Consider the following 144,179-nt stretch of genomic DNA (forward strand, 5'->3'; position numbering starts at 1 on the left):
AGGGGGGGTGGCGGATGGCTGGGGAATTGAATATTGCAGCCTTTGCCAACAACCCCACAGCTGGCAGCTACATCGAAAGAGGTGATTGGCTGTTTAGGGAGCTCGGAAAAAAAGCTGCATCTATCTCTCAGCACTCAGCGAGGAGTGTGGAAGGAAACCCACCAGCTTTTATATGGGAGGATTGTTTATTTTATAGGTTCAATAAATTAAGGTTAATGGTCACATTTCTGTGTTTAATAAATGTGGGAAAGGTTCCCGTCAAGCAGAGAGGGATTAGGAGGAAGTCAAGAATGTTTTTCAGCCATGGCACCTAGCAGCTTGGCGCTGGTCTCCGTTATGGACTGGTGTCTGCTTCAACCTGCTGAGTGGAGCAACGTCCTAAAAGAATTGCGTGTCTCTCTTGCCTTTTTACGCTAGAGGGAGCTCTTCCCTACTAAGCCACAGTGTACTGTCAGGAATTTGAAATACATTCTCATGCTTGCTTTTTTTTATTAGCCAGAAAACCAGTACAGATAATGGTTGTTGTGTATGTTCTGTAAATCCTTTAAAAATCTTCTTAAATTAGAACCTACTTTTTCTTTTAGTCTCTAAATTCTAGATTGCCTAAGTTTACAAGTGTCTAAGATCACAAAACTTGAATTGAAAGTATACTTTCACTTTCTAAATATTCTCTCTCCATAGTAACACATTCGAATGCTATGTCAGATCCTCTTTCTATAATTGTTTAGAGCTTTGTAGGGTTTCCACTGATTCTTTCTGAATGTCATGGCGTTAATGTTTTGGAATATGGAAGTAGTACTTTAAGCTGTGGTTTCCACGGGTGGCAATATGGAAATGAAACATACCGCACAGCTATGGGGCTTGATGTTGTTTCTCAGCTGGTCCCTCAAACATGCACACCTGAACTCGATTTGTCTATGGTAATGATGAGTCATTTCATTTCCAAAAACCTCACTGCTGAGTTACGGCATCATGCAGAGTTTGGTCTGGATTTGCCGGGCTATGACCCAGTCCAGGCTTTCCATTAGTCATCAAAGGGGATCTGCACTGATGGGCCTGCTTTTACACCCTCGCACTCCGAGAGACCCCCAGCAAACGCGCAGCTGTGGACCTCTGGGTGTGATGTCAGAGCCTCATACCATTGGGCAGCGTCAGAGAAAGCTGGCTGTGGTGGTTTTTGGTTTTTCATTTTTCATTTGAGTGTTTGTCTGCAATGGGGCTTTTATTAGGCAGGAATGTGCAGGGAAGTAGCCCTAGTATATTGGCAGACATTTACTGGCTTGCACCCTAAACTGAGTGCACAACAAATTCTGATTTACTAACCTCGTTTGGCTCCTGAAATGCATACATGCCTCCATAACTTAAAAAGGTTAAAATCGGCAGAAAACTGGATTTGGTGTTTTTGAATGCTGAAGAATACAACCATTCCCAACGTTTTAGCTTTGTTTCCCACAGAATAGTTAAGTGCAGTGTCTTCAATAGCTTTGACACTGGACAGATTACTTGGAAGCTTCATAATGCATTGCATTGACTATAATACGTTCAGCATGTCTATTGCCTGTTATAAGTTGAGTTTCTGTTTCATGAAAAATATTGAACGTCCTGCCAAAGCATTCTTCTCTTAATTTCTGTCTCTCGCCGCACATAATTAGTGTGTTCTGTGTTTCCTGAGTTCCAGCTCATGATGGACATTTGAAATTAGTATGTAGGCTTCTCTCTTAAAACAATGGTTCAGCTTCTTGGTAGAGTAGGAGTTTGTGTCTCAGGACAGTTTCTTTGATGGAGATGGAGCATAGAGAAATACAGCAAGGCAGGCCTATTGGTGGGATACCATCTGCAATGCTTTTAAATACGCAGTTAAAAAGCATTTAAACTCTGAATTGCTTAAACCAGCTAGGGTTGCAGGTTTGGCTGAAAAGCAAACAAATGTCTGAAAAATCACCCTCAGCTCTCTTTACTTTTTTTTTATCACCCAAGTACAGGAGGCACACTTTGTGTTCAAGTGAACTAGCAGGTCTGTTTTCTGAGTACGCCAGAGTACGCCACATATCAGGGGCTTTGAAGTCTAAGCCTGTCATCCATCTCTTGCTAACTGGCTTTCATGCTATGCCAGCTACTGGAACGCTGGTGCTATTAAAGGGAAATTGTCTGATTATATATAATATTTTTAGAGTATTACACCCCCCCCATAGGTGATTTTCTAATGATCATCCATTCATGTCAAATATAAATTATGATTTTAGCATCAGACAAAACTTGCTGACTCTTACTGCTGATAATTCAAATACTTGAATGTTGTATGGGATCAAAGTTATATTTTAAAGTTGTTATCATTAATTAAACTGAAAGATATGATGAAAATGAATGCATCCAGACATCACAGCTCTCATTCTTAAATTTGCAGACTGTTTATACTGCCACCTGGTGGTTGACTGGTTATCTCTCTTTAATGTTTAAAACTCATTTTGCATCCATTATTACCTGTCATTCGGGACAATTAGAAACTGTTCTAGTTTTCCAGGTCATTCCATCCCTTTACTGAAGTGTCCAAACTTGTCCCTCTGATGTTGGTTTCACATTGACGATGAACATGTTGCAGAGAAATCGATCCAGCTCGCTTGGCCTAAGAAAGTGCACCAGTCATCAATAGCTTCGGTGGTCTTTACTCCTAATAGCTTCCATAATAAGAAGGTTCCCATCAGCATTTATCTTTTAAGTAAGTAGTAACAGGCTCTTTAAATTATTTTAACCATTAATTGCTTATTAACTGTTACCATTTGTCAGGGCCGTCCGATGGCCTTGCAGTGTTACACGAGTATAAACTCCTATAGGAGCAAGGAATGAATACCAAGATACATTTTCTGACATACAACTAATGCAGGAACAACAATGTGGAGAAGCAGTTTTCTACATTGAGTAAAATAAAAGGAATGTGATTATTATATTTTTGGGGATATGGGATATTGAATCTGTGACAGTGTTGTGAGATTGCACTTCCCCAGGCCTACATTCAGGAGGCTATAAGAGAGGGTCTTATAGTAGCGCATCAAGAACAGCATTCTGGGAATTCGCCTACAGCGCTGAAGGCATCACTATGTTCACTATGGGTCTAAGGGATGCTACTCAGCTGCATTTTTCCATAGGTGCATACATTGTTTTGAAACTACTTTCAACTTGGTAAATCCAGTCCACATTTCTATCCTTGCCAGTGAGATTGGATCCTCTATATTTTTAAATCTCATTTTGCATAGCGTAGAATGGAAAATTGTGAAATGTGCCGTACACTATAATTAGCTAAACCCTCCATCGAGTTCTGTACAGAGTATTCTAAAAAAAGACTCCGAGTTCTATATGACCTGATTTCTGCAATTCCATTATGGCAGAATGACTGTCTTTCCCATTCCAGATTAAATCCTTTGAACATCAGCCACTCATCTCTTCCTTTAATTGCCCCCTGTCTCTAATAATGTCTGATCTGGTGACTGTTGTTTTTCCAATTGAGTTTAACATTTGTGGGGCTGGCTGAAAGCGGGACTGGGAAACCCTTTGAGACTCAATCATGACGGTTAAATGCATTCCCTCGTAACCTTTTCACTAGTATTTTGTCGTATATCTCAAAGTGCCCTGCAATAAGAAATACCACTTTTTTGGCCTTGTGCTTTCTTTAATCTTGGGCCATTCCAGTAGATGTTTATATGAGAACCAACTGTGTGGGAGCAGCACACTGTAAAAGCTCTATCTGTAATTGAGATAAAGCTGGATTATTTTTTAGTCCCGCAGCCGAGAGTTTAAATACGTACAATTTCAGTTTTTAATTTGATTTTGAGAAACCCAGCCTTTTGCTTTTACGCTCCTTCATCAACAGTTTTCCTGTGTTTGGATTGAAAGAGTGTTTATACAGGTTTGAAGGGAAAACAAACCTTCCTACACTTACCTGAAATGCAGCCTCCTTAAATACTGTTTACCTGGGCATGGGCTCTGTAGGCTGCACAATTTCTTGAGGTGGATTGACAAGTTGGATAATTTTAGGCAGGGTGAATCAGAAGAAAAATACATTCGAAAGATGTTTATTATTTTTATTATTATTATTATGATTTGGTTGAAAACCATGTAGAAAAAGGACTCCGTACGACATTGGCTTTAGATGCACATGGTTCCAACACATGGGGACTTTGATTGACAATTCACATTGGCGGTGCCCTGACCACTTATCTTTTGTTATTATTATTGTGAGGGAACAATATATTGTAACAGACATTTCGTGATCTCTCAGTCATACCAGCCTGGCATTAAATACAGGTCAGCTTTACTGAAAATCAGTTGCGTGGTCCAGGTGTTTGTGCACTCCTCACTGAGAACCTGTTACTGTTACTCACAAAACATTGTTGTTTTTCCTCTCCTTGCTCACACCCACCTCACTGCAAAGTCTGTCTCCCATACATCGCCTGTAAAAGAAAAATACAAACTCTTTGTGTGCAACTGTTTCCCATTTGCGACTGCTGGAACGATCCATAACAATGTTGCAAGTAAAGGCGCGACTGTGTATCCATGACTCCACTTCAGCAAATTTTGCTAGACATCATAAAAATCACGGTGTAAGCCTGCAGGAATATTAAATTGGAATAAAAGCCGGGACACTCAATCTGTAATCATTTTTCCAACGAATGACTTCCAGGAGACTGGAATAAATGTGTTTTAGAACCAACAGATGTGAACGCTAGAATGCCTTGCTTGAATTTTGTAATGCACCATGTTTTTGTGAGGGTGGCTCTGCTCAGTTAACTCTGAACCTGATGGCGACAAGCAAGAAGTAAAGCTAATGTAATCTGATTGTTAAATGGAAGTTAGGTTGGAAAAATAATACTGCATGTATGATGAGTATGATGGCAGGAGGTGTGCCATCATTTCAGTTTGAGTGATGTGCAACATATTATTTGTTGCAAGTTTTAGTTGTCCGTCATCTCCGTAAACAAGGTTGGTATATAATGAGGCATTTCTGTGGACAGAGGTCCCATCAGATATAATTTGCAGCCTTTCTGGATTAACTGTCACACATATAAACATCTGTAGTTCATCTGTAGACTGTATGTATGTATTATTATTATACTTTAACTGTAGCATAAAGGGCTTTACATATTAATGGCATGCTAAAAGCAGAATGTCAAAATGTATATAATACATTGTAAAAGTTTTGTAAATAAACAATTGTGAGATAATAACATAATATTATTGTGAGTGGTACCTTAATTGCCCAAACCTCCCTGTAATCTGTAGTAATTGACTCTTGCTTGTGTATTACTGCTTTATTACCCAGTTTCCCCTCAGGTTAGCTTCTTCAAAATTGCCTTTTTGGGGAAAATCCCCTCATCATATGAAGAGAACTTTAAATGATATACAGTATATATATTTTTTCTCTCCAAACTCCCTTTGTTTGTCCCCCCCTGTTTTTTTGTATGTACTTGAAAGCCATTAAAAAAAAGTCCAAGCTTTTAAAGAGACTAATCTATTGCATTTTTTTTTTTTTTTTTGCCTCATGGGCAAACATGAAAAAGGAAAAATAAACTCAAGGTGATGTCTGGATTTTTTGCCTCCCAACTTTATGTAATATGATATTACATTAAGCTGGCAAACAAGACAATAAAGAGACTGGAAATTGCCTTTGGGTTATGTGAACCTCAGAGGAACCATGGGAACTGGTTACACAGCCTTGAAATCAGACAGTCAGTATGTAAATCGGCTATAGCTGTCTAGATCGGAGGCAGATAAGACAACCTCAGACACGGCTCTAATGCTGTATGACTGCAGCTCTCTGTCTAAATGGGGATAATAGGTTGACTTAAGAGAGGCGCAGACTATTTGCAAACAGTGTCTTATTCACACCTAGCTGCGCCCTGAACGTTTCCTTGTCAAACCGATCCTCCCTGCCGTTTCCTCCTCTACACACACAACAATGCTCCTCTAGACTCAAAGCAATGCTGGCAAAAGGGTAGAAAATATATATATACACTGTTCATGATCTCCATATGCAATCAACATGTGACCTACTACTTAGCAAACTTGTACTTTTGGTTGCTTGAGGGAGGTTTGTATATTGTATATTGCACAGCTATACTTATCAGCCTGGATTTCTTGATATCCACAACCAAGCAAAGATTTTGAGTTTTTCAGTAAACGCCAATGACAACAACCGTGAAAGGCACAAATCGGCTGTGTTCTCGTGACGTTTCCATTAGTTCTCAGAGATGAGGCCCAAAATATAGTCCATGCAGTGCTTAAGTGATCTTTCATGAGTGTATGTTGTCATGCAGATTAATGAGGAATCAATGCTGTTCATGCCATAGAAGACTATAGGTCCTATTGATCACAGATGGCCTGCAGCAGAAATAAATCAAACTCTTCTACACCTTAAGCAACTGCTCAGAAGTATGGCCGCTATTAAACACCAGAACCTCTGTCTCTTTCGATATTGTCATCCCTCCCTTCCTTTCAGTGCTTGGTAGTGACATGTCCCCAGGCTGCTGTGTGGTGCGTTGTAGTGTCTGCTGCCCTGCTCGGTTGGACAGCAGAGTAGCAACAACCGTGAGCGCTGATGACTCTGCCGTGGCCGCCCACACTAGTCGTAGTAGATTCTGATTCGCTCCCTTCTCCCTTGTCTACAGAGACAAAGCCTGGAGCAGGGCTGTGCAATGGAGTTGTTTTGTTAGGCCCTGCCAGTTGATTCATGTCGTCAAGGGATACTCTAGTTACTACCTGGCATGCTCAAAGGCTGTTGATAAGGGGAAATAAATGTTAAAACATGATCCCTGCTTTTCAGTGATCAAAGATCGACTACTGCAGTTAAGCACTTGTTGTTTTTTCGCCTGCAGCCGGCGAAGGAACGCTCCAGCTCGTCCGACACTCAGCTGTTTGTCTGCTGATCCCCTTTCTCTCCTGGAATTCATCAGAGAGAAACAAACCGGTTCTGTCATCCCGATTTTAAGCCTCTACGTCTTGCTTTCACCGTGTTTCAATTCTTGTCCTTTAAGTCTAAAAGAGTGGGTCAGTGCTCTCGAGGGCCAGAGGTAGTATCTAGTGTTCAATTTAATGTAACGTATGTAAATCTTAAATTCAAAGGGAGGAAAAAACGATAAACAAATCTCCACCCACACAGGCAATATTTCACCATTACAAAAGCAAGTCGGTAAAACACATGCTTTAATGTGTTTTTTCGTTTATACTCTCAAAAGGCTTCGGGATCTACAATGGATAATTGCTTTGTTTTCTTCCTGTATTTAGAATTATCCCCCCCTCACCCCACCATCCCTTTTGGATTCTTGGATTGTTAGTCAGCGCGGCTTTGCTGTGAATGCACAAGGCCGCCTGCACAGGAAGCGTCCCCTGCGACAGCGTGCCGTCCTTGTGCTCCTGTCCTCCTCCTTGCGATTCCTCAATGCAAACACTGGAGCTCTTCTGCCAATTGAAGAACAAGCCCGTGCGCCATGCGGTGATGTCATATCCCACATGCACCACAAGCTGTAGCGCAGAGCAGCTAGCAAACACTTCCATAGTGACTGCTTACTGGCTGGAAACCCATGGCACGGGGTACTTTCAATGCCCAGGACACACCCTGCTCTCTGAGTGAAGGCTGCTGGACACAGATCTATTTAAAATACCCTGAATAGTATTTCCTGCATTTTATGGTGGTTTGACTTTTGACTTATTGTTTGAGATTTGATTCGGGTGTTGGTCTTTTAACTAGATTTCTTAAATGTATACATATTTCAGTGTTTTTTCCATGAACTGATTATCTTGCATTTCCGTCAATAAGTTTTGTTTGCGATTTCCATACGTGTGCTCAAACAAATGGTTAATGATTCAGTATGATTGACAGCTTGTAGCACACAATCCTTACTTCCCAAAAACGTACACCGTGGTTCTAAAGTTATGTAATCTACAGTTTCTATTTGACTGCATATCATGAAAATGCAATCAAAAACAACACAAAAAAACAATAAAAAAGTATTGTCTTACTTCCCCCTTCAGCTGTGTGAACCAGTTTTTACAAGAAAGTGTTTATCTTCCTAATTTAAGATTCACATTGTGGCAGAATTTGTTGCAATTGTCTGGTATTGTGCACATGGAACATCTTCACAATGTGAAATGATCTATAAGAAAAGTATGGGAGTCATTCATTATGCTTAAAGTCACTCTGTTTTTTGTGGCATGGATAGAACTAACTAGATTGCTAGTGAGACATAATGGCTGTGGTTGAGGCCAGCAAAGAAAGGTGAGCTAGGCAGAAGCAGAAAGCAGTAAACGAATCGTGCGAGTGTGAAAGAGAGGTGTCAGCTTCTGGGTTTCAGTTCTCTCTTCTGGGCGACTTTCACAACGTTCAGAAGGTGTTTGGCTTTTGAAAACCCCTCAAAGCTCTCGGTGTCGCAACAAAAGTACAGTTTGATGTTTTACACAACAGCTGCCTTCTTTCTGTCAACCTTGCCGAGGTAATGGACGGGGACAGGCTGTGGTTAGCTGTCAATTTGAACCAGCGCTTTGCTTTTGAAGTCAGTGCGAGAGTTCTGGAAGGCTGTTGAGAAAATCCGTTTTTGTTTTCTTTTCTTGTTTCTTCTTTTATGCTGGAGAAATTCAGCTTTTTGCCTTTTACCGTGCTTCCCTCCTCGGCTTGTAGGCTGGCAATGAAAGGTTGTGGCAGCGGGAAGTGTAGCCGAGAAGTCCCTGATGATAAATGGTGCTGAAAGTGATATTCATCATAGTCTTCACTCACATTAATCAATGCCACCAGTGGTCTTCTAATAGGAAACAGGCTCGTCCTCAGGTTTTTTTTGTTTTTTTTCTCCCCCAAGATATCTGTACATGCTGTTTATGAAAAGAGAAAGACATGTGAACCAGTGGAATTGAGCTTTCACTTCTGACACAGGAAAAAGGGCTAACGGAGGGACTGTCTATAGGGAGCAAACATCCACTCCATTCCCATCCTCTGTGCTCGGCAGCATGTGGGTGTAAATACTGGGAGCTCCCTCCTTGACTGGCTCACTTGTTTTGATGATAACTATTGTCAAGAGTAAAAGGCTGGCATGTGATTTCACACGGTTCCCTCGGAGCTCTCTTCACGCTCCACATGAGTGTTGAGGGGCTTGGGGAAGGGGCTCTGTGATCCTGTGCTGTATGACAAAGTATGTCAGGCAAATAAAGCTCTCTATATCATCACAAACCAAGATATTTATATATTGGGTACTTTAAACTCAAGTAAGAGCGCAGTTCAGTTCTTCAGTGTGTTTTCCACTCACATTTTGTATTTTGTGTTGTGAATTTATCATCTGACAGGTCTGTAAAGATAAGGTGTAGAAGTGAGTTACACTTCTGTTCACACTTGCATGCTGCCATTTCTTTATCGAGCTACATTTACGTTCAGAATCCTCTTCTTTATGAATGGTATATTTTCAGAGTTTGCCGGGCGCTGGTTCAGCCTGCAGAAAATGATCGATGAAACTTTGTTAAGATGGCATGTGTAAGATTTGTGCTCTGCAGGGATCAGTGAAGTGGCAGCCGTCATTACATGTCGTAACTTATGCTTTTCATCGCTTTTTGCCCGTTGTCCAATATTACTTGTGAGATGGTGATTTTAATAGTCGAGTACAACTTAATGCTAGGAGTTATACAGTGAGACAAAATTCCAGGATCAGCAAATGCAGTATATAGTTTCATACTCCAAGGTCCATATCTGGGCATTGCATAATCCCAAGTAATATTTTACTATTCAGAAGAGTGAAAGATGAGTTTCCTTTAGACTGTAGTCCAAATGTAAAATTTTGTCCTAAAAAATGTACCTTTGCTATATGGATTGATTGAAATAACCAAGTGTGCACACACACACACACACACACACACACACACATACACACACACACACACACACACACACTCCAACCCCCAGTTTTACAGCGGTGCCATACATTTCTCCACACAATGACTGGCTGCACGCAGAAAACCAAAACCAGGGCAATATCTCTTTAAATAAAATCTCCAGTTGGCATGAAGAAAAAAGGGATAATCTTCCGTTCCTTTATAAGTGTAGACAGATGTCAAAGACCTCCGCCAGCAACGCAAAGAAAGTGGGAATCGCAGGCATTTCCATGAAAATATAGGGTTTTACATTTCCACTGAGAGCCCAGCCAAACATGCCCGGCTGAAAATGGGTTGCCATTGTAAGGGTGGGGTGGGGGGACTACTTTCTGTCTACCACAATCAAAGGAGGAACAGAAACATTCTAGCAATTTGGATAATTAAAATACATAAATAAATATTTTTTAAACTAAAACCTTCTGCAGATGAACACAGTACTTGGGGAAAGCATGTGTACAGTATTTCATCTATACGAGAAAAATATGATTAAAAAGAATTACGGTCAACTTGTTTCAGACAAACACTGTAGATTAATTAATAGCCGTTACATGTAAGTAAGTATTGGCTTTCCATGAGCAATTTAAATGATGTCCATACATTGTATTGACAAAAGCCCATACGTCTTCCTAAATGTTTTCCACTTTTGGTTGTTGGTTCTAAATCACTGCTGATTATATACTTTGTATTATAAATATATGCATAATTGGTTTTCTGGTCGATACAATACTGGTCGGTTATTTGTTTCCAACTTAGATGTATTATAAACTTTTAACAATTTTAACAGACAGACCTGCAACTTTATAAGATGTTACAATAAACACCATAACATACAAGTGTCCAGTGTCCCGGAGGGTAGAGCTGACGTGTTTCTGGTAATATGTGCCGCCTTGAGAATGAGGAAAGAAGATAGGAATCTTTCTCTTACCGTTTCTATTTCATAATACAAACCTCCTTCCAGTCTCGGGCCTTACGGTGCCTTTTGAGGGACACGTTTTCTTTTAGTGGCAAGTTTTTCTGCATTCTAGTGTGTCTCTTTGCAGGAATTTCCAAAATAACCTTTTTTTCTGAAATTGAGAAGTATTGGGACAGTAACACTATAACCACAAGGCAGCACTTGCTGGTAGTAAGCACTCTCACTTTGAGAGTGTATCCACTGAAAGGGAATACTCTGTTTCAACTGAAATGTCACAATTTATATATTGTTGTCTTCACCCCCCTCTCTTTCCCCCCCGTGTGGCAGCTTTCACTGTGCAGTTAACCCAGTGAGCGAGCATCTGTTCCTAATCACATACCTGTGGTCAGTGCAGCACAATGGCCCACCTGTCTCTCCCTCCTCTTCCCTCAACTACTACATCAGTTATTAAAATAAACTGTCCTGGTGTTCGTTAATGGAACTGAGTAAGTGCTCACTGGCTCATATTCAAATTCACGTTGTGTATTAAAATAAAAAAGAGATTGTTCTGTTGAAAGAAGCACACAAACCCAGATAACACTTTAATAATAATCGCAGCGCAGGGATTAAGGGTGCAAACACTTACTTAGTATAAACTAGCACGGGGACAGAAAGGAGGCACAAATGTGTCGTTCTTGTCCCCCCTTGGAGAGAGACTGGTGCAGATTACAGGTTACTGAACGGTCCTTTGATAGACTGGTCTCAGTTTTCTTCCCAGATGAAAAGAGCGCACTGCTAACAAATTAAATGGAAGTACTTCGGAGATTTAAAGTTTTTCAAGTAGTGTTGGTAGATGTTTGCACTGTTGCAGCTGTTTAATGATATCATCCCATTACACCCTGCTTATCTGGAAAAAGTCACATACCTTCCTCCTCCCCCCTGTGCAATACACACATGCACTCCCTCCTTCTCTCCCCCCAGCACTCTCCTCAAATCATCAGTCAGGATGTTGCCAAAGGATTCATGGAGCAGCATGCGTGCTGTCACTAGTTATCTGCGTGAGGATCCCTCGTGCCAGTTGTGTGCATGGCATCAGTTGACAGCAGCTGAGCTTGGAGGCTTTTGGTGGGGTGGGGTGTGGTAGGGTGGTGGCTACAGTTATCATTTGATCCATCTTAAATTAAAAAAATGTTTTGGCCCCAATAGAGAAGAGGTGGGGTGGACCTGAACAGCTAGACATCCATATCTTGGAAACACGTTGCACTCGTTTTTCATCCTGAGTTTCAATGTCCTTAACGTGAGCCTATTTACTGTGGCACTGGAGGCCCTGCTGTCAAAAGCAAGTCATTTAGATAATTTGTATTATTTTACAAGTTTGGCAGAGAGCAAAACTATGGGCTTCGGCAGAACATTTCAGTACAGAGTGTATCTCCGTGTTCTGGGAATTGGCGCGAGAGGCCGAATCAAGGCAAGTCTCCATAGACTTGTACTGTATGAGAAATCACCTTGGTTCACTCTTCTGTGGCACTCTCTCAGACGGACACAGTTATAGTTAGCCAGCCTTGCAGTTATAGTGTGAGAAATATTGCATCACAGCGACTCACGGATCAAGCCCCCTATTTTTCCACGCTGTGGGAACCTTGTCTTTGTACAACAGATTTTTTCCCACCACGTATTTAGTTAAAAAATAGAAATTGTAGGCACTGAAATCAAACTAGTTTTGTCTAGTTCTTCTCTTCTCAGGATTTTAAAAGGAAAGGGCAAAGAGATCAAATATGAATTCTAAAATTATTGTAATGGGTATTGGATGCAGGTAAAAGCTGGAGGAGAACTCTCTATTTGTGAGAAAAATCTTGGCATTTTAAGCATATCATGCTTTTCCAAGAAACGTTTTTTTTTTTTCCACTTGCCTTCCCTTTGGTATTTATCTACACATAATGCATTTTCAAAGCCAGAGTTTCATGGTCCTTATGCACTGTTCATATTTAATTTCAGCATGACATTATGAGAGGGCTAATACTGTGAAACATACAATTATTCTTCAAAACATTTACAGTAGAATTGGAACTGTCTGAAAACACTACTTAAAAAAATTATAAAAAGGAAAGAAACGGGGGATGACGGTTTCAAAGTTAATTGAGGGAGGAATAATATCTTGGCATTCGTTGAGCTTTCTCAGATTTCCTTTGACTTTTGGCACTTTGAAAGTATAAAATGTAATAGCTGTTCTGTTTTAAGAGTATTTCTGATAGCTTGGTAACTTCAGTTTGATAACTACATTGTTAAAGCTTATTATAAGATTGTGTTACTCCAAGAAATGTAATTAAGTGATGGCGATACAGCATCAGGAAAGCGTGAGATTTGGGCAATGGTGCGCAGTAAAGAAAAACAACAATAACTGAAAAAAGATGAGAAAGTCTCAGATATCCAAAGAAGAACAAATGCCAGATGGGAAAGCCCACTCTTCCCCATTGCTCCAGATGTGGGTAATTGACCATAGTTAAAGATGTGCAGATCAGGCATTTCAAGGAAAAAAAAACAATAACAAGCAAACAATATGGATATACGTAGTGAACATATAATTTTGGATTTCCCACCCTTCTCACATTATTTGTTACGTGTATGAAGAGGAAAACAGGAAATAAACCAAAGAGTTTGTGTTTTTGTGGACCGATTTGTATTGAATCTGGATTTCTTCGAACAGCGCAGATGCATCTTAGTTTTCTCAAAACACTTTTGCACCATACATAGTATTGTCATTTTACATATAATATAGAAGTATTGTAATTTGTCATTCCCAGAGGAGTACAATGTCATTACACAGTTTTGTTGGCTAAGATTTAAGTGTGGAGTTCACACCAAAGTACTGGAAACACTATGCTGCCGTTGATTACACAGAAAACCTTGTGTTTTTATCACCAAAAGCTGGGTATCAGGATCATGCATGAGACATCTCGATGAAACTCGAGGACTAGTATCTGATATCACCCTAGGGGATGTCTTTTTTTCTACCCCTATAGAAAATGGCATACTTTATGTTGAAAATAATTAGCAACTGTAACTACTCCTTTGTTCGAGGAACTTGTCCCAGCAAAGCATCGGCTCCATGTCCTGGTGTATACTGCCTAATGTGTCCCTTGGTAAAAGCAGCCACTCACAGGTCGTCCACATACAGCAGGCCGCTGTACGCTGGACTAATCCAGTCCCTGTGATGTGTGTTTCTTGTGTGCTGCATGTTTGGATTTTGCAAGTTAATGGAAAGCAATGTGTTCAGTCCTTTATGTGCTGTGATGCTTTGTTGTTCAGCCAAGACTGCCCCTAGTAAACGCAACGCAGGCTTTGACGGCAACATCAGAGAACACAAGAGTCCAAGGGCTCCTCTGCTATAGTCTCTGTGCAAACAAATGGAGGTCAAGTTACAACTCTTTTAACTACCTGGGTGGGAGGAGTATCGTTGTCGGTTGGCTCCAGGCATCACAATGGAGAGTGTTAAACCTGGCCTTCAGGATTACCTCATAACAGAGGCTGATGCAGCCAACATCACTTTGTTTGCTTCACTCTTTTATTTGACTGCGTACCAGTTTTGAGGTGCTGCTGGAACTAAATTCTTTGTTTGGAATGTTGTTGTTTTTTCTCCTGTTGTCTGCTCCACTGTTCAGCTTGCTAATATAATGGATTTGCACTGGTTAACAGAGTTACAGACCAGTTTCTCTGCAATAATGCTGTTCTCTGGCCAGCTTCCACCTTACAGGGGTGTTCACAAATAGAGGGGAATTGAAGGGTGATTGTAATATGCTGGAGTATTAAGTTGATTGTAGCTGTCCACACCTTTTACATTTTGGAGTAGCCTGGCATGTGAGCCTCAACAGAACTTCATATTTGTCATTGAAGTGCATGTGAAGTCTGGTGGGAAGCTGGCGTTATTGGATGGTTTATTGGCAAATACAAATAACAGCCTAAGCAGAGACAATAACAAGCAAGCAGTGATGATGAATAAATAGTAGACTGAAGAACATAATAGTGGTGAGCAGGAGGTTTTTGGGGATAATCCTTGTGGACTAATAGCAATGACAGTGTCTGTTGAGTTAGCATGTGCAATGCCTTCATTTTTCTGGCAATGCACTTGAAGGGTTAATCCTGTGGGTTATCCTCATATGGGATAAATTGTCTATATCAGCGCCACATAAATATTGCAGTGGGAGGAAGTTGGTGTGCTAAAGTGATGACTTGCCACCACTCACAACATTCATATTGGCACCATGGTGTTGAGTTTATGAGGTTCGTATTTTCAGCTTGAGTTTTGCAGTGTCGACATCTCCATCCTTCATATTGGAATTTAGTCTGTTTACTAGTATTTAGGGGATATGGCAATTTGTGGTCAATTATGAATGGAATAAGTCATGATTAATTAATAAGTTCTGATGGACACTAATGATATCTGTTCTGCCCAAGCATTGGTTTTGGGAAGTTTTATTCAGTTTTTAAAATACTTTTGATGAAATGGAGTTGCAGGCACAATTGGTTCCTGAAATTTTGTAAAACTTTATAAATATACAGACAGCAAGCTCTCAATGTATGGTGGTTTGGTTCCCATCTTTATATACTGCACTGTACACCAACAACAAAACAATGGCAGTAATTGAAACTAAATTTTCAGCTGACCCTACAGGTGGAAGACGTTATGGGATACCTCACGTTTCTAGTAAACACTGCTTAGGACCCAATCAAGTAAGACACAAAAACAAAACTATCTTCTGGAGATCGAGAAATGTGACATATATGATGTGTTTTGTAGCTTCCATAAATAAATAAAATGGGACAGCAGCTCCATGTAGGAAGCAAATCCACGCTTCAGCGCTCAAGGACTGTGGATTGTGCTGCACATCTTTGAAGGTGACATGAAATTTGGTGATGAAACACAGCCCTTCTCCAATTGCACAAGCTCTTCCTGAAATGCACCCATTTGAAACTAATGCGCAGACTTGCCTTCCCTCAGCATGTGACTTCAGAGCACAGTCTGTCACAAAGTAACGGCTGTTTTCACTAGCTTTTATTTGCATGCAATACCCAGAACCTAAGACTGGAACCATGCCATGTCTACTGAATAAAACGCCCACCATTTTTTTTTTTTTATTCTTTACAACTACCCCCCCCTCCCAGTCACCCATGTGAAGATTTGCCATCCCTAAAGAATGTACCTTATACATCCAGACTGCGCCAGCCTGTCGTGCCATTAAAATATATATAAAGAACAAGAGAGAGCGAGAGAGAGGGGTTCTTATCCCAACAATAAACTGTTTATCTTCTGTTGCTAAATTAAACAATCCTCAAGGGTTTCTTTTTATTGGAAAATCCACAGGAAGCTGTTTTATGTGCTTACAAAACCAATTTTATTCATCTTTTTTTCCTACTCTTTTTCGCTGTAATAAACAAACACAACAACAACAAAAACTGAACCAGGGATGGGAAGATCCAAATGATTTGTTTTTCTCATTTTCTTTTGGTCCTTATGTATTTCTGTATATTTTTTATGACAAAAATGACACACGATGGGGGTTTATTATCTTTCTGCATTCATTGACAGAGCTAGGATAAACAGGAAATAGTCTCTGTGCTCTGTGACTGTCATCATTCAATGTCCCAATGTATAGTACAGATTCTACATGAGTTAATGAGACTGAAAAAGAACAGAATTGGTCTAAATAACTAGAATTACATATTCATGTGTTATTTTTAACTGATATAATAAAGATTCATTATATGTTCTTAAGAGACCTAACACATAGATCAAACCATTGTTTCACAACAACCTGTTGGGTTGCCGATCAGTGATAAGTTCCTTTATTCTTCTACCTTGGCCTTATTCCAAGCACGGGGAAATATGTCTTTGTGTTTGCTTGTGTACAGTGTATATATATATATATATATATATATATTTTTTTTTTTTTTCTTACTGGGGGCCCAGTTTAAGGAGAGTCTTCTCACAACAATACTCACAGGTACGTGAACAATTGGCTGAATGCAGTCTCTAAATCAGTATTAAATGTGAAATGTTCTGTCAACACTTTCAGCAGCTGTGACAAGCTTAGACAGCTATGAGCAGGGTTTTTTTCCGTACCAGGCTTAACAAGAATGGAATTATTTATTTAATTATACTTCAGGAAATCTTAAATGTGCAAAAAAACTAAAATAACTCCTGTCAGAAATCTTGATCTGGAATCTTTTAGATATTCGGCATAGCTCCTGTGGGCTCCCACTGCTAGGCCTGGCTGCAGTACTAAAGTTAAAAGTTACTCCCCCACCAAAAAAGAAAAAAAAAACAATGAAAAAGGATTACTGAAGATTTCCAAGCAGCGAATCTGTCTGCATCATTATTTCATCAAGCTCTGCTTCTTTTGGAATGAAGAGAGAAACTCATTTTAAGTTTTCTGACAGGCCGTGATTATTCTAAGAGTCTGGAGATTTCGAGGCCGACTCAATAGTGATAATTGGAGCAGTCTTTGCACCAAGGACTACTGCTTTGCCTGGATTTTACAGTGTATGCTTATTGGGTGTTGCATTTTTTTCAATGTTCCTCTTGAACCTTAAAATTCTTTGTCTACTGTAATATATGTTCACTTTATGACATACGTTCTGATTTTGATAATACAATCCAGGTTTTCATTCTATTCCAAAACTTTGTCCCTGAGATTCTTTTCCTCTAGATGACAGTATTGATTTATTTATTTTTTAATTCTCATACAATATTTTGGTTTCCAACATCTGTGAGTTTGAGGATTATTTAATCCCAATGGAGTAAATAAACTCTATCAGGTGTAGTGTTGCATCCAACCACTTACCCTCCAGCTCCTATTGCCCCTCATCATTTGTAACTGAGTAAGCATTCTTTTTTTTCCCCTTCTGTTTATGAAAGATGTGTGAAAAATGTTTTAAAAAGAGCTTGGACATTTTTTTAACTACGTGACTTGGCAGACGTGCCTTTCCAAATGGTGAAACTATCTTTTTAGAAGAAAGGAAACTTAAATAGAGAAGTAGAGCAACAGAGACAATCAAGAAAACAAGCTTAGATGGTTTCATTCACAATGTTTATTCTTCAGGGACATCTGACATTTTAAAGCCCGATATTTATAATTTTATGATCAAAAGAACAAAAACAAGCAGTCTTACAGCATGAGTTTTTTTTAATCTTTTTTTTTTATTAATTAAGATGCTTTTAAAACTACATAATTCACACAAGACTGTTTCACAAGCACTTAATATCAAGGTATTATACCAATGGAACAGCAATATACATAGAACCAATTTAAATTAACTTACATGATTTTGATGCTTTTAGCATAAGGCGACAGAAAATAAAACTAGTCAAAAAAATGAAAATAGACATTTTTCAAGTATCCATTGTGCTTTTAACCATTTCCAACTGCAAAGGCAGTTATATAATATTAAAATTGTGCATCATTATTATACTAATTAAGTTACCTGCTGCCTATACAGTGGAGATCAGGAAAAGGATACTTTTAATATTTCTGCCCACTTTTTGGTGTAAATAATTTCAACTAACTGATAACAAATGCAACATTGACAGTATTATTCCTGCAGTAAAACAAAAAAAAAACAAGATTAAAAACTGAACAACAAATGTAAAATAATGCAAGATTACAGGCAGCAAAATAATTCCTTGCTTTGGGACTTTTCATTAAGGTTTTAGCGGTGAAAAATGTTGTTGTTCCATGGCTACTTGACCATTGTCCAATAGCTATAAAATCATCCAGGTCTGCATGTCCTTAGAGAAAAGAATGTGTACAGTACCGATGCATAGTTCTGGTTTCTGAAACTCGCCGATTGTCCAGACAGGTGACAGATTGCAAAGCGGAGGAAGGGGTACAGTGACCGTCACAATCTTTAAAAAAAAAAAAAAAATGTGTGTTCTTTTCCTGAGCAAAAGAGAAGAGAAATGCTGCCCACCCCCCACCCCCCAAACAAAACCTACTGTTTTTGACTGGACTATGACTTTGGTTCGAGTTCTCGCCAAGGTAGAGGTTTACTGGATTTCTGCCAGCATCTAGCCAGTCATAACAGTCACACCTATCCCCCTCAGCCAATCCCACTCTTCCCAGCAACCCCCCACCCCCACCCCCACCCCCCTCCATCTACCTGCATACAACAAATGTGAGTACAATAAAGTCCATAAACCAAACAGCCAATTTAATGGCTTTTATTTGTGCTACAACTGCCCAGTTTATCAGATGTCTACTATCAAAGGCAATAATAAAAAAAGTACAATGGAAAAAAGGTAAACGTGTAACCCGACACCCTTATTTAAGTGCTACTGCATCATCCACATATAATCTGTACAGATATATTAATGTTGGTGGACAGCCTCCAGCTCCCACCCCTAATAAATAAATTACAAAAAAAAAAAAGAAGACAGAAAAAAAAATAAGGCATCAAGGCTAAGTTTAAGGCTCAAACTAGACAAAGGCCTTGTCTGACAGGGATGGGATATTGTGAAGACTTCTCGATTCGTGTAACACGATACCCCAGAATGACAGTTTTCTCTAGCCTCAACTTCACTTCATTTATTTGTCACTGCCAACCACGCTGAACACTGAAAGGTTCTGCTTGACGGCAAGGGAATCCTGCACGATTCAAAATAGGAAGCCGGCTATGTGTCGAGTATTATGAATGTACAGTGTGACCCCTACAGTATAGAGGTGAAATCCTGCAGCCTGACAGGGAATACATGAAGAGACATGCATCGAAGCAGGCAGCTCTTGGTGATGGCGCACTTCGCTGCAGTGCCGAAGTATAGAACTTAACGAAACATAACTTGTAAAAACAGCTTACCGCAAACTCCCAGCACGTACACGCCGAAATGTTACAGCTGAAAGTAAAGATGACTCTACTATTTATGTATCGAGGCCTTTTTTTTTTATCTTCCTCTTCTTTGTACCTTCAGTCTGAGGTCTCATTTGATTAAAGTACAAATATTTATTTATTCACAAAAGGGGGTATAATTGCATAGTTCTCTACAGTAAATCAGAGCCTGTTTAAAAAACACCCTTGTCAGACATTGCCTTTTTTTGAACATGTGCTTAGAAGATATCATAAGCAAATTATAGTGCAAAGCAAGAGATCATTTGGTATATCTTTGGGGATCAGTCTGTTAAAAAAAAAAAAAGTGTGATAAATGAAACGTGGGACCACTATATAATCATCCGATATTACACACAATCTACTGAAACGTAGCAAATAAGGTTTATACAAGCAGTCTTAATTTTTTGGGTCTATGCTGACTGAACCGTGGAAGAACATTTTATTAAATTGTTTTTCATCTTGTAATTGCTAGATTTTATCAGTGATTTTATTATTATTTTTATTTTTTATTGAATACGTAAACTGAAATGCAAAACAAGCAAATCGGCCAATTAATTCAGCTGAAATATATTACAGTAGCCCAAATGATAATTCATCTCTTAATGAAAAAACCTAGACAGTGACACTTTCTCTGTGTCTTAGACCCAGCAACACAATTTTAAGTGCGCGTTTTCTCATTTAATGGCTCAAAACAATAATTTACAAAAAAACAAATATCCAGTTTAAACATAAGCTGGCAATAAGCAAAATGCCCCAAATAATATCAACAATAATAAAAAATAAAATACAAACTTGGAAAACATGTATAGTAGATGCATATCTTCTATGAAAATGCAAGGCATTTTTTTTTATTTAATTAACACTATGATCCTAAAACGGCCTGAATTCATCAGTAGATTATGTGAGTTTGACTTTTATTTCCAAATGCTTTTACCTCACTGAATTAAAGATGTGTGTCAATGAATTATACAATTTTCTAAACTCTTTCTGTCTAGTCCAGTCGAAAGCACACACACTGGTTTCCTGTTTGGTTTCTTTCTTGGCAGTTCCTCCTGTAACACTGCTTGTAACCTGTTTCTCCTTTTGTGTATTGTACCGATATTACATTTTTGTTTTAGCACTTCTGCAAAGACAGTTTGCTTTACTAAGAGGAATGTTATTAGTTTGTGCCGACCCACCTATTCTCCTGTCTTTGATCTGAAGGTGAAAGTAATTTTGATTTGAGTTTTTGCTACGCCATAGATGTTTTGAGGTGGATTAAATTATGAAGATTTTATTCTATAGATTAAGGTGGCTTCATGAGGGCCAAGGGAGCTTTGAAAATGTAAGATCTCACGATACATCTGAGTTCTTTGGATGTGTGTGTTTTCTTCCCCCTCCTAACAGAATTTTGTTCTAAGGGCACAAATAGGGCAACATTTGTTTTCCATAAAAGAAATAGACCAACTGAAAAAACAACAAGATTTTCTGACTTAAAGTGATCCCTCAACAGTGTCTTGGGATATATGTAAAATACATTATGAGCTCTTTTGTTTGTTCAGTTTTATATACCAAATTTTGGCTTAAATATGAGGTTTCCTGCTGTAGCTCCTGTGTATCATTTGCTTGGAAAAATAACAACCAATCTATGTAGAAAACTGAAAGATTGGCAGGACTTATTTTGGAGTCTCCAGTGGTGAATCTCAGGTGGAGGGAAGACACAAAATGTTTGGTTTTGAAGCTGGAAGACCGTCCTCTGAAGGCGAGCAGTGACACGTGAGGGTGATTAGTCCGGACTGAAATGTTCTTCGAAGGTTGCAGTGTTCAAGGGTGAGACGTTTCTCTTCCTGTTTTTATTTTTTCTTCAATCCAGTTTTAATTGGTAAAAAAAAAAAAAAAAAAAAAAGTCGCCTTCGGTTATATAATTACACTTCAGTTTATCGTACATGTTTACTAACAATTAGGCACACTCGTCTTTGTATGGCTTTGTTCTCTTTGGAAGTCCCGAAGGAAGGGAATTGTCACAGAGAGAGTTTGCGAAGGCCAGTTTCTGGTGGTTAGCTGTGATTGTCTTTTCGCTTTAAGAAGCCACGAAAGTCATAGATGCCTCTGTGCATCACCACAAACCAGCTTCTCTCAGATTGCACATGGATGTCTTTGGTCACTTTTCAATGGATATAGCTAAGAAAGAGAGAAAATAAAAAACAATAAAAAGTCCCACATGCAGTACGTTTTCTTTATTTGATGACGATTCTTTTAGTAAGGCCTCCACACTGACTCATCCATCCTTCCTGGGGTGGTCATTGCCGTCGGCGAGTTACTGTGGCTACCGTCAGCCTCCACCCCATCGCCCTGGCTCGTCAGATTGGGGTTCATTAGATTGTTGCCTGTCGTGGCGCTGGTGCAGGACGGGAGCATTCTGGTGGGTGAGCGCTCCCCTCCGGCGGTCACCATGGAAAACTGGTACGATCCTGAACCAGTGCCGTAGTACAGGTGGTAGGGGGAGGTGTTGGTCTGGAAAGGCCCATTCTGGTTCTGGGGGGAGCCGGGGTAGGGGGGCGGCAGGTAAGTGTGGTAGCGGGAGGATGCTGACATGCTGGACATGCTGATGCCCCCGATCCCTGCGCTGGAGGGGCTGGGGGAGTAGGTGAAGGCCCCGGGGTAGTGCATGCGTGGGTCCGAGAAGCGGGGATCTGTGAGGGTGGACAGTGAGGGGAACTGCCGGTCATATTGCCGGGTGTTGCTGAAGAGGTCAGAGGTTCCTGTTCAGGGAGAAGCATACAAAAAAAAAAAAAAAAAACATGAGCTACTGAGGAAAAAACGTCACTGTATTAATTCAGCAACTAAACAATGGAATGTGAATAGCTTTAACAATGTACACATTTGGCACTGTAATACCCTGAATGTTTGTTCAGGCTAGAATATATGATTTTATGTTTTGTTTTTTCTTTCAGAAACGCAATAGCTTAAATTAATTCTGAAGCTCAGATCAAAATAAATACATTTTGTATCGGTACAAAATCCCTGACAGAGTCTTTATTGTTTTTTAAAGTAGGTGGATTGTGTCTAAGAACAAACTGCTTTGATTAACAGTGTTACTGGCTAGGGAAGGTTAGTGATCTTGGCAGAAACAAAACAAACAATGGATGAGAACGTTACTGATAAATGGATACAAAATGGACACGTAATTAACTACAGCAGGCGTTTAGACCAAACAAAGTCGTGTATAATCGCACGAGACACTGCCGTAACTGAGTGCATATTCTGGCTGCAGAACAGTCAAATGCATTTTGTTATTGTTGAAACAGCTTTGTGATTATTAATTCTGAATCTAAGCTAAAGTGACAATAAAGAGCATTTTGCTGGAAATCAAGACAAGTGTTCAAAATAGGTTTGCTCCAGTTTGCTGCTTTTTTGCAACTCTGTTCTTGCTCTTGAAAGGAAATGGGAACTCCTACTACTAGCATATCGCCTACTGGCTCTCAGTGGAAGCTGTTTCTCAGGGATGTCGCAGACGAAGCCCGGCATAATGGAACCCAGCTGCGCATTTCTGTTTAGTCATCAGAGGCAGCCGCATTGTGGGGAGGGCAAACTTAAATGAAAAACCCTCGAGTGGAAATAAAAACAAGGTGTGAAATATTCTATTTTTTCCCCTGGATTATAAATAATGAGCATGCTTTTACAGGTTGCAACACAACCAAACTAGAGTAGAAGAAGTCTCAAATTAAATCAAGCAATTATAGTCCTAAAACGGGGAGAAATACTTGTTTTTTTTGGTTTCGTTTTTTCCTTTTTTTTTCAAGGCTGCATCAATGGAAGCTTTGTCAGTCCAACACAGCTCGCTGTATAAACAGTGACAACTTGTTTGGCTGTTGTGTAACGTTTGCAATAAATATAAAGGAAGAACTCAAACAGGAAACTACACAGCCAACACGCTCACTCACACAAGCACGCAAAGCAACTTCACAGAAAAGAGGGAGGGAGAGGAGAGCGTGTGAGAGAGAGGGGGGGGGTAGATGTTGTGTGTGTGGGTGGGTGTGGAACAGCTCAAGGTATAGATGAAGTGTTAATAAACAAACAGCCAGCACTCTTTAAAGGTCACTGCAACTTATTTTTGATCAACTGCAAGGTAATTTACACTTATGAGCATTTCATGTGAAGTTCCTGCAACGACTAGGCTTATAGTGTGCGGTTTTAACAATATGGTTTTAAATGACTGGCCACTATGGGTAATTTGAATTGAGCACCATTCTCTTCTCATGGTCAATTCAGGTGTGCCATTTTATGTTTTCTTTTTTTTCTTTTAGTCAACTGTCACACCTCAAATGTTCAGAACTAAGGATAGAATGATAACACATGAAATCTCAAAGTATTCTTTCTGAAACATTTTTAACTACGGCTAACAAACTTCAAATCTAGATCATGCACCGGGCTTTGGACATGAATCTGTGGAGACCCCCAAGACACAATTATTACTCCGTGGTGCCACCTAGTATACTGGAGAGGGAACAGGAGGGAGAGGGGGGCTCTCTGTATGAAGTTCAAGCAGCTGTCATATGTGATGAATTGGCCACCTGGAGCATGACACCCCACGATCAACACCATTTGAAAACTCCTTAAACACTCCCTAACATGCAGCTCACATGAGTTACTGTTTATCTTCCTCTGTCTTACTTCATTACAAAAAATTGTTTCTTACCCCACCCCTCCACCTCCCACTCATCGCTACCACCACCGCCACCTCCCTGGTTTGGACCAGGTCTAGCTGTCGAACAGGTCTCTATGATCTTGTCATTCCACTGCATCCTGACTGATGGGGTTATAGTGCACTTACAGAAAGAAAACACGCCATGTTTGCCCCGGATTGTTTTTTCTGACATGAGCTGTATTAAACAGATTCTATACAAAATTAACTGGTGGATAAAATGGTGGCAGTTCATTCTGCTAACTTTTGGCTGCATATTGGGAGTGCTAGATTATTTAGCTTGTTCATTATGTCAAGTTTTCAAGACTGTCAAATATCTTTAAATCTTAAATGTCAAGACCATTGGTGTATATGGCAGTTAAACAGTAGAGTTACACTGCTGTGGAGAAATGTGTCCTTTTAGCTCTAATGACGAACGTATTCCCACATTTCCTGACTGATATTCACACATAAATACTATGTAAAACCATTTTGTTTGGAATAAAGCTTGTAAAGATAAGTGCACGCAAAGCCCCAGGAAGCACAAAGGGCTTGCATGCCAGCATCTTTTCAGATTGTCTAGTCTCAAGAATTTGGTTTGCTTTACAAATAGCTCATTGCAATTTCCACAGCTTTTTTTTTTTTGCAGTCAAACTTTACTGCTTCAGATTTTTTTTTCCCTTCCAGAGGCCGTGGTATGGAGTAAGTATCTGATTTCACGCAAGGAAAACCCAAGGCTACTCTACTGTTGATCTGGGAGTAACCAGTCAACCCACTAATTCCTTGAGGGCACCCAAAAGCTCGCACGGGTTTGCTTTTCACTACACGTCGGCTTAACATGATGCTTTGCAATACAGAAACGACTACTGTTATCTTGGCGCAATCTGAAGGGCCCAGCTTCTGAAATATTCTTCCAACAATGAACCACTTTTAATCCATATGATTTAGAGCTGAAACATGTTGTGTCAATGACAGGGACACTCAACATCAAACTCAGAATGCTGGCTTGTAAAACATCTGTAAGATTTTGTTCACTAAAAGGAATTGGTGTTTTATTTTGAACATTGTGTGCCTTTTAAGCAGGCGACAGGGGAGTCTGCCAACACTGTTCCACTCTGAAGTGTGTTGTCTTGAAATGTAGTTGGTTTAGACTATTTACTTATGAGAGCAACTGATTTGTTAGTTAACATAAGATGCAATATAGGCTTTAACAGCATTCAAATCTCTGCCATTCACCTGCGAAGTGTTTTTCTAAGCTTAATGCAAAATGCCATGGGTAGTACACATGGAAATTTCTCTGATGCAAATGAACAGAAACAAAAATCCTAACCTCAGACTGTTGGCTTTCAGGGAGATTTTCTTATTCTTTTTCATTCCCAACCACACATTTTTGAAAGGGATAACTGCACCCGATCCTGTTTGTGTTCTGCAGATGACACATAGTGTTTGACTACACCCAAGGCTACTTGTGGATTTATTTTTGTTGCACTTTAAGAGCCCTTGTGTATTTTAAAACACTTGAAATAATGTCACTTTAGGGGAAGGGAAAAGGCTCACTTCAGAGAGTGGAGTCTTGTCTCCACACTCAGCACCCCACAGGAAAAATATGAAGAAGTATGAATAAAAATCCATTGTGCTTCTAAGCTCTCTGGCTCTGCGGTCTCTGTTTCGAGCTGCATTCAAATCCTGTCATCTTTACCATTGACAGCCTTACAGTGAAAAGAAAACATTAGCTTGCTATGGCTAATATGTAATGGCTGTTAGGTGTTAGCTTCAAGTAATGTATAAGCTCTGCCACATGTGATCTAAGCAAAGCAAAGCCTTACTTAATGGGTAAACAAACAAATCAACATAAATAAATACATCTAAGAAGAATGAATGATTGGCAAGAGTTTGTCTGTCTGTAATCAGGTGAAACACAAATAGATTTAAGATGTATACATATATCTTTTCATGACAAGTGCACCTTTGTTTCCTTTAACTACATGCAATGTATCCTGATCTTCCCCCACTTGATTTCCACACAACGAAGACTGGCTTACACCGAACACCGCATGTCCAGGGAACAGAGACAAGACAAATCAACAGCTAGAAAACAAACCAAGAAACAAAACCAAAACAAGGACTGATACTTTTGCCTTCCATCTCATGTAGGGTTTTTAACAATTAGAATAAGGCAGACAAACCCAGGAATTCGTGGTAACACCCCTTCAGACCAAAACAAAACAAACCAAAAAAAAGCAGCATCTTTCTCCCCTTCATTATCAGATTACACAACAGTAATTGTTCAGATTGTCTCACACCCACACTTCTGCCTTCGAGCCCAGACGGTGCATCATCACGTTAGCTTTGCCAAGCAAATTCCACATAAATTGAATTAATAAATAACAATCTCTCTCTACCGCTACGGCTGCCTCATGTTTACTCAGAATACAAGATAATAAGGTGTGACTTATGAGACGGAGAGATAGGACTCCTGGCCGAGGGAAGTGATTCAGTGCTAAGGCACTTCCAGCTTATCGGAACAAGACTAGCAACTTCACCGAAAGATGTGGAAGCATGTCAGCATGGAAGATTATTTGAAGAATGTCCTGAAAACAATACCTGAAGGCAATCTAAACATTTGTAAAGGCTGCCTGTGCTATGAAGAACACCATTGTGAACACAAAATCAGGAGACAATCCACCGACCTCTGCCAATCGGCATCACCACAAAATATCATCATCAACTAAGCCATGCCACGGGCTTTGAAACATCATCACTATGCTATGCTGAACTGTGTAGATTTGGCATCTCTATCAGCTGGTTCCACAAATCTCTATTAACACTAATAGTGTTGGACTACTCGTGTATAATATTGGGCAGTCCAAAACTAGTGCTAATGTGGGTCTGTGAAACCAGCCCTTCGAGCCCTTCAACTGTACCCTGCTTGGAAAGTTGTGCTCTTATTTAATTTGCTGTGTAAAAATATCCCCCGTGGCAATGAACTCCTTACTGCAGCCAGAATCATCTGTCCTTTACAAAACTGTTCAGACAAAACCGTAATTTGCAGTAGCTCACCACACCTCTAGTGTAAAGATCTGGGTGCTTCCAGACTGCGCATGTTACAAGTGGTCCTAAATGTTGACACATCCTTAATGTGGCTTCAGCTGAGAAAAGCAAAAACCTTAGTAACCAGCCATGGTTTGTTTACATTGTAATGTTGTGGCCTGCTTTCCTGAAGTCTACTGAGGAAGAGTGCAGTCTGATGTTTTGAAGTCAGTCCTGTGTAAAAACGTGAGAAGCATTGCTTAAATGGCAAAGGGGCCTCATATTGCGGCATTGCTTACCTGACCATCTTAGATCATCTTCCACCTTGCATGTTTTTAAAGGTAAACTGGGAGTGTCAATTTGTTCAGTCCACAGAGCTGTAAATATTAAAATAGTGGGTTGAGCATTGAGTAGAATACGTATTTCTATTTTTTTTTGCAATGCTTTTTATGCTGTGCAAAGTTTAATTTTGTTGCATTTCGAAGGGCCATCATAGTTGCAGTACCTGCAAGAGTCTTGTTATATTGTAGCCTAATGTTACACTACCAAATATAGCACAGGCATGGATAAGCAAAGCTTCAATCAAGTCCCAAAAGCAAAGAATAAAACATGGTGAATATATTTTCTAGCAAACTGAACAAAAATAAAATCTGGTGATAATCAAAATGACTATCCATATTTACTATGGTTAAATCAAATACGAAAGGTTCAGCACATTGAAAGGTATCTTAAATGATAATTTGGTGCTTAATTTCACGTTTCTGGAGATATTAAAAATAACTAATGTAGTAAATCTCATTATGCAGGCAGACACAGTACAACTCATGCACTATTAACAAATTACTTGCTCACGGAAAATCAAATACATTTGCACCATGTACAGATGTCTCCCAGACATGAGATAAGGAAAGTGTTTCATACATGACTTAATTAAGAAATAACAAAAACAAAAAAAGTCTTATTACAGTGGCATTGTAAGGGAAAAGGACAATTGGAATGATATTTACATTTTCAGTACCTGAGTAAGAAATGAGTGACATTATACTTCTGGATTAGCAGACTTTATGATGCATACATTTTTATGCCCAATACACAGGCTCATTTTACAGCATTCACTTTCATTCCTCTAATAAATCTGATAACTCTGCCATATTTGACTTGCAAATAGGTTGTTTGTTTGTCTTGGTGGTGGTTGTTTTAGTTGTTACAGGTGATTCTTCATTTTCTGTGCTAAGGGAAGACCTTTATTTATCTACAAAGGGCACAGGCACAGAGAAACTACACAATATGGAGAGGGCAGTCTGTGATACTGTCCCCAAAAGAATAAAAGGCAGTCCCCCCTAGATGGGAACAATAGTAGAACTATACTTGAGCTGAAGGAGGATTAAGATTGCAAAACACAACCTTAAACGGCAAATAACTGAAAGTCCTCAATATATACCACAGATATATGTGTTTTACTGTAAGCAGTCAAGGCCGAGGTCACCCAAAAGCTGCTTTGGCCGTGACCTTAAATCGGTCACAGACTTTCATCTTTGCCTCATTCAACAGGCTTTTAAATCTCTTTCCTAAAAGCGGCACCATTTCCTCTGAAATCTGGGGTCAGCATTCAGGTACTTGGAAACCTGGTCCCTTGCCTCACAATGGCAAATTCTTACATATAAATGGAGTTATTCAGTAGGTGCAGCAGCTGGTGTGATTCTGAGAAGAAAATAAACATTTCCTTCAAATATTTTGATTGGCAAATGGACAACTTCAATACCGAACACAGATTACCAGTTAATAGAACAGCTCGAGGTGGACCTTAGCATTGCAACTACTGTATATTCAACGTGAACATGTGTACTGTGCACAGCCATCCAATACCGAGATCCTTGGGGGAAAAAAACTGCCCTGCCTGCTATTAACAAGAAACGGAGGCTTTTACCAACCCGTGATGAAAGAATCGGGGTCCTTGGGAATTTATTTCAGAAATGTGACATTCTGGTGTGCGTAATTTACCGTATCACTGACATCACATGAATGCTGGCCTTTGTGAGGGCATCCTGTTGAAGAAAGCCTTGGGCTCTCAAAAAGACAGGGGCCAACAAGACAGCAGTTGTACTTTTTGGGGTCTTTGGGGATTACTGTAAACAGTAGAATTTATAATCTGGTTTGCAAGAACCGAATAATTCTACAGTCCTTATGTGCTCCCCCCCCAAAAAAAACACTACTATGAAAAATAATTTACACTTTTCATGGAATATACATTGCAGGGAAACTGTAAATGTCTAAGAGGGAATTCTTTATATGCAAAAGATTTTCCCCACATATTATTACATTATTTATTGTAAGTGACTCTTAAAATTTCCCATCCGGAATGAAAGACTGCATTTTCAATTTGGCTATTTAATGCATAATATAATTTAGCTATTTTTAAAATGGAAAAACAAGCATACACACACACACACACAAGTACAAGAATAAATACCAGTAACCTCCCAAATTTATACCATTGTAACTCTCCAAATAATACTTCTTTGCTGGAATTTACAAGCTGTTGAAAATCGGAATTCATAAAACCCGGTTGGTTGCACCTCTTTTTGGCCTGTTTTTAGCCTCAAAACCACTTTGCGGGTTTGACTGTGAATAGCGGGCATTGCTATTCAAATGAATCAGAACGCCTACTACCGCTGTGCACTGCTTCCTGCGATGGAGAGAGAAATAAGGTCAGGGCCTGTGAGAACGGCTCCAGAGATTAATTGACAAACATCCAATTGTGAAGCCAGCAGACTCTTACAGCGCGCTGCACATTAAAACCAGCAGCTCCACCACAGTGATAACACATCTGTGACAGGGCACCATGCACAAAATCGAGCACATACACAACACTGTCTGGTTGCTTGGCTTTGGGCATTATGCAGGAGCTGCTTGGAGATGCTTTTGTATATAATGTTTTACAGTGGGTTTGGAAGGATTGTTGACAATGATGGACAATTTTACTATTTTTGTGGCTGTACTACATAGTGCGACTTTGCTCTGTTAAAGAACAGCTATGCAACCAACGTGGGGCTGGCTAAAAATGATATATTTCTGCTAATGTGATGATGTCAGAAAAACAGACGATCAGAAATTAAGTAACTCACTTAAGTGAGAGTCATCTAATATTAAAATGCACAATCTGTAGTTTTATTTTAAAATCAAATTATACATTTCCCTTTCACAGAAGTTAGTGTGTGTGTTTTTTTTTTAATGTCCTAATGAGAATCGGATACTGATTTATGCAAAATAGCATGACATTCACTCAGATGGTCTGTTTACCTCAAATAACCAATCTTAATTGAGATTTATAAATTGTGACACAGGCATAACCTTGTTTGTTTGCTTATGTGGAGGAAACTGTCACCAATGAGAATGGCTTAATTATCTGTTTTGGGTGCATTTTCAAAAGAACGATGTGACTTTCTTTTCATGCGTAACCATCTTCTTGAAAGGAAATTATTTGCATGGATGTGAATTAAAGCTCCATGCTCAAATGAAGATTATTTTTTGTGTACATGATTTAGTGTGGCCAGGTGTCTGAATGATAAAATAGGATTTTCTGGGCATTTCTTTCAAGTTGGATAAAATATTCTGAAGCTCAACTTGTTTTCTAAGATGAATGAAAAATAATTATCTCACCAGAGTAACAGTAATGGCACAATACCTATATCAACATCTATAACTTGTAACTGCACAGCCCACATTTTTTTACTACTACAGCTTTTGAAGATGTTTTCAAAAGAAAATGAAAAGTCTCTGAGAGTGCATTACTTGCCTGTTCCCTTGAGAAAACAACAAACGCACAAAGACACTTTTCTAAATTTAGCAAGTAAAACATAAACATGAGAGCAGATTATATATGATAAAATCTTAAAAGGAGAATAATTTTCTGATTATTAAATGCCTCTTGATACTTATTTAGATGGAAACCCCCAAACCTCTAAGGCTTTTCAACCTTTGCCAAATTATTTTGTTTGGTTTGGTTTTGTGAATGACACTAAAGTACACCAAACTCAATCTGTACTGAATTTATATTTCAACATTGTTGTTGTTGTTGTTATTATTATTATTATTATTATATTGTTTATAACAGATTTTTTTTATTTTTAAGACATGTATCTGTTCCAAGTACCTGATGCATTTATTCCACATCAGTTCCCGAACTTTAAAACAAACCTCCCTGGTGTCTAAAAGAGAAACAAACGGTTGTGCTGAAATCTGTCTCCTCTCTTCCATTGGATTGCCCTGTCTTTAACACACACACAACATACACACACTCTCTCTCTCCTTCTCACACACACACACACACACACACACACACACACACACACACACACACACACACACACACAGGGTTTAACACTCCCCCGTGCTGTCAGTCAGTAGTCTGTCAACATACCTGTAGCCAGGACTGAACAAAAATAACAAGAAACCATGCAGTCAGACAGCAATAATTGATCTTGTTGGCACATGCATCGTAATGAAACTTAATTTGAGTGCTGTCTGTGCTGTGTGTGCTGCCATAGAGCTTGAGACATCAGCACATAATTGGCGTCTCTGTGAAATAATGCCGTGTGGATGTTGGTAACATATCAAGCAGTTTGTTGGTTTGAGATTTCAGAATGAAACACTCAGACAGGTTTTTGCTTGGCCTAAGATTGTAATACAGGACTCTAAACACTGGCCTGTGTGGCTCTGCTCATTTATTGTATTAAACAAAGTTTCCAATATATCATCATATCAATCTCTTATATTTTATCCACTGAAGGTGGAACACTGTATCATGTGTTCATCAAGCAATTAGCCGGGGTATACTATGTGACTTGATGATGTTTTATGGAATGAGTTTCAAGTCTTACTTTTGTCCACCAGATTATGTTTACAGCTACTGGGAGGAGGACAATTTGTCCTGCATTAAAGATTGTATTCCTGAAGCACTATTTAGCTTGTTCCGATGATACTGCAGTGGTTTGCTCACAGTTAATTTAGATGCTCTGTTTGAATGTGGGCTGATAATGAAGAAACACATTTGAGCCCATTCACCAAGTCAAGGTATTGACATACAGACATGACACTATAAGATAGTGTTACATACATGTATACTTACAATCGTCAACTATATGCCACTTATTTATTAATTATTTGAACTCTGTTATTATGTTTTTGGTTAGAGCACACTTGGGATCCTCCCCCTGAAATATAGGCCAGTCACCCTACAAACCACAGAGCTCTCGAATGCACCAATAAATAAACAGAGGAGGTGCTGGAAAATACCTGCTAAGGAGGCTCACATTTTAATTATTATTTTATAATTGCCCATAAGGACACAGACATGCAGGTATTATGAGAGATTAAGGTGTGTGGTTTTGGGTTCATTCCCCCCCTCCAACAGACCTTAAGTCCTAGCCAAACATTATTGCATACTGTAGAATCCACACTAACCACAAACCCTCTCATTCCCAATTGCTTCAGGGGCGCATTATGGTCTAACCAACTTTTAATGTGTTTTGTCTGCTTAATAAGTATTTGTCATAATATAGGTGATTTTACTAATGCCTCTGCAACCTAATAAAACACAACTTCAAAATAATAATTTCCCTCAGGGCTTTAGGTACCTAGAAAAGGAGTGTATCATTTAATGTATAGCCTGACAGAAATGACTTTAAAAGTAAACAAAAATAGATATTTTGTGTGTGTGTGAATCTCTGCCAGGTTTGGTTTGCCATATCTGAGGGGTGACACAGCAGACTTTCCAGTCAATGCTATGGCCAGTATTAGTTACTGAAGGTTTACAGTATTTGAAGAAATGCATGAAATTTAAAAATAACTATGGTTTAATGTATTAATAATGGTTGTCTAGTGCTGATCACACAAACGCCTGGGCAAATAAACAAATAACGTTCTTGTGACCTTTAATCACAAGATCCGTTCACTTACATACAAAAGAAAATAAAATATTTGTATTTTAATTGGTTTGAGGGATTTCACTGTGTAGGTTCCACATCACACATACACACATGCATACACACACACACACACACACACAAACATACAAAACATACAATAGTAAATCATACCCTAATGACGTTTTGTGCCATAATTTAGTAACAAATTGAATAACTGTGTGCACCAATAGCTTTCGAACATTTCTTAAAAGCTAAGTGCAATGGTGGGGCAGTAAATGAACTGTCCCCAGTAGTCTGAAACCTATTAGTATAGCCTTGAGGCCTGTGGAAAAACTGGCATACCTTCTCTAACAACCATACATTCATTCTGATAGAGTTTTTCTCTTAAGCGATACGCTTCTGTAATGGGATAGAATACAAATTCTGAATCAGAGCGTTAACAACAGAGAAGCGCCGAGAACCAATTAAACGTATTATTCAGTAAGACAATTGTGAAATAACGGGGGCTGGCTGACTAACGGTGACGCTGGCTGGGCATGTTCAGAAATGCAACTTCATGAATGCAGACAATCTCGAAGGAGCAATAAGCAAGGCCGTGTGTTGGTGTGTTTTCTTAAGGCAACTTACACGCAGCACACTTGGAAGAAAACATTGCAATGTCCTCGGCATTTCCAACCGTGCTGATAAATGGGTTCATTAGATGGGTGTGTTGGTAATTAACCCCCCATGAGAACTTGTGTGTGGGAGCGTATCATTGTCAGAGGGGCGTGGATGGCGAGTGTAGACAGTGAGACATGCCATCATAGTAAATGTTTCTGAGAGCGTCTGAGAATGAACACTGATCCCCACCCACTGACTTGCTGCCTGTTGTCTTTTTCTTTTTTCAGATATCTTCTCTTAGTCTAAACACACTGGGCTTCTCTGCAGAAAGCTATCGGATGCTGACATAATAAAACTCGCCCCCGGAAACATCTCAAATAGTTGTTAGATTCTTATATGAAGTAAAAGTCTTTTTCCAGCGCTATTATAAGGCTACGCAGATCTTGCTGCCAATGTGCAGTTCTATATAAATGCAATCCGAATGCAGTATTAAAAATATATATCAATGAAATAGTAACTTTCAGCTTATGAAAGCGTTCAGAAGAACATCATAAATAAATAAATAAATCAGAAGCATCACATTCCAGCTCTGTAATTTCTGTCTCTAATTCAGTGTTTTGCGATCATGTTTGATCCACTTGACTAAAGCCAATCCTCAAAATACCCACTGTGCACCGGTCAATGCAAGTGTTATTTATTTGTTTGTTTTCCACAGGCGATCTGACTTGAGTGTGTGGAGTAATGCATGCGATGTGGAGGCGAATGTCTCTTTTGTGCTTATCACTATTTATGAAATAAATAAAGGATCTTCCATTTTAAAGAATACCTGTAAAAGTTACAGACACATAAAGCATGAGTTTATATTCTCAGATGGAAGTTGGCAGAGTAATGTTAGGCCAGCAAGCATTTTACTTGGAAGCCAGAGCAGGGACTATCCAGAAACTGTTTATTATTGTTTTTTATGCTTTCCTGTAAGTGCACTGGAAACTGATAAAAACCAGTTAATTAAAATGCAACAAAAAAGCAAGGATCTTATTTAGATCAGAATGATTTATTTGGCATAGACTTTAAGATATTAATTGCAGTCAGACCTTGCAAACTACCTATTCAGTTAAGTAATCGATTGTCAATAGTTTCAATACAATGACAAAGGAGCTGCTAGCATTGTCCTAAAAATCTAAAGGAATGAGGGCTGACGTCTTGACCCAGACAGGGTATCAGCACCTATTAAATCACAGTAGAACCAGGCCTAAATCAGCCATGGAAGCTTTTTCTTTGCTCCAGGACTATCCAAATACCATATGACTTTCCAGAGACTTGTGTAACCTGCAGAATAGCAATCCTGGGTCACCAGATTGTTACCCCATTGTGTTACTTGGTCGCAGCTGACCGCTGATGGGCAGTGTCGGTGTGCGAGGCCTGAGTGACGCACCTTGTATCTGAGTCTGTGTGGGGGGGCTGAAGTGTCCCTGATGGGCTTGCCTCTGGTTGGGGTTGGTGGTACCGACCCTCATGCTAGCTCGCTGGAATCTCTCCAACTCGCTCAACCGATCAGAAAAGAGCGTTGGCTTCTGTTGGTCTTCCATCTTCTGTCTGTGCCCTGGAAAAGACAGAGGCATCTTGGTTACAGAGAGAGACGGAGACAGACCAGTTACAGCATTTTGCTGGCAAATTAAACTAAAACTAAAACAACAAACAAACCAAGAAACAAAAAAGTCTGCTCAGAAGAAAGATACCCAGTTGTAATTTGAGGTGATAGGTGTAAGGATGAGCTTTCTTTAGCTCTACTCTAATTCAAATTGTATTAATTTCATAAGACAAATCTGATATAGTCTTAATATTACTATTTTAAAGGTGCAGGTTTTCAGGTTCTCTCAGAATAAGTTAATGATGTACTTTTTGAGTGTTTTGCATAACAAGAAGAATGTGTTTCAAGTTACAACATCTACACAATTGTTGTATATTGCCTGGTCTGTCATTACAGAGAGAATTGCCTGTTCAGTGATTAAAGTTCCACTTTCAAAACTGAGAGAGGAGTCAGATGGGATTGCCAGGGATTTCCCAGTTTTTAGCTGAGTAGTTCTAGGGAAATGAGGTCTATGATGTCCAATGCCTGAGCTCTTGGACTAGCAAGCTTCTCCATTTCTTACGTAATATAGTCATTTTGTTACCATGAAAAAGTGCTGTCCTTCCTCTGCTCCAGCAAAAATATATGAAATACTCCTGTTCAAAGCTGTGAAATTACCTTAATTATACAATCATTCAACCACATTTTGACAAACAATCAAACACCATTGATTTTGTGGACCTATTCAAACTGAGTTTCCCAGGGTCTGTGCTCTTGACAGATCTCATTCAGGGAAAGAAAGTGCTTTATTTACTGTCACTATGCATGAAGTCCAGCCTGTTCCAATGACATTGGAAATCATAAACATGTGTTTGGTCCTATTCATGAAAAAAATAAAATAATGCTTTCTGTCTTAAACTGGGTTGTTGCAGGTTTTAATGAGAGCTCCTATTGTATCTAGCATTTGTCTTGAAATAGAGGAAATCCCCTAAAACAGCACAGTCTAATTTAGCAGAGTGATTTCAGTTATTTCAGTCCTTTTGCATTTGAATCGCACAGCTATTCAGCTGTGAAGAGCTGGACAAGGTCGTGTTCAGCTTTTATTGACTCATTCTTTGTCAGGTGGCAACTAAAAACCATAAACAAAATAAACTGGCTCAAGCCATATACAAAAAGGGCAACATCTGGAAAATCAAAAGAACGGAGGACACCCAAGGAATGAATTCCATGTAAGAAAATACATAAGCAAGCATGTCAATGTCAATGGTTAAGTAAAAATAATAAGAACAAGTGTCATCTACACATGGCGGGAAAATAGTTGATTTAATGGCTTTAATATCCATGTTTGTTTTTAGTACATCACTGGGGAATTAAAAGCATTCTTCTTAATTAAACGAATAAAACGCATGCTATTAGTTCTAGCGTAACTGAAGGCTATTTCTTCACTGCTGCTCTGAGGAAAAAGTGAAGCTGAGACAGACAAGATCGCTCTCTTTCTGGCCTTCATAATGGAAGCACTGGGGAGGGATTTAATGTAACTACCAGAACCGTGTAAATGTCTTTCAAGAAACACACAGACTGCAGCTCGCTTCCTCTCAGTCTGGCAGCGCCTCTTGTCTAATCATCTCAGCAGAGGCCTAATGCAAAATATTGGCTGGGATTTAATATTTTATCAAGATATAAAGGGTGTGCACAGGCACCAAAATTAATGCGACTCCTGTTGCCAAATGTCCGAATGCTAAACCCTGGGCCATATATCTTTTATTTTAGTGTTATATACATTTGCTACTATCATTATGGAAAGGCTTGAATTTGTGGGGGGGGGGTCAGGAATGCTCTTTGGTGAATACCTTTGTTGTTCTGCTTTCATTTCTAAAGTGAACCATACTCTGAGCTACTCTCAAGGTTTCTGTCATTGTGTGGTTGAATTATTTTTTTCTTTAATTCTTTAGGAGTTAATTCATTTATTGAGATTTCATTTGCTGAAGGACAGAAATGAAAGACTTATCAGCACACTCGAAGTCCTATCAGCAACACTTAGAGTGGCATGCAATTATCATTATTATTATTATTATTATAATTATTATCCAGTCATAGAAGCAATACATCTGCAATCATTTCAGCACCCGGCATTCATTGTCACTAAAATAATTTAATGAATGTGATTCTGGGAGGATTAATTTGATTTAATCCCTTTATTATGTTTTATTATTATTGTGTTGTCTCAGAGCAAAATGCAAAGCCACAGGATCTAGTAAAAATAGCCAAGACATTTTTTTTTTTTTCCTTGAGAAGGGAACAGTTTCTTCTAGCACCTAACAAAGTCAACCACAGATAGCTCATTATTCAAATGTTAGAAGTTGGCTGGCTTACGCCATTTGGAAAGGGGGCCAGGCACGCCACGTCTAAACTGCATCTCCTTCCAGAGCTCTTTGAGACACTGCCGCTACTGTCTTACTGTACAAACTCGGGTAGAGGAGGAAACTGCCGAGAAGCCCCTAAGCTGGTGCGTACTGTCAAAAGATTTATACTACTTCGAACAACCGAGGGGAAATAATATTCTGAAAAAGGAAAAAAAAAAAAAAAAGTTGATAATTTATATACTTTTCTAGCCCGTGGTGGTCTGTGATGAATTGGCTGACTCTTAAGGGATGAAAGTAAATATCCCTTTAGTAGGAAATAGACTGGCCAGGGTCCAGTTGGCAGGAGGGAGGAAACACGCTGCAGTTACAGTAGATCTGGAAGGCCTTAAGAGGGAACAGTGGGAGAAATGTTCATTATGCAAGCCTGGTGTTCATTATCTAGACTTGAATTTACTATTAGACCAGTAATCAGAAAACCTATCCGATTTTTTTTCTTTCTTCATAAAACTTGGTAACTATTTCCCATCTGTTTCTTTTTTTTTTCTCCCCATACAATTTTTGTAGGCGCCTCACTCCGCAATACGCTCAAAGGTATATTAACAGCTCCCTTCATCTGTTCCACCCCCTGTGCGTATTTGGGACTATTCAAAAGCTACAGCTTAAATCAAATATTTTTGGGCAGGATACAAACGTATTTAAATGAATGCACTTGGTGCTTCTCATTTTGTTCCACTATTTACCAATGCAGCTTATCATCCTGTTTATCTTGTGGTCTTAAAAACATTCTGGTGGTCTTCTCCATGTACAATAACGTACTTCAAGAGTTTTGCCACTTTTACCACTCTACCTTATACTCCCCTTGCACACTAGAAACCCACATTAAAGGTCTTGTGGTGTGATGAAGCTTGTGTGCACCCAAATGCCTTCAAGAAAACGGTGGAAAAAAAAAACCTCATTCCTAATTGAGCCTTTTCTGATAAGCTGGTTAGGGGACATAGTTTTGTTTTCCGCTTTCTCAATTTGTTATTTCAGACGTGCTGATTTTTTCAGAGAAAAAGACAGCTTGTTTGTTCCACAGAACACTGTGTGCATAGTGTGAACATGACTCTCTCACAGAGACCCGCACATGTTAATTGTGCATTGATGATCTGCTTGACATTTCTCATCTGCTGAAAACACGTCCCAGGTTTGTCACATGAGCACTCTGCTAAACGGCCGGTTGTTTTCAAGATAAGCGAGGGCCTGTTCAGGATGCATGAGTTTACTATTTATACGTTGCACAGCAGGAAGTGGCTTTATGGCAGAACACAAACCGACCAGGGATTTCTAAATTGCTTGAGATGGAAAGACGTTTGTACCGAAAATACCTCCTGAGCCGGCAGAGTGTGAGAAACACACCTCTCGAACTCCAGCAGTTCATCTGTACTAAGGCAGATAACTTGCGGTTAAAAGTGTTAAGTAGTATTGAGAAGACCTGCTGTTGACAGAAAAGTCTGATATTTAAGAAATGTTTATAATGTCAATATCTGTCTGAGTTTTTGTTACAGTCTATTAAGCAACAAGCGAGGACTGGCATGGCCAAGGCCTGCGGCTCCACAATGCCTGGTTCTTTCTCTCACTGATCAGAATGCAACCCATACACTACCTTTCTTTCAGCGCTGTTTATATATGCACTTGTCAAGAGTCACACACAGGAAGTGAGACGAATACCACACACACACAAATCTCAAGGCCTTCTTATGGCCCTTCATCTGCTGTTTAATGTTAGAACAATATCTCTGTATGGGGTCCCCTCAGATCAAAACCTGCCAAACACTTCAGTGATATTCAAAATATTCAAGACTTTGGACGAGCTTGCTTAGCTGTGAAGGCCATAATACCCAAGATGATGAATGTCAGCAGTAACAAATGATGTACAGTATACGGGCAGGCCTTTCTGGGGCTCTCAGGTGGGGCCTAGAAAACATGGAGGCAGGGTATGGTGCAAAAGACATGCTTCCTTATTTACAATGTGCAGTGTTCAAAACCAAAAGACATACAAAAACCCAAAACAAAACCCTATCTCCTCAAAAGCCTGACTAAACACATAAACAGGTCCCTCTCTATACATAGAATATGAAGAAACAACACGAGACAAACACGCTGGCAAACAATCCAAATAAGTAATTAAAATCTGTAGTAAAATCCAAATCCAAAAGTCCATCACTGTGATCCCAATCCTCTCGTCTGCCTCCCTCCCTCTCTCTCTCGCCCTTGATAAAGCCCCCCTCCTTCCCCCATGGGCAGTTAATGTTCTAACGGTGGACCTTATGAATGACAATCCTATACATTTGGACAGTGAAGAAAGAAAAGCTAGTCAAACAGTATTTGACTTGGTTAATTACATAAAGGAATGGTTGTGCGCACCACCTAATAAACTGCACCTGTGCAGCCAAAACCCTTTTTTTTCACCTCCTTTTTGCAGATGAAGGCTAACCTAGCCATATTTATTCAGTAGGTGGCATTAACAGCTTCTCACTAGAGTAAGACACTCCTGATTGATGACTTGTTATGCTAGACTTCCTCTCTTTACATTTTTTCCCCTCTTCTTTTTTCATTTTTTATAATTTAAGAAAAGCACATGTTCCCCCCTCAAAAGAGACAGGAGACATTCGTTATTTGATTGAATTTTAGTATCAACTTTTCAGGAGCCAGGAAATCGTAATCTACGCAATGAAGAAAGTGTGCTTGCCCTATGGCTATAGTTAAAATGTGTATGGAGAAGGAGAGAGAGTAGACTTCTTAATTGTAATGCTTCCAATATTTAATGTATGATATACACACATTAAACTGATTTGAGATCGCTGTATTGAACAGTATATTCCCCTCCTTTTAGTATAAAGAGAATGGGAGATATTTACACACATAGATTACCTATTTTTATCTGAACCTTCTACATTGAAGAGGTAATTGAAATATCTGGACTGTAATGAAGTGATTAAATAACCATGTTAAAGGAGATTAGGCTGTCTGCATTTTCATGTTACTTCACTGACTTGTGGAGTAGACTGGAACATGTGCTTATGGGTGATTCTCTGTCTGCCTTTTTTTTTTTTGTCAGAACTTCTGTTTGCCCACACTGGCTAGCAATTGTGGCCAGAAGAGCTTTTGAAAAGACATCTTGCATCCATTTGGCAGGAAGTGTACAGGGGAAGCCAGCTGATATACCCACCCCTGTCTGAAAAGTCCAGTGAGACCACATTCTGTGTAAGACTGAAACATGGCTGTTTTATTACGTCTCTTCCTGACAACAATGAGTATTGACAAAAACAGACAATATTTGTCTTTCTCAATACTCTTCCCTACGGTCACAAGTCAATCACCACACCTGCCTCTTTTAGCATCAAAGAGCATGTGAACTGTAATGAGTAAAGCTAAAGTATCGCTGGGCAAGAAAGTCTAACCCTCAAGCTTCAGCTGGCTGGGTCCCATAATCGGTAGAAAACCAATCACATGCCTTTCATTTATGATCAGGTGTTAGAGTCGTATAAATAACTAACTAACTGGAAGGATGTGGGTTTTATTCTTGAGCAGCACTGAATCGGTCTGTCTTCTCAATGTCTTATTTTAGACCGGAGTCTAGACTATCTGGCTAAAAGATGCATGTTTATCTCTCTGGTTTGTCTTTAACCACAGTGTAAAACTCTTAATTTCATCGGTATGAACCATGGAACAGAAGACTGAAGTTCCTTATTCCTACTTAGAATATCTATCTAAACAATCGGCTTAAACAAGTGACTTAGGTGATTGGGCCGAATCCAAACTTTCCTACAAGAGAAACAGTCGTACACACCAAAGTATTAATGATACAACTTGTCCAATAAGCAGGGTTCAGGGGACCACTGTAGGGATCAAAATGAGTCGTGTAATATTGAGTAGCTCAAAACCAACATGCACTCTGTATGACATGCAGAAAGCTACTGGCTTCCAGCTGTTGCATTTCAAGTGACCTGCATGACCTGTAAAGATAACACTGAATAAAATCTGTGGGGTGTTGACAGGATGAAGAACGTAGTAATTATAATCTGTTGTGTTCTGCCATTTTGTGCTGTCAATTGAGGGTGGTTAAAAATAAATAAATACAGAAAGCTTCATTAGAAAGGTCAACTACTACCTGATTTTTTCCAAACCAAACAAGAAAACAATTGATAGGCTAAATGCAAAACCTGCCTAGTTTCAGCATTGATCTGCTTTACAAAACACAGGTTTGCTTTAACCAAGTTAAGAGAGAGGGATAAAAAAACAGGGCTGTTGCAAACATGCCTGAACAGGTCTTTAGCTAGTACTGACCTCTGAATTAAATTTAGTAGTGAGCTCTGAAGAGCGTTCCAGCATCAGCATCCACAAAACAGGTACAGTGTAAGCTCCAACAACAAATTCAGATCTTTTTTTTTTTCTTGGCTTTGTCGTCTCTTAGCACATAAGAGCAAACAAGTTCCTCCAGAGGATGGCAGAGGGGGTGGGTGGGGGGCGGGGGGAGAAAGGGGGTGGGCGAACAAGGTTGTTTTTCAACACCTCTTGGCCACACGCCAGAACACATACTACTGCAAACTCTTCCAGACAGCTGACTTGGCTGCCAAAACAGAGACACCCTTCTTCACTCAAGTGACAGATTATATTAAAGAAATAACCTGCACTCCAAATGTTATTCTAATATAGGGGGATATCACCAGAAAAGGTGCTCGAGTTTGTGTTGCCAGGATTAGGGCTGGGCTGTTTTGTGGCACCCACAGGAAGGTTGAGTGGGAGGAGGAGGGGGAGAGCAGAGGTTACACCTTCCGAAGCATGAAACTGAAACTCCTTCATACATCTGCATTTCACTGCACATGTTGCACTAACTGTTTTCCTTTCCCACACGGTTGAAAGACTACATTATGAGACTTGTGCTGGTCTGCAGCGCTACCCTTAAAGAGCAGCAGCCTTTGCATCGACAATGACACTGCTGTGTGTGTTTCCTGTTGTCCATCTATTGCAGCAGTTTCTTTTTACTTCATCACTTCTTCTTTTGTCCATCTGTATCGATGCCATAACTTCAATTTCTCATCGTTGTGTGTGTGTGTGTGTGTGTTGAGGGGGGTGGTGGGAAGCATTGCAGAGAAAAGCACTGTAGTAGTCATAGTATTATACACACAATTTTCAAAAAGGCATTGGGACAACAGAAAATACAAAAGACAGCTAGCTGTTCACCATGTATTTAATAAGGTGTAGGCTTCTCCCTTGGCCTGCCATTCCTTCTGCAGCCCTGTGTTTGGCTTCTGCAGTCTGCCAAGAGGTGTTCTAAAGACGTGAGGGTGAGGACTGTGAGCAGGCTTTCAAACGTGTTCTGTTCTTTTCTCCTTCAAACATATAATGTCAGTAGATGTATAAGCCCTCCCTACAACACTGCATGGGCGCTGGTATTCGATTGTGGTACTGTACATCACAGTATGTTCTGGAAGCCTGGATGCTCTTGACCAAAAACCAATCACCAAAGACCTCTGGCAGAACTGGTTATCAGAGGAGAAAAACTCGTCCCATTACTTTTGGTTCAATAACATAGGTCTGCAACATGTCAAATCTGCTTCCATTCCAACTCTTCATAATGGAATTGAATTCTTCAAACTGGAAGGCACATTTTCCTGACAAGACCATGACATTATTTCCGGAGAGATGCATTAAATACGTCATCGCAACTTCAATATTTTTTTAATTGCCCTGGTATGTTATTTTATAAATCTGGAATACTGCTTCTCGCCATTCCACGTCTAGATTTAACCAGTACATCAAGGTAAATCTATTTTTGCAAAATGTTCTCAGCCACAAAACCTCAGACATATAAATATTGACTAACAAGTGCCCCAAAAGTAGCAAGTATACTCTATTTCTTAATATATCCCTTTCCATGTCAAGAAAAATACAGCTCTCCATCACTTGTACTTTTTCCCCCCAATAAAAAAACCTGTTTATTATCAGTGCGCAGTTGAGGAGAAAATATCCTGACTCACGGACCATTTATTTTTCTAAAACGAGATCTCCAAGTTTATTAAATTACTTTAAAATAGCGCAATTTTCTCAGAAACCATGTAAATATGGAAGTACAAAAGTATACAAAGTGTGCATTTATTGCCATCAATTGTTGAGTAAACAGGAAAAAAATAAAAAAGTTTAGCCACAGAGGACTGAAATTCACCATGCTTTTGTATTTAAGAAAACATTCTGATGCGTTTTATATGCATTTCATGTAATAACTTGTCACAGTGGCTCTACTGTGTATAGATGCACTTCATTGTGTGAAATTTTAATGATCTCAATCTCTCTTAATACACCCGTTGCACATCAAAACTTTGGATCTGGTTTCCAACAGTGTCAGGATGACAGTAAATTAACTCATTATTGTTTGGAATACTGTATTTTCAAGGTCCATTCTAATCTAGAGTGAAGCAATGAAACGACTCGGTTATAGGGAAATATTCCCAAGCAAAAGCGGGGCTTATTTTTCCATCTTTATCCTGAGGTTTTGTTTCATTCGTCCTTTACACTATTGGAGCTTATTAAAAACTATCAGGTCGGAGTGAATTAAACAGTTCACAGGCAAGAATGGGATCTGAATATTTTCTGCCATGGTACTTTTCTACAGTTTGTGTTCTGTTGTGGTATTTTAAATGAAGTAAAATTAAAAAACAGTATTTGTTTAGTATCTGCTGTGACATACACAGGAGGGGGGGGAAGAGAGAAAGTCAGACTTCGAAACCTTTTCTGCTGACATATTTAGTCGTCTAATGTGCTGTGTTTTTACAGGGACTTAGTTCGAGATTGTAAGTCAAATACCTGGTCTGGCACAAAAAGGCTCAGCCTGTATTCTGGCTGAGTCAAACTGAGCTGGGCTACATGAGGCGCAGACTCTCCCAGGTAGAATATCTGATGTGAAGCAGCCAATTGAGTAAAAAAAACACAATAGTTGTCTACACTGTCAACACAAAGGATGAAGCAGAGATACAGCTATGTATTTTTGTATAAAGCGATCTGAAAGAGCCCACAGAGCTTCCACGGAGCTTATTTTTCTCGGCAAAGTCCTCCAATGTTTATAGTTTCATGACATTTATTAAGTTTCACATCACTGAATGACCTGTGTCCTTTGCAAACCAGGAAGGCAAACCCAAAATAGAAGCATTGCAAAACTGAAACTGTGTGTAATGAACAAGAAAGAACAGGAACTCTCCCCTAATTATGACTGGTATTAAAATATGTCTCACAAATGTAGCTAATAATATTCAGAATGCATAAAGTATAAAGTATAAAGTTAGCTTTACACTGGCTAACATTTATTTAGGCAGCACATCTTGGAATTAAGTCTCAGATGGGCCTTTACTTTACTTTTTACTTAAGATCTCCAGTGTGTTTATCATCTGTCAATATTTGCTCAATTTCAAATTGAAGAAACAAAGCATGACTGAGAAGCTGACCATGAAGAGAAAACTTGAATAGTGCCTCTGGTCATTTCGACAAGAAGAAAGTGTCCTTTTTATGTTATGGATACAGGGAATGACATTTAGAACCATTCTTCGGCCACAGTGTAACACTGTTAGCTTTTTTTTTTCTTTCCATCTGTGATTCAACCCTTTCTTTAACAATCAGGCTCCTTATGTTCAAAATCAAGGAGGAGGAAAAAAAAATCTGAGGGTAAGTCGGCTTCTCTCATTTGATCCTAGGTGTGGTCAAAATACATTTCAAACCAGTCAATGAAAGCAAAACTACCCTGCTACACTTGGGTGGTATTCTACTATGTGGCTTCTTGTGTTCTTGTTTTCAACGTATGCTCACCTTTTGTTTACTCTGCTAAGAAAAGCAACGTCAGCAGAAAAATAACAAAAATGTCTTTGTTTGTCAATTTGCATAACATGTACAGTCCCTGTCCTAAATGCAAATTACATCTTAAGCACCCCCCCCGCCCTTCCACCACCATGCACACAATTTTCCCTGTATAAATATGCAGCTGCAAAAAAGAGACCGATTTTAAGATAAAAGAGAATTCCATTATCGCAGAAAAAAAAAAAACGGATGATCTGTACAGCCCATATAAACTCACAGCCCTCCAGCAAAAGGAGACCTAAGAAGCAATAAACACAACATGTTCCCCAAGTTCCTGTTTGGGATGTCTAAACTATAATAATCTAATGTTGGTCAACTTTCAAGCCCAACCAACGATTAAGAAGAATGATGTCTTTAGAAAACTATAGTCCTTGAATACTTCCCCTCTCTTGCATGCCTGAGATCAGTGCAACATTTATTTGATCGCCTGTTTATCGTTAAAGAGCAAGAAGAATAATTACAGCAGACAAATTTAGGGGGGGGTGGGTATATATGGATGTTGGAAAAACATAAACAGACTGTTGAATATGATAGTACCACTCATATTTCATGCCAAAGCTTTGACTGTTATATGCACCATATTTAATAAAAACTATAATGTGGATTCCTTGCTTTCCGTTGCCTGAGAAAGAAGACCTGACATGATTAATTAAATCCATAAAGGCTAAAATGAGCCACACCAGCTCATTGAATGACTCAAACTATGTCTGTGACATGGCTCAGTCAAGAACCAAACGGTGTTTCCTTGTTGGGTTATTTCGTTTGTGGTTGGAAGTGGCTGGCATTAAATTATTTGTTTCAGTGCTTCGCTATGAAAATGTGTACAGCACATTATTCATCCTTCACTTCAATCCTCCAAACTGGTCTGTGTATCCTATAGCTGTGTTTACACTGCGGTTACTAAGACCTGCCAATCACATGACTCGCTTACACATCACCAGTTCCAGCTGGAGGTGAGATGCATTTGAGCACTTAAGTTACACCTAAGCAAACAGCGCATACAGTATATTTTTTAAAGGGTATTAAAAAAAAGTGTTTGGAGAGAAAACATTTTTCCACTTCATGCAAGAGCAATTCCTGATAAAGAAGACGTTCTCAATTCTAGAACAATTCAAATGTACACCATCTTCATTTCACGGCTTGAAAGAAGATTCACCACATGATGTCATTAAGAGAGATGACATGTTATATATAAAGGAATTCCTTCTAAAGAGTTAACTGAAACATGTTTGAGCATGCTGTTGTCAGACACTGGTTTCACAGTGCACCGTAGTTGATGAGCATTAGTCGTTAACCACACTGAGAGTGGGCACTTGCGTCAGTATTGGGAGCAATAAATGTAATAATAGCACCCATTGCTGTGATCTGTATTGATGTTACAAAGACGCCCAAAGTGCATAAACCGTAGTATTGTATTTTTGTTTCTAGTTTTATCACACTTCTTTCACAAGGTTTCCTGGTGTGGTTTGATGCAATTCTTCACAAAAAAAACTAACAGGGAGTAAGAAACAAGCAACTAGGCCTTATTTTCGGTTTTGTGCTTTGTGCTAAATCTTACACAGGATACAAGTGTACCGAGTTTGGGAGCCTCAGCTCAGCCAGCTCTGCATACTTATATATTCTGCTTTAGGAGTGAATAACATTTGCTCTTATACAGTTAATTTATTTTAAATGCATGTTAAGATTTTAAGATCAGATCAAGCCTTGTGTTTTCTCAGTTTTTAGCTGCAGGGAATCTCTTCTAGTTTGTCAGGTTTTCCAACTGAATCTGTAAACATTAACAATAAACCTTTCTTTGTCAGAATATACTTCGCAATAAATGCAAATTACTGCATGCAAAAAAACAAAAAGGTTAGAATCAGAAATGCAAGTAAATGGACTGATACCTAAAGGCAATACAAAAGTATCTACTCAGGTTAACACAAGGAGGGAACCTTAAACAAATTAAAACCTAATGCACCTTTCCTTACCCAGTATCTACATTTCAGTTTAAGACAATCTATATGCAATTTTTGCCTTTTTCTATTTTCATAAATGTAATCTGTAGTAGAATTATGATGAGTTATATTTGTAACTGGCTCCTACAGTAGTAATACAGTAGTAATCGTCAAACGTTTACAACAACTACACATGGACCCCTTTTGAAACAAAGGAAAACCACTGGAGTTAATTATCTGTGAGATGTACTATGGTACAGGTCATCCTGCTCTTATCATCCTTAAGCACACAAAGAATAAAATAAAATGTTCTGTCTATGTCCTTGAAAAAAATAGTGATTTATTCATTGTCCTTATTATTATTATTTTTTTGACTGAATCGTTTAAATCTTCCAATAAATATTACCTACTGATAATAATCGTCTTAACATCATAGCCCCCTTGGGATGCCACAAGTGTTGTATAATCGGTGCTTTGTGACCTCATCTTGTGAAAGTCATGTGATAAATGCAGGCCAGTGTGACGCTTCAGGAGGACAAGATATTTGATAAGGGCAAACGCCTGTATGCTGTTGTAATGGCAAGAGGACTAAAGGACTAATGTGTGTAGAGTTATTGTAAAGGAAGCTATCGCATTCTTTGTGGAAACAAGTTATTGCAGCTCTTACAATTGGCTGCGGGATTGAATAACATTCGGCACCCTCTAGCAATCACTTTAAAAAAATGAATTTGTTGCATTTTCTATTGCTTTCAAAATCCACACCTGTTCCCCAATGTTTTGATTGTTATCTCATTGGACAATATGTTACACCCAGGGGAGGCCAACCCAGTTCCTGGATGTCCATAATCCTGCAGGTTTTACAGATCTCTCTAAATCACCAATCACTGGATATCATTAGTGCATACAGATAAGGACTAATTGAGCAATTCATGGTCTGGATAAAACAGGACCAGGATTGGCCACCCCAACCCTTTGCAGTCGTTTCAATCATTGGCAAAAACTGGTGAAAAAACCCTCACATGAAGCACTGACTTCAAGTGAACTGGCACTTAATTGAATCCCTTGGAAACCTTGTATCTTCAGCACACATCTTACTTTACTATTTTACCCAACTACAAATAAAATGACAGCTAAAATTCCTAAACAATGGAAAGAAATCTCTTTTCTCTCCGCACGTTTCCCCTCATTGGATTTGCAACTTGTACTTTTACACTGCTTTCCTAGAAAACTGGAGAGCACATGTTGCTGTAGATTATAAATTAGGGGAAAATCCACTTTTTTTTATTTGATGTATTTATTTTTTACAATAGCTTTCCTAAGCATGTCATCCCTTTAAAAACAAACAACCTGGAGTGTGGGAGTGGGATGAATACTACAGCATTTAACTTGTGGAGGAAACAAATCTAGGCTGTGTCATCCACTGTCTGTGGCTTCTGGTTTAAGTGTAGCAGAGACGCATTGCTGACAGGACACATTCAGGGATGCGCAGCCTCAGAGAAGCCAGTCTCTGTTCTATGACTAGACTCTGACCTTTCAGCATCCAAATCAGTCTTTGAAAAGAGACAGTCAGACTGACAGCACATCACAGAGGGCACGTTTGTGTGAGGACGTGTTCCCCAGGGGAGGTGTAGATACCTCTGAGCTGTCTTTGAAACAGACTGAGGCCTATTTGTCATCCCGGTTACACATCTAAGGAGAGCAATTAAACTGATTTATGAGCTAATGTGAAATTTGGTTGAACAGCATGAGGCACTCGAAAGATCATTTTGGTGAAATTTACAGCGGATACGTCTCTATTTGTGTCAGTGCTGCTTGTTTATGGGAGTTAACAAGGTGCATTTTCTAAATAAAAGGACCAAAATGACTAAATCCTATCATAATAAACTAATTAAGTTTGAGGGATACTCACTGTCTTCTAGGAACATGCACACTCACTCAAACATGCAAACTTCAGTTCAAAAGAGAAAATAAATGTAGTACACCTATATAGAGTATGAGTTAACAATTTTTTACTAAGCTTTCAATTGAAAATAAATCATAAAAAAGACAATTGCATATATTTCAGTCTAAGGGTTTTGCTGGAACACTATGAATTTATGGATCTGATCCTTGGAACTGCAATACTAAGCTTTAGAAAGATCCTTTTTTTTAACCTTATTAGATAATTATACAAAATATATTGTATAATTGTAATTAGCAGTTAATAATTTAGTGCAAGGTAAGTAAACCATTAAGTTTCAAGATATAGGGCCGGATTAAATCAAAACTTTGACCCACCCGCTAATAGACAACTACAACTAACTGAAATCATTTGCAGCTTCATGTTTAGTAAGACGACACTTTCTTCTAATCAGAAATGTAACTGCTATGATGTACAGGTTTGTAGTTTGCTATTTGGGTCAAAGTCAAAGTTTTGATTTAGTCCGGGCCTTAGTCTCCCAAAAAACAAACATCTGTGCACCTGGTTTCTGCAATAGTATAGTTGCTATTTAAATGTCTCTGGATTAAACGTTGTTGAATTTCCCTGTCTGTTCTATTAATGTTATTTAATTTTATATATTACTTTTTAAGAATACTTTTTGGTTGTAATCACTGATATATTTTAACAGGGACTTTTGAAATCCATTAATTAAAACCTGACATTTTGTTAAAAAATAAAATAAAGAAAATAATAAATAAATAAATATTACAATAATCACTTCAAACAGATCTGAGTTTCCTCTCATTTCTAAAGACTTTTCTGAACCCGTTTATAGATGTTTGACTGGAATTAAGTATTGACCATGTCAGCAAGTCCATGCATTCATTTTCCTTCTGGAAGGCACTGTACACGGACAGGGGCTATATTTGTACTTACTTCTCGGTTCTCTTGGTCCATCAACCGTCACTTTAATCGCTCTGTGATATGTTGCTACTTGAGGGGGACTGGTGAAGACTGTGATTGTCAGGGTAAAGCTTTTTCCTAAGGAAGAAAAAAGTAAAATATGATTTAATACACATAATACGTCCCAAAGGGGACTATTAATGCAAGTTGACATGCAATCAAAAGCACCTGTTTTAAGACAAGCTCACCGAATTGTCAGTTGCACTGTTCATGTACATATACACGTGTGTACACAAGCTAAAAATAATCCATTATTTTATTATTTTTTTATAATATCCAGTTATAACTGAAGTGTACAGTGAAGTACAGTGAGTTAAATGTGTCACTGGATCTGGATGAAGCTAAGCATTCTAGCTCCTATATGACCAAATGGCAGTCAATTGTTTAATGTAACCTTAAATTGCAGGATCTATTTATAATGTAACATATACACATTATGTTTCAGTGGGAAACTTGATTAAATCAGTTTCAATCAGAAGCGCTTTGTGGTATGAAATGGGGGTTAATATAAGGTAATGGTCTTATTTAATTCCCATCTCAAAAGTTGCATTTTTATAAAAGGAAACTCTTGTTAAGAACCCTAACAGGATAATTAAGTCCAGAAATGAAAGGTACTCTTTATTTGTAGACTAAAGCATTTTCCATTTATCAACCTGCAACTATTTAAGTGTAACATTTAAAAGAACGCTTGAACATGGGATTTAGGCCAAGAGGAAAAAGGAAAAGAAAGAAAAGTTGAAAAGAATGTAAACTATTCAAACTTGCACGGAGAAGTAGTAAGTAAACAGACAAGCCCCTTGGAGACATGAAGCTGAAAGGTTAATCTGAAAATAATAAAATACAAATCAACACTTGCAACAGAAATGTTAGTAACTTATTTAAACAGAACTTAAAAAGTCTTTGTTCTGCAAGACCTAATACTGTCAACAGCACTGACCTAGATGTATCACTGTAACATGTTTAACGATAAATATGTGATGTACACGAATTGTAAATGATAATCAGTTAAATATCTAATGGAGGCCTTGGGCTAAACCGGTGTTTATTTCCCAGTAAGCCATGACAGTGATCAAACAGGCTATTCTATCATGGAAGAACGTCTTGTCAATGTTCTTGTTTCACTTAATCATCTGGCAAGAGAGGGGGCGGCGCACCAGTGTGTTTCTGTACAACGTTGTTGTCTACCAATATATTTGGTTTAAAATCACTGAAGCATGTCTTATGCAAAAGTAAAAAGCCAGACACATATTCCATCACTTATTCGTACAGTTTTAACGGCGTTTAGTCGTTTGACTTTAAATGATGCTACTAATAAGCTTAGTGTGGGAACTTAAGCAACTGAACCATGCAAATGATCAATTGCATCTTCCCAAACTGCGACCTTTCACACAACTGTGCCTAAGAACATGCTTTGATCTTATTCACGTTTTAAAACATTCTACTTTATTAAGTCAACATGTATTATGACTTAGATATAAGTCATAATACTTGAAATAGATCAGAACGCTAGTGTACTTAATTGATAACGTTTTGCGCATAGTTGTAAAGATTGCGAAGGGTCATTACAAAGCTGTCGTTTTATTCTTTATTTGTTTCAATACAGTAAACGTGTGTAGGTTTGATTATATATATATATATATATATATATATATATATAGATATCTGTCTGTCTGTAGGCCTATCTATGTGTGAACACCATACAAGAGGCTCCAAGGCAACTGTAGAAGTTCATGGAAATAATGAAAGACAAGTCTCAGGTGGTCGTCTCTCTGTTTCTCGTTTTTAGTTTTCTTTACACCAATTAAAGAAGAAAAGGAAACTATAACCAGCGTGGCTGTGTTTGTTTGCGCACCTCGTCCACTCCTTCCCACGAACCGTAGGTCGTTGAATCTGGCCACCTGGTTCTTCATGACGGCCGACGCGTTGCGCAGCTCCGCAGAGTAGTTCTCGTCGTTGCCAGCCATCACTGTCACCAGCGTCCCGTCAGGAACATCACCCAGCGCCACCACCTACAACGGCACGGCCACATCAACCACCGAGGCCAGGCTGGGGGGTTTGAACTTACCACTTTCCTGCCAGTCACCTTTATTATCATACTCAAGCATCAATGAATTCAGTTGCACAGTCCGGTTCTGATAGAGAGAGCATGTATGCCTGCAACATGCGTGTGCAGATGCAGAACATCATGGTTACAATCGAATGAGGTTGCAAATAGTTATGCAACCACTTTATTTATGCATGTATTTATTTATTTATTTATTTATAACATGTTGAAAATATTATTTATGCAACAGCAATGTTTATGGCGATGGTTGTGCACAGTAATAGAAACATCCCTATTCAAATAATATTTCGCAGTTGTAGGATAAATTATGTATATATAATCTGTGAATACTATAGTGTACCCATCCACACAAAATTTCAATGAATGTCTATAATTAAAAATTGTGAAACCATGTCGGAATATTAGACTGTGTATTTATAACGCATCTGTGACGTAAATTAAATACCTTGAAAAATATGGGAATTATGAGAAACCGCTACTTGCGTAACACATGTGTGCCACTGTGTTCCAGCAAAAAATACTAGAGAAAAGGTTTTAAAAGGAACACGTATATGTAAATGACATAACAGTCTGAGGACCTGTTTCTGTCTGTGATATAAATACAGCCCAGGAGCCGCCACCAACAATTTAATGTCTATCGAAAAGACCGCAGTGGGATTCAAAAATGTCTTGACCCCCACACCAAAAAATCCACAGCGACCGACACCGCTGGCCACAAAATAGATACCCATTTGTTAGTAAACACTCCCCTTAAGGTAAATATATATATTTTTCGGAATATTAAACAAACTAAATCGCAAATAAAATTTAAAATATATGCAACTGGAGTGATAGCCTATACTAACAAGGGTATTGCAGGAATAGTTTAATAATATTTTCTACATAGTCTCCAAAAAATTACAGATTTTACATTGAGTTAAATATAAGTTAAATATAAAATATTTATGATTGGATAAAATCGAATATAAATTATTATTATTATTATTATTATTATTATTATTATTATTATTATTATTGTGCAAGGTATATTTGTATTCATAGATGTTTGAATTTAAGCCTATACTTCCTATTTGTACCAGTCTGAGCAGTATAACGGATTTCCCCCCATAAGAATATGACAATTAACATTTTTCAAATTATAAAAAAAAATTATACTATTTAATAAACACATTAAATCATACATATCAAGTAAAAAATATCTATTTATATTATATATAATGTGTGTGAGAGAGAAATAGAAATGGAGAGAATATATGCGTTATATTATACTTTTGTTCATTTACATTATTCAGTGCCGATTATTATTATTAGTATTATTATTTTCATAGGCATTTATAAAATCAAACACCCTGTGCATTATGCAATATATATATATATATTTGGGGGTGCAAAAAATAAGACCATCTTAATTCAAACTAATTCTACTTTGTCCAGCGGATCACTTATAACAGCAGCACATCAGTTAATAACTTGTACATTTTAAATACGAGTTATGTCGTATGTGGATATTAATCAAACCAACCGTGAATATAACACTAATGCACAAAAAGTGCGTCAAATGTATCGTTGTGTTTGATCTACATGCTCATTTCTTATATAAAGTAGTTCATTTATATATATATATTTACCACCCACAGCCAACAGTGGAAAAACATTTTAAATCCTTACCTTAAAAGCCACGGGCAGAGTTTTGTTGCATCTCCAGTGAGAAGGTAACACCGAGCAGAGAAAGTTGGGGCTGTCGGTTCGCACCAGCTCGCCGGCGTGGTCCGCCAAAACCTCCACCACAGACCGGGTCTCCGGACGCGTCCGCACCGGGCCGGGAGTGCCCATCGGCCCGGTGCTGTCTCCGATCTTGTTGCAAGAGAAGGACGTCGAAGGTGGGGTGAACCTTCTGGTGGTGGTCGGGTCTACGGGAATATGCATCACAACAACCGGGTCAGAGTTGCACACAGCACGGTTTGGAAGAGGTCTTGCTCTTTCTCTCTCTGTGTGAGCCGGTCCGGTCCGTCCCGCGGCTGCAGATGTGTCGGGCTGAGCGCTGCGTGCGGACGCGTCGTGTCTGTGCGTTTTGTTTTCCTGTAAGAAACGTCTCTGCTGCTGCCGAGCTGCTCTCACAGCTCCAGGATGTCAACGCATGCAAAGTGTCGCTTGCTTGCTTACTTTCTCATTGACTTCAACCAAACTGAAATGAAAAAAACCAAACCGCAGCCTCAGACCCCTTTTATTTCTGCACAGAAAACACTCGCTGTATGCAAATCAGGTGTGCTTTCGATTCTGCACCTGATCTTGTTACTTTTTTTTTGTACACTAAAATGACATCTTCTGGCTTATTCGGACAGGCACCGTTTAAATGGATCTCAGATGGATTATGTATTTAAGAAGAGGACGAGTCGGTGAACCCCTGCCTATATTGTAATAAAACGTCATTAGTCTAAACAATGCTTGTTATTAATAATGAGCCGTCAACACAATAAAGCAGCAGCCTATTGAAGAGTAAGCACTATATACTATATTCCCTTTGGCCTGCGACTAGGAAGATCACAATTTGATGTCTAGTTTAATTGTTCTTATAATAATAATAATAATAATAATAATAATAATAATAATAATAATAAGGCGTCTGGGAACTAATCACTCTGTACATCCAGGCACGACCGGGACACAAAGTATCGGCTCCTTGGCAGTCCGGAGAAGCGCGAAACAAAGTCCATCCAAGTTTCTTTTAAAGTGGTTTAAGGTTAGTCGTCCAGAGCAGCTTTTTGGGACGACGTGCAACACTCCCTCATTTTGCAAACTAGTTTCTTTTTCTTTTTTTGTTGTTGTCGTTCTTGTGAAAAAAACGAATAAAAATATCTCGGCAGTCACTGAGGAGCCTCTTATCAGATTGTGAACGAGACGATAAGCGTAAAAATAACTCGTTTTTTCCCCTCTTCTGCTTATTCCTCTCCCTTTCAAAGACACACTTCCCTTTGTTGGTGGACTAGATCAGAGTGTAATTCCCTTATAGTTTTGGGAAAGGAGGCACCCAGGATCGCTCTCTTTTATTGCCGCTCTGCACTGCAGGAGGAAAAGTGCACTAATATTATTTACTCAAGTCAGTTTAGTGCTGAATGGTGTGAGACTGACAGAGACGTCCGCCAATCAGGGCAGAGGGCGGGGCTGCTAGTCAGCCAATCAAATCCCGAGTAGCATCCTGCGAAGCTGGAGTAACCACGTTATCATCACTGGACACAATATTTCAGTTTAGTTTTTCATGCCGACTTAGTATTATCATACTGACTATTTTATGTAACTCCAATTACATTATACATTCATGTTTAAACTTTAGAATTTGCACGTCTTGGATTTAAAAAAAAGTTATTTGCAGAGAAGGGAATTAAGTCTGCTTTCAGTGTAAATGCAGAAGTACACAATTGAAATATCCACTATTATTTTAGTTCTCGTTCTTCTATACTTTCAAGTGTTTTTTTTTTTAACATGGCATGTTTTTAGCGTCTCCACGTGATGTTGCACATATGGGGCATTTATTTTAGGGTGATGGTTAGTCTCCTCTCCCGCAGGATGCAGTTTCAGTGAGGGTGCGCGGTGCGCTCTTTGCTGTGCTTAGAACAATAATGCAGGTGTTTGTCACTCAATATGCAACCTGTCTTGCGGCAAATGCATTGTGTGATGCAAGTTGTAACACGGCGATTTTATCAATAATGATCACGTCTTTTTCTTAATTATTTTAAGCAAATTGAATTGATTTGTTATCTGGAAACTATACGTCCAATTGCTTTTGTGCGGCCGAGGTGGGGAATGGATTTCGAAGACCACAAATCCGTCATTTATTAATGGAAAATGAAAGGTAGTTTTTTTTTTTAAGCCAGTACATTTCTATAAGTGATACTTAGTGGTGGCACCGTGCGATAAAAAGTCGGCCGAGTTTTAGACGCTGTAAAACTAATGGTTCTGTATCAGTTTTAGACACTGGACGGCATCTGCATTTTCGGGAGCTGAAGAAGTGTTAATGGATGTCGGGCTTCAGCTTTTTTAAATGCTTGGGGGGTATTTTCACTCCTCCGAAGAAACCTGCAGGTGCCTGAAGAAGTTAGTGTTTAATCTCATGATCAAATACAGCAACACATATTGCTAACCTCAATGAAATATCAAGAATACAGGTGACCCACTTTCAAACGTGTTGATTAATGTATAGCCTAATATAACTATATTATTTATAAGTGAAGGTCCGTGTATATATTATAGCTGTATGTAGCACCATAATTTAACATTTTATGCGATTGCTTTGTAGTTATTTTGATAGATTTTACTTTTTAAATTTGAACAAATGAAACCTATACTGTGTGTATATCCCTATATGTAACCGCCTGATGAGGATGCAGTGTTGTTAATCGCCAGAGCGATGTATTGTTTGTGAGGTCTGTGGCTATTTGGGGGCCAAAAACCCACATTATGTTCTATTGTTTTGCCGTATAAACAAGCGAAGGGCGGGATTCAAGATTATATTAATTAAGGCTACTTTGATATGTCACTTATTTCGCATTTTTGTCATCTTGCCTTTAGTAACGTTTGCAAATGCAGGTTAGAAGTTATCGAGAAGGTTAATTTATTTACATACTCATTTTACCCACATCATGGCATTTAAGAAAACTACTGAGCTTGGGTCGCAAAGCGACTTTTTAAAACATATTTCTCTTTGTTTTGTTTGGTATCTGGTAGTTTATGGTATAAAACTGTCGACACCCATAACCAGAAATCCATCACACACCGCCTTTGGTTTGTTTTAATGCCAATGTGTGAAAAATAAAACGTCACATGTTAGAAATTATATGATGCAAGACTTCATTACAAATTGTACTCAAGTGCAGTTCGTACCTTTTTATTTTTAAGAAGGACGAGCAACTAAAATTGGTGTAGTTTACAGCTACCGAGTCCTTTTAATATTATGGGATTTAAATGTCATTACATTGATTTTTTCCTCCCCATTTATCGGAGCGCGACAATGTTCTACTGGGTGTTATAATAATGATGATGATAATAACAATCATTATTATTATATATGTACACCATAATTAATTTAAAAATGTAGATAACTTAAAATGTATTCTTATGTTACGAACTTTCAAACAATGGTCTCCCCTTTTATAAATAACTAATGTGATTTCAGTAAATAGCAATCAGGTGTGGAGTATATATGTATATTCTGCACAATCAACGAATCTGGTGCATTGATTAACGTTGTTTTTGTTTTTAATGGGCCATTCTTGACATTCAGTGTTCAGCCTTTTTAAATTTAATGAACGTGGAAGTATTTTTCCGCATCATTTGTTAGAGTATTTTGCTTTACTTATATTTGGACTGTTGAAAATACCATGTCTATTAATGTTTAATTCAAATTCAAATATTAGTAATACGTTATTATTGAATTATTATTATTACTACTACTACTACTAATAATAATTGTTATATAGTGGAGTACCTACGCACGACTAGGAGTGTCACAAAGCCAGGGCCACACCCCGTGGTGATGCGGGCTCTCCGGCACTAGTTGGCGCATGTGTCGTGTCAAAGAGCTCGGCGGCGCAGCGTCGACTGGCGCTGGGTATTAAGGTTGCGTGCTTTGAATGTTTATGGTTTTCTGCCGGTCCTTTGTTTGAAATATTTGCAAAACACAGATGCGAAAACACTAAAATCGTCTCCTACAAATCCTCCAAATATAGAACAGAAAATACGACAGGAGCGGCAACAGTACCAGTGTTTTTCTGGTTTACATTTATTAAAAATGCTTTTAAGCTTAAAAACCAGATAAGCTTTAGCACAAGTAGAAATACATTTCACATCATCCTGTTATGTCTAGCCTAAATGAACAACATACACGTTATTGACAGTTGTTGTTTTTTTTCCCCCAGACATTATTATTATTATTATTAGTATTATTATTATTAATAATAATAATAATAATAATAATAATATCAAATACCGATATTTTCGCGTGGTTTTCGTATACAAATGCGTTTTACCGTCGTGGTGTCACGTGTTGCAAACTTAACTAAAGTCGCTCCAAATGTGCGCTTGTAATCTTAATGTTGAATTACTTTCACCTTTCAGCTTTTCTCATTTGTATCATTAATACATTGATTAATTTAAAAAAGCACACTACCGCGTAAAATACCTGTTATTGTATCGCTAAGGGTTTTTCCACAATCATTTGATTTTGTATAGGCCTAGTCTAATGTATATCCTGGTTTATGCATGCATATATATATATATATATATAATTTACGTACAAAAAATACATTAGAAACATGCCTTAAGACACATACTTGTTAAACTTTTAAAAGGAAGGAGAAAGCAAAACGTTAGTGAAATCGACGCTGGAACAGAATAATCGAATACATCAATAATATATCTACTACATTTACACTATATATATATATATATATATATATATATATATATATATATCTTGTTAGTAAGTGTTTGTTCTTGAACAATTTCAGATAAAGACAGATAAACAAAGTGAATATAGTCTTGAGTGGAACAAAGTAAATCTAGTTTATAGAATAGCAGGGACCAATTATAATTGTAGTATATACGAAGAGTAAATATAAAGCCAAAGGAAGATTAAATAGAAATGCAAGTAGCAGAACAGGAAAAAATGAAGAGAGAAACATTATTTGCGGTAAAGACTATCCTTATTTGGGTTTCTTTTTAAAGTGTAAATTAAAGAGTCATGTTCTTCAATTCTCCATAATGGTCTGATGTGAAAATAGAGCCGATGTAAACAAAAGGTTTACTGGAATACAACGAGGTTTCATGGTACAAAAAAGAGTAAACAATAGATGTCTGCAAAAAAAAAAAAAAGATCAAATGATCACAAGAAAGTAAACCATAGAGACACATGCTGTATGATTGTCATCTGTACTGGCTGGGCTATGGCAACACACAGACACTATGATCTCTGACTCACAGAAACATACTTTTTTTCTTTCTTTCCCCCTTGTTTGTTTTTGCTTTTATTCCCCAATGGCATCTTGATTTAAAATCAGGGAACATAGAGACCATTGCAGATTCCGTTACATGCCACGGTTCAATTTGCATTTATTTTAACAAGTTAATTTTGTATGTTTGTCATTTCAATTTAAAATAAATGCACAATAATAGGACAATTCAATGATGGGGCACAACCCTCTTGCATTGTAATACACAATACATGGATTCTGGAGAATTAAAAGGTTTTCTGTATAGAGTGGACAAGTTTTCTCATACCTTGGTAAATCTCTTGCTTAATTTTATTTTTAACTTTACCCAAAGTGATCAATGTTAAACTCTATTACACTACATTATCGTAAAACATTTGTTTCAGGCTTTCTCGAATTTCTTTAGACTTTTCTTTCAGACAGTGACTAGTCCTGGATGGACAGAAAGCATGTGTTCAGCTAAATATTGAGAAAACGTTTTACTGTTATATATAGACAGACAGATATATAGATATAAATAGATAGATTATAGCCCCCTGTCTTATATCAGTTCCATGGAGTAGACGTTTTACAGTTTTCTTTAGGCTAAATTAGTCTTCAGCAAAGCCTGAAAAAATATTATTGATATAGAATGGTTAACTATGGTTTAAGTATATGTATTAAACTAAAAATTGTGAAATCTCCTCTTCTTTCCTGATGTTAAGAGGTTAAAAGTCTCCAAAATTATAAATGCTCTGGCAGAGTGAACAGTAAACATATTTTCCATATGAAGAGCCACTCGATTGTATAAATAAAAAGTGTTTTCCATTTCAACACATGCACAGACTGGAAACTGAATCCAGGCTGCCCCGACTGGCACATCCATTTGCATAAACAAACAGTTGTTGTTAGGTTAATTACGCCTATCATGTCAAAATCAGCGTCAGAATAATTACCCTCCCAGTGTGGGATTAGAGTTGTCTGGACTATCTGTGTTGCAATAGGTGCAGATCCCACAGATATTTTATAATGATGCAGCCGGGTTTTTTTCTCCCTCTTTTCTTTTTTGAACGTGCTATAGATAGGCCTTGTGGGATGGGTGGGCAGAGTTTTCGGTTAGGTTTGCTTTATTACTCTCATGTAGAGCAGACCCAGGGCCAAAGTCTTGTGGAATCAGTGGTGAGATGAATGGAATGAAAAGATTATCCTTTTGCGGATGCCAAGGACCAGATAGTTATAGTACTTCATCATTTGAACTTGCGTTAAAGAAGAGGGAAAACATTACTGGTTAATTTCCCTACCTACTGTACATACCAATCTTGCAATAGCAAATCAAACGGTATCAAACTTGTTCTGTTCTAGGATTGAAATGAAAAAAGTGTCGGGTTTTGTGTATTATGAACTTGTTGCCAGTGCTTTTACACACCTCTGTATCTGTTACAGAAGACTGCAATTTCTTAATGAACCCTTCAGCTGCCACACACTGACGCGGACTGGGCATACATTAATGTGATTACACGTCAGAGAGTAAAAGGTATCAGCATTTTATTTTTTTTCATGACGACCGCAATTTGCAACAGAGTTGGCTCATAGTTGAGAAGGAAGACAAAAGCTGTAACAGAAGCGTATCTAAGGGTTATTTCTCATAAGGACCTACTGTTTAGAATAAATAGTTGTAAGAACTTAGATCTCCAAATTTTGAATCTGATTTAATGAGTGAAAATTTTAATTAACTGCAATCTTTTTTTCCTTTTGCGCTCTCATCTATATTAAGTGTTTTAAACAGATATTTGTTGATCAGGGGTCAGACAAATCTCCCTTTGACAGTGTGTGGTCTGCCGCAATATCAGAAGTTAAGACAGTGCAAGATTACAGCAGACAAGACCTTAATCCATAAGAATAATGAATGATTCATCGGAGAGAGGGATTAAGTCTTCAGCTGACTTGTCATTTTGCTGTAGGATAGCTTCTTCTTTGACAGAAGCTAAGTATTGCTGTTTAGACTGCATGTGTGAGCGAGGCTAAGTGCTCTTAGGAAAATTGTGTTACTCGCCAATGGATTTTACTGCATTCATGTATTATTATTATTATTATTATTATTATTATTATTATTATTATTATTATTATATAACTTTATCTGTTTACCTGCCAGAAAATGTACATAGTTTCAACTGTGACCATTTGTGTGCAGTTTGCAGAAAGTCTCTAACCATGATATTGTGAACTTACAGCCCATATTCCATACCCTGTGTTAATATTGAAACACACGCAAGGTCAAACTACTCTTCAGCCATCACACGGACTTCATTACCGGGTTCTATTGCTTCAGCAGACTCTCTGAATGGGTCTTTATGAGCTAATGATGGGGAAGTGATGAATGGATGTTTTACAAGATGTGTTTTTTAATTTGTCCTTTTAACTTAGTGTCCCATTTTTTTGAATAATGCATTGCAACAGATAAGATTATATATAATGGATACCCAGCTATTGAATGGATGCCAAGAGATGAAAAAGACCTAGAAGAAAACTGCATATAAGATGGGAAGATTAAGTCAGAAATATTACAGGCATGAGATTGAAATGAGAAGCTGTAGATTGAAGCAAGTGATATGGTTATCTATAGTGCACAAAAAAACACATTGATAAATACAAGCACAGTCTATACTTCTTGTCATACCTTTGTATTTTATTTCTTGAAAGAAATACTAGGATTCGCATAAAAGTCCACCAGCCTGCTTTAAAGGTGTGGCAACTTTCCCTGTCTTTAGATCATGTATGTATTGAGAAATGGATACATACCGCCAGGCTTTCATCTGACTTACTCTTAGGCATCAAAACCATGGAAATGAGGGATCTAAGTGCTCTGTTCTTTCAGAGCATCATTAATACATTTTACTGCATTACATCTATTAATGGAACAACAACAACAAGAAAATATTAAAGTTATGTTGTGGATTCTGTATTTCAGTACTGTCCAGAAGCTGCGAACCCCTTAATGAGGTGTTAGTTCTGGGCTACTGAGTAACCCTGGCTCATATGAACCTCCACCCCCAGAGACTAATAAACACTTTCCAGAAGAACTTCAACTCGAGGAGGAAAAGGAAAGAGAGAGAGAGAAAAAGGGAGGATAGAAAAAAGGTAGGATGTGTTTTTTCTTTTCCTCCATCCCCTCATTATTCAGTTTGCTTATGCTTGACTGATTGATAGGATGCCTACACCCTAAACCTTAAATCATGCAGGCTAAAAGGGAACCCCAGTGCAACCGTGGAACAATGCGTTATTACCTTCTCCTCAGAAGTGTAATCTTAGCCCTCTGTGCCTGCGCTACCTTGCAGCTATAGATTACAGTGTGGTGTGGTAAACCTGAACTCTGATGTCACGTCTTACATTTGTTTTCCCAATATTTGATGGTTGACTATGATGGTTTGAACCCTACATTGAACCCAGCTTTTCTTATGCTAATTGTTGATGCATGCCTTTTATTCATTTAATAATAATTACAACAATTTTATTGCAGAAAAAACAATTATCTGGGAGATTATTAGGACCTAACAGTAGACAACCAAACACAGATCTGCTTGCCTAGGAATTGTGCAGCAATTGTGAAAAGGTAAATGCATTTGAATGTAAACCAGTAGATTGAAATGGCTTTATTCCTTAGTTGTACAACAGCACAATTGTCTAGGTGGCCCCTTTGACCGTCGGTTGTATAATGTTTTTTATGCTTTGCTACTGTAAAGAGAGAGGATGATGGGAGCTAAGACTGTAGCAAAAAAAAGGCCGAGCAGTTTTCCACTGCTGCCCAGAGGCAGATTGCTGTCTGTGAGTGGGCTGCATGTTAATCTGGGTCGAAATATGAGCCTCATTACTTTGTCATCCATTGAACTATTTTGGTTAGTACGCAGATGCTATTGGAAGTCAGCTATTAATTTAACCAAATACGAGGGCAATTAGAAATAGTTTGAAGTTAACTTATGACATAAGACAAAGATTTCTATCTTTAGCAGCCGTCGTGGTAACGTATTTCTTTACATCTACAAATTACAGGGCAGTCCTGGTCTTAACCAGCGGAATGCATTCTTTCCGAAAAGTCTCTCTTTATATCCATTGGTAAAAAAAAAAAAATCCCCCCCGAAATGATATAAAAGTGTTTTCTGAAAGGCTAACCTCCATTATTTAAGGCTTTTGCTGTCTAATTGCACAGACACACTTTCTGTGTTTTGAATAGGTTCCCTCTTAGTGAAGTAAAATTAGACACAAGCAATGTGGAGTGCGACTCTCTGCCTCACTTGTTGTATTTTTACTGGAAGTAAGGGGGGGTTTCAGGTGTGTAGGTGTTTAACTTGGATTACATGATCAATGCTCAAACTTGATGAGTCAAAATAACCTTTATTTATAAATATGATACATTTTCCAACTTTCCATTTGACCTTTCACATATCAAGACAAATTGTTTACATCGGCACACCCATTTGTATACAGCCATAAAAGTTATGATAACCCTTTTATTGAATGGTAATACTTTACTTTGTATGTTTAGGAAGGACAAATGCTATTATCAAGAGAAAATTAAAAATGTTAATTGCTTACATTTATCTTTATAAGATTTAAGAAAATATCAGTTCAACATAAGTATTAAATGCCGGGACTGGAAATGCATTCCGTTTTAAAAATATATTAAAAGATTCTTTTAAACTACACTGTCACTCAGTTGCTCTTGATATGATTATGTGAATAAATAGTTAAGCTTGCTAACTGGGTTGAGATGTATATGTTTTTATACCTTTAAGGCAGTGAATTATTCTTGTAGGGTATGCATTAATGTTTGTTTTATTACATACATTTGTATGTAAAAAGGATTTTCTTCTTGTTTTTACGCTTTTCTTTGTTTTTCAGTGCTGCGTCCCATTGCATTACTAAAAGTATAAATCTCAATGTTACATATCAAAAAGGATGCTGTAAACCAAAGAAGCCAAGAGCAAATTACTTAGAAATGAATGAATAGCTGAATGAGTTAGAAACTAAATGTTCAGACCAAATGGAGCCACAAAATTGTTCACAGAACTGACTCTTTTTTAATTTAAGGGTGCCTGGTCTTTTATACTAGAATCTGATTTGATAATGTAAAAAATATGAACTACTTAGTGTAAAGTAAGATTACCTTTGCCATTTGATGTTTTTTTGTGATTACCTCTGTGTGCTACATTGCACTGTCCTAATTAAGGAAATTGTCTGCTTGTTAGACTGCTTCTATGCCTATTGTGTAGTCCTCCTCGTGATTCCAACAAAATCATAATATCTCAAAGTGATTCCTGGGGAAGGTAAAGAGAAAACTAGTGCCTGACAAAGGTGAAAATTCAAATATAATTTGTATGTGGTTTGAAAGCAATGCCTCTCCCCTACTTGTATTTCAGACGCAAGACTTATTTTAATGCTGTTGTCTTTGAGCTGTGTATAATGCAAATGTGTTTCCCCTGTTTTGAAAAGAAATACACGACCAGCACCAATGAGGTATCAATAGGATTTTGTATGTGCATCTTTTTAAAAAACAAAACAAAACAAACAAAAAACGACACAAAAGAAAACAAAAAACAAGCATATAATTTTTGTATTTTGGAAAAAAATGCCAAAAAAACCAGCAGAGGGGTAAACTGTGCACGCACAACAGACTCTTTGTTGTCTTTAGGAGGACGGGAACAAAAATAATTATACTATAGTATATATTATACTTAGAGCAGCTCCAATGCAACGAGAACCCTCCATTAAATGATGAATGCTTCATAAAAACATCCTTCCTTACATTTAGGCTGAAAATATTTAGGTTTGTTTATTTATTTATTTATTTGTTTGTTTGTTTGTTGGTTGGTTGGTTTGTCTGGTTTAGTTCTGCTTATAGCTAAATATAAGTTTGCTATTTTAGTCTCAAGAAAACGGTGGAAAAGAGGATAAAACCTTTTTGGGATGTGCCCAAACATTTTCTGGAACAAAACTGTCTTGCTCATTTTACTCACAAACTTCCCCCCCGCCCCCCAACACACTTTTCTTTTACTAGCATGCCATCTCACTCTTTGCCAGGATTCTTTTATTGTCCCTCCTCCATAAAACAAAGAAAGGGGGACGGAGAAAAACCCACAGGCATTGTCTGTTACAGTGGTGCAATGTGAAATAAATAAAGAGATTACTGTAACTAGACATAGTAACCCATAAAGACCTGCACTGAGAGGCTTGATTCCTTTCTGTCTGCAACTTCAGCTCTTCCCAGCAGTTACCTCTGGGAGACAGTGGTTCTGGTACAGACAGTGACAAAAGGCCTTAGTTGTCCGACCCCAGGGCCTGGGAGGGGTCATGTTTAAATCCCTAACCCGGGTCTACAAGCTTAGCATGCAGTGTTACTTCCCATGCAAAAGCCACTGATTCACACTTATTGACTTCTGGTTGCTAAATGTATCCTTAAGCCCTTAAGGATAAAGCTAATTTCCCTTGGACCCCTGTAAAACACTGCCCTCTCCCTGAGGTTAATAGTGCATGCCTGAGAGCTGACTTAGCCAGAAGTGTGAGCATCTGTTTCCAAATATTTTGAAAACAAACCAGGAGGAGCGTGGTTCATAACTTAAGGGTCGTATCCATAATAAGTGAGAATTTTGGTAAATTCACTCATTTGTAAAGTTTGAAAAACAAATATCTGATTTCCAAGACCTCACAACGACGTTCTGGATCTGTTTTGAACTTTGCAAACATTTGCCCTGGTTGTTATGCTGTATATCACAAGATTTTAACATATTTAACATATTTTAAATATAATTAGAATTAGAATTCTGGATAATTTATGTATGTTCCCTTGTGCATCTACGTACAACTGTGGGCACCTCCCTTTCCTGTCTGTTGTACAAGCTTTATCTGTTGTCTTGTTGCTAGTGGGGGCTGGCAGTATACACACAATCATTAAAAGATTATGTTGTTTCCAAAATATATATATTTTGAGCAGAGTTTAGTTTTTAATGCATAATTTACAGATCCACTTGACCTCAACAACAACAACAAAAAAAGGTTCTAAAAGAATCGACAACAGAATATGAATCAGCTTGGCTTCCAGTTGGTATAGACCAGAATAGTACCTAATATGAAAAATAAATTATGATAGCAGAATAACATACTGTATTTTCTGCAGACTTAATTAGCCATTTTGTTTTAGGTGCTTATATAGTCATAGTCATGAAATGTATTAATGAATATGGAAATAATACAATAAATAACAATATCTGAGTCACAACATCAATGTGAACAGTGCCTGTAGTATTATTGATTTTACGGAGTTCTTGTCTTATAAAGTTACTGTGTGTTTGAATGTTGTAGCTGGCCTAAATGTACATATCATGTTGTGTCAATATAATTCTGTGTCTTCATAAGTTTCAGAATGAGGGTGGCGTGTCATCTTGGCAGTGAATTCTTAAAAGTAAACCGACAATCTTGATAACTTCTGATGAGTGCATGGAATTTATGTCGATTAACTTCCTGATTTTAATCATGATCTTTACTCTGAAAATTACTTTCAGAGAGTTCTCACCAAGAAAAGGCATTACATCAAATATTTCTTAAACAAAATATATATATTGATTTGATTTACATCCTTTAGTGGACATATCAAAAACTGAAGCCCAGATTTTCTAAAAAGCTTTTTTCCTTTTAATGGTGAAGTGATATGTATACACAATACAGAAAACAATTGATGTGTTGGTTTTCTAGATTTTGTTTTGTTTGTTTGTTGAAAATAAAACTTTTGCTCCTATAATTGAGACAAACCTCATTTCTACACATTACACTATGTAACACAATTTTTGTTCCTGGTAGTAAAACAGTATAATTGTAAATCTCAAAAAACTACTCACTTCTAAATCTTTTGTAGTCATTTTTGTATTACTTTAGTATAAATACATGTTAATTTAGATTCATATGTTTTTTTTTCTGACTTTATGTGAACGAAAATACACAAATTTGCCTGTTTTCTCATTGGTAATAGGTACATTTCACAATATCACTGTCCTGGTAACAAAAGCAGCCATTTTCTATACTTTTGAGGCATAAGCAATTAGGAAATAACACTTACTACCCAGGAACAAAAAAAGAAAAAAAAGGTTACACGGTGTTATTATTCTATGATTCATCTTAGATCAGCTGATCAGCCATCATGATAGGTACAGTCTCAACAAACATTGCAATGTCCAGAATTGAATTCTCTGCCATAATTCTCTGTTCCTTAATTTCTGACCCAACTTTCAAGAGGAAATCGGAACAGTGCCTTCTAAAATGTCCATTTCACCTTCAAATATGTTTCTGCATCTTTCCACAAAACAAAATGTAAAATCTTTGTCACTTTTTCCTGACAGAGGAATAATGGTTATCACTTGGGTTTCTGGCACCGGCTTCTGATGTGATGTATGCAATCTGTAATCTATAGTAATTGCATGTTACAGAAAGACATTTTTCCGCTAGAATAATCAGTGCAATATGTTCCCTATAGTGACAGTCCTTTCTAACTCACTGAGTGAGGGTTATTATTGAGACTCAGCTCAGACTGCTAGCTGCTGAGTTGTCAATAAACAGTATGGTATCGCACTTGATTATGGTATAATTTATTTATGCAAAGCTTCACTTGAAATACTTTGACTTCATCTTTGGGTGTCAGTGTGGAGTAGCGGTTAGAGCTCTGGACTCCTGCGTGGTCGTGGGTTCAGTCCCAGGTGGGGGACACTGCTGTTGTACCCTTGAGCAAAGTACTTTACCTAGACTTCTCTGGTAAAAATACACAGCTGTATAAATGGGTAATTGATATTTTGTCTGCTAAGAAATATAATAATAATCTTTATTCTTAATTTCACTTACATTTCATTCATTACGATTCATATGTTTACTATTTAAATATATATTCTTTCTCCGAGTTGTATTACTTGATGTACTTTTGTTACTCTGAGAGCTTTGCTTTTTAATCATTTATTTATAAAAGCTATCTGATTGAGCTGCAGCTTGTTGCAGAAACCTTAAAATGTTTGCTCTTGAAACTGTTTAGCAAAGCTAGGGAAAACTTCAGAGAACTCTTACATTAATATGAAGTATGTCAGTGTGCATTTTTCAGACGTTTGTTTAAAACGCTGTCCAAACATAAAATCTAAGAATAAATATAATATATTAAGAAATATAGGCCTGTGTATAGTATAGTATAGTATAACTGCTTTAGCCTCTAATCACCAGCACTGTGCTACTTTACATTATCCCTGCACAGGATAAGGTGACAACTACAATTTCTTTAATGATCGGGTTGTCTACATATTCGCAGATAACAACTAAAATGTAACTAAGTAAATAAATAAAATTTGGGAACATTTAAAAATAGACTGGATAGTATCCTTGGATCACTTATTAATGATAATAATAATAATAATAATAATAATAACACCAAACGCACGATGGGTCAAATGGCCTCCTCTCGTTTGCACACTTTCTTATGTTTCTTATTATATTAAGGGAAGTTATCAATAAAAAACTAAAACAAAGCAAAACCAATAAGATGTGTAAGTTGTTAAGCTGTAAACAGCGTATGACAGAATATGTGATTCACCATATGTCCCAGTCTGGTCCAAACCTCAAGTGCTCTTCTATCTCATGAGCTGGGGGACAGGTAGTGGTAACGATATTGCTTCAAAAGTCACAAAGTAGAACATCAGGCGGGACAGGCTTATAGACATAGGCCACCTGACTGTCAGTCAGCCGCCACAGGCCCGGGACTATGCTCTGTGCTGTGGTCGGGCCTCAGTAAAGTCATCCTATTCCCACAGTCTCGTTTGGGCTCTCTCAACGATGCTAGCAGTTCATTAGCATTAACTGACACGATTATTCTTTTTGTGATCAATTGTTATTTAGGTATAGGATTCAGAGAAGGCTTGACAAAAAATATTAGTCATAACAAGTATATTTAAAGTGGTGAACTAAATGTGTCTCAGAGCTTGCAAATATAATTACATAGACACACACACACACATATATATAAATAGGTACATACATTATTGAATAATTAAAATATTAGCTATAGCTCTTTTTTTTCATCACTCTACAAGTACTGCAGTGTGTTTTGAAATGCATCTTAATTTTGGTTTTAGAGGAAAGAAAATGGTTGTTATATATATTTGGTCCTAGCCACTACTCACCGAGCAGTTGACCTGAAACAACACTGCTGGAAGCCACACCTCACCGCCATGTTTGTTTTCAATTGTCTGTATGTGAATGTGTCACATGTTAGACTTATGCCATTCTCCTTAAACCATAAACCTTAGTCGCAACACCTATATCACAAAGCCACAGAGACGGCCTGTAGTTTCAGCAACTGTGATTTTAAAATGAGAACATTGTATTGACTGTAAGTTTCAGCAGAATGTACAGCAGTGCTCAATAACATGTAACTACCAACAGTTTTGTTATTTTCAGAACAAAAGGGGGAGGGATTTTTTTTTTGCCAGACCCAGTTCTTTATGAGAAATGTTATTTTAATTAGCATTGCAAAATAAGGTGGCAGTCCCCTTTTGCCCGTCATAGTCTAATGTCTGGACTTGAAATTAGTTGTTGTTGATGATGTTTTTTAATCATCAGCCTGACAATAACTTTTATGTTGCCTCTTTGAATTTGTGCATATAATGTGTAGAAAAATCATCATTGCAAGCGCTAAAAATATCCTCAAAAGAAGATTGGTTTGTGAATGAAATCCATAGTATTTGCCTCCTACTAAAATTAAATTGCATGTGAACCGAGTATTAGGAAGTCATTTCTTACTGTTGCCAACAACCGCCAACCCATTAAATACTGTCTGTAAACCACATTTTACTAGAAGACAATGCCCCATTGTGTTCATGTGGCTGTCCCTCAGATTTAAAATAAGCTTTATACAATTAGATATTAAAAAAGAAATAGAACAAAAAAAAACTGTCAGTTGTGTTCCAGATTTAATTATTTGCAGTCCTATCAAAAAGTAGGAAACAAGGGAGCCTGTCCTTTCTCAGCTGAATGGCTTTTTGACTTTATTGTGGTTGCATGTGGAATACTGTTCATTCTTGCCTGCAATAAAGCCACATGTTTTTGAAAACATTGCACTGTGAAGACAAATATGTAGAAACAATGAAACGTGCCATCTATGGGTGCAATTAATGCTTAAAGAATCTGCCATTACTAACAAAGGAATTTATAGCATCCCCCCTTTTTTTGTTACTTTTTATTAATTTATGTATGACTGCCATATGTTAACATATTTATATATTTGCATCATCTCCATCGCTTCTGTTCCTTCACTAAGTGTTGGTCTTTTGAGACATGTTCAGCAATCCAAACAAAAACAACAGAATGCACATTTAGTGGATATAAAAACAATGAAAGTGATTCAGAGTGATCCAGCTTGCCACACATCAAATATTGACTTGACAATTTCCTTACACATACACAGAGCAATGCTGGAAAAACTGGGTTGGGAATTTTATTTAATTTTCTTTTTAGTTACAGTACGGACTATTTTGTGTTTTATTCCTGGAATTACAGCAAGTTACCATGAAGGGTAACTTGTTCTGTAAAACAAGGACAGCCTACACACTCCAATGTTTGAATAATATACTAATATCCATACATTTATTGGGTTAAATCAACCAGATGTACAGGGGATGATTAGTAAATGTTCGAATAACCTGTTTGGCATTCTTGGTTATTTGTAGAAACTATTTGTAGAAGCTCTCTAATGTCTACAATACAACTTCACATCTTCAGAGTATCATCTCTTTCGTTTATTTTAGATTTCCAGAGAAGGCATTATTTTCCTTCTGGGATGTTAGTGTGTAATGAGTTAATAGTAGACTTTATGCACGGAAAACAATGACAAAAAACACACACACAAACCCAGCTAGAATGGAAGTAACTGTGTCATTCAGTCGTCACTGCCTTTCCATATTATTATTTAATAGTTTTAGTCTGAATCATTTTGAAAGCTTGTAAAGATCTTGTGATTTGTGTCTGCATTTGAAAAACCAACTGCTTCCCATTGATAGTGGGGAAGTGCTAACCAAAACAGGTGAGAAGGAGCCACGTGACCTTTTAAAGTGTTTTCACAACGTCTTCTCAGAACAGAGTAGGTTTCCATGGAGTGGGACTGCAAACACTGAACCACTCTTTGGCAACCAAAATTAGCTCTATTCAGAGTCTTTGAACAGCATGTTTAATATACACCTTTAGAGGCTTTCTAAATATATAACGGTCAATACTGCACAGGTTTATTCAAGTGTGGATTTGTGTGTTTACATGAATGCAGTCATCTTAAAATCAAATGCATACATTTCAAATGAATAATGCAAAAAAGCACAGTGCTAACAGTCAAGTGGATGTCAAACAATGAATTGTATTTTTTATATCATTCTCATGGTATGGTATTTTATTTATGTTTATGTTCACTGTAGTGGAACCTTCAAAGCTTTCTATTATGCAGAGTTTTGTGTTCACTGCTATTATGCAAAAAAAAGCCACACAATACATCATTTTAAACAATAACATCTAAAAATCTAAAAATAGAGTAAAAGTCAGATAGTGGTAGAAGGTAAAACAATGTAGTAAAATAAAATAAGCATTTTTTGTATGCAACTACATTTCAAAGAAAATATTTCCAGGAAGAAAAACTAATCTAACACTATATGAAACATTACAGTATGACACTCAGTGAAGATTACATTAGCACATTCAGGGTACCATTTCCACAACTTGGTGTGGTGAGGGTAATACGTTTCTGCAGCATTTTTCTAAAGTTGTATACAACCAGACTGCATCCTCACGTTACATTGCCAGAGCTGAATGTGTCGGGTGGATAGGTGATCGCAGTTCCATTTAACTCTGCCCTGTCTTGTGCGATGCCTTTTTCAGTGTGAGCTTTGTATATTCCTAAGAAAATGATACCTATGAAGCATCAGTCACGTTTCAAGACTAACATGCCGAGATTATTGAAATTGAAGAGTGATTCAGAACAGGACACAGAGATGAGTAGTGTCACTTTGATCTGCATTTTCTCAGCGCTGCGTTGTCATTGAATTGTTAGATGTAGACAAGCCTTTTGTTGCTAGTTTCAGTTTTAACAAACAAAACACACAAGCCACTACCTCTCAAATAGTATTGCACGTACTTATTTTTGAGGTTCATTAAAAAAATAAAAAGCACTAAAAAGCTAAAAAAACAGCCAACAACAAACGCTTAAAATAAATATCAAATACTTCACTCTACTTCTGTTTTCTCTCAGGTACTGAGATAGCGGGAAAGTAACTTATTTTTTATCTGGAGGACTGGTCTGGTTCAGAAGATGTCAGGGTGTTATCTTCAATATAATAAATGAACTTGAGAATGGAGAGAAGAAAGAGAGCCTAATTAAGGCCTGTGACTCAAACCCATCTCCTAATTTGTTCCAGCCTTTGATTATAGTGTTTGGCTTCACAGGTCCCCTCAGCTTGAGGCACGGTAAACGATAGAAGCATTATAAATGATTCAGGGCCAACGCACTGTTTGGATTAAGCTAATCAAACCTTCAAATGACTCCATCGTATCATTACGCTGATTAAAGGGACACTGCTGCTGTTGTTCACTATTGTACATGGACCACTGCACACTGAGGCAGCATGCCCTGACTGCAGACATGATCGTGCAGATATTACACTTTCAATTGTGGCATATAAAAAGTGACTTAAACCTCGTCTATTTATTTATATATATATATAAAGAAAAGATGCTGTGGTTTTTGCCTAGCAATCACTTTTGGTTCACTTATTAAAAAAACAAAAAACAAAAGCTGCAACGAGAAAAAAAAAAAAAAAACAGCCCTTAAAGGCAAAAAGGAAGAGTGGTGGTGAGAGTGAAAGGGTACAGTGATTTTCTTTGTTGCATTTCATCGTATCATTGTATGTGTATTTGTAACTTGCACTTCAGCCTGGTGGTACCTGTCTCTCCTCAACTGTACACTGCAATTATTTTCCATGTGCAAACAGTATCAATAGTAAAAGAAACGCCCATGACTGTGTGTTTTTCCTGTTAGTTAAAATAATGTTTACGAATGTCTTATACATAGCAAGCACAGTTTTTTTTTCCTCTTTTTAATAACTGTTCTAGAAGTAGCACACAAAGTATTACCTTTTTTTTTTACCCAAATGTATTTTATTGAAACTAAAGCAATCGGACGTAAATTACTTGGCAATCACCTGACTGAATCTTAAATGTAGCTGGCAGATCGTCTTCCTGCTCTGTTTTGTCTGTAAGTGGGTAAGGGGGAGGGTTTGCTGGTAACAGGATGGTTAGATTTAGATTTTGCTAAACACAAAAGTTTTGCCTTACTGTGGGTATACAATTACTATGGTAATCTTGAATTAATGCTTTCAGAGCAGGGGAAGGGCTATATTAGAAAACATCACAAAACTGAGTAATTTTAACCACGCTTGCCCTCATTTGACAATAATATTTAAGTCACTTTTTGACTCTGGGTCTTAAATGTGTGTCTTTGTTTCCTAATTATTGGCAAGGTAAGCAGATATATAAATTGAGCAACTCAGGTAGACAGATGTATTTGTATTTTCTCTAACAGAATACAGGGTTCGTGTCGACGTGAGTGAGTATTATGGCAGCAGTTCCTTGAAAGGCTGCATGTGGCTGTATAGAGGATGTCTGTCTGGCAGACTCAGCTGTTTGTCTGCAAAGAGGCCTCAAAGCCAGACTGAAGACCTCAGACCAGACAGTTATAAAAAAAAAAAAAAAGCTTCTCGTTCAGCCTGGGAAACGGCAGCTCTTTTGTCTTCCGAGAAATTAGAGAACTGGGAGAAGTGGTCACACTGCTGTCCAGTCACAGGGATGCAGCACAGTGCACTCCAGGTCAGAAACTGACTGCGAGTCCCTCCTCAAAAAGAGAAACTCTGAGATGACAGCTGGGGCCTGGACCGTGTTTTTACAGTAACCCTTATCTGCAAAGAGTTGATTTCATTTTGCACAGCTTGACATTTGCATATTTGTATATTGCGTTTTGCCTGACTGCGTCCGAGGCGATAGGTCAGTGATGAGTCACTTTGTTTCCTGTCTGTTGTGCTTTCTTGATGCTGAAATCCAGAAGTGGTTGTGGTAGTGGTCTCACTAGAAATGAGCTGTTTGCTTGGACAGGTTGCATTTGATTATATTGTGGAATCATACCTATATTATTTTATTATTATTATTATTATTATTATTATTATTATTATTGCATTATCACCTACAATGAGCCCCGTTTAATAATGCAATAGGTGGCCCAGTGTGCACATTATTAGTTTCTTTCTGTAGTCTGATTAATACTGATACAATCAGAGAGACTCAAGGTCTGGGGTAAATGAGCTTAGCCCAAGAGGTGCACCACAGCACGCTGACGCTACTAAATATAGACATGTAGCTTAATGAACAATTGCAATACCAATCTATGCATTTTTTCCATTTTCCTTTACTCGCAGTCATAACTCATGAATTCTCACTGCAGGGGAAATGCAGTGCATATTTATATATTTATTCTAGTTTGAGACTCTTATATATTTAAATGTTGTTCATTGCCAAGGGAAAAAATGCATAGTAAAGTTGTGTGCGTAAATCGTAACAAAACAACAACAGCTAATTGCCAGAGAATTAGATTAAATAACAAAATAAGTTCTCAGAGAATATATATTGTACATCTCATAAACCTTTCTTTGCCTTCGGTTAACTGCTACACTATTATTGTCTCAATTTTTGCTGTGCTGTGATTAAGTTTGGTAGTCATGTATAAGTAGTGCTCAAAATGACGAATAATTACTAAAAGCACTGATGTTAGTGAAGTAGTCACAGCGTTTTTTTGTTGCCACTGTTTTCTTTAATTTGATAGCCCCTTTTTTGGGTTGAGAACCATCTCAAGGCATTTTATGTGAGTCACAGTACAGTAGAAAAGATGCCAGTCATATGAAAAGTTACATGAAGTTTTGGGCAATTTTCAAAAACAGGTTACACGAAACCGATAAACCATAGATAAGTATTGATGCAAAGCACATTAAAGTTCAAGCATTTACAGGAAGCTTACAGATTTCAAAGAAGCTACACAATGTTCTAATCAGTGAAATTAGACTGTCAGATGTTTAAATCTGTATTGGTAAAATGGATAGACCTGTTTTCTAGAGTATGTCTACGATACTGCTCCAAAACTTAATTTCTTACCATTTGATTTCCGATTGTTGAAATATCTAAATAAAACTGTGACTTAAGAGTCCATTTTTAAAGAGGGAAAAATGGAAATGTAACTTTTGAGAATTTTTTCCTTTTCCCTGGCCATCTCCCTTTCATGGGTGATTTTGTTTAACTGGAAAGAAGAGAAACCTGCACGGAAAGAAAGACCTTCTTTAAGTCCAGAACACAGACATCATTATTTTCACTGAGTGCGGCGGAGAGCAACGCCTCAAAGCCATTAGAGGTCTCATCTGTTCTCTGCTGTGAGTCATGGTGAGCACCCTGTGAAAGCCATTTTTTTCTTCTCTTTTTTTCAGTCTTACTCTAATCCTTCCCTAAATAGGTGTAGCACCATGTTTTATGTTTTAAATACTTTACTGGCAGGATCATACAGTAGCTGCATTGAAACAAATCACTTGTAGGCACTACCCTTCACTCACTTTACATATCTTTCCAGAAGCCTTCAGGATTTGCAGACATGCCTCTACCACTCTGCCTTTCTTGAGCAGGACAACCTGAAAAGAACACCATTCAAATTGAACCTGGTGTCTAACTCTATACCATGTTGATTATCTGTTTATTTTTATGCTTTATAACAGTTATAATACCTAAAATTATTTGAGGACAGAGGGCAAATTTTAAATTAATCTGATCCTTTAAACAGTTACTCCCCTGGTAATCTGGGTGGGTCACCAAACGGCTGTTATGATGTTTTTTAATCCTCTTGACAGTTTAGTGTAACTTATTATGGGAGGTGGTCGGGTGGGGTGGTTGTTTTTTTTTGTTACATATAGAAATAGATCTATTTATATATATATATATATATATATATATATATATATATATATATATATATATATATATATATATATATATATGTAATATGTATAGATAATTTGTGTGTGTGTATGTATGTGTTAGTCCTAAAAAATAAACAGACTCCAACTCAGTTCGCCCAAAACAAAATGTATTGGGTTGACAGACTTGCATTCTGTGATTACCTTTCATTTTCCAATGTGGAGAAGAATAACTAATGCAGGATATTAATACACATACAAGATCAAACATCCTTGTTATTCTTCTGTTGACCACCGACTGAAAGCCTCAGGGTGATGTGTACAACAGGGCTGCCAGCCCCAGGCCACAGGGTCTTCTGGTTCCCACTCCAACTGAGTGCATAACTACCTAATTTAGTTAATTAGTTGCTTAACTGAAGCAATTTAACATTTCCCAGGTGTTAACTGGCTAATGATCTAAAGACACCTATAAAAACTCCTGGGTTTCAGGGTGTTTGCAGTTACACGGCTCCATTGAATTTTAATTATGGCCACAGTGTTCCTATGTACGTGATAGCTTAAGGGTATTCATTATCCAGGGATATAGTGAGTGATACAACAGTATAATAAGAACAAACTTGTCTTAATTCTTTAAATTCAAATATTATTATAATGAATGATCATCATCTTTAATAGCCCAGTATACTCTAGGCCAGTGGTTTTCAAACCAGCCCTGGAGTACCCCCTGGCCTGCTGGTTATTGTTCCAACTGAGGTCTTAATTGCTTAATTGAATCCTTAATTGCCCTAACAAAGCAATATACCATTCAATTAAGTAATTAAGATCTAGGTTGGAACAAAAACCAGCAGGGCAGGGGGTACTCCAGTTTGAAAACCCCTGCTCTAGGCCTACCTTTCAAAGGGTTAAAAGACCAATAGTGTTTAAACATATCCAGAAGCATTAAAAAAAACACTTCTACAAGTCCTGCCAAAATGAAACTTTACACATTAAACAAAATATGTATCGTATGACTCCTGGTTCATGAATGGCAATGAAGAAAAAGAAGAAGGCTTTAATGATTTAAATATGAGCTGCCTGGTGTCTATGACAGATTTGCATTTTGCGGTGGCTGACTTCTAACTGGTAAACCTTGCCAATTCTTCCTGGTATATAGGTTTTGGAGTCTGTGATTACAAGTCATTATATGTGGAGATCATCTCTGATGCATATACAGAATCTTAAAACATATTTTCAGCAATGCTACAAAAGAAAATGAATCTTGGTATTGTTTTTTGGCTTTTGTTTTGTTTTCCTTCCCACAAGAAAACCACCCTTTCAAGAAAGCAACAACAGCAACAACACAAACACAGAGATGCAGGCAGGAGACGTTTGAAGCAGTTCAGTTAAAAATAAAGCCCACCTGTCATTAATTCTCCGAAACTCTCCACCCTAACCACATTGTTGCTGTTAACAAATTGCTTGGAAGTTATTGTTATAAAATCTGCGCCCTTCTAAGGGATTCGTTCTCCTTTCGGTTACTTGGATTTGTATGCAGTAACCTGTCATCTTCAGTTCAGTTCAGTTGCCCATTGAATTCCTCCGTAGCAAGAACTCATGTATCTATTTATTATATTTCCAGGGGATATTATATATAAACGTTTGCAGATGATGCAGTTTCCTACATTTCTGATAAGACTGAGATGCAGAGTTAGCACTGTGCATGCAGAACCTAGAACATGGCTGTTAAACCTGGTTTCCTATTTAATATAGTATAATACTTCTGAAATCTTTGCATTAGAGGAAATGTTTCTTGTTATTTTCACTCACATGCTGAGTGTGTGTCTGGGTGGATAAATCATCCCGTTTCCCATTTGAGTGCTTGTTCATCTGCATCTGTACTGGTGAAATTATATATTTTTTTCATATTTTTGACTTGCACAATTCAATGTTGTGTAATAGATGTTTGCAGAGTGTGTGGTTTTAAAGTTGTTTCATCTAACAGCTCTGCAGCACATGATTGCTTTGCTTACCTTTAAAAAACCAAATCAACAAGATTTGGTCATGGACAGACCCTATAGGACCTGTTCATAAAACTCTTTTCCAGTTTTTTTTTTGCAAATTAGAGGGGGGGACGATGACAAAGAAATGTCATATAAAACTTCCAGAGAGCTAAAAATAAGTTACCAAAAATATTATATATATATATATATATATATATATATATATATATTTTTTTTTTTTTTTTTTTAAATTAGTGTCACTGGCTGGTTGTTTTTCTCCTTTAGAGAATATTCATAAAATGGTTAAAATATAGTATATAGAGTTAAAGGCCTGATTAGAAGAGTCCAACAGGCTGTGGCTTCTCCTTCCAACCTAATTGGTCTTTTAATTGAAATAAGAACTTTCTTATTTAGGCTTTCTTTATGGTTTTGAACTGATTTCAAAAATGTGAGGTCATTTGGACTGTATAACTGCTGATTACCATAAAACAACAATTCCTGTTATGGAGTTTATAAGTTTGATCAAAGGTTCAATGAAGTAATGGACGGTTCCGATGGACTAAAACCGAGAAGACACCAAGGTCCAGGACTAGAAATTGTTAGTCAGATGTTAAAGATTCCCCTGCCTCTTTCACCACACGCACTCCCCCTGTCCCCCACAATAGGCTGGTAATCAAAGAGTCAAAGGAAAAACATAGATAGCAATGACGCTTTGATAACCGCTCTCTCAGTCCTTCAAAGACTTAATAGAAATGTATCTAAAGGATCTGTTTCAGCAATTAATCTGCATTAACCCCTAATTTACTATCCTCATGATAGCAAACTAATCCATCATGAATACCTTCTTCAGGAATGCTGTAACATAATTTAAAGACACGTTTTGCCCTGAAGATAAAACTATTTTAGTTGCCAAAGTTTTACTGTTTTACCACTGTATACCTACATAATACACTGCTTATGAATGCATCTTTGTAAATTGTAATCTACGTATTAAACTATCAACTATCAAGCAGATCTTAACTGTTGTTTTGTATTGTAAACTATAGGCCAAAACACACCATTAGTAAGTTATTATATATTATATATACTACTGCATTTTTGTAATGCTTTAAAATGTTTCTTGTGTAAACAGTCGCCCTGGATAAGGGCATCTGCTAATAAGTACATCAATAAATAATAATAGTAATGCAAAATACAATGATCTTAAAAATATATTGTTATCTAATAAGTAAATGTCATCATATTAAAAAAAAACAAGTTTACTGATTTCTTCATTGTAATACTTACATCATATAAATTCCAGATTTTTTATTGACAGAAAATCATACTGAGTAAGCATTTCCATTATCCAATTAGTGAAATTTACTTAATGTCTGTGTCATTTTTTCCATAAATGTTACCAGTCCAATTTATTTTCTGTATAGAATACTCATAGCTGAACAATCTTGTGTGCTGGACTATACATTTTGTTGACATTTCTGTTCATCAATTTTCTTTTCATCACAAACTAAATCTTATCCACACATTTATTTGATGCCAATTCTGCAGTTACATTTTATGAATCTGAATCTCATATGGTTTTCATTTTTTTTTTTTTTTTTTGCTTTAAGCAATGTTTATTTAGCATAAAGCAGTTTTTATAAGAGTAAATTTATAGCCTATACGTTTCAAACCATTTTTAATGTGCTGGTATTGACAAACTGTTGGCTGTCAATCCTTAGATATCATTCTTACTGAAAAGAGATGCATCTTCAGCAGAAACATGAACATGCTCAAATACTTGACTGATCTTTATCAGTGTCTGTGTACACCTAAAGATAGGTCTGTTTGATAAAATGTTTAAAAACCACAGTTACATAAGGTGTTTTAACACCTCAAGGGATAGTCATGCAGAGACTACTGTAGTCTGATTTATAAGATGGACGTATTTTATTTAGCAAGTTGGATGTTTGGGTTTTGTCTGCTTAATGCAGCACAGTAAAATGTGACATATCTTCCATATGGCCCCTATCTTTCCATTAAAGGTTTTAAAATGAGAGTTTCCTTTCAGCACACCAAATGGCCAGGCAGGTTCCCTTGATTAAATATACAGACATGCTCAAATTTTTTGGTACCCTTACGGCTCATTGAAATAATGCTTCATTCTTCCTGAATAGTGATGAAATTAAAAGCTATTGCATCATGTATACTTGCATGTCTTTGGTATGTCATAGAATAAAGCAAAGAAGCTGTGAGAGATGAATTATTGCTCATTCTACAAAGATATTCTAAAATGGTCTGGACACATTTGTTGGTACCCCTTAGAAAAGATAATAAATAATAGGATTATAGTGATATTCCAAACTAATTCGTTTATTTAATTAGTATCACACATGCCTCCAATCTTGTAATCAGTCATTCAGCCTATTTAAATGGAGGAAAGTAGTTTGTGCCGTTTGGTATCATTGTGTGCACCACACTGAACATGGACCAGAGAAAGCAAAGGAGAGAGTTGTCTGAGGAGATGAGAGAAAATAATAGACAAGCAAGGTAAAGGTAAAGGCTTTAAGACCATCTCCAAGCAGCTCGATGTTCCTGTGACAACAGTTATAAATATTATTAAGAAGTTCAAGGTCCATGGAACTGTACCCAACCTCCCTGGCGGCTGCAAGAGGAAAATCAACCCCAGATTGAACAGAAGGATAGTGCGAATGGCAGAAAAAGAACCAAGGATAACTGCCAAAGAGATACAAGCTGAACTCCAAGGTGAAGGTACGTCAGTTTCTGATCGCACTATCTGTCGCTTTTTGAGCGAAAGTGGCCTCCATGGAAGAAGACCCAGGAGGACTCCACTTTTGAAAGAAAACATAAAGCCAGACTGGAATTTGCTAAAATGCATATTGACAAGCCCCAATCCTTCTGGGAGAATGTCCTTTGGACAGATGAGTCAAAACTGGAGCTTTTTGGCAAGTCACATCAGCTCTATTTTTGCAGATGAACAAACGAAGCTTTCAAAGAAAAGAACACCATACCTACAGTGAAACGTGGAGGAGGCTCGGTTATGTTTTGGGGCTGCTTTACTGTGACTGGCACAGGGTGCCTTGAATCTGTGCAGGGCACAAAGCACCCAAGAATGGATAAGAACAAAACATTGGACTGTTCTGAAGTGTCCTTCTATGAGTCCTGATCTGAATCCTATCGAACGTCTATGGAAAGAACTGAAACTTGCAGTCTGGAGAAGGCACCCATCACACCCGAGACAGCTGGAGCAGTCTGCGCAGGAAGAGTGGGCCAAACTACACAAACACCCTCAGACGAGTGTCTGATAGTTTAGCCCATGTCATACAAGAGAGGACATAGTACAGCTTTGTTATATTACTGCCCAGCACACCTCACCTCCATAAAAGGCTTTGCATAGCTACCTTTATTATTTTGAACGAACCACAAAACAATATTGACTTGAATCAGTTAAGTTTATTTTCTCAATTAAACAATTACAGCAACAAAAGCGAAAGCCTACAGGTCTTTCAATTCAATTTCACGTCAACGTTTTTCATACTGCATACACTGACGAGGCACTTAAGTTTCTTATTACGATATTTCCTCCGCAGAATAGCGAAACTCTAATCTACGGTTACAGATTTTAGCCCACTCAGCCTTAATGCTTGGAATCACGCTACAATATTAACCATAAATGGTTCTGAATTATTTCCAATTTTTTCAAATATTAGTTTAGAAATAAAACCACATGCATTGGTGCTCAAAGTCAAATTTTAGTTTTGTAGTGAGTTCCTTATTTTGCCTGGTGACACCAGAGCATGAATGCTTTGCTAAATGGGCCAGTTCAGAGTCTAATTACACATTTGGGATGCTGATCTTTTGATCGTATTATTTGCTTTGTTTTTTAATCAAATATAAAATTTTTCAGACTTTTATTCAGATTCTAATGAATTTAATTTAATTTAACTAGTTGGGTGTGGTTGGAGGTAAATGTTTTCCCCTAGTTATTTATTTATTATTTCATAGCAGACACCCTTATCCAGGGCGGGAAAGATATTAACCAAAATGTCCCTAAAAAAGGGGTTTACTTTTTTCTGGTCTGTTCGACCACTAAGGCACTGACCACTTTCTCATTTTTGCATCCAGCAACATTATTTCTTTGAAGTTGTTTGGAAAAGGTGACAGAGATGCAGGTTGTTGGACGTTGACAACTGTTACGGTGCTTGAGAACCCTAGTGTTTCCATTGATCAGTCATAGCACACACACTATAAAGGTGAATCACATTTTCTTAATTCACAAACACATTACACATACTTTTGCTTCTTTCTAATATTTTAATTTCCGCTATGACTACAACAATGCAGTGTGCAGTTGCAATCTATATAGACTAATATATTAATTTAAGTTATGCATAGCTACAGTGCTAGATTTAGTTATTTGTTAATGCAACAATTTCAGGCAACTTTTAGAAGTTTCATGCAAAAATGTAAATTTCACCTTTATTTTTTTAATAGGGAACTTAACTGTGCTTACATTGCAATACCATGTCTATATAACTCATTTTTGTACCTTCTCAGTAATATTTTACACTGAGTTGTTTGTCTCCAGTTTGCAAACAAATAGCCCCTTTTTAAAACTCCTTAAGCATAAAAATGCAGAATAAACTTGTATATGTAGACATGTTCTCTCTTTTTTTGTATGCTTTCTATGATGCAAATTTTGCAATGGGTGTTATTCTAGTCCATCACTATAACTGACTGAAGACTTGACATATCAAATTGTTCTTTACTACTAAATCACAACAAAGAGATTTGGTACAAAAAGTGTTCCTCAGATAATTACTTTTTCAATGAAAGAGTAGATCTGGTCTTTTTATCTGTGCCAGAAAAAGTATACCATAGCTTTTTTTGTTAGATTTTTTTCTTCTTTTATTTCTTTGTGATGGGCTTCTCGGATGTTTTCAGTAATAGCTATCAGTATATACTAAAGACATTTGAAATCCATTTCATTTGAAATGTGAAATGTTTTGTCAGATTGTAGGTGTCTTTATATGAGGTTGTACTGTTAAAGCAAACCTCTTGAATATATTAAAAAAAAATTCAGAATTTGGCTTTTAAACATTTTCTGCTTTTTGCATACTTTTTTATTTTGGATTTATATTTTTTAATTGTCTAAAGCTAGTGCTATTTCACTCTGCTTTACACGGTTATTCCAGGTCTGAATGAACAGTTTTTTCAGGTTTTGCAGGTATCTATGACATCTAGTCAAACATGTGTTATCTTTATCATCTGTTTGATTGCGTAGGCACAGAAAGACAGATCAAACTATTCAATTTGAAAACAAAAGCTTGTTAAGAAGACATGAGATGTGTTTGAAAGCTACACATAAATGCCATCAACGTTTACTGGACTTAAAATTAAAATTAAATCTTAACTTCTTGTTCCTGGGAATCCCCTAATAAGTTATCATGTGGATGACAGAAAGAACTGAAAAGCAATTGAAAAATATTCTGCAAACAATTTGGCTGTAATGCTGTCTCTGAAAAACTGCCTATAATTAACGTAATGCAAAGACCACATTTAGAAGAAGCCTGTTTTGAAGTTGCAAAGAGTTTTGGAGACCCCAGAATGGTAGCGATTTCATTTCTAAATCATACACAGCGTTTTCCACAATTCACATCCATTACCCTGTTACCGCTTGTGTAAAAAAAATAAACCTGCAGAAACACACACACACACACGCACACACACACACACGCACACATACATACCTTTCAAAATGCACCATAACACCTTGTTAAACTTGTAAAACAGTTTCCTTTCCTTGTTTTGATGTATGTTGTTGTATACTTTTATGCAGTAGGTCTATATGTAGTATGTGCAATAAGTGCTGTAGAATATCTACTGTGATCCACTAACAAGTTATTTGAAAACATGTTCTTAGTTTTTGTAAAGCTGTAAACCATGCTGTGTGTTTGTTTAAAATGGAATATATCATTGCAAGTGCAGATAAAGCTATAGCTATAAAAAGCACTAAAACCTCAAACACTGAAATAAAAAAAATAAAAAGTGCAATAATTCAATGATATGCTTTAATTTACCTACATATGCATATATCTGTCTCTCCATCTCTCTATCTCTCTCTCTTTATATATATATACCAAAAAGATAGAATACATGATGTTGCTATGGAAACAAACCTATGATGCCATTAAAATGGCTCCGAGACTGTACGGATTCTGAATATATACTGGAAATACGCCTAATCTTATTTTCTTGTTTCCGTAACAGGCTAAATAACAAGTTAAATATTTAATCCCATCGGTGTCTTCTTTATTATGTTTAAATGAGGATGTTGAAAAGTGGATCACTGCCATTTTAGAGTTGTGAAGTAGAAATAGAAACTATGGTGTGATTAATGCTTGTGGTGTGTACGACTCTGTTACGAGTGCTACAACAAGACTGCACAGTAAGAAGGATCTGCAGGTTTAAGGTAGAGGTCAAAATGAAGGCTGCAGTTAAGACTGACCATTCTGTCATTAGCCACTCTAGTAGAGCCGACAAGATGTCTAGCTTGTGGTAGTATTTGCATCAGTCAAAGTTTTGAATATGTCACTTACATAGCCTGCAAACAGTTGTGTGTAGAGCTTTTCACACTTTGCTAGCACTTCACAAACAAGCTAAACTGACAAAGTGTGAACAGGATCATTGGAGGTGTTAGCTGTGTGCATTTTGAGTTCTTTAGATTAGGCTGTCCTTAACTCTGAGTCCTCCTGCCTTAAAAATACACCGGCATAGAAAAATTGGGGATATGTGAACTTACCACGCAAGAAGCCCGATGAATAGTTTGAGAAGGAGTCGAATATGCTATTGGACGCCATGGCTTTGTTGAGCACGACGATGCTTGAGCCTTTTGTGGTTTGCGCCACTGTTAAAGAATGTTGTGCTGCAACAGAAAAGAGAAAAGAAGAAAAATCCCAGAGGAAAATAAGAGTCTGTTTGTAACCAAGAATTTGGGTTTGCACTGCCGCAGGAATCCTGTAGCCACAAGCAGCATATGTTAGCAGCATCAGAAGCAAAAAAGAAAAAGGATGCAGAAGAGAGAGTAGCCACAGTGGAAGCCTATGAGAGACACCAAAAAAGCAACTGAGGCTGGACTTACCAGACTTGGCTGAGGAGTTGTCTGGTGGCAACTTGTTAAAAAAATTGTCCGTTGAGGTTCAGGTGCTCGTCTAAAATGTAGGTTGCACAAGGCTTGTGGTTCTGTGGTTGTGTGTGAGGCCTGTCAAGAGTGTTAAGTCAAAACCCTGCAAAAAACGACTCAAAAGTCTCCTGCTAGTCCCTCTCTGATTGGAAGAGCCTGGGTCACATGGCATGTGAGGTCACAAGGCCTCCTCTTGAAAGTCTTTTTTCTTATTCCTTTTTTCTTTTTTCTTTTTTTGTTGCTTCTTTCTTTTCGTGGTTCTCTCCCCTGGATTGGTTCACCTGGTTTTTGGGGTGCAAGCGGCCTAACTGAGTCACAGGATCTTTCAAGTGGCAAAAAAGATACAACACCAAAAAAAAAAAAAAAAAAGCAACAACGAAGAACTAGAAATACATTTCGCATTAAATCGTATGCAGGAGCTCAGTTCGGGGTTGCAGCCAGAGCAGAAATCCTCCTGTGTGTTTGGTTGCCTCCTTGTTGAAGGGGTGTGACTCAAAGCGCATCTGTATTTGTAAGCACTAGTGGTTTGGTCCTGCAAACCAACTCTCCACCCTCAGTTACCACTTGATAGTATCATAATCTTAGACTCATTAGACTTAGTAGTGCCAGCGCTTAAATTCAGCAGTTTTTCTCTCTCTCTCTCTCTCTCTCTCTCTCTTTCTCTCTCTCTCTCTCACGGTCTCTCTGACTCTTTCGCTCTCTCTTTTTATTTTATTTTTCAAGCTGTTCCCATATGTGTATGTAGGCGGGACTTGACATCCCCTCACTGCAAAAATGGCTTCCATTCCATACAACAGTGGAGGCCGGGTAAGACTTTGTTTTCAGAGAGTCGGGCTAATGAGTGTTCGCTCACAGCCACGTTAAGCATCCTTCCACGCAGTCCCCTTCAGAACCCTGTTAAAGAGGATTACGAGGCTTACACCAGTTTATTGTTGAAATATATCGAAAGAACAACAAATGCCGAGGGTGTGACCATTGAGGTAAAGGCCAGCAGTGATCAGACGCACATTTCTCCAGTTTAAACAGTAAACAGTAAAAGGCAGTAAAACAGTAAAAGGCAGTTTCCCGGTTCCTGTAGAAGGCTCACTGGTACAGAGATTTGGGTCTGGGTTCTGGGTCAGCCTTGTACATAATGTAGTGCATTTGACTGCAATAAGGCCCCACATTTCAGAGATGCCAGAAATTGTATTTCATTATTTCATTTATTATTATTATTATTATTATTATTATTATTATTATTATTATTATTATTATTAAGAGAACATCAGGTTTTTTGTTCTAAGGAAAGTATAATTTTAATTTTTGATATTCTGAGACTGACCTAATCTATATCCTGTGGGTTTGCACTGCTCTCAGTGACTAGAGGCCTAGAGGCCAAAACACCAAATTAGCTTTTTGTTTTTCTCATGAATTTTCTACTGACTTTGACCTGATTGTGGTCATCAACGTTTTTCAATTTAACAAATTCCAGTGAGTGTTTACTGTGCTTGTTTTTAACCTTTAAAACTTTGTGTGTGTGTGTGTGTGTGTGTGTGATCACTGTGACACAGGGAAGCACTTGCTGCCCCCCCCTCCCCCAGCAGAGCCACTCTGTGTGTCCCTGACCAAGACTGGAAACTCCAGGCTCAAAACCACTGTCTGCCCTGGTTGGTCACGTGGCTTCCCATGCAGCGTGCTGTTTAATTGACATGAGCCACTGGGACCTTCTGCTGGGGACGTGATGTGGAACTGCTAGGAGCTTAAAGCCACTAAGTTGCATTTCTTGCTGGTTTTGTTTTGCTTGTTTGCTTGTTTGTATGTTTGCTTGGGTGAGCGCACGCAATCATTAACATTCAAATTCCAGTGCCACCTTCCCACTAATGCCAGTGCACTGGGCAGTGTGAAAACCCCATCCTGATATAGCCGCAGTGCAGATCTTACACTGACGTTCTCTGTGATTATAATTTAATGAAACGGGCCAAAACATGAATGTGTATAAAATTGTTATAAGGTAAAGAAGGGAAGCAATTCTTCTATTCAATCTATGAGTTCTGTTGTAGGATTGCGGTGGGATTTTGCAGCTATATTCCTTTGTAGGCTTGCTGTTACTGGGACTGGAGAAGAGGCTTGTTCAGAACGGGATTAATACCTCACAGCTGCTTTAGCAGTAACTCTGCATGTTATTATAGAAAGGGTTTTATGGTCTGGAAGCCCACTGTGTTTCTGTGATTGCTGGGATTGAAACGTATTTAACTCTTTTCACATCCCAAGTGAGATGAAAGTGATCCAAAGCTCACTTATCTGGCGTTTTTGAGTCCGGACAGCAAATAAGATGGACGTATCAAACAAAGAATTGACTCTGTGTTTCAGGGAGAACTTGGAATGACTCTGGGGCAGGCGGGAACTACAACAATTAGTGGAATTTACAATATTTGTAAATGATCCTTCATAAATAAGTATGATGGGCTTTTTAACATGCTGTAAAATAATAATATTAATACATTTTTGTTTTGCTATTATTATTAAGAAGAAGTAATTTAATTCACTGAGGACTGAAAATAATGTTACACTCACAGTGTAGCAGATGTTTTTTGTTAAAATTGTATCTTCTTTTTGAGCATTTAAGTAGATATACAAGTAGATTGTCAAAGGATCATTGTGGTACTTTTTTTTTCCCTTTTTCCTTTTTAGAATTTCTTGTTTATCAAGCCCCTGTATTTAAGTTTAATATAACTTATATTTTACTGAGAAACCATTGGACTTAATCACCGACAATAGTACTCCTCCTTGGGTGTGTCTTTAAAGGCTAAATACACTTAGTGTGGTTGTGCATGTAACTGCAAGGGTCTTATTTTGTGGTTTAAAAATTGATGGGTTCTCCATATGTTACCCATATACAAGGAATGCACTGTGTGATTGCAGAAGATTTCATAATGAAGTAGTCATTGCATCAAAAGTATGCAAATAGGCTTCTGCTTACACTGTTGGACAGTAGTGGTCTGAAGAACGCAGTAAGAACATAAGAAAGTTTACAAATGAGAGGAGAACATTCGACCCATCGTGCTTGTTTGGTGTCCATTAATAAATAAGTGATCCAAGGATCCTATCCAGTCTATTTTTAAATGTTCCCAAATTTTCAGTTTCAACCACATCGCTGGGGAGTTTGTTCCAGATTGTGATGCCTCTCTGTGTAAAGAAGTGTCTCCTGTTTTCCATAATTAAAGATATTGTCAGTTCAAGTCCGCATAAACCTTACTGTATAATCTAAAAGCTCTTTTCACAGCAGATTGTTCTAGCCTTGCAATGCATGCGAAGATAACATTAACAGATTGGGGAAACGTTTGGCACTGTACTTTTGCACAATCCATTAATGAGATCACACTGTAATCATTTTTGTTCTCAAATTGAATGGCTATAAAAGAAGAGAAGACATAAAGCTTAACAGGTTTGTGTTGTTCTACAGAATCCTCTTAAACAGGACATGAAACTTAAAATGCCGTTACAGCTTTATTTTTTCAGCAGTTGCACTTCAGGGCCACCGTACAAAAGAACTTAGTTGTTGCATTAACCATGAATTACTGGCTAATTGACATACCAATTTGAAAATCATCAGTTTCCAAACCACTTCCCTGATCTTTACTAACTCATTAGAGACAAAACTCCAAGTTATACAGCATTTTTATTTAATAGGATTTGTTGTGCTGATGTATGTATGTACATATGTATGTATGTATTTAATGCAAACAAGATCGGTTACTTAACATATAAGGAGGAATGTATAGACAATTGTACATATTTATTCACTTTAGGAAAACCTCCCATATGTATGTGTTTTTGTGTTTTTAACAGCCAAAATGTAAAAAAGATAAATGTGTTTTTGGCTGTAGGGCTGACTTTCTATAACTTACTTACAGTCTCCTCTATACTAAGGCCAAAGAAACAAATGTATGTTTAACCCTATTTTTGACAGAAATGTGGAAGCCATTTTGATATTTAATGCTTGAATACCATATCTTTCATCCTGCACTATAAAAACCATTCCAAACAAAGTTCCATACAGAGCCGGAGGTACAATTTCAGAGTGGGCAACACCACAGCAAGAAACGATATTAAGGCGTAAAATAGTCAATGTTAATTGTATAAACAGTTTGTAGGGTACAAAGCGTGGGAGGTGTAAAATTGGTTTTGACAGTTGATCGCTTTGAACAAAAGGAGTCTCTTACGCTTTAAAACAAGGTTACTAATTCAGATGTACCTTAAACACAACACAATACGACTGTGTGAGTAATAAAATAATAAATCCACTGTGCATGCACTGGGCGAACCAAATGGTATTGATAAAATATTTGAGCTTTCAATTGCGAAAGTCTATGAAGCTGAGTTTTCTGCAGTTATCTGAAATTAAATCTGTCACTTAGTTCCCACACACAGTGGTCTGCTTTAACACTCTGCATTCATGCACATATATTACAAGTACTGTTATTATGTGTTGAGATTGACATTGACATTGTAGAGAACATGGTCAGGTGAACAAGGCTTGTGTTTTGGGATTTACCTTCACGTTCACGTTCATGAGTCTGACAACACCAGCTTTGCCTAGTTGAGTGTCATTGGGGTATTCTTATAGCTAATCGTTTAATACAGTCCTTCAGTAAGTGACAGTAGTAACAGATCTCTTTGTCTATTTAACGTGAATATGGGAAGATGGCTGCAATTTACCAGAAACGTGACAAAGTAATATTTTACACAGAAAGCTTCACACTCAAGCCTAATCCTATTATTAGGAAGTTTTTGGTCAAGTTGGGATTCCAGTTTAAGTACTAAGGTAACCCTAACAACCCTGTGCCCACTTGTGGTAGAGATGTGTTGGTTTCTAACCTGACTTGACCTGGAAAGCTGTGCACAGAACTATAGCTAAAACACTTATTTGTAGACAAATAGTGCCCATGTGCCTGACTCCAATACTTCCTTCATAAACAGGAATACTCCTGATGGAAGATCTTGTTTCTCTTTACTGCTGTTTTCCTCATATTTTTAAAGATATGAAATATATCAGATTATAAATAAATAGCAATATACCTGTAACACATTTAATTATTGTGTGTGGATAGAAAACATTCAAACCCCATAAATATATTTTACAAATGGGAACAATACAACTGATATTGCATGCAAAGTCTCTTACTGTAGACTTGCGAAGGTATGTTGTGACTTAGTCGCAGTGCTATGACAAACGCCATGAATATATATATTTTTTGTCTGGTCTGTGGCTTTGATGTACCATGCAATTAAGGAAAGTATTTTTCCTCGTGCCCCAAAACAGCCTATTTATAGATTGTAATCATTACTTGACTGTTGCATTACTAAGGTGATTTAGAGGCAGTATGGAATGCTGAAATGATAATATAGAGGTATATCTCCAAGATCTTATACAGTACAGCTTATTATTCCAACACATGGTTTAAACACATTTTCATCTTCTGTTCATCGTGGGGAAATAAAAATGAAAACAAACATGAATCTTGATTTTCACACCAGTTGCAATGAATCCAGTAAAATAAAATATAAGATCAAATTTGATCAGTACTGGACTTGATTCATACAAAGTAGCACAGAGAGAAATACAGACAACTTCTATGATACCTGATCACTATATGTAGGGTATTTATGAGTATGTGTGTATGTATGTATGCAATCTCTATAGAAAGTCTACACCCCCTTGAACTTTTTTCACATTTTGTTGTCAGTGCCTCAGATTTTCATGCATTTAAATTAGGGTTTTTTCCCAACATACTGCACACTGTTAAGGGGAAAAAGATTTTATTGTGTGTATGTGTGTGTGTATATATATATATATATATATATATATATATATATATATATATATACACACACCAATCAGCCATAACATTATGACACTGCCAGGTGAAGTGAATAACACTGATAATCTCATTATCATGGCACCTGTCAGTGGGTGGGATATATTAGGCAGCAAGTGAACATTTTGTCCTCAAAGTTGATGTGTTAGAAGCAGGAGAAATGGGCAAGCGTAAGGATCTGAGAGACTTTGACAAGGGCCAAATTGTGATGGCTAGAAGACTGGGTCAGAGCATCTCCAAAACTGCAGCTCTTGTGGGGTGTTCCCGGTCTGCAGTGGTCAGTACCTATCAAAAGTGCTCCAAGGAAGGAAAAGCGGTGAACCGGCGACAGGGTCATGGGCGGCCAAGGCTCATTGATGCACATGGGGAGCGAAGGCTGGCCTGTGTGGTCCGATCCAACAGACGAGCTACTGTAGCTCAAATTGCTGAAAAAGTGAATGCTGGTTCTGATAGAAAGGAGTCAGAACACACAGTGCATCGCAGTTTGTTGCGTATGGGGCTGCGTAGCCCATGCTGACCCCTGTCCACTGCCGAAAGCACCTACAATGGGCACGTGAGCATCAGAACTGGACCACGAACCAGTGGAAGAAGGTGGCCTGGTCTGATGAATCACGAGTTCAAGGTGTTGACTTGACCTCCAAATTCCCCAGATCTCAATCCAATCGAGCATTTGTGGGATGTGCTGGACAAACAAGTCCCCACCTCGCACCTTACAGGACTTAAAGGATCTGCTGCTAACGTCTTGGTGCCAGATACCACAGCACACCTTCAGAGGTCTAGTGGAGTCCATGCCTCGACGGGTCAGGGCTGTTTTGGCAGCAAAAGGGGGACCTACACAATATTAGGCAGGTGGTCATAATGTTATGGCTGATCGGTGTGTATGTATATATATTATATTATATAGAGGGCAGCAGATTTTCCTCAAGGACATTACTGTACTTTCTCAATTCATTTTCCTTTCTATCCTGACAAGTGCCCCAGTCCAAGTCAACTGCTCTTGATCAAAACTTTAGTCTATAGATTCACATAATGAATGTGGAGCTAGGGCATTAGACAAGCTATTTTTTTGTAATCACAATCTGACAACATTATTTCATTTTTTTTGTTTGCTGGAAAAACTGTATACATGACAGATAATCAATTTGGTTACTGATGGGGTTGGGTGAAATTATAAGACTGTAGTGAGCTTTTTTTATTTTTTGAAAGTTTTTCATGTACCGCATGATCAATGCAATTGATTGATTTGGGTTTCAGAAAATCAGAATTCCAGGGAATTTTGAAATGAGGCATTGAGCGCCAGTGACTGGTTTCAATAAACTTCAGACAGATTGCTTTCGGTTTTCTTGTAGATTACAATTTATAACTCAGATTGCACAACAGGGATGTGAAATCCAGGCCTCAGGTTTTGTGTCGGAGACACTGTTGTGTAGTGAGGTAAACATTCTTGACTTGACATGCAACAAAAACTCTCAAATACTGCAGCTCTCCATCAGAATCTGCAACCAGAAGCAGCTGGGTGCAAATTTTACCTCTTTAGCTTCGATCCTGCGACTCAGTCCACCTGCATATGGATGCCCACAAATACAGTAATATAAAAAGAAAGAAAGAAACAAATGATAAATTAAAAACAGTCCCAGTTTCCTTTTTTCCTTGAAGTTAAATTTGGAATAAACTAAACTCTCACACACAACTGCTATGAAAAACTAGTGTCTTCCTGTCAGTCCTACTTTTGTATTACCGTAATTTCTTAATTTTTTAAAATAACGTTTACCTTTAATTTTCACCTGGTATTCCCTGGTATTTCTCTTCAGATCTAACAAATGGGTGAATTTAATTTGTGCTAGCATTTGATCCAGAAATGGCAGTGTAAACGGTTGACCGGCTCAAGTTCCGGCATGCACTGTGGTGGCGTGTGTTTTAGAGACAGGGGGGCAGACAGCCTTCACATCAGTGGAGCAGATAGGAGAACACTACCCTACTTGCCGTACTGTAAATAAAATATTGTTAAAATTAACACAAAATGGATTTTTATTTAAAATGCTTCGGTTGCGGAAAGAAATGCAGCTGCATTGGTTTTACATGTTAGAATAATTCGTAATGAGATAAAACTAGTTTTTAATGTAGCTCCGGGTTCTGAAGGACCCAGATATATATGCATATAATTAAGCTTGCACTTACGTGCTAGTGCACATGCAAAGACCCCCTGTGGCGTCTGAAAGTTGATCCTGATCAAATGGCAGTGTAGATGCGACACCACTGATCCTGATCAAATGTACCGATGCATTTGATCCGGATCAGAAATGGCAGTGTAAATGCACCTAATAAGGGATGTACTAACTCCTTTTTTTCAGCCAGTGGCTGGCCAGTAGCATTTAGCACATTCTTGAAGTAAACCTGCAGAAAACCACAGGGGGTATGCAAACAACACACAGAAAACAATCAGATCTGGTGCATGACCTACTTCCCACCACTAATGTTACCATTTTCTCATCACCATTGAGTCAAACATTTTTAAAAACCTTGATTTATAAAGTTTTAATTTTTTGTATGTAATTGTGCATTGTGACCTGGTTTAAGATTTTAGCATAAGTCATGAATGTTGTCCTTAATTTAGCTATACTAATTTCAATTATTTTAACATGAAAAGATCTATAGAAAATTAAAGTTCTGTGCTTCGTTTTTAAGTGCATTTGAATTGATCTAGAACATGAATCTATGAATATGATTCCATCCTGCAGCGCAGTGTAGAATATTCTCCTATCAGCACAGTGTTTGATGGGTATCGGTGGGTGTTCTTTGTGGGAGCAGGCTGAGTCTATGGTTTCCAGCCCCAGAGACTATCAGCACTTGTGCCCAAGCCACTTAAAACCAAAGACCTCAAATACACCAACACAGGCTCCAAAACCAAGCCCAGACTACGGTCTACCATCAAGACTGCTGCTTGCAGAAACCTCAGAGTCTGCACAACTCTTCTGTAGAAATGTTGCATGCAGCTCACTTGCAAATTCGTCTTTTTCACTCAAACTCACAAGCTTTTTCTTTGCATTGTTTTCTTTTCAGCACAACTATCTGCAACATATATATTTTCAGCCCACAATGAAGCTTATTTGGTGAAACTAAATGTATTCTTGCATATTTATATTAATTAAACAATTTATACAGATTTCAACCTGAAGTGTAATGTCTGCCTTTTAATTTTTTTGGTTGTTGTTATCGTCGGCAATGTTGATATCCTGTGGTTCAGACATGGTTTTGTATGTGACAGACACGTTTATATGCTAAAACTGTTCACTCAATATAATTACATTACTTGCAGTGTGCTTCATTGCATGCTATCAGATCAATTTTCCCTTTGTAACTTAAAAAAGTCTCCTTATCTCAGAATTAATAACAATTCATTAGATATTAAAGTTAAGCTGTGGTCATGGTGAAATAATACTTTTAGGTGCTAGTTACTGAATAGTTACTTTGCTTTGTGTAAGACCACACAGTAAATTCAGTACTTTGTAGCTTCTAATTAATGAACATGTAGGATTTGTATTGAATTTATCAATAATCTTCCATGTGTCTCCATGTAGTCCTATCAGAGGAGATCATTATTTGCAATTGACATATATTGGTAATATTTTTTTTAATCAGAACACAGTTCAGGTGTTTATATTCAAGCCTGGCTGTTGCTCGCTCTCTCTCTCTGTCTCTCTCTTTCTCTCTCTCTCTCTCTCGCTCGCTCTCTCGCTCACTCTCATTTTTTTTAAATACTTATATATATACACACGTGCATGCTTTTGTGGGTCTTTGAGAATCATTTGTTTAAATATGTAAAACTCTTGTAAATTTAAGTAAAAGAGTTTAATGCAGAAAGAAGTTCAAACACTGTATAATAAGTTATAATGTAATGCATATAACATTCATTCAAGTGCAACAGGGTTGTAGTGTATAAAAACCTGTTATAAAGGTCATTGAGGTCATCTCATGGAGCCGATTGTGCTTCACTGCCAGTCTGATGCCGTGGTTTTATAGTGTTGGTTGACTAATATATCACACTAAAGTAAAACTTAGCAATACCCTAAATTATAATAATAATTAAAGACTTGAGGCTTTTCCCGTTTCTTTTGATACTATCGCATGTGTGTTGCAGTAAGTAATAAATACATACATATCTCAGATTCTATAACCGTCAGTCAAACAGACAAAAGTCAACTTTTTCAAGCTGCAAACGAAGATCTGATATCGAGAGAGGCTAAAATAACAGAAGATAAGGAAACTCATGATGCTCATTGTGAGATCTAATCTGCTGCAACGCATGGCTGGGTTCATAGGAAATCAGACGGCTAATTACACTCCAGTGGCTGTGAGATCGTGGAGATAAGTGCCGAAAACTGGTATGGACTACTATCACTTGCTGTCTGTGTGTGTGGAAGAATCATTTTAATTTTTTTTTTTCTCATTTCCTTTTTTTTTTCCCTCCTTTCTTTTTTTTGTGGTTTCCTGAGAACCCCCCCCCCTCTATTGGTGGAACAGTTAACTGATTGAAAATGCGCCAGTTGCTGATTCTTATTGAAAGTAGTTTATTTTTTGTGTCCTCCTCTGTAAAATAAATTAAACAAAGGCCTGTATTGAAATGGAATTAGTACAGGTTCAATAGAAAACAAACCTAGTCTCACAATGTGGCTAATTAGTGTGTCCCCACAATATATCAGTTTTTGTTTTATCTTTGTGTAAAATATTCCATCACTTTTGAAGAAGATTTGAAAAAATTGGACCATCAGCACCTTTGGTTTTCTTTGGAATACCCCTTTTTGTGTATCACAATAAAAGCCTGAAGAAAACAGACACATGATACATGTGTCTAGTGGTCAGTAAGTCTACTTCTGCAACTTGTAATATAGTACAGACAATAGTTACGTGTATTTATTTTTCCACTGCCCATGCCACTGCATTAGTTCAGTCTCACTGCACTGTGCAAAAGAGGACATTTAAAATCCACAGAGACTGTAATGTGGCATTTACTCAGAGAAAGATGGAAATGCTGTTGCAACATTTGAAAAACATGCACATTTATGCTGTAAGCTAAGAAAGAAGGTGGCAGGGCAGTGTTTTTATTTATCCTGTAGGTATCGTCTTGTGGTATAGAGACACATACCTACCGAACCACAGATTAGTCAAGAAGGGGTTTAATGTCCCAAGTAAGCATGAATCTAGACACCCGATTTAGGCCTGCATGAAAGCAATTGTTTCTACTATGAAAAAGTGATTACCCATATCAAAGTCTGCAATGGTAAATAAACCTTACTATCGTGATGATAACATGTAATCATAGATTTCCCTTTGACATGGAAACTGTTATTTCCACACCTGTAAGCCTTAGATGAAGGTATCAGCCAAATTGCTAAATACAGGTTTTGAAACTGACCGTAGCCACTAACCTCAGAACTAAGGGCCTCTGCTGCCCACTGTGACATTTTGAAATGGTTCCATGTTCTCAGGGTTGCTTAAAGGCCTATCCTGCTGTTCTCAGCACTTGCCCCTCAGGCTTCCCTCTGGAGAAAAAGACAGAAATGTTTGGGGTTTTATCTCTGTTCATCCCAGTACGTCATGGCTCATGACAGCAGTGTGAGTCATGGAGCATCACCCACCTAACACAATGCAAACCAGCATGCACTTATTCATCAGGGCCTTCACGCAACTGAAAATGTGTGAAGGTAGGTAGCAATCCAGATTTTACTCATACTGCTTCTGTGCTGAGGAGCTGAAAACAACCTGAGGTGGGAGAGAGGTCCAAATATAATGGCCACATTTAAGGATGATCTCATAAATGTGACAGAAACACACATCATAACTTTTGATTTCCTATCATGCGATCAAACTATTTCCGACTCCAAAATACAACCCTCTCTCTCTCTCTCTCTCTCTCTCTCTCTCTCTCTCTCTCTCTCTCTCTCTCTTTCTCTCTCCCATAAATCAGAGCAACTACCATTATGATGTTTTATGAGGTGGCAGTGACATGAGCCTCTTTAGGCCTTTGACAGGGGTTGAACCATTTTTCAACTCTTCTGCACACTCTTTGAGCAGGCGGCACCAAAAAAAAAAAAACGTTCTCCTCCATCGGAACACAATCTAGTTTCATGCGGCCTCCTGTTTTTTAATATCGAAGCCCATCACTCTTTGTCAGCTTCCTTTAAAACGCTGCGACTGGAGTGTGTTCCCCCTTTTTAAGTGCCGGAGACAGACGCAGGTTTGTTGAATTCCCACCAGAGCCTCGCTGTGTTAGCAGAGCCGAAACTCACGTGGCCCGGGCCTGGGAGTGTAGTTGATATATTGCTTGTGCCTGGGTTTTATTTAAAGAGACAGTGCTCCCTTTGTCAAGGTGCGGAGCCTGCACTTAATAAAGGCCACCCGAGGCAGATTTTCACATCATCTGTAATACGTTGCAGATTCGGCGTAGGCAGTTCAAGGTGTATGTGTTGGCACTGTGTAAAAAACCTTTTTCGCTTAAAGATGTATACACAGAGGTAGTGTCAAAGACTGCCTTGAGACTCCCTTAATGGGTTTACTTTAAATATAAGTTACAAGGAAAAAAGAAGAGGGGAAAAAAATTGGGGGTGGGGGGGTTCGTAAGAGCCAACTAAGCGTGTGTTTTTTCCGAAACTAAAGCAGACCTGCGTTGGGATTAAGTTGCCAGATCAAGACGCACAGACCCCTGCGAAAGTGCCCTCGGAAAAGGCTTAGTTCCATACCTACAGAAAGCATGCAGGCTCCTAACAGCAATTTAAAGTGAACTGCGTCTGGGTCACGTAACCGACTGTGACTGCTGACATGTGATCATGGTCACATTTTAAAAAGAATTCTGTACCTTCTTCATATGATTCTCAGCACGTAAATGACATTCAGCCGAGAATAACTCAGATTTTTGTTTTCAGTTTGTGATATTGTACCTCTGAAGTGGTTATTTTTTTATTTTTAAAGGTGATTTTGCACGTAAGGGAGGCACGTATGAAATGACCAAAATGGCTGCTTTTGGTTTCAGCCAGTGACAGTTGTGGCCAAGTTTAAGATCGGCCAAGTTGAGAAGGAGAAGGTTCCAAAAAGTCAGTGACAAAGCCACAAAAATAGATATAGTCATGTATATATAATAGTATATATATATATAATAGTGTGCAAAATCTCATAAAATTGACACTGTGAAGAACTTCCTGTAGAGCAGATGACACGAAGCTTTCAAGATTAAATTGTACTGTGCGTTGAATTAGACAGAACTATTGCTACCACAACACTTTTTTATCGCATATGAAAAAGCATATGTGTCTATTGTACTAGACTTGTTATCTTTCAGCCTTTGTCTTTCTTTACAGGTGTGTGCTAAGGGGTATACATGAAATGAATTAGTAAAAACAATCGTTTGGGGGGAGGGGGGTTGCAAACGGCTATAAAAGTGTAGAATTAAAGACAGTGTATGTATATTTTTTATATTTATTCTTTCATATTAAAGATATCGGTATATTTTATTCAGTAGGCTGTAGCAGTTGATGACACAAAACAGCATCACTACATCCCTCTCAGTATTGCTAACCACACTTTTGAGGTAGTTTCCCACGGTCTGTACTTTAAATAGACCTTGAAAGTAGTGGCGAATCTCTTGTAGCAGAAAGAACTGGTCGCATACTGCTCGCTTTTGCAGCTCACAACAGCAAAGTCCACATAAAAATAAGCTTGCAAGCAATGAGCATAAAATCCAGTGCATATGTGTTTTGAACGAAAACAAAAAAACCTCTTCATACATTTTTAGGATGTGCAAAAAAAATATATAAAAAAAGCAAGAACGAACACTTTTTTTGTCTGTGTGTGTGTGTATATCAAGACATCCAGGTGCATGCAGACTGTGAGGCTTTGCGGTTGTGGTTGATGTGGCTTGCAATGCAGTGTCGCTCTTTTGCAGACAAGAGGGGAACTGTGTCTTCTTTTTTTTCTCTCTCTCTTTTTTTTTGTCAGAACTAGATGTTTGCAGAGTTACACCGAGCTGAAATTCCACATCACCTGACTGTAGCTGTGCAGTTTTCGTGACAAAGCTCTGAGGTTTTGTTTCCGGTGCTAGTATATATGTGTGCGTGTCTGCGTCTGTGTGTGTTTAAGACAGAAACGGAGAGAGAGAGAGAGAGAGAGAGAGAGAGAGAGAGATGCACAATGACGCTGTCTGAGTCGCAGTGTGCAGATGCAGGAGCTGTGAGAAAGGAAAGCACGTCTTGCATGTTTCTGCTTTCTTTCCAGTAAACGGGGCCCAGCTGCTCGCACACTGATAACACATCAACTGATGCAGCTGAAGAGAGCAGCAAGAAAAAATGAAAAAAAGACTTCTCTGAAGCTATAGTTGTTGTTTTCTTGTGACCATTCTCATACCTCATATTTACAACTTGTATTTATGTATTGGTTTAAAGATGTGAATGTGCTGCTTCCTTGGAACTCAAAGAACATACTTTGACAATCAGGCTTACAGGCCGATACAAACTGAGAGCCCATTGACAGTTAGGTGAAAGTCAGTTAGCTGTCAGTTAAATAACTGTGTTAAAACGGGGGGTGTAATCAATGCAGAGCCAGTTCAGGTGATGTTCAAATCTGCTTTATATTTTAATGAAAAACATTAATTAAACTTAACAAATTACCAAATAACTTTTATTTGTTTGACTAAAGACTGTATAATTACATGTATGTAATTATGTTATATCATGTAGTTCAGGTCTTTCTACAGGGAGAAATGTATGTGTGTGTATATATTTAAATATATACACATACACTGTTGCATTCAAGTAGATAAGTATGCAGTGCAATAAAGGTCATCAAAAGTTACTTTGGCTTGCCTTTGTAACCCACATTTTAACCACCTGTGGGGCCTAACTGTATGGTTAGTCACAGCCCTATGATAGTAATTAAAAGACTGTGCAATTTACACATGATCACAGCTGCCACCCCCGCCCCCCACCAAAGTAAGTTAGCCACATCATGAAGGATTAGTCATTTCTATTGTACCCCTCTTGTATCTTTTAGCCTCCTGCCAAGTTTTCAGATTTTATATCAATCCCCTACCCAATTTCCAAAATCCAAACTGATACATGCACATATATATCAGCCATAACATGACCACCTGCCTAATATTGTGTAGGTCCCCCTTTTGCTGCCAAAACAGCCCTGACCCGTCGAGGCATGGACTCCACTAGACCTCTGAAGGTGTGCTGTGGTATCTGGCACCAAGACGTCAGCAGCAGATCCTTTAAGTGCTGTAAGTTGCGAGGTGGGGCCTCCATGGATCGGACTTGTTTGTCCAGCACATCCCACAGATGCTCGATTGGATTGAGATCTGGGGAATTTGGAGGCCAAGTTAACACCTTGAACTCGTGATTCATCAGACCAGGCCACCTTCCTCCATTGCTCCGTGGTCCAGTTCTGATGCTCACGTGCCCATTGTAGGCGCTTTCGGCAGTGGACAGGGGTCAGCATGGGCACCCAGACTGGTCTGCGGCTACGCAGCCCCATACGCAACAAACTGCGATTAACAGAACCAGCATTAACTTTTTCAGCAATTTGAGCTACAGTAGCTCGTCTGTTGGATCGGACCACACGGGCCAGCCTTCGCTCCCCACGTGCATCAATGAGCCTTGGCCGCCCATGACCCTGTCGCCGGTTCACCACTTTTCCTTCCGTGAACCACTTTTGATAGGTACTGACCACTGCAGACTGGGAACACCCCACAAGAGCTGCAGTTTTGGAGATGCTCTGACCCAGTAGTCTAGCCATCACAATTTGGCCCTTGTCAAAGTCGCTCAGATCCTTGCGCTTGCCCATTTTTCCTGCTTCTAACACATCAACTTTGAGGACAAAATGTTCACTTCACCTGTCAGTGGTCATAATATTGTGGCTGATCGGTTTATATTTTACTTACATTTTAGAAGCGTTTGTTCCAGAAGGTATATTTATCGTGATTTTCTTAATTTAAATAAAATCTAATGTTGTTCCTTGTCAAAGTCGCTCAGATCAACATTGCCTATGGTTGTTTTAGTTTTAGGGGAGTGTTGTTTTTAAGATAAACTCGGGCCCTTGGATGACTGTTGAAAATCGTGCGTTTGTCTTCCAGTTAAAGGGAGGGCCAGTTCTGCTTCCAGATCTTGGACTGCTTACCTTCCACCCCCGATCATCGACCACAGACATCGCTTACGAGGCGGAGACGTAGGGGAGTCGGGTTTGAGACTGCAGGACCTTGTGACTTTTGTGTCAGTATTTCATTCTGCTTTCTGGTATGACACACAAAGTGAAAACCTAAAATATTATACTGTGTGCATTAATTAATTCATTATTATAATGTAAATATGTATTTATTTATTTGTATTATCTTTTTTTACTTTTCAAAGGCTGTGAAAGTGGAACATTTCTTGATAGCAAAGGTTTTGTCTCTCCACACATATATATATATATATAATTTGAGAGAGCATAGAACATCATGGGCTATATTTCCCACACATTAAGAGTGGTGACATTTTAATGAGCTTATAGACTGATGTACTGAAACATAGATTTTGATTTTTGGGGGCTGTTATCCTTTTTTTCTAGGACATCATGTGCCGTCAAGTTCAGTTTCATCAGTAGGCAGACTTCACACCCAAAGTTGAAGTTGTTTATTGTCTTTATTGTTTTTTATTAAGCTCTTTATCTATGTCTCTTTGTCTTGTCAGCTCTGCATAATTTCTCTGCTTTTCTGCTTCAGCATTTACTTATTAGCTTTGCTGAAGCTATATGATAGAAACAAGTATTTTCACATTTTAGTTTTTTTATGCATTAAATATAGCACTGTGTGGATTAAGGCCTCAAAAGATTCTTCCACAAACTTCAGCTATCCTTGGCCAAGTTGTTCCTGCAAATATCTAAATTCAGTCTTGGCATCTTCTTGAGAGTTTTGTTGTCTCCTATGAGGTCCATTAGGTCATATATATGATTTACTCTGTGATGGAGAAAGACTGAAGGGAGAGATGTCTCAACTGCCAGAATAGTTTCGCCCCGAGTTGATATAAGTTAAACAAAATAAATACAACAACTTTAACAGCTCTGGCCTAATTGCAGACTCCAGCCCCTGACCACATGGTTTAAATTCGGAAAGAAGATTAACACTGTGCTGAATAGTAGCTAATGTCCACTCCTAAAATACCTTCTGGTTTTCACATGTGTGGTCTCTCTGCCCTTCGTTCTCAATTTCTCAGGGCAGACACTCTTTATGTTTAAGGTGTAGCAGACCTGGCAGTACACATGTAGGACTTGTTTGCTAGAAAAATTGATTTGTCTAAAATAATAAGGTTTATTTTGTGAGGGTGCCTTATGCTAATTGTACTGCAAAACGTTTGAAGTTATAAGTGATATATTGCCAGCCGACTCTCCTGCGTTTGTGTTCACATGGCTCATGAGTTTTCTCTACTGACGATTGCGCTTAAATATAGCTATGAATGAGAAGACTTGTGACATCTGTAACAGCAGCAACTGTGGCCTTAACGGTGGCACAGCCTTTACTCCTTAACTAAAACACCATTTTATTTATTTTCAAATAGTAGAAGTAGAAAATCCCTGTTATGTTTTTCAATAAAGATGCATACCTCTCCTGCATTTTTCAGCTAACCTTGGAAAAGGGACAAGAGGTGGCACAGTGTGTCCTGTTAAACACACACGCTCATTCATTTTCACTCCTACCAAAATCAACGTCCCTCTTGGGGTTAGTAAGCAAACAATGCTGCTGTATTGCTTATGGCTCGTACATACCACCTTTGAAGAGACGGTTATCAAAGGCTAAATATGTCTCTGTGGTCAGAGCCTACTTAATTTTAGGGATGAGCAGGTGAAGTCCAGTCTTTAAGGAAGCGGCTAGAAGAGAAGTACTTTTGTGTGTTTTGTTGTTGTTTTTTCTTTAGTTGTTTGATTAAATACACTCAGGACTGCCATATTGCTCTCAAAGCAAAACACTTTCTTATACACCGCAATATCATACCTCATTTGTCAGGTCTCCTTTAAACTATTACCAAAGAGTAGTGGATAGTGGTTGTGAAATGAAAGAGTTACTGGCCCCTCTCTACCAGTTCTTTAATGTCTTTAAAAAAAAAAAAATCTTGGAATTTCTGTGCGTTCTTTTTTGCCTCATGTGTTATATTGTAAACAGTGTAAAACCAGGAGATAATAACAAACAAATACCTGAATTCACTTGTGCCTTGACTCCCCGAGAAAGAAACAAACTTATTGGGTCCCACATTCATGCATTGTGAACTTTCAGACTGATAGAGTAGTCATTTATCATTTGCATTTCTTAGAAGATTATTTTCCTTCTTTGTATCATAACCTACAGTACATTGTGTATTATAATGTTTTTTGCTTCTATAAATGAAATATACCATAGTAAGGCAATTGGCTGAAAAGAGGTCTAGCCAAAAGATATGTTTTTGAATGAACTAGAACCTTTTTTCAACTATGAGTTGACTTCCCTCTTTATGCTGTTCCCCAATAAGCTCCGTGAAGTCAAATACCAGCTGCGTTTTTCTGGTAGTGTTAGCTGCTGTGGCAACAAACATCCTAAGACAAAAACAAGAACAGACTGTCCAACTGAATCACAGAATAATGAAGCATTAAAATAATCGAACAGTTATATCACACATTTGTGCTTGATGCATTAAGAATTCTGATGCTAAGCCTATATGAATCACATTTCGTCTCTTTATTTATGTGTCTGATATGTTTTTTTTTATGTACTAAATAATCACTTTCTTTAACTTAAAAATGCCCAAAGAATAACAGCACACGGAATTCATCAATTGAATTTTCAGAGTTGTGGTTATGGTATTTGGGGGCGAGGTAATGATATGGCCCATTGGATATTGATTAGACCACATGTGCCTCATTTCATAGGAGACTGTTGCTGCTAACCTCTGAAAGAGGAACTAGTAACCTCAGGGAATGCTGGTATGAATGAGAATAATATCTGTAGGTGCTGTAGCAGCTTATGCATAGGTTCAGAATACATGCAGCTCTTGGTTAACAACAGCAACACAAAACAAAGTGTAATTTTGATACAGATACAGATCTAAGCTCTTTGTTGTTCATTTTAATTACATTCTTCATGGTTTGACCGAGGGCCTGTTTAACAACACAAAAACAGCTACAGAAAAAATAAACATGGACTACAAGGTGATTGCATTTTATTTCTAGATGCCAGCTCTGCAGATTTAATATAATTGAAAGCAGCTAATTTTCAATTGGTTTGTGACTAAATGCAGGATATATGATCCTTTTTTAAGTATATAAATAGTTTTTAATACATTTACTATTGATCTTAATACACACACACACACACACACAGCTATATAAATATTAATATTCAAATGTTGTTTGAAAAAATACTCAAACATGTGCAGGTCAAGAAAAGGTCATCTTTATCAAATGTGATTAATTATCACTCTGTTATTAAAACCACAAATCTAAAGCTAGAGCATGGCCTTCTCCATAAACTGCACTTCAAAAAGCTGCGGCCAAATCGATGTAGGTTTATTGTCATTATACCCAAGATGCATTTCCGAGGAGTATGCTGCCCCCCTACTCACACACACGCACCCTTTGACTCTCCGAGAGTCACTCTGTGTCATTCAGAAACCCTCTTACTGAGAAACACTGCTCAGATTCTTGTAACTGTCCTTCAGATGAATCATTTGCATAGCAGTTGATATTCTATGATTCACCTATCATCAACCACTGCTCATGGTTTTAGTCACAATGCTTTCTTGCATAAGTCGAGATTTTTCGCATCAAAATTGGGGTTGGGATTGGATTTTTGAAACTGATTTAAAAACTTAAAGGAAGGAACAATGCTTAACTGTGCGAGCCCAAGCTGGTCATGTGTTTTTATTTTTTTAGTAAACATTCCTTTAAACGGATACCAGCGAGGTGCTGGTCCTCAGGAGCAAACTACCCTTTTCATTCCTCGTGTGAAATGAGCACTGAGAGGGACATAATAATAATGTGCTCCTTTTGCACTTGTCCTAGAGAAAAAGCTCAAGTGAGTCAGTAACAATAAAGTATGGGACAGAGATTGTTAATAATATACTTTTCTTATTATTATTCTCATTATATTGAGGGCCTATAAGTTATAGAACACATTTTGAGAATGATCGTTACTGATAATTATACATTCAAACAGAGAGACCACTGAAAAGCAGGGGCTGGAGTTATCTGGAAACAGACGCCCCCCCACACACACACTCCTGCCCACCCCCACACTGCACATCTGTGTGGTTTGAGAAACTGTGACTATTGCTGCTGTTTACATTTTATACATACGTCACAACTGGGTATACTGTGAAAGTTGATTTAATTCCCTGTTATATAGAAATGAGAATGTGTGTGACTCATTCATCATGCCCCTATAAAATGGTAAATGGGAAACACACTATATTGAGATGAGAAGATGAAACCTTAGAATTCATAGAATTCAGAATTGTACCAATACAAAAGAAATGCTTTTTCATCATGCCAATTTCCATGAAGGAAAGCCTAGTTTATAAAACTTTTTTGAAATCTTGAATTCATTGTTTAATAATAATAATAAGTATTATATATATATACACTCACCTAAAGGATTATTAGGAACACCATACTAATACTGTGTTTGACCCCCTTTCGCCTTCAGAACTGCCTTAATTCTACGTGGCATTGATTCAACAAGGTGCTGAAAGCATTCTTTAGAAATGTTGGCCCATATTGATAGGATAGCATCTTGCAGTTGATGGAGATTTGTGGGATGCACATCCAGGGCACGAAGCTCCCGTTCCACCACATCCCAAAGATGCTCTATTGGGTTGAGATCTGGTGACTGTGGGGGCCAGTTTAGTACAGTGAACTCATTGTCATGTTCAAGAAACCAATTTGAAATGATTCGACCTTTGTGACATGGTGCATTATCCTGCTGGAAGTAGCCATCAGAGGATGGGTACATGGTGGTCATAAAGGGATGGACATGGTCAGAAACAATGCTCAGGTAGGCCGTGGCATTTAAACGATGCCCAGTTGGCACTAAGGGGCCTAAAGTGTGCCAAGAAAACATCCCCCACACCATTACACCACCACCACCAGCCTGCACAGTGGTAACAAGGCATGATGGATCCATGTTCTCAATCTGTTTACGCCAAATTCTGACTCTACCATCTGAATGTCTCAACAGAAATCCAGACTCATCAGACCAGGCAACATTTTTCCAGTCTTCAACTGTCCAATTTTGGTGAGCTTGTGCAAATTGTAGCCTCTTTTTCCTATTTGTAGTGGAGATGAGTGGTACCCGGTGGGGTCTTCTGCTGTTGTAGCCCATCCGCCTCAAGGTTGTACGTGTTGTGGCTTCACAAATGCTTTGCTGCATACCTCGGTTGTAACGAGTGGTTATTTCAGTCAAAGTTGCTCTTCTATCAGCTTGAATCAGTCAGCCCATTCTCCTCTGACCTCTAGCATCAACAAGGCATTTTCGCCCACAGGACTGCCGCATACTGGATGTTTTTCCCTTTTCACACCATTCTTTGTAAACCCTAGAAATGGTTGTGCGTGAAAATCCCAGGAACTGAGCAGATTGTGAAATACTCAGACCGGCCCGTCTGGCACCAACAACCATGCCACGCTCAGAATTGCTTAAATCACCTTTCTTTCCCATTCAGACATTCAGTTTGGAGTTCAGGAGATTGTCTTGACCAGGACCACACCCCTAAATGCATTGAAGCAACTGCCATGTGATTGGTTGGTTAGATAATTGCATTAATGAGAAATTGAACAGGTGTTCCTAATAATCCTTTGGGTGAGTGTATATATATGTGTGTGTGTGTATGTATATATATATATATATATATATATATATATAACTATATCGTATAAATTGTATGAATGGCTCATGGAATAATTATTTTTTGTGTATGTTTTTTTTAGCTAATAATATTTTACCTGAATAAAGCAAATATTCTAATTAAAAGCATTGGAATAAGCAAGGATTTGTTTATTTTTTGACAAATAACAGTGAGATTTAATTGAGGGGGGATAAGCAGCTGAATTTCTAACAAAAGGGAAACAGTGAAAGTTTCAGTTCAGAGTTGTCCTTGCACAGTGCATCTTACAAAAGATTGCTCAGTGCTCAGTGAGCTCAGCAATCATGTTATTTTTCATATATACAACTTAAATCACTCTTATCATGGATAAAGCAATCATGAGAAACTCCATCAACTCTTCTATCTGAAAAGTAGAAGAAACTAGTCCAAATGTTTATTCAGAGCTATGATTCTTTTCACCAATATCCAGCTGTGAAACGTGCAGAGCTGGCTTCCTCCTGATGAATGTGTAAAGAAAACAGAAAAAAAGTGCATATTTACAACATTTGCAATTTGCAACCCAGAAATGTACCTTCAGTGTCAAATAAAAATGAATCTAGTTGTGCATGTATTTGTACTAACACACAGCACTTTGACTGTATTTGGGATCTGCAGGAAACCGTCTGTGTGGGGTCTGCACAGAGCGTCTCAGTCTCTTCAGAGCAATATCATTGAGAAGTATGATTCATACCGTCCTGTTCTGGTGAGCTGCTAATTTGGTTATTGTCAATCCACAGCTTCTTGGATCTGACATATAGAAGCTGACAGTAAGTGAGCTCCTCTGTACTTTGTGCATTTTTTATTTTATTTTTTGGCTTTCAGCAATATACTGCTGTTTAGATCTAAATGGCTTTCAGATGTCCCACACTGAGTCCATGCCAACTGTTATGCTTTTATTCTTTATGATTTTTAAAGACATTCAAAAAAACTGTATGTATATATATATATATATATATATATATATATATATATATATATATTTGGTAAAAATATTGCTTATATAAGGCCCAGTCTTTGTTTGCTTGATTTTGTACACAATACCATTTACCAGCAAAGATACAATTTGTGTTTGATGTGTATGTAAACAGCCTCTTTTTGTGCAGCCCCTTAATTCTTAGTAAGTTACAGAGTACTGTACCCCTGAAAATGTTTCCAAAGTCAATAACCCATAATACCTGGCACTAATCCCAGAACTAACCATAAGCATATTCAGCATATACACTAATGCCCCCTACTGGACACCTAGTTAATGACAGTTTGAGCGAAGTATAGCAGGTATAGCGAATAAGGGTTGTATATTTATACATATTATGTCATTAATCAAGTTCTATACTCTAGGTTGTGGGCTAGAGCCACATCATACAGAGCATTACAAACATACGTAATACTATCTATTTTGGACTGCAGTTGAGGAATTGGGTAATTCCTTGAGAACAACTGGGTTGCATTATCCATCGAATTTCGGAGCGTATTCAGATTAAAGTACTTTATCTGAACGATGTTTGAGCGAAATTAGGAAGCACGTTCTGGAGCAATCAAAAACCATTCAAGAAAGCAGCACAAGAGACTTGAATATTGAGTAATGATATCCAAAGGGCTGTCATCAGATTTACCGTATCGCCATGATTTCGATGAGTGAGTTCTGACCTCAAATTAGGGATCGGAATGTAAGATTAGGTATGTGACATGACATGCTTTGTCTTTAGATGACCATGCACTTATTTTTGTTTTTCAAAATGCAAATGAAGGCGTGTGATATTAAATGTGCTTTGTGGTCACTGGCAGCTTCCCCAGGAACTCCACCCCGCTCTGTTCCTTGTATGCAACCCTGTGGACCCCCCACCCCCACCAAGTGTAACTCAAGATGAAATGTATTTAGAAAGATGAGGAGTCTGGATTAAAATTAAATATGGCTCTCTTCTGCACAGTCACCCTCACCATCTTGGTTTTTAACTCCTCAAACAATTCAAATTACTTTCTTTGTAATGTTGTCATTCATTTCCTTTTTGTTTTGTTTTTATGCAGCTATAATTTTGGCATCTTTTTCACATAATCAAGTTCTAACCTCCTGTGAACAAGCCAACTCCTACTCCACCCTTAACTCCTTGTCTATAAGACCTAACCACCATTTTATCAAATCTATCCCCTCTTGTTTATTTTTAAAAACACATTCTCAAAATACCCATTGCTGTTGCCTTGAATGAGCTCAAAGTAAAAAATCATCTTGATATCAGCTCACAAGAAATAGGCCATTAAAAAACAAAATGTTTACATTTCTTTCTATTTCATGGTAGTTAAGAGATGGACAGAAAGCACATACATAAAAAAATAAATAATAAACAATTAAAGACTTGGGGGGGAATACCAATTCTCCAGAAGTTAAACTTTTTTTTTTTGCCAGACCTTCCCCATTCGATTAAAGGCAGAAGTGAGAAACGGTTTTAAGCACAGCTAATGTCTTCCGGTACGCAAAACTCAGACAGAATCAGAACAACTCTCACGCACATCAGCTCCTTGTAAGCCACGGTGTCTACAATTTGCAGCAGAAAGCGGAAGCGTGCAGACGACTAAGGAAGTCATTGGTTTTTGATGGCCATCAGAGTGGTTTCTTGACTTCTGTCATTTTCCTTCACCACCAAGCTGAACGAGACGGTCAATGTGCGTGGGAAAGGATGTATAAAAAACTTGTCGTGAAAAAACATGACAAATACCACTGCAAAAAGGTGCTCATGTATGTCTCTAGATGACTGTAATTTCAGAAAATAACATTCAGTTAAGTGCTGCTGCCGTGAAGAGTTTCGGCCTGTAAATATTTCTATTTGATGTTAATCTCATCACAAGTAAATAGAAACCGAACATCAAACATCAATCATTTTTATCTTCAGATTCCAAAAAACACTTACTTCATTATATGAGGTGATAACCAAACCAATAACAAGGAAATGTATTCAGATTGTATGTGTAGATTTAGAGCAGGTTTATATTTGAAAAAACATTTCCACACCTTTGCATGGACTACATTTTCTGCAGGTTTATGAGCAGATCATATTATACAGAAAATGTATTTAAATGGAGGCCAGTAGTTTTGGAGAGCAAGTTGCAGAAAGAAATGGCTTTAAAATGTACAACATAGACATATCTATAGAACAGACTGCAATGACTTTGTCTGCCGAGTCTTAAAAACAAGTAAACCACTTGGACAATCACATTCAGCCATTTGTGTGCACCTGATATCACAGACTCACACCTGGTTATGGGCTGCCACATTCAAAAATTTCATCTGACTTTCTCTCTTTTCACTGTCTGTGATGGTGCAGTTTCAGTGGTAATAATGATAAGTGGCATGCTCTATACAGTTTTTAAATGTATAATTTTGGTCTGGGGTTGTTGGTGGGTGTTTGTTCTGCAGATGCACATTTACGGCAATAGAATGAAAACAATACAAAATACCACGCAAACCGACCACAGCCACCCTGTGTGGCATCACCTCTAATATTTGTGGCTTCCCTGCGATGAAAAACGCAAAAGCAAATTCCAAAGTACAGAAAGAAGTCAAACCTGTGATTTTAATAAGTCAAAGTGACAGGGTGCATTAGATGAAACCACACACTTTTCTGCTTTCACACTCCACTCTGCTCTGTTAGAGGTAGATGCAGACAAGAAAAGTGACGTGTTGTCTTCTCAAAGTCTCAGCACTAATCAATTGTCAGGCCTGTTTGCACTGAAGTTTTTTTTCCCTCCTAAACCAGTCTTACTTACTGTATAAAGATTTTCTGAATGTACCGTCTTTCTCCTAGCCACACCTGCCACAGAATGAAAAAAACAAAAAAATGCATTCAACAAAGAAGCAAAGGTTAGCACCCTTGGAGGTTTCCAACAATAAACACCAAAACCCGAAAAGATATAATTTGAGGCCTAAAATGTCAGTTATGTAACCAAACTGTGCCTCCTAAGGCCTGTGGTGTTCCAGTAGCATGTAAACAAGGTTGCTGGTAAAGTGCCAACACTTTCAGTGAAAGCAGTGCACTGCAGAAACAAACAATTTCTACATATATATATATATATATATATATATAAAAAAAAAAGGTTTCAGAAAGTCGGGTTTCTGGGTTTGAGTTCTAAGCAACCAAAACCCAAGACAGACCACAGGTGTAGGTTTCTCTGATGACCTAAATACTGTTGAGAAAAGAAAACCATAAGTATTAGGCTTTCTTTCAAATCTCTCTGGTTGCTGTGATAACCAAGATGATGGTAGCCAGATTTCATTCACTTTTGCATTCGTCCACAGAGGAGTGGTGGTTTGTGCAATAAGATTACTGCTAATGCTGTGGCTTGCATCCTCGATTTCTGGCTCTGCGGGTTCTGAAATGAAAGGAATGAATGACTGCTTTTAAACCTTTTTCTGGTTTTTGCCCACAACATTTCTGGAATGGCCTGCTTTTCAATTTGTATTTTCGTATTCATTTATTCCTTCCTTTCTTTCAGAATTTCGAAAACATTTTTTTTTAACGATCTCTTTTTTAAGGAGCTGTAAAGTTCATGTTTTCTTACAACAACATTCAACTCACAAACAAAAAGTTTCTTTTAATCAGACACAAAGTTGATATTTTCCTTTTCATTTTCAGAGTAGCACAAAATCGTGTTTGTACTTCCAATAAATTTCAAAAATCCAATAAATCAATCGGACTTGGACAGTGAAGACCTTATGTAGTTGATCGTAAACTTTTCACCTATTTAATTTCAATCAGGCACAATTTTATGAACCTATTTTAGTGTTATTAAAGACAAAAAGATACAGAATGTGGTTCAGAAAATATATCTTTGGGATTAAGTGGGGAAAACCCCACGATCGCTGGTAAATTCTGCAGTGAGTTTGATTGACTTGTTGCATACCCGCTGGTGTAGGTCTCCTAAGCACACAGCATTAGCTATGTGTTTGACTCATACCATTTAAAAACAGTTATTTCTGACCTACATTTGTATACTGTAACATTTCAAGTTTTTCCAGAGAACAGTGTAAAGGGTGAGTGTGGGGTGAGGTGTAGGGGGGATGGTGTAACAGGAGCATTAATTCATTAAATAAATAACCTTCTCTATATTTAATTCCTCTGTCAGGATCTATCAGTGATCTATGGCTAATTGCTCTCCCACGCTCATGTTAGCAGCACTTCCAGACAGAAACACATATGCAGGATTGTGGCTTGTTGCTTGTCATTTTAAACCCTCTCTGTTTAATGGGGGTCTGTGTGCTGAGAGTGACTGATTGATTGGTTGGTTGTTGGGCCTGAGGACATGGGGAAACATGGTTCCTGATTGTTTGTCTGATCTGTATACTGGCCACCTTAGACAGATAGGCAGATATGTAAATACAGGAGATTCATGTCTTTCTCTTATTTTTGATGATGATGGTTATTTCCCAGCCTGCTAATATCACCCCCTGCCTGCCCCAGCACTCCACAGCAGTATCAGTACTTTCTTTGGTTAAACTGCTTGTTTGTGTGTATTTTCAATATGTGTTTGATTGAATAAGGAAGCATTTATATTGGTGGCTATTTGGGTGACAGAAAAGTTCAAGGTTGTGGTGGGTAACTCACCTGTCCTGGAAAACCCATAGTGGGAGATGTGTTAAAAAGAGGGCATATACATATTTACAACAAGATATCTGGCGCAGTTACAATTAGTCTTCTATTCCAAAGGGCAGTGCTATACACCGTGTCTGGACACCCATCACCCACATGACAGTGCAGCACAGAAGTCCTGCATTGAGACTGCTTTCAAAGCGTGGACTAGGCCAGCATGCTTAAGGGTTGAATTTTTTTATCTCTGGTATTGCAGACTTGTGAATATATTTTTTTAGACATTTTATTGAGACACAGGAGGGAGGCAGCTGTCTAATGTGAAACCTGCTCAGGTAGTGAACCTGCCTGTCTTTTTGTTTGCTTGTATGTGTATATGTGTCTGTGTAAATATTACATGGCGATGTAAAAGGTTATACCACTGTAGACTGTTTTTAGGGCCTAGTTAAAGAAACATTCTGGGCTTTTAGGGGTTCTAATGATGGAAACCACAACTCTTCGACAATAAATATTTCACCCACCTTTAACATTACTGTGTTGTGTAAGTGACCACAGTGGCAGTTAAGTGGTCCTAGCCAAAGACTAGGGCACTTAACAAATGATAAGGTCAACCATCTATCATAACATCGAGCTGTAAGCTTAGGCTAACTTCCACCAGTGATAAAGTTTGGACGGTGCAAAATTTCTTCTCTTCTGTTGCAACCCACAAAACAGCAAAGATTTTGGTTCTGAAACCTCCAACATCCCACCTGGCTCCTTTTCAATCAGATGATTTTAATAACACTTTTGCAAGTAGTTCCAATGGGATAATTTTACAGGGAAGCAAATAAGACTCCCTATGCCTTGCAGTTTGACCCATTTAAGGTTTTACAAGCTACACGCTCTTGTATAAACAAACACCAGGTGTCGAATCCCTGGCTTGTTCCCATGTTTCAAGTACATTTGCCTTAACAGACATGAAGTAAAAACAATATTAAATATTTGGCTTTCCTGTTTCGGCTGTACAGTATGCCCAAGGGCCTTGCAGTTCCTCAAGACCCGAACTGGATCAATCGTCTGTGTGATCAGATTTGGATTCTCCATGTATCATCTGCCATTGGCCATTTTTGCAGTTTTAAACTGTGAAGTGCAGTAGGCAAACCTGAGGCATCTTTAGATCAAATGTCACAGATAATTGTTCTCTCTTACTTTACTTTGCTTCACTCTGTCACATAAATTATAGATTGCAGTTGAGCTTACACAGAGGTGTTTAATGATAATACTACTACTAATAATAATATTTTTAGTATCATTCTTTTTAATACAACATTTAGTAAGATGCAATATTATACATTTGCTCTGCACTGCTGCAAAGCTTTTGTTTTCTGAAAAGCAAATTAACTTGACTCTTATGAGAGATATCCTTCCTGAGAATACTAAATACATATTGCAATCTGGTGCAATCTTTCTGTGCCTGGTGTCTAATCAGAAAGTCTCCAGAGCAGTGTTTTAACAATACATTCTCCATTTGTATGGATTCTTGCGGTACTAAGGAATGATAAAGGCCTGCAAAACATAACCTTTTATCCCCAAGTCACTTTTTCAGACTCTTAGTCAACTTAAGTATTCTTGTAAATATTGAGAAACCATTTGGGAATCTCATGATGTGAAGTAAGGCTGTGATAAAAAATCAAAAACAAAGAAAGGGGTTTGGGGGCTTTGTTTATCAGTGACTTGTTACAGTTAGAAAAAAACTTATAATTCAACAGAAAATAAAACGGCAGCTGGTTACCGTTTCAAAACAGGAAGCAGCCTACGAAAGCTGTTTTGCAGGGCTGCATGGCTCTGTTTTCTACTGTTTGTGGAGTAAGAAAAAGAGTAACAAGTGTATGTCCTGAAAGTTCACCACATCAAGAGAAAAGGAAATTCATTTTTAAAAATCCTCTTTCAATTATTGAGGAATCACCCACATTCAGATTGCAGCCTTTACATAATGGGTATGTTTACATGTGAAATGTTAAAAGGTATCAAAACTAAAGAAAAACTGTTGAATTTAAAATTACAGGAAGTTGAAAAGTATCACTAAAGATTTTCTCACGTGTTACTGCCATTTACGTTAAACTGCTACTACAACACTGAGACAGATTGATACCAATATAAACTAACTCTAACCCCCCACCCCACCCTTCCTCAAAAATAATGTGTGGATGGCAAAGACAGGGAGTTAAACCGATTTTCTTGTGAGTTTGTTTACCCCTCCGGTATGCAGGGGTCAGAGGTAATTGTGTCCAGGTGTGTTTTACTGTAACGTTGATCGCCAGTTAAGCGCTTCCCGTGATTCCTGGAAGGCAGACGGTGTGAGCTGGGCGAGGATGGGAGGCAGGTGTGTGATGTGGTCGATGTTTCTGAGCTCTGGCATAGGCGTGAGAGGCCGCTCTGTGCAAGTTGTCTTTGATGAAACACCTACATCAAGATTCAGTATTTTCAAAGGAGAATGCACATATTAAGCTCAGAAATGGTGTATATGTATTTTTTTTTTTCCTCGTCTGTTTTTTTTTCATAGTATTTCTGACTGATCTGCACCTGCGGAAGGATAAGTAGAATAGGTTTATATATATTCTCATCATCTTTTTTTTTCTTTCCAGTGGCTTATTTTTATGCATTGTTTTAAGACATGTGCTTCAGTCTGTCACTGTCTTTTTCTTAACTAGGTGTGTATATCTATCTATATCTTTATAAATATATTATTTCAGTGTATACATAAACTGTTTTTAAGGGACTTTTGTTGCAAATAACACCCAGCTCTTTGTAAAATGCAGGTACTTTTCTGAAAAGGCACATCAAAATGGATTGCACAGCTTATAAAAAACATTGAAGTGAAATTTGGGCAAAATCTAATTTGGTTTTCTCAGGGGAGTTTGAATACTGCTTCAATGCTGTTCTGCAGTGTATTGTATTGGAAGCCAGCGACACAATCAAAGGGTCTCAGATGACATCATAGCATCGCAGCTCCTGAGAGAGAGGGAGAGAGGTGTGCGTTATGGTCATTTGACACTCGCCTATCACAATTAACCGGCTGAAAAAAGAGGGGGAATAAGACATTAACAAACTTAATTGCTTATCTTTAAACAATGAATAAAAATGAGCCACTGCACAAAAAACAATTACACCTAGGGCTTATACAATTTTACAATAGACTGCAAGGAGGGACGTAGAATTTGTATAAAACTTAAAAGCAGCCTCTTTTCCACTTTCCAAAACTCAAAATCTAAATAACCTAGGATTGTTTTCTACAAATAGAGCCAGTGATTATGGTATGAAACAAAAAGTCTTTAGTTTGTTTTAGTGTTATCTTTCAAACTATTAAAATAAGTACTGCACACGCTGTTATCTGCAGAAGTGAAGGCTGTGGGTTTGTACAGGCTGTGAAATACTGTCTGTGCTGCCGTGTGCCGGGGCGGCCAGCTGCAGCCGCGGCCCTCAGAGCTCCGAGGGTGTTCTGCTATGTGGTCCGGGGAGCACATTCTGTTTAACTTGCATTAAAGTGTTTTAAAGTGTTACAAGTGCATTAGTGATCCAGGTCACATTTTGCTTTCATAACCCCTGACCCTGTCCAATCAATCTTGCTGACACCCATTAAAATGAGCTCATGGTGCCATTTTTACTGCCGGATTAAGTGGTAGATGTGCAGCTCAGCCGGCTGAGGGAGGGCAGTGCTTCGCTAATGATTTCTTTATTGATCTTTAATGATTTCCTACTTTAGTACAAGCAGCATTAGCCTCTGCAGCACACTCATGGCAGAAGGGTTGTCTGAATGATCTGAATTATTTACAATGCAAAACTGTGATCACATACATTGTTCTCTCTATATATTAGAGTCCTCTAGAAATGCACAGTGCCTAAACGATTATTGCCACGACACCGGCTGCCATTACGGGTGCTTCTAATAATAATGATAATGACAGCGAGATTGTTCTTGAAAGTGTTGATGTCCATGTTGTTAAATAACATTTCGGAGCGATCTGCCCCTGGAGTTGATTGATGTTTGATCTTTTATTTTATTTGTCACAACATATTAAGATTGTGATTTTCTAACTGTGTACTTAGATATATTTGTTTTTACAATATGCTGTTCTTTTCTTGTAAAAGCCAGAATAAACCAATTAAACATTTACATTTGTTTTTTATGATAATATTTTTCCCTTCCAGCATTGCCCAATGAAAATGTGTTTAATGTTTTTTCTTCATTATTTTCAGAAAGAGGCAACAGTTTTATCTCCTATTTAGTTTTATATCCAAATGATTTCTCATTGTTTTCTTTTTTCTATTAGAGTATGTTAGGGGCTAGACCTGTACTCACTCCAATCACTAATCCAGGGATCAGCAGCCCATGCTTTGAAAACCACAGTGTCTTCAGACCTTCATTCCAGTTGTCCTCCGAATGTACTGATGAGTCGCTTGATGAGTTAAATGCTACTTTTTTCCCCAAGGTTACTAGTTGAAAGGTAGATTTAATTTATAAGAATGATGGCCCCTGTCATTGGATTGGAATTGCATGTTATGTTCCATAGTATACTGTCACTGATTTTAAATAAATAGATGACAATGATTTTGTGGTAGTAGTATATTTAACTGATAAAAGGAACTCTGAAAACAATAGCGCAAACTTTATGTATTGTAGAGAGGAACAGCAGTGGAGCAAATTAAAAGTTATAGCAAATAAACCAAATGAAAAGTAATAATATAATTCCCCAGAGTAGTGAGTAGGTTGAAATGATAAACCAATGCTCTTATTTTCCATAGATTTATGAAGTAGTAGTAGTTCCTAGTTTAAATGTATTTGAACAGGACAGGAGAATAATATTGACTAGAATCAGCACGTCATCTGTGTAGGTATTTCAATGTAGGTTCATGGTAGGTTGCAGGCAAGCTGTCTGGTACAGATTAACTCTGTAACATGAATGTTCATGGCTTTCACATGACCTGTTACAGGTTTTTAAACTCATATGAATAGAGTGTAATGTCACACACATTTACATCCTTTTTCACAGCTTTCGAAGCGTGTTGTTGTTGAGTGTGTGGTGTGAAAAGTATTAGCGTGCGCTTGACTGGAAAGAGCAGGAGGAAATGGAGAAGTAACAAGAAAGAACTTGCTTCAATTAAGAGCAGAGAGAAACGGTACACACTTGACATGTCAGTCAGTTCAGGCATGACAAGAACAGCTGAGCTGTCTGAAGGTAAATAAGGCATCTCTCCTTGCTCAAGTTCAGAGACTGCACATTGAGGTGCTGATATTAATGGGTTCATACTTTTATAGTTTTAATTGTTTCATTAGAGGTGGTTGGAAAAACAATGTCCCAAATTGTATTATTATTGTTGTTGTTATTATTGCAGTTGTTTTTGTTGATGGTATTATTATTATTATTATTATTATTATTATTATTATTATTATTATTATTATTATTATTATTATTATTTCTTTGTAACCACTTCAACTCCAGATGAAAAAATGAAAACCCTTCCCAGATACAAGATTTTGAAAATAATGATATTTACATTTTAAAGTAATTAAAATAGTATTATGTGATGAATGAAATACAAAAAAATTAACCAAAATGTGATTTTTCATTAACCCTTTATAATCACATGTACTACATATCCATTTTCAAGACAGAGATAAAAACACTTTAGAAAAAACACAAAGAAAACATTGCAAATGCAAAGTAAATAACAATTAAAATTCAATAAATGACTTTTTAGTTTAGTATAAAGTATGATACTTTATAATAAATAATGAACTTTTGTAATAATAAAAACAATAAACAATACACTAAAATGCAAATAAATATAATAAAACACTGAAAAACAAATCCAAATGATGCACAATACACTGGAACTCATATAAAAATAATAAACAATACACTGAAATGCAAATGAAAATAACACTGAAAAGTTGTAATAAAAAACACAAAACCTGTGCCACCACCGGCTTGCTCTGTGACATTTATTGAAAGTCCAATATAATAAGCTTGGAGTGATGCCCTACAAATGTGCTACAGGCCATGGCACAGCATTGTGATGGATCTGAGCTGCATCACTGCCTTGTATTCAGCACTGTTTTCTGAACGTATCTCGTCACAGCACTGTATAGCTTTTGCTAAAAACTACATAAACTACAACTAAACTAGTACAACTAACAATAAAACTAGCAATAATAATATAAAACTATATACTTGTAAAAGGTGAATGGATTGCTGCAGTAGACATAAGACTTCTAGACGCGCACAGGTACATTGGACGCTCTAAACGACATGAGGTTGTGTTTGTTTGTTTTTCCTTTCTTTGCCGTGACAGATAAAGTTATGTTATTGCTCTTTTGTCCAGTTCAGAGAGAGATGCACATACATATCAGCACAGAATCCTGCAGAATAGTTTTTTTCTACAGATTTGTGTTTACTGCTATTACATCAGTATTGCAGAGAATTGAAAATATCAAAAGTTGAAAAGGGTTATCTGTGCGTATTATCTATTCTACAGATACTGAAGCTCTTTTTTATATAATTGTGTTACACTTCAAATTACATTTTCCTCCCTGAAGCTGACAACTGAAGTCGACTCCAAACTATTAAACCTGTACTCTTCCATCGACTTTCACATGATTATTTAAATTATTTATTTATTTTTTACACCAGAGATTAATTTTGAAAGTAATTTTTCTGTAATTTCCTGTCAGATTTTATCTTTGGAATAGAGGGAAAAAAAGAGAAGAAAAGCATGCTTTTTATAGTGATATGTTCACTTTGCTTACTATGTAATGGAACAACATGTAACTTTTAATTTAGTCAAAACTGCTGCAATGGTGATTTTAAAACGTCCTGGCTTTGTTCGAGGATTTTTAAAAATCACTTGAATCCTGTGCATAAATTACTATTTGCACTATTGCACATATATAGGTATTATTTGGAAATAATCTTAGTCATTAAGGGATTCCTAGGGTATTTTATGTTCTTGTTACAGCCAATTCATGGAAAAGCTTAATGTCTTGTATGCAATTAAAGACAGATCAGAGACTTCAAAGGCCATATCCTCTCCACTTTCAGGAACATTTATTATGGAAGTGTTTCTCTGACCAATATCACAATTTGAACAAGTATATCTGACAATCCACTTGGTTTCAGCCCTCCTGTCTTCCTGGCCTCTGTGAAGGCAGCTGCAGTTGCTAAACGCTCTTCAGAAAGTGAATGAATGAGTGAATGAGTGAATGATTTAATTTCAAACCTGTCAGCAGCTGGCATTGTGCAAGCTCTTAAACAAAGGTTTTTAATTGATACATGTTAAATAGACAGGTTAAATTCTAGCTGGGGGCTGGCATTAATCCAGCAGGATTCAGGGAACACCACTGTCTTCATTAGTGGAACTTTAAAACCACAGCTCCTGACCCAGCAACAGCAAAAGATTCCCTCATTAATGGAGATGTCAACTGCAGGGAACTTGTGGTTTTTAATGACACTGTTGTTAATGTGGCAGGCAGTTTTCCATCCTCCCTTCAACATCAGCAAATAACCTTTTTGGCAAGAAGGAGCTGGAGGTGGGGGGTGATCAACTGGAACAAGCATTTCACATTGAAATCTGTGTGGTGGAAAACAGCCTTCCTTGTTTTCTGTGTGAGTGTATTTTTAATTAGTATCTCTCTTCACCACCATCTTTGTTGCCAAGCTTAGTGGGGATGGTAGCCCACACTTTCCTGTAAACACCAGTCAGTGAATGACAGGCTGGCTCTTGCAATTTAGCCAAAGTACCTGTATACTGGTTCCTGAGAGATGTGGGATAGTACTGTAGCTGATTTCACTGATTATTGGTGCCTCAACGTGTAGAAACTAAGCTCCAAAGCGTTTACAAGTGTGACAAACCAATCAATCTATAGTTATCAGTGTTAATACACTTCATTAGCTCATACTTATCTTCTCAACATGATGCTCACTTTTATGTCAGTATGTATTCTTAGACTTCAAATTGCCTTTAATTGTTAACCAGATATCTACTATTTTTCATTACACCTGTCTACTCCACTGCACATAACACTCATTGAACTTTTCCCATATTTTCTTCTCTTGCTTGAATTACCTCAATACTGTCCATAAATAGTGTCATGCACTTGCTCTATAAGTGTCCCTAGGTAAGGGCATCAGCTAATAAATTATTCCATCCATCCATCCATCCATCTTCGACACTGTTTATCCTGGTGAGGGTTAAGAAATTATTGATAATCATAATTAGACCAGGGGTCTCAAATTCTGCTCCTGGAGGGCCACAGTGTCCCCTGGTGTTCATTCCATGTGAAATTGTTTTAATATTTAAATATTAATTTGATTCAAGACACACCATCTGCAACATAATTTGCAGTCTGTAGAGAAATACTAAATTAATTCAGTTAGTCAGCTAATCAGACCAAATTCAGTAATTGGGGAAATTGGTTTGAACAAAAGACACTGAAGACACTGTGAAGTTTGAGACCTCTGAATTAGACTAAAAGGCAAGCTATGGAGAAGGAGCTAGACTCATTACCCATCACCTCAGTCAGTGACAGATACTCTTCTACTTTTTCCTTTTGCAAGAATCTGCGGCCCTGCTCCCTACCACCGGGGCACATTTACCTAAAATGTCATCTATGCACTCGGGTGGGGGTAAGCTAACATTCCACGTGGCATCATTTCCATTGAAAAACTGGGCTCATTTCCTGCAGTGGCAGTGAGATATTTTCCCTACTCCATGTGCCACACTCTCCCTGGTACTGTGGAAATTGCCTCCCATTTTCCCGGGCCATCAACCAGCTTCCCTGTTACTCTCCTGTTCATTGGAAGTGTCACTGATGGAGAGCAGTTCAGCACCAACCCGTCAGTTTGCCAAGCAGAAGGCATCAGTCACCAGGCAGCGTGCAGCAGGCAATGCACGATATTCCATAGGACCCCCAAGGGTCAAATGGAAATGTATACTCATAAACAGCATTTATTATTGATATGGGCAGTAAGCCCGTTTTCATAAAAAAACATTATTTTAAACAGGATTGTTTTTAATCAGCGATGCTTGTGAATACTTATTGCGTGTGTCTATGGATACAGTGAACTGAAGTTCACCACAAAAACAACTTCTTTCACGATCTACAGAGCATTTGAGTTCGGTTTTTCCTGGAGGGGTTTTTCTCAACAAATTATCCCTCTCACGTCCTACTTCTTTCGCAGTACCTGTGCAATGTTTGCTGTGTGCCTTTGTAACCTGGAACAATCAGAGCATTTCATTTGTGTATTTTTTTTCTTACTGTACATTTATTTGACATGATTGTTCTCTTAAAAAAAAAAGAAAAGAAATGCTTTATCAATTCTTATGAACAAAACGAAACCCAAAGCTCTATGGCAGTTGATATAATCTCCAGAGGTCTCTGCCTCGTACGCACCTCTCATCTTATTCAGTCATTGCGTCTCATCGTACTCTGGGACTTACCATCCTGGCCTTTAACTAAATATCCTGGCAGACATACAGGTGACTTATTATCATAGCTCGGCAGGCTCTAATCGACTGACACTGTGTATGCATTATTCATTTATTTTGTATTATTCATTTATTCACTGGCAATTTAGAAGCAATTACCAAAAGGTGCTCTTTGTCAATCTGCTATAAAAGCCTCCCCGATTCAGATCATTCCAAATATAAAGTTGTCTCTACTTATAATACATTAACGACCCATTATAACCTCCTGGAGATTTGATGTTGTGCTATTATATTGGGGTGCCTTCGGAGACTCCGCACATTGATATAAATAAACTGTTGCTCTGGTCCTATTGGTTTTAATGTGCTCTTTAAGGCAGGGAGATGACAGAATGGTTTTTTTTTTCCACTTTGAATCCTCCTGAGCCCACGCAACAGTAAGTGACTCTCGCTAACGACCTCTAATAATTTGGATCGCTTCTAATCAGGCTCAGGGCTCAGCACACATCTCTTCGCAAAAATGCTTCGGGGGATCACATATCGCACCGAGCAATTCTTCCTAGTTCCAGGCGGCCACAGACATGCCGGCGATCAAAAGTAAAAGTAAAAACGATATAACTTATTTAATCTCTCAGGATAATCTTTCAGCCTCATTCCTGTATTGAGTAGGAGGGGGAGGGGAGGGAAAGGGGGGGATGAAAATGTTTTATAAGATTTGTCCATAAATTCCCAACTCATCACTTAATTTGGAGACTTGGTACACTTATTATATATATGCACATACTTTGAATACTATTTGCTGTTATCTTCTGTTTGTAAGCCCAGGTGATGTTGGCAGCTGAGGGAACAAATGAAAGAGAAATGTGATATTTTTACAAATCAGAATGACAAAGTTTAGTAATATTCGATCATTTCCAATTTAATATGTACATTTTATTGATATAAACATTTTATTGACTGATATATGTATTGATATATTTTTTGTATTTATCCTTTATTTTTCAGATTGTAAAATTAGAACTGTTGTAAAGCTTCTAGAATCCCACCTCCAATATAGTATAATTAGATATTTTATTGTAATGATTTTAGGAAGGGAGAAAAAACATAATTCTATAGAGAGACACCTCGATTCTCAGTTGTGAGAAAGTGGTGATACTGTATTCCTTCCCCAAGTGGCTTTTAGACCAAGTCTTCTCTCTGTAGATCCAAAGTTTTAATTGCATTCAATGTCAAGCCAGAGCTGTCTATGCAGATGCACGCCACCCGTTGCCCAAGACTATCCTCCCAAATGATTCCACATGTGTTCTAAGCAATCATCAAATGATAATGATATTTTGTCACTCTTTTTTTTCTTCTTCTTAGGAATCAATTGGAAACCACGGAGAGCAGACTTGTGTATTACTGTGACATAAGCGGGAGTTACGTAAGTGCAAACATCACCTTACAAATGGAGAAATAAACCTTCCCACATGCGCTTGTCAATTTGGAACAGGTTAACCCTTTCCGCCTCATTTGCCGTCTCCTTGGAGTCACTGTGTCTCCGACCACACGTTGTAGCGGTTCTGACATCTGCAGCAGGCTGATCGCGTGGCACTGTTTCCTGCGTCTCCCTACACACCAGGGAACCGTTCTTAATTTCAGGAATACTCAACACCTCACAGCGGGCCAACGAAATGATGTGTGGAGGGACTGGGAGTGAGGACAGTATTTCTCTTTCTCGTTCACACTAATCCCTGTTTTATTGCGTTCTGAAATGTTTTAAGAGAGGAGTGCCAAGATATTACAAAGGCAGGGATTAAGACGGAGAGGAATGAGTTATATCCTCCTCCATCCCTCTGTACATCCTCTGTTGCTTCCAAGTGTATGTGTGTGTACAGACACGCTTTACAGGTCACAGGTTTGGAAGCAACAGAATCAAGTTTAATTTTTTTTTGCCAGTTTATAATGTCAAAGTAACCGGCCAACAGTCAGACGTGATGTGGGGTGGGCAAACGTTTGCCAAATGCTCTGTGGAAAGACCACCCAGTATGTAGTGAGGACTTTGGCTTTCCCTCAGAAGAGACTGCCAGCTGTGCCCATGTTATATTTGGTGGTTTTGTGAAGTGGACAACTATTCACTAAGGCCTTGAAAGACATTTCACTGGGAACCTCAACTGACCTGTAACATGTGCCAGTAGACAGCAATGTCTGAAACACACAGCCCTTTGGTTATAGACGAAGTGTATTTTTAACTATTGGCTTACTTGAATAGATATGTAAAGAAATGTGCATCAAGTTGCAGACACTCAAGAAACATCTTATTATATCCTGAATTTAACTGTGAAGCTCTTTAGAAAAGCTCTTTAGATGTTTTTTTTTAATATTTTCAGATATTTTAGTAATCTTTAAATTATACGTGCGAAAAATATCATTTTTACTTGATAAAATGAATTTGGAATTTAAGTTTAAAACGGAAACCCTTTTTTTGTTCGCAAAAATGACTTCTCCCGCAATTGTACGGAAGATAAAACTTATTTCCCCTTGGTCTGACATGGACATGAACCCAGTTTCTACATAAAGATGTTTTGGCATCATTTTTTAATGCTTAGTTTTGTACTCCGAGGTAAAACTAGGTTTATATAATTCTACAAGCAAAACATTCTTCCCCAGTTCATACATTTCCAGAATAAATGCACGGCCGTGCCAGCCTGTAGGTTATACTTATAGACGAGTTCTGTTTTTACTGGAGTTGCAGTTACATTTTTTTCAAGAACATTAGTCCAACTGCTTTTCTTTGTAAAAGTCTTCCTTTAAAGAGATTAAAAGTAATTACGATGATACTTTGAAACAAGACTGACAGCATAATTGCAAATAAATGTTCTTTGTTTACAGAGAGGAGTATAATGTGCTTTGTTTTCTAGGAGGTGTGATCACAGGAGGACCTGACTGCCTGACTGAGCTGCAGCTGCCTCAACACACCAAGTGGGCAAGTGAAGGTGTTTTACTGTTTACTTTCTCTGTTCTGCTTTTGAAAAGACCGTCTGATGTTCTCAATTCTGTACTCACACGGCCTAGAAAGAATACACTGTCTGTAGTGATGCAGTCTTACTAAATGTGCATTATAGCTTCTGTTTATGGAAGCAGGCTTCTTCAATTCCTGCTCTACAGGACTGAAGTCCGGCAACTATAAAGGTCTCTGTAAACTGCCATCTGTTATTTCAGGCCTTCCAAAGAAATAAGGAATTGGTCCAGCTCGGCAAATGACATTTAAATAGTTAGAATCTCCGGTGAGTGAAATTCAAATAACTCAGTTCTCCTCAAAGACCAAGACTGAATTCTCCTTCTCTGTTGATTGAATGAATAATCTGTAATTAAAGAGGGGAGTTGCTTGCTTGAAACTTAACCATTCTGAGCTCAGATTAACAGTATAAGACTTTTCCTGCAATTCTCTGTAGTAAAGGATGCAGGTCAGGATTCGTGCTGTTGATTAAATAGTTTAGATCCAAATCATTATGAAAAAGTTTCACTGTCTTCCTTAGCTTTTCAGGACTGATGTTTGTTGTTTGTTTATTTATTGTTTGTCTGTTTGTTCCTTTGGTAACAGAGCAAAACACTGTGAGAGCCTTTAAGAGCGTGGAGTACTAGCTAATTAAATGCCAGTGCTACAATGTTTAGAGGGTGTAATTAAAGTATTGCTCATATTATTCAACATGCCTTTCCATAGTGAAAGTTGTGAGGCTTGTCCGTCCTCTGTTTCTAAACTTGAGTGTTAAATTGTTTTACTAGCTTCCTCCCCTGTGGTAGTCAATTTAAACAGCATAACAAGAATTACTTTCTATTTATCTTCTCGTATGACCCTACTCATTTCATCTCATGCACTTATAGGTTATAAATTCACTTCCAAATTGCATTAGCCTTTAGCAGCTCTCAGCAGTTTTGAAAATTCTGGTAAAGTATCATTTATCACTGTGTAATTCACTTTTATAGGTAGGCTTCAGGGACTGGGAGGGGAAAATGTTGGGGTTCTGAAAAAAAAAAGGCTCGTTTGTGGCTATCTCGATTGTTTGCGGAAATGGCATTTACCAGAAATTCCACAATCGCTGTCGACGTGAAGCCGGGAGTGAATTGTGGACAGAACCACGTCCACAAGCAGAGGTTGTTTTTAGTGTAAAAGAGACAAAGAGCAAGCTGTCAGAAGGGAAACTCCATTTGACTAATGTTCATAATGGCAGCAGAATAGATCTTAGAAATACAGTACCCAGCAGTGTGGTTGAGCTTCCTTGAAAAATATATTGGCACAGTTTTGATTAAGAAAAAAAAAAATCGATTGTCTTAGAAATAGTACAGAATTGAAAGGGATCTTTGTAAACAAACAAATGTGTGAGTATTATATACTTTAATTCATCTACCTGTCTAAAATAAATAATGTATAATTGTACTATTAAGTTATCACTTAACAGATTTAGTTTACTCCGTTCATAATGAGATGACAGGTCTTCCTTTATCATTAGATATTTGCAACATTTCTTTGACAAATTTTGTATGAAAGGAATTTGTGTCCCTAACTTTTGTTTTTCCACGCGTTCATTCCCAGGTATTTCATTGTTTTATAGAAAAGCACCCAACAGGCAGAGACACGAAAGCATTTAGCATCTAAGCCATTAATAGTTCTGTTTTGGGTCTTGAAAGCGATGAGTGTGTGTACAGAGCATAAAAACTAGTCTGAATGCCAGCCTAGCATGCAAGACCACGGCAGAAGATTAGACAGTTCAAAAAAGCTAACTTTTTAAAAATTAATTAAATATCCAAGAGTGATGATAATGGTGCAATACGGTATTTCATTCTTGCATAGCAATGTGAGGCAAGTAATAGCTGGTAGGTGTAAATGTGCTATGGGCTAAATGCTTCTCTCTCTCATGCTCGCTGCTCTCAGTCTCAGTGGGATGTTGTGCTGTGTTTTTCTCAGGGTGTCTAGTGAGTGTCTTTAGTCCAGATTTTACTTTTTGATGGAAAGCAACCCAGTGTGTTTGAGTCATGAATTATTGTAGATCTTCAGTTCCTACAGAGTAGTCGGGGACTTGTTTTAAATCAGACCAGGCATTTTAACAAAATAAATCAACTGGTCCAGGCCACGGCACAACTCTTTGAAAGTTGGCACACTTTCATTACACTGACCAATCAAAGAACTCAGCCCCTGACCTTAACCTGGACACAATCATCCAGTTGTCCAGCCTCCATTGTAGCTTCCATTGTACCTGTGCGCTTAAAAGAAGTCTTATGTCTATTGCAGCAATCCATTCACCTTTTACAAGTATATACATAGTTTTATATTATTATTGCTAGTTTAATTGTTACTTGTTAAGTTGTAGTTTTTAGCAAAAGCTATACAGTGACTAAATACATTGAGAAAACCACGCTGAATACAAGGCAATGAAGCAGCGTCTATAGCAGCCAGATCCATCACAATGCTACGCAAAGCCCAGTAGCACATTTGTAGCACATCCTTTCAAGTTTATTTTATTGAACATTTCAATAAATGGCACAGAGCAAGCGGGTGATGGCACAGGTTTTGATAATGACTGAGTTTTAGTTGATAATTACTATTCATTGTTTATTATTATAGCGTTTCAGTGTTATTTTCATTTGCGTTTCAGTGTATTGTTTATTTTCATATGAGTTCCAGTGTATTGCGTATCATTTATATTTGTGTTTCAGTGTTTGGTTTATTATGTTTATTTGCATTTTAGTGTATTGTTTATAGTTTTTATTATTACAAAAAATCGTTATTTAATATAAAGTATAATACTTTAAACTAAAAAGTCATTTATTGAATTTGCATTGTTTTCTTTGTTCAAACAAACAAAAAAATGTTTTTATCTCTTTACTGAACTTGGATATATAGTGCACAGGAGCTTAAAGGATTACTGAAAAATACATTTTGGTTTATTATTTTGTATTTCATTCATCATGTATTTTAAAGCAATTTCAGGTGTTAAACATTATTATTATTATTATTATTATTATTATTATTATTATTATTATTATTAATAATAATAATATTATTATTATTATTTTTATTGTTTTCTAAATCTGGGTTTTCATTTTTTCATCTGGAGATGAAGTTGTTAAATTAAGTGTGCTGTACTTAACACACCCTTGTGTAGAATTGGCAAAAATTATCTTCAGCAGCCCATAGATCAAACTGAGCATTATATACATTTCTCCACTAATATCCTTGGTGCAGAATGCAGATTTGCTTTCTTTGTGCACTATTCTTCCTGCTCCTGCCAATCCCCCGAGAAGGTTATAGTCCTGCAGTTTTAAACCTAATAAAATTTCAGCCCTATAAAAACATGAACTAACATGAAAAAATATTTTGCTGTCAAAGTTGATCAAATTATGTGTCTGCAGTCATAGGTCAAGTGGTTTGAAGTGAACATTTTCTGCTGTGATAAGTCTCCGGCAATGATTACATGATTAGTTTGACTGGCGCGGTCTTAGCCCCAGGAGTTAGATTATTATATGTTGCTGTTTTAAAAAAAAACATATTTGAATCCTGTAGAGAACATATTTATTTCACATAGATGATTCTGATCATGAAGAAGAAGGAGAGGAATATATACTCAGTTGCTCATCATGAGTTTCTTTAGTCTCTCCAAAAAATGTAAAACCAAAATAAAATATCTTATTGACATGCCTGATCCGCAAGATAAAACTGCAGCCTTATTTCGTACAGATGGGCAAAGACTGCTTTGTTATGAATGCTGTGTGCACTGTATGGTTTCAATGATACAGCAGTTGTCAAAACTTTTTAAAAGAGCGTATTTATTTATCCTCACAATGAGTATTTGGAGTGGGATTTGAATGTCTCTGAATCTGCTTGCTTTTTTTAGATACATTTGCAATTAATTTATATTACTCTGGTTTTTTTTTTTCCCTCCTTGATCAATTTCTGAAGTCTGGAACTTATTTGAATGTGTTGGCTGGTGCGTGCGGCTGCTTTGTGTGGACATTTGTAATGACTTATCTTTTTTATTAACTAAAGAAGGCACGTAAAATGCTTATTACCTTATGGTTTGCAAAATAATATAGCTTTTCACGCAGTTTATGCAATACACTTCTTTCATAGAGAATTTCATAGAGTGAGAATTGTTGTGTACATTTGTATTTTAATACAATACACAATATGATTGGCACCAAATATTCTCATTGCATGTTATGTGTTTTGTTAGTTAAATTGACCAATGGGTTATGTTCTAAATGAGGCATAATATACACTCACCTAATGGATTATTAGGAACACCTGTTCAATTTCTCATTAATGCAATTATCTAACCAACCAATCACATGGCAGTTGCTTCAATGCATTTAGGGGTGTGGTCCTGGGCAAGACAATCTCCTGAACTCCAAACTGAATGTCTGAATGGGAAAGAAAGGTGATTTAAGCTATTTTGAGCGTGGCATGGTTGTTGGTGCCAGACGGGCCGGTCTGAGTATTTTACAATCTGCTCAGTTACTGGGATTTTCACGCACAACCATTTCTAGGGTTTACAAAGAATGGTGTGAAAAGGGAAAAACATCCAGTAAGCGGCAGTCCTGTGGGCCAAAATGCCTTGTTGATGCTAGAGGTCAGAGGAGAATGGGCCGACTGATTCAAGCTGATAGAAGAGCAACTTTGACTGAAATAATCACTCGTTACAACCGAGGTATGCAGCAAAGCATTTGTGAAGCCACAACACGTACAACCTTGAGGCGGATGGGCTACAACAGCAGAAGACACCACCGGGTACCACTCATCTCCACTACAAATAGGAAAAAGAGGCTACAATTTGCACAAGCTCACCAAAATTGGACAGTTGAAGACTGGAAAAATGTCGCCTGGTCTGATGAGTCTGGATTTCTGTTGAGACATTCAGATGGTAGAGTCAGAATTTGGCGTAAACAGAATGAGAACATGGATCCATCATGCCTTGTTACCACTGTGCAGGCTGGTGGTGGTGGTGTAATGGTGTGGGGGATGTTTTCTTGGCACACTTTAGGCCCCTTAGTGCCAATTGGGCATCGTTGAAATGCCACGGCCTACCTGAGCATTGTTTCTGACCATGTCCATCCCTTTATGACCACCATGTACCCATCCTCTGATGGCTACTTCCAGCAGGATAATGCACCATGTCACAAAGGTCGAATCATTTCAAATTGGTTTCTTGAACATGACAATTAGTTCACTGTACTAAACTGGCCCCCACAGTCACCAGATCTCAACCCAATAGAGCATCTTTGGGATGTGGTGGAACGGGAGCTTCGTGCCCTGGATGTGCATCCCACAAATCTCCATCAACTGCAAGATGCTATCCTATCAATATGGGCCAACATTTCTAAATAATGCTTTCAGCACCTTGTTGAATCAATGCCACGTAGAATTAAGGCGAAAGGGGGTCAAACACAGTATTAGTATGGTGTTCCTAATAATCCTTTAGGTGAGTGTATTTGTTTTGAGATCTCCCTTTTTTCCAACAAAGCTCCTTATTAAACATGTATTGAAAAGTATTAAAAGTATTGAAACTTGAAAATAGAAAAATCAGATGCCTGTGGATTCAAAGTTTTGGACTAAATGGGGGACATAGAGTAAATTATGATTATGATTATGTATAGGAAACAGAGGGTGTCGATAAAAGTAGTTGCTAATAACTGGAGTGAGGTTGTTAGTGGAGTTCCACAGGGATCAGTACTAGGGCCTTTGCTTTTTATAATATATATTAATGATCTGGACTCTGGGATAGTTAGCAAACTTTGCAGATGATACTAAAATAGGTGGCTCAGCAGATACAATCTCGGCAGTACAGGCTATTCAAAGGGACTTAGATAGTATTCAGTTGTGGGCCGACACCTGGCAGATGAAATTCAATGTGGACAAGTGCAAAGTAATACATGCAGGTAACAAAACTGTCCACTATAATTACACTATGGGAGGAATAGAACTAGATGAAGTAAAGCATGAGAAAGACCTAGGAGTCTATGTGGACTCCTCACTTTCTCCATCCAAACAATATGGGGAAGCAATAAAAAAGGCAAACAAAATGCTAGAATATATTGTCAAAAGTGTAGAATTGAGAACAAGGGCAGTAATGTACAATGCACTAGTTAGAGCTCATCTGGATACTGTGGACAGTTCTGGGCTCCACACTTCAATAAAGATATTGCTGCTCTAGAGGCAGTTCAGAGGAGAGCAGCCAGACTTATTCCAGGTCTGAAGGGAATGTCCTACTGAGAGGCTGAGGAACTGAACCTTTTCACCCTGGAACAGAGGAGACTACAAGGGGACTTGATTCAAGTCTTCAAAATCATGAAAGGCATCGACCACATCAAACCAGAGGAGCTTTTCCAGATCAGCAGGGACACACGCACCCGGGGACACATGGAAATTGGGCTTCAAGGCATTCAAGATGGAAAACAGAAGACACTCCTTCACACAAAGAGGCGTCACAATCTGGAACAAACTCCCCAGCGATGTGGCTGAAGCTGAAAATTTGGGAACATTCAAAAATAGACTGGATAGGATCCGTGGGTCACTCAGTTATTAATGGACACCAAACGAGCACAATGGGTTTAATGGCATCCTCTCATTTGTACATTTTCTTATGTTCTTCTTCTTCTTCTTCTTCTTCTTGTTCTTGTTCTTCTTCTTATTATTATTCTTTTATTATTATTATTATTATTATTATTATTATTATTATTATTATTATTATTATTATTATTATTATTATTTACACTGAAGGCTAAGGCTGATTTGGTGTCCTGTCTAAGGTTGACTGGCTGCTTCAATCTTTCGTGTGTGTGGAGAGTCTTACAGTAACGTGTCAGTCCTGATTGAAACTCCGGCACCATCAGGTCAGAATGACAGCGCTAGCTTTAATGTAAGAGCCTGCTGATCGTTTTCAATAACAGCGTGCATTTCCTCAGAACTGGGTTAAGTTGACCAGAATGAAGTGCTTTCATCTTTCACTGGTATTAAACAAACGTGTTCTACTCAGGAAATCACAGCACCCAGCTAATGAGAAAGGTAATGTCAGTGGTTTCATTAACATCCTGTGCCTTGCTGATTTGTAACTATTTCTGGGAAATCACCAGCCCTGTTTATTTATTAACAGAGTTGTCTAATAGGTCTAAGGTTTCATAAACCCTGCCAATTGCCCCATTCGCACCCTTGGACTGATGCCCAACTCCATGTTACACCTGGTGAAATTCCCTGTTTAACAATACGTTTCTACATCATGTCTGTCTGTTGTTCGGTTTTGCTTTTGGTTTTTCTCTCTCTGTGGCTGAGGAGACCGGCAGGGGAAACTACTGAACCTGATTTAAGTCTATCCTGTTCTACATTTTCCACTCACCAAGATAAAGAAAAAAGAAACTAAGCTCTTTCAAATTTCAGTTTCTTGTTATGTCTGTCTTTGTCTGTTTTATTTTTATTGAAGGCCTGACTTCATGGCACTTGTAATGTTCATGTCCTAGGGCCTTCTGGAATACTTTTGTGTGGTTTCTCAACCAGTTTGCTGCTTCGAATGCTCTTATCACTAGTCTTTAAATGGTAACACATTGTAAAGCAAAGATGGCAAGATGGAGGAGGAAGTGTCGCAAGGCTTATTGTTGTGTACATGAGATTGTTACATTGATGTAACCCATCTGTGTAATCAGTAGAGTGTATAATCCCCCAGTCGGGACACTTGGTCTTTTGGTGAAGTGGTTTATCACTCCGTAGTGGTGGAATTGTGTGTTGCGGCGCTTTTCGGAGGAGTGCCTGTGCGGCGCGGTTCGAATCCCTAGTGGGGAGCTCCGACCTGAGCAAGCTACATTAGGAAGAACAAAAATAAAATTCTAAAATAAATTAATCAATAAAGGAGTGAATTGTTTACCCTTTCCCTTCCCAGCTGTCCATTTATTATTGAATAATCGTTCCTGGAAGGAGGATATTTATGTTATGATAGTTTTGTTGTGTTTTTCTCTTTTTTTCCCTTTCCATTGTACCTCGCAGTGTGGTTTCTAACCTCTTGATTTAGCCTGGTGTCAGCTCTGTGGTCTTAGGGTGCTGCGGTTGGAAGCAGTGAGGATTGCAATATCCTTCCAGTTATTTCCAATTTAATTAACACATAATCGCGGTGGCTAATCAAGATCCCGCGGCCGCGAGACTTTTATGTAGCAGAGCAAATAACCATAGCCCCAGTGGCACAAAGAGACTGGGGTTGGTCTGGAACCCACACTGTCTCCCTAAGCTGGGGTGATGTAATGTTCTCTCTCTCTCTCTCTCTCTCTTTCTCTCTCTCTCTCTGCTGCCCTTCCTGAAAGTTTAGCAGAAGCATCCATCAGAAATGCAAGGGCGACATCATTACAGGTGGAAGCCCCAGTTGTAAATGTGTACACTATATGCATAACATTTGTGATAATTATATTATGATATGCTAGCGCCATGAGAAATGCTTGCCTCTTCCAGTTAATCCCAGATGTGTTCTGTGGGGACTCTGGGCATTCTGAGCCGGCAATTATGAATTAACAGATCCTTTATTCAAATTTGCCACAGTAAATCTGCATGGTAGTTCCGCAGAGTACATTAGCTTCGACCCTGTTTCATAGTTCGGCATTGTTAATACCTTTACTTTGCTTCAACATAGGATGCCACAGAGAACTTGTAGAGGGGATTATTTTCTCCTTTTTTATTGTCTTCCTACAAGAGCAGGCTTTCCAGTTATTATTCCCCGAAGCTATACTCTCCATCTCAGTCTTCCTCAGTCCTGGCGGCTCCTCTCATCACATGTCTTGTCCGTGTCTCAGAGCGCACCAAACCCTCCCCAGGTTGAGCCCCAGTCTGGCAGCGCTCCATGTAGAGATACACACCTCAGGGAGAGAGTGCAGGGCTCTCCCCACACTGACGGCATCTGTAGCCTCCCTGTTTTATTATTTTCGAAGTGTACCTTGCAGCCACAGAAGCCAAAGGAGCATGTGCTCGGTGTCGGCACACCCACTGGAATCGCATCGGTGACGGAATACATCTCAAAGTAAACACAGTTTAGTGGGACGCCAGTTTATTTGGCGAGTGAGGAAGGAAAGAAGTGGATTGGGATTAAGGGGCATACTGTAGAGGTCTTAGGTATAGACATTGGTTTGTGAGTTAGTGACTGTGTGAGGTGCAAATCCCTCATTTGCCTTCTCCCCAGAGCCTGTAACATTACCCTACTTATTTTCTCTTCTTGGACTGTCAGCACGCTCTCCTTTTTATTTTTTCATACATTGAGAAAGACTTACAATTCTTTCTGCATGCTTTTTCAAAATCTTCATAATATCGCCACTCATGTCACAAAACATAATATGTACAAACGTTCCCAACACCCCCCCAACACACACACACACACACACACACAATGTTCTGTGCAATTACATTTGGTCATTCTCTGCATTTCTGACTTTAATAGAGGTCTCTGCAGTCAGTCGGGGAGGATAAAATGAAGCAACAGTTACTTTGGCATTGACTTAGACTACATATACATTCTTGCCTATTCACATGGGACAAGATTGGCCTGTTGTTCCTGAGGATTGCTATATCATTAAACGTCTCTCCATAGAAAAGCCACAACCTGCCCTTCTTTGCATAACAAAATCATGTCAAAAAGCAATTAATATCCTTATGCCTCTGACAGGACCCCGTGATATAAAGCTGCTGATTCTTTTTTCCATTTTTACCCGTGGCTTCCTCCTTGTATTTTCCACGGCTCTGCTGGTCACATGTGGTTTCAGGGCATAAGGTGCCGGATTGCGGCTAAGGCACACTTTCACATTGAGAATTAACTACACTTCTCCAGGCAACGTACTACAACAGCAGGAGCAAACACTGACCTCTTCGCTATGGATTCCCCTATGTACAGCACATTATTATTATTATTATTATTATTATTATTATTATTATTATTATTAATTCTTCATTCATACATGTTACATTTCAAAGGTTTCTATCACACAGTAGTCGTGTATTTACTCAGCATGGTTTAATTACTATTATTGTTGCTTACACTGAATAAATTGTTGTTTACTCTTGTTTTTGTTGTGTTTCTACATTGAGCTAGATTGACATCATGCCAAAGAATAGACATGTACACATTTGGTGGTGCTTTGTGTGACTGTGGTTATTGTCATTTTAGTGCACAGCTTGCCGAAGAGAGATCCGTGCATTACAACACCCGAGCTGTCAGTTTTCATAATCTTACTCCATAAACGCCTCATCTTTAGTCACTTAATGCCAGTGGAATATAGATCCATGACTGACTAGATCAATAATGAATAGACCCTCGCTTTACTAACACTATTGCCAGGGTCCCCACTGACATGCTTGATTGCTGAAATCTGCAGTTATGAAGCAGCCATGGAGAGTGTGCTGTGTAAGATGTTAGACACTGATGATGCCAACATTCAGACACATAGACGCCAAGAGATGATACCTCAGCCAAACTCCACCCTGGCCTCCTTACATGGCATGTGTTCTTCTGAGCCCCAAGCTAGATCTGGACCCAGTTGTATCCAGACTGGAGAAAACTGATGACTCTGCCTTGTGGCACGTTACAAGTAAAATATATGAGATACAGCACTTGCTTCTGAGGAGTTTGTTTAATATGTCATGATGGGTACCAGACCTCTGAAGGAAACTATCACTGTAGTGTCCTGTCCCAGGCCAGGTTTTGCAGTATCAGTAATATGTTTGTACTGCCAATTTAAATTTGGTTCAGTGTGACTGGGCCTGCCTGAATATCCCTCATTCATTTTAATGAGAGCTTGCCTTTCTCTAGAGCTGACTTCTGATGGGTTACGATGGGTTACTGTCAAGACTGCTTATGCTTTTCCAGTCCATTGCAATCCAGTATAAATGTGACCACATCACACAGGACCACAAATCAACTGGCTGTGTGCTATGAAGGCTCTTTGATGAAACTCTTTTGATGTCAATTCATCTACAGGAAGGACTGACCAATGTGTCCCCACATAGCCAAGACAGTCTCGTCTGCCCTGACCACTGTAGCAGAGGGTCAATGAAGCATCAAGAAACTAGCTTTGCTTTCATATTTATTTTTAAAATAATTATCGTACAATCACTCACTTATTGTAAAGGTACTTCCCTTTTCCTGTTCTCCTGTTTATGTTTATATGTCTTTTGTGGAAGATCAGTCCCTGGAAGCCTATAAATTGTACCCTGTGTGAGTTCCTGTACTATTCTTTATTAGTTTTAAATATGATTTGTTTGGTTGCTGGTTTGACTTGAGTTCTGCGATACTACGAGAACAGTATCGAGACATTTCTCTGTGTAAAATATGTGTGTACATACACAGTGTAAACTAACCCACATTATATATATATATATATATACACGCACAGACACAAAGTCAGTTTGCTTTTGGAAGGTACCACGCCATTCTCTTTCCATCTGTTCTTCAAAGCAGCTGCCTTTATCTTCCAATGCAACCATAAAGACCATATTGAACACATGCAGGCATGCTGTTTGGTGAAGCCTGCAGATGTATATTTTCCATCTTTTCCAACTTTTTTCCATATTTTCCATCTCTTGATCTGCTGTGCGGTTTCCAGGGTCTGTGGTTTCCTACTGTTGATAGATCTGATCCTGCCCTTTTTTATTTAGATTCTCGTTAACCCAGCCTTTCACTCAGGGAAATAAAATCATTTACAACCTCACCAGATGAACGAAGGGGTAATATCTGTACACTTAGCCATGCATATTAACATATACAGCGCTGTCTCTATGTCAAGTATGTTGTTTAATTAATACAATCAGTGCAGCTCTACTTCTAATGATACAAGGGTTCGTTCAGCTGGCTTATTTTTTTTGCAACCATGGCTTTTTCTCACATGGATTTTTTACACCTAGGTTTCCTTGACTTCATTTCCACAGTGCAGTTCTCTCATTATCTTTCACCGAGTCCAGCCACATTATGCCCAACTTTTTCATGTTCACTTTGTGTCTCAGACTGTAATATAGTATCGGTCATAGACAACCTGCACTATTCTAGTCACGACTATTATAGTGTAGTGTAATATATATACATAATTTTTATATACACTCACCTAAAGGATTATTAGGAACACCTGTTCAATTTCTCATTAATGCAATTATCTAACCAACCAATCACATGGCAGTTGCTTCAATGCATTTAGGGGTGTGGTCCTGGTCAAGACAATCTCCTGAACTCCAAACTGAATGTCTGAATGGGAAAGAAAGGTGATTTAAGCAATTTTGAGCGTGGCATGGTTGTTGGTGCCAGACGGGCCGGTCTGAGTATTTCACAATCTGCTCAGTTACTGGGATTTTCACGCACAACCATTTCTAGGGTTTACAAAGAATGGTGTGAAAAGGGAAAAACATCCAGTATGCGGCAGTCCTGTGGGCGAAAATGCCTTGTTGATGCTAGAGGTCAGAGGAGAATGGGCCGACTGATTCAAGCTGATAGAAGAGCAACTTTGACTGAAATAACCACTCGTTACAACCGAGGTATGCAGCAAAGCATTTGTGAAGCCACAACACGTACAACCTTGAGGCGGATGGGCTACAACAGCAGAAGACCCCACCGGGTACCACTCATCTCCACTACAAATAGGAAAAAGAGGCTACAATTTGCACAAGCTCACCAAAATTGGACAGTTGAAGACTGGAAAAATGTTGCCTGGTCTGATGAGTCTCGATTTCTGTTGAGACATTCAGATGGTAGAGTCAGAATTTGGCGTAAACAGAATGAGAACATGGATCCATCATGCCTTGTTACCACTGTGCAGGCTGGTGGTGGTTGTGTAATGGTGTGGGGGATGTTTTCTTGGCACACTTTAGGCCCCTTAGTGCCAATTGGGCATCGTTTAAATGCCACGGCCTACCTGAGCATTGTTTCTGACCATGTCCATCCCTTTATGACCACCATGTACCCATCCTCTGATGGCTACTTCCAGCAGGATAATGCACCATGTCACAAAGGTCGAATCATTTCAAATTGGTTTCTTGAACATGACAATGAGTTCACTGTACTAAACTGGCCCCCACAGTCACCAGATCTCAACCCAATAGAGCATCTTTGGGATGTGGTGGAACGGGAGCTTCGTGCCCTGGATGTGCATCCCACAAATCTCCATCAACTGCAAGATGCTATCCTATCAATATGGGCCAACATTTCTAAAGAATGCTTTCAGCACCTTGTTGAATCAATGCCACGTAGAATTAAGGCAGTTCTGAAGGCGAAAGGGGGTCAAACACAGTATTAGTATGGTGTTCCTAATAATCCTTTAGGTGAGTGTATATATATATATATATATATATTGTTAAATAGAAAAGTAACTGGCATTCTTTATCTTCATGTAGAGAGGGCTTGGGGTTTAAAATTTCACATATGTTTTCAGGGTATTCCTCACAAGACACCGTTCATTTTTCCCAAGGCAGAGAGAGCAAAGAGACATCGGCGCTCAGGGTGTCTTTGTGTTCTCTGATAACCTGTCTGGGAGAGCGATTGAAGCTCAGATTGATTTACTATTTATCCAACTGACAGCAAAGATAGAAAATAGTCATAATTCTGCGCACTTGGGAGATTAAATTCCTGTATCGCTGTCAGCTACATTAACTTACTTCCTGGATCTCAATTCAATTAGAGCAGCATTCCCTAGCATTAATAAATCAATAGCGATGCCATTGTGATATATTTTGAATGTTGTTGTTCTTTTTTTATTATTATTATTATGCTGTGCAGCTCACAGATTGATGTTGGATTACACCTTGACTAGACATGATGGAACAAGCAGTATTATTTACTTGCAGACAAGGATCTGAGTATAATTGCTCTGTGTTGCACAATACTGCTGAAGAGAAGTGTACATAATTTCACTTTGTTGCTGTTAAATTCAATAATCAGAATGAAAGCCTTAGACTGTTTCTGTTTAACTCTTTGGGCACTGGCTTGGCCCAGCTGTCTAGATAGATAGGAAAGAATGGGAATGATTTAAATATAACCTCTACCAGCTGTTGCAGTCTATTCTGACAGTAAGCAAAAATGTAATCCAGATCTTATGGTGGTAAGTGCACGACTCCATATGATATTTTAGCTTTCTTTGTGTCTCATTATAAAAGAAGCTCATAAGCTGGAGGGACACAAAAGCACACTTACACTTGGAGATTTAACAACAGCTGCTACATTTTGACACTGGCTCCTGGCATTTTTCAGATTTTCCTTTCTCTATTAATATTTCATTTTTTTAATGTATAATCGTATGTGCTGTATTACCAAAAGGAGGTAGTATGAGATGGTATGATATTTGTTTCAGCAGCATGAGTGCTTGTACAGTTTTTGATGCTCCATTTCATGTGACACATATTGTTTAAAGTTATGAGTGAATTCTCTTTAGAGCAATAATTTGTAATGCTTGAATTGTCCTCTTATTTCATTCTTCTTTTCATTTTTGTAATCTATTGCCTATTGTATGAGTTCTGGGTAATGATCTATTGTCGTGTCTGTGCAGCTCATCTTTATACAAACTGACCCACTGTTTCAGAAACATTTGTTATGCAAAGATTTCTTAGAACAGAAAACTCAGCCGTGCTTCAGGGAGGTACATCAGTGGGACACAGTACTCAAATACTAATGGGTTTTAGGCTATTGCACAATAGTAATATCCCTGCCCTTTTCTGCTCCGCTCACAAAATAATTCAGAAGTCGTTTCATGAGCTCATAGCCAGTCAGCACTGGAGAAAGCGATCTTCTCCATTAAACTAAATCAGGCAGAATCCACAGTAATGAAACGCGAGCAAAACACAGATGGTATAAACTACTGCTTCACTTTTGATTGTTTTCCTACAGCACAAGGAAGAGTTGGACTTCATAATGTCATATCTAGTTTCTACAAGCAGCGTGCAAGATGGGAGATGGGAATTTGAAGATACTGGCCTTGTGAGCAGAACTGTGAGCAGAATGCTATGTCTGTTCCAAAACTGTAGCCCTCCATTAACATCCTTTAGGCAATTGGGGAACATTATATCAGCAACATAGCCCCTTTCCTGCCTAGGGTTGGTCTAGAATTGTTTAAAAAATGTGGTTCATCCTCTTTCAGGCATATGTTGCAAATTTTATATAAAATGTTATTTTCTTACATGTCGCTTATAAGAAAAATAATGCAAGCTGTAAAAATTTAACTCAAAGTGCTTCTGGAAGCTATTATAAATAAAAGTAAAACAGCTGTGTGGTGAACAGACTCAATCACTGGAAAACAATTAAAAATGGGAAAATATATTGATGGGAATGTATAACAGATTTAATGGACAGTTAAGCAAGGTCCTTAGGAGTAGTTAATAAGCAGAGCTTTCTCCCTGAATTACAATTATATTACTGTATGCTTGTCTTCAAATATTTATGTACATAGGAGAATACTTTCGAGCTTTTCAAGCTTGCAAATGTACATTAGTGCCCCAAAGAGATTTGGATCGTTTTCTGTTTTCTAAAACATTATACGTTTCATTTCAATAAAGCTACCCAGGAGTTTATGATATCGTGTATACCATCAATTCGACCTCATTTTATTAGGTCAGATCCTCAGCCAAATATTCTAAGTATGATTTCCATACTTATAAAGTTATTCTGCTTTGGATATACACCAAGATTTCACTAGAGGTTTCATGGTATAAGATTAATATTTTTGAGTGTCTTGATGAAAGAAGGGAAAAAGGGAAACTCTTTTCTGATTTATGCTTCTTAACATAGTTAGGAAGCCCCCCTCCAGACCTAGCACATTACTCATATTTGAATAAACTAATTTCAGGAGAGAACTGATTTTTACGTAATATGTTTTTATTTTGTCGGCAGACAGGAATCCTGCACAATCATTTTTGGTTTGCTTATTTTAATGTGATTTTTTTTTTGTTGTTGTTGTATGAGGTGTAATCTATTTCACTTTCTTTTCTTCTAATTGACACTGTCAATTACTGGGTCACTGGGTGTGAGTTTCATTTTCTTACAAGCTTCTGGATGCCTGAGTTTCTGAGAATCGTTTGCATTTACAATGTTTCAAAGAAGAGGAGAGCACTTAAAAACTACAAAGAATAAGTAAATACTTATTAACTTAAGATCCTTAAATTAATTCAATTTGCATTTTCACAAGAAACATTAAATATGCATGCTTGCTTTAAAATTATGGGGGATGGGAGGGGATTTAGAAAAGCCATTTATTCCTAACAGCAATTAACAGGATGTTAAGTGAGTCTCCAGCATTTTGTATTGTATTGTTTGTTCTGTTTAAAATTGTCTGTGTAAGCATATATATATATACATATATATATATATATATATATATATATATATATATATATATATATATATACATGTTGTAATATATATGTAAATGTAGATGTGAGTTAAGTGTGAGAAAATATATGAAGTCTAATGAGCTCATGAGCAAGTTGACCAATCAGTCATTTTCAGCTAGGAAATGGGAAATTTCCAGCTTTTGTAGACCGGACTAATTAACTAAAAATCACAAATAGAATGCATGCTAAATCTTTGAGATTTGGATTCTGAATCAGCCTCCAATTATGCCTCTGGAGGCAAGAACAGTGGTACACCAAGATTTCACTATTGTGTAACTCCAGACTGTAGCGATGGCACAGATGCACTGTAATTCTCATTGTTCTCTGTGCTGATCTCTTTCTGCATGATTGCTGACCATAATTAGTACAGCAAATATAGAAATATGATGTGCAATACACTGTAACAATTGTATCATTGGAAATTGTGCATCATCTCTGAACAGGCTGTAGCCCACATGTAAAGAGATTACAGGAGTCACAAATAATGTAAACAGAAACTGTGAATACCATTTCCCTAAACACAGTGAAAGAAAAACATGGGATAAAAATGATACATTAAAGGTAAATCCTGCATTTCAAAATCTTTGTTTGGTCTGGTTTGGTTGCTGTTTATAGTGCATCTAAAATGGTGTGATTTAGCTGTTTGATTGTATATATATATATATATAATATGTGCAGGCTTGCGTGTGAATACATACTGCCAAGATATATTTAATTACTTTGTTTCCTTCCTAAATTTAGAGAACAGCACAATCTCTCGTTAGAGTACGTGCTATGTTTCAGTTGTGCACAGTTTACAAAATGTTCCACCGTAGTACAGGAACAGCAATGAAAATATTTGGTCTCTGTGTTTGTTTGTAAATCAGACCAATTTCATGATGTTCCAGCACCATTTCCTTCACATGTGTTTATTTTGCGTCTCATTCTGAGGGTGTGTTCAGAATGATTGCCTGCGATGCATTTGCAGCAGTCACGTTTTTATCCCAACTTTATTTCATCGTATCGCTGTCCCCATGGTGTCCTGTATTCAATTGACCATTCAGTAAACTCCTCATTGCTTCTTAAGTAAGTCACTGATATTGATCCACAATCTGCCCATCAATCTTTAACTTAAGACTCCTTAATAGATATTAGAGAATGAATTCATCAACTCATCACCGCCTGCTATAAAACAGGCACCTTGTGAAGTTTCAGTCTTCAACTTGCCAGAATCTTAAAAGCCTTTCTTGTCCGACTGGAGTTATTCCCACTTCAGACGAGGAGAAGGGGGAAGGGGAGGGCTGGGGTGTGTGGGGCGTCTCTAGCTGAGAATAACACGATATTTGTCTTGTTACTTCTGGGCTCTATTAATCTTTAAAGAAGTAAAGTAGTTTGCACATGCCATATTATAGACCATATATCATCCCATAAAAAATGAAATAGTGTGCTGACTGCAGAGCCCAGGATCAATTCTATTACCCATAAAGCCATGCAGCCAGCTTCTGCTGTATTCATTTTGTAAGAGGGCCAACATCCAGTGTCCATTGCCCTGCCCTGCTGAGGTGAAGGTCAAGTTCTAAAATGACCACTGCAGATGTGCCCAAAATGCAGAACATATGCTTATGATCAGAAAGCTCATCCGTGTAGCTTTTTTTTTCTTTTTTTATAACCCGCCTTGGTCTATGTTGTGTGCAAAGTGTGCTTTTAGGCACCCACAGATCAAATTAAGGCCATTTTCAATGACCTGGTGGCTAAAACCTTTTTACGTCCAAGCTGCCAGAATGAACCTAAGCCAAGACCAATGCTGAAACCCTGTGATTGCTTTGTCAAAAAAAAAAGCCACACGCTGACTCCTCAGATTACCAGTGTTTGGTCAGGAGTGGGGAGATCAGGTCAATAGTTATTCTCTGGTTTGTATACAATGCTGGGCAGATTTAGCCCACCACAAAACTTCCAGAAACATTTCCAGAAAGTTATTCGTCACTCTTGGTTCAATGTGAATAAACCTTGGTTGATTTCAATTTGGTTGCATAGTCTTCACAGCAAGTTGAAGTTTGCTAGATACAGCAGGAGAGGGGAGGTGTCCTGATGAAACAATTTGAACAATTCCAGATTTATTTCATGTTTTGTTAGACCCAATCATCTAAGCATAGTGGAGTCTAAAGGGGGTAAAAGTTTTGTACATCTTCACTATGGTGTATAGAGAAAAAAACAAAAGCTATTTGAAAAACAAGATGTGCATCAATAATGCTTGCTGAGGCTA

At 38.0% G+C, this 144,179-nt stretch overlaps 1 protein-coding gene across 2 annotated transcripts; it reads right to left on the reverse strand.

The window, feature by feature from the left end:
* Positions 1 to 17,860: 17,860 nt before the first annotated feature.
* On the reverse strand, positions 17,861 to 86,176 carry runx3 (RUNX family transcription factor 3). 2 transcript variants are annotated; one of them, XM_066717299.1, is made up of 8 exons: positions 85,732 to 86,172; positions 85,393 to 85,515; positions 54,261 to 54,502; positions 52,380 to 52,536; positions 50,501 to 50,605; positions 35,322 to 35,489; positions 27,662 to 27,739; positions 17,861 to 22,410 (listed from the first exon to the last, which is right to left on the reverse strand). In XM_066717299.1, the coding sequence occupies exons 2-8, from the start codon at positions 85,448 to 85,450 to the stop codon at positions 21,905 to 21,907; spliced, it is 1,314 nt and encodes a 437-aa protein (XP_066573396.1). In that variant the 5' UTR covers positions 85,451 to 85,515; positions 85,732 to 86,172; the 3' UTR covers positions 17,861 to 21,904. The 2 variants fall into 2 exon arrangements, with proteins under 2 accessions (XP_066573396.1, XP_066573397.1); XM_066717300.1 differs by lacking the exon at positions 27,662 to 27,739 and having other exon boundaries at positions 85,732 to 86,176.
* Positions 86,177 to 144,179: the final 58,003 nt, after the last annotated feature.

This window comes from Amia ocellicauda, chromosome 11, assembly GCF_036373705.1.
Source record: "Amia ocellicauda isolate fAmiCal2 chromosome 11, fAmiCal2.hap1, whole genome shotgun sequence".
NCBI classification, from domain to species: domain Eukaryota; kingdom Metazoa; phylum Chordata; class Actinopteri; order Amiiformes; family Amiidae; genus Amia; species Amia ocellicauda.

Bases quoted from the DNA above. Each gene is read 5' to 3' on its own strand.
- runx3 (XM_066717299.1), bottom strand. From the start codon at position 85,450: ATGGCGTCCAATAGCATATTCGACTCCTTCTCAAACTATTCATCGGGC. The intron at 54,503-85,392 runs GTAAGTTCACAT...ATATTCCCGTAG, and splicing joins TTCATCGGGCTTCTTGCGTG to ACCCGACCACCACCAGAAGG. The intron at 35,490-50,500 runs GTAAGTACAAAT...TGTCTTTTCCAG, and splicing joins TGGACCAAGAGAACCGAGAA to GGCACAGACAGAAGATGGAA.